General features: G+C 40.3%; 4 protein-coding genes and 1 pseudogene across 4 annotated transcripts; 1 reads left to right on the forward strand and 4 right to left on the reverse strand.

The window, feature by feature from the left end:
- The first annotated feature begins 14,612 nt into the window (after window positions 1–14,612).
- Window positions 14,613–25,554, forward strand: LOC122645199 (annotated as a pseudogene).
- A 17,966-nt stretch (window positions 25,555–43,520) lies between these two features.
- LOC122645200 lies at window positions 43,521–60,264 on the reverse strand. Its single transcript, XM_043838531.1, has 9 exons — window positions 60,186–60,264; window positions 58,450–58,569; window positions 55,736–55,873; window positions 53,546–53,637; window positions 48,504–50,695; window positions 48,341–48,452; window positions 45,985–48,199; window positions 45,756–45,893; window positions 43,521–43,660 (listed from the first exon to the last, which is right to left on the reverse strand). Exons 1-9 carry the CDS (start codon window positions 60,262–60,264, stop codon window positions 43,521–43,523), a joined length of 5,226 nt encoding a protein of 1,741 aa, XP_043694466.1.
- A 4,903-nt stretch (window positions 60,265–65,167) lies between these two features.
- LOC122645201 (MDIS1-interacting receptor like kinase 2-like) lies at window positions 65,168–68,478 on the reverse strand. Its single transcript, XM_043838532.1, has 2 exons — window positions 66,213–68,478; window positions 65,168–65,639 (listed from the first exon to the last, which is right to left on the reverse strand). Exons 1-2 carry the CDS (start codon window positions 68,476–68,478, stop codon window positions 65,245–65,247), a joined length of 2,661 nt encoding a protein of 886 aa, XP_043694467.1. The 3' UTR covers window positions 65,168–65,244.
- Window positions 68,479–78,318: 9,840 nt separating this feature from the next.
- On the reverse strand, window positions 78,319–79,566 carry LOC122645662 (MDIS1-interacting receptor like kinase 2-like). Its single transcript, XM_043838980.1, has one exon. The coding sequence runs from the start codon at window positions 79,520–79,522 to the stop codon at window positions 78,326–78,328; it is 1,197 nt and encodes a 398-aa protein (XP_043694915.1). The 5' UTR covers window positions 79,523–79,566; the 3' UTR covers window positions 78,319–78,325.
- Window positions 79,567–104,152: 24,586 nt separating this feature from the next.
- LOC122646331 (MDIS1-interacting receptor like kinase 2-like) lies at window positions 104,153–106,527 on the reverse strand. Its single transcript, XM_043839867.1, has 2 exons — window positions 105,189–106,527; window positions 104,153–104,618 (listed from the first exon to the last, which is right to left on the reverse strand). The coding sequence occupies exons 1-2, from the start codon at window positions 106,468–106,470 to the stop codon at window positions 104,221–104,223; spliced, it is 1,680 nt and encodes a 559-aa protein (XP_043695802.1). The 5' UTR covers window positions 106,471–106,527; the 3' UTR covers window positions 104,153–104,220.
- Between the last annotated feature and the right edge of the window lie 17,976 nt (window positions 106,528–124,503).

Here is a 124,503-nt window from a genome sequence, read left to right on the forward strand (position 1 = left end):
AAAGTTAAGTTCTTGTAGTTACTTGGTATTTTCAGTACCTTCACATTGAGCTCTCATTTAGAAGATTCTTCTTAAAATCGTGGGTTTTCCTCAACTCTTCAGTTCATCAGCTACTATTTCCAGTTGTTGGGAAGGCCTTCCATTTAGAGAAAAACTCCAGAATGTATTACATCTTACGAAGTGATAGTGAATGAGAACCCAATTGTGGAGGTGACCTTCAGTTTTGTATGTTGAAAGGATTTTAACTTTTATTGATTTCATGTCAAGTGACTAGAATGCTTAATCAAGCTTTCATTCATGTTTTTCTTTTACTGTATGAAGTTTAAAGAGGTTCCTATTGCTAAGAGGTGCAAGCTTGTGGCTTTGAGCTGGGCTTGTTTGCACCATGTATTTTGGAAAACTGTAGTTACATCGAATCTAATGTGCATTCGATTTCTCATAGTAAATTTCTCTTTCAACCCATAGTTTCTATTTTTTTTTTAAATTTTAATTTAGTTAATTTGTTTTATTGGCTGAAATATCTTGGCTCATTTTAAGGAAGCAGTTTTCAATTGATACAAAATCTTGATGATCTTTTAAATACTTTAGTCTTGTACCAACTCTATCGTCATTTTTGTCTCGCAAGTCTGCAAAATCATTTTAAGGAAGCAGTTTTCAATTGATACAAAATCTTGTTGATCTTTTAAATACTTTAGTCTTGTACCAACTCTATCGTCATTTTTGTCTCGCAAGTCTGCAAAATCACTTGCTACCAACTAAAAAGCTTAATTATCTACCACTACTCATTCAATGTGTATTTATTTCTATTATATTGTTTCTCATTTTTCTATATCATAATGTTTTATGATATATATCAATATGTATTGAAAAGAGTCAAGTACTAATATTATTCTACCCCCCAAAAAAAAGACAAATGCTTACCAAAATAATTTGCTATCCTCCACGTAACAAATGTTTACACGTGCATATTTACTAGTAAGTATATATATATAAACCCTAACCCAAAAAGTACAGAATTGCCCCTAGAACCAAAAAATGACCAACTAGTCAGGATCAGACCAAAACTAAACATATGTTGAAATGCATATCGTTAGACCCAAAAAGTATAAAATATTTTCGAGGCCAAAACGGCCCTCAAAAGATCCTCTGAATCACCTTTTGGACCGAAATCAGGCTTCATCAATAACAATGTGTCTATCTCTGTCTTCAAACTCAAAAAAAGAAATTTTCTGGGCATTCAAACGCAGCCTTAAGAAACCAAGAAAATATCCGCTTCGTACCCAAAGAGTTGAAATGATAATACTACAATAGAGTGGATGTGGGTGGAGGAAAACTTTTGCCTACCACTTGTAAACTGCGTAATCATCTTGACTATCGCAAGTCCAAGTCAACATGAAGAAAATTCTAATGGAAGACGAGAAAAGTCATAATGCCCATCTGACGGTTTAAAGTATAAGTGGTGACTGAATGAGCCAAGATTGTAGAACTCCACTGAAGGAGAAAAATAATGAAGGGAGAAAACAGAGCCATAAAATTGCGTATATGCATGGAAATCGCAGTTAGTTTGGATATAAACAATATCCAGAAGTATCCAGAAGGGATCCATACAGATCGTCTACGGCCCAGCTGCCCGTAGCAGCTTGTGTGCCGCAGACTGGGCTGTGCGCACAATGACCGCCTTACCCCTTGCCCAGTGCCTTGCCCGAGCGGGGATAAGGCGGTCATTGCACGCATGGCCCTGTCACGTCGCACAAGCTGCTAGAATAAAAGAATAACAACATTTGCCAATTGTTAGAAATATAGAATTCAGAATTAAATTTTAAAAAAAAAGCCATTATGCCTCATTCAGATTCAAGAAAATTAATGTGTGGATGTGATGATCATCCTAAAACATGTTAAAAAACAACGAGGAAAACCCTAAAAAAGCCAAAGATAATAAACTGGAGAATTTAAAAAATCAGACTACAGTAGCCTAGAAAAGCGTATATGTGATAATGTGAGTAAGCTCTGAAAAACTAAAACTGATACAATGCAACTATCCATGCATTTTTTTTCTGATTGGGTTCAAAGTGAAGTAAAAAACAATACAAAAATCACTGAAATCTTTGATGCCCAAGCCTGAAAATATCTAAAACCTGCTCGAGTTGATGCCCTCAGTAACCAAAACCTGCTCGAGCCCAAGCCTGAAAATATCCATATAAAACTCATGCCTTTCGTCAAGGCAGAGCTAGATGCCCGCGCGGGGGGGGGCATTATTGGGGATGTAAATGAATAGCTGAAATCTGTTTTCGTATCTGTGTCCATATCCGTTTATCACTATCTGAATCCATCCGAATGCCAAACAGATGTGCAGGCTATAGCTATCCGAAAAGCTATATTTACATGTAAACGGATAAAATATCCAATCCGTATCCGTGTCCGTATCCATTTAGCACTATCCGAATCCGTCCGATAGCTAATCAGATGCAAATGCGGATATAGCATTATCCGATCCTTTTACAGCCCTAGGCATTACCTGTTAGAATAAATCGATCCAAATAGGGACAAAGTCCCAAAAGCCAGGATCTCCATAGGGCGTTCAAGAACACAATCAAATAAATAATAGAAAACAGGGATAGAACCACCAACCTTGTTTCGCATCCATAGTGATGATGCTTGTAGCGAAAAATAAAAAACAAAGATCTAGGTGCTTCCCCTCTATTCCCAAAGTAACTAGCCTGATGAGAATACCGTATGCACAGGGACGATGAACACTGAATATCTCCCTCTCTTTCCAGAATGCACTCCTCAATAATGATTGAGAATAATTAGTTGTTATGGGTAGAGGGGGGACCTACTTCTCCTTATATACTTCTCTATCTGCCCACACTAAAGCCAGTCCACATAGGATTCCTAATATAACTCAATGACCTCCTTAATTAGACCAATACCATAATTTGCCTGAGTTTTACTTTATTTAATATTAGTCCATATTAGGGAATATGAAATTATATTCCAAATATAATTCTAACATTACCCACTCTAACTTTTCCTATTCTATCATTATAAACATAGTGGGCCAAGGTGGGGGCTATGTAGTTTATGATTTTGGTGCTACATAAATTTATTGCCCCCTGTAATTTTCCATATGATTTTTTTTTTAATTAAATCTACCTCAAATATACAATTAGTGTATATAGTCCACTCCAATGTGGATATATATATATATATATATATATATGGTTTTATGAATAATCTCATTCTTTTAGAGGGAAGAACTTGGTGCAATGGTAAGGTTGCTCCATTGCGACCTAGTGGTCATGGGTTCAATTCGGGAAACAGCCTTTCCGCAAAGTAGGGGTAAGGTTGCGTACATTTTGACCCTCCCCAGACCCCACAGTAGCGGGAGCCTAGTGTGCTGGATACGCCCTTTTTTTCTTTTTTTTAATCATATTCTTTTACAGATCTCTACTTCAATTCGAGGAAAATGAAGGATAGAGGGGCAACGTGATCAATTCAAATGTTCTATTAGATAGGAGACGTTTTGCATTGGTCACAATCCAGTTTCTTAATCTACCTTCACTGTCCTTCACCATTAAGTAGCATTTTCATATCTACCAAAAAAAAAAGTAGCATTTTCATTATACGTCATGCAAGAGAGAATTTCAAGAAAGAATCTAAAATAAGGTATCTATTTTTCTAGGATTTATATGTCGAAGGTGATCATATCAATATAAATGGGCCTCTCTTACTACCAAAATCTACATTTAGTTTATAAAAATTGATAAACCTGCCAAACCTCACTGATTGGAAGCTTAAATAGTTCTATCTCACCTTTACCAAAAAAAATAATAATAATAATTCTATCTCACTCTACAATCTTAAATAAGGGAAAAAATTATTCTACAGTTATTACCCTGAACTAATTATGGATCATTATGACTTAAAGTTAGAAATCTGTTTGGCTTTTACAATTTTCTAAAGCCTCTCTTCTGCTTTATTCTGAGTACAATTCTATTTTTTCAGGTATTTGGCTCCTGTCCTGCAGTGGCGGGAGCTGGAACATCCAGCCCATGGAAACCACTCAAAAACAAGGGGTGGGGAGGTCATTTCACATGTGGGGCTCACCTGGTGGGGTCCTAATAAGCATGGATTGTAGACGGTCCTAACCTTTGGCATTTGACATGAAGTAATTGCCAAAGGCTTAATGGGATGTTAAAAAAAAAAAGAGCATCCCAATGCACGAGGCTCCTGCTACTGCGGGGTCTAGGATGGGCAAATGTATGCAGCCTTACCCCCTGCGTACATTTGCCCCTCCCAGACCCAGACCCAGCAGTAGGTTAGAACCAACCCAAATCCCCCCTGGCAACCCTGTGAAAGAGGGTCTTGTACCAGGTTATGGCCCACCAGTTTTTGAGAAGGCGATGGATGTATATTTTGTCATAAACACGACAAAAACGGTATATAAGCACGGGTGTGTTATTCCAATTTATACGAATTTTGTAAAACCTCTGCATATACATACTTTGTACTATTGTAGAAAATATCCTAGGACTAAACTTTATGACAGAAACATAAATATGTTTCTGTTTTACTTGACTTGCAGTTTGGACTAATAAGACTTGGCTACCTGTAACATTCAAATGCATCTATTTGAAATTTGATGAATTTAATACATAAGAACATAAGTCAATATTGTATATAAGTCCATAAAGTCCTATCCTATAGCCAATTTCGCAACTCATATATGTATATTTTTTTGGATGAATCGCAACCCATGTTTACAGTAAAGAAAAGAAATTGAAAATGTAAATAGGGTGCACTGAATTTGAAAGGAACTCCGAATTTTAGCCCCAAGGGTGTCCTTTTTATTTTTTGGCAGTCCCCCTGGTGATCACATGATCATTGGTGAAAGAAAGGACAGAGACCTAAAAAGGGGAATGATTTCTTCTGAGGCTATGCATCTGCTAGACGTGACTTGAATTGTGTTTGCTCTGTACTTGATCCTCTTAAGAAATTTGGAGATTTGATGCTCACTTGGCCTCTTCACTTATATCTTCTGGTAAGCAGATCCCCATCCTAACTGTTTTTCTCTTTCCACTTCTAGCTCTCCTGTCCCTATCACCTTGTAGAAAATCGAAGTACCTAAAGATGGCTAGATGTCTCTTTATAGCTAGTCCATTAGAATGGAGGAAATGGAATTCGTTTTTGGATTGAAGTCCAAAATACAAGGATGCACCTGCTGAAGGACAAAGTTTTCCTTCACCGCCGGGTGAACATTCAGCCACCATGCTAGAGTTCACAAACCCCTATAGGGTTTTAGTATATTCTCCAAAATATTCTCCTGTTATTTCCGTACGCATTTGAACCTGCCTCAGCGAATAGATTCCCTAATTCATCATGGTTGAAGGAAAACTCAGTCGCTAGTGACTGTAAACAAAGGAGAACTGAGTTTAGATTGGGATTTAAATCGAGATAGTACCAGAACCAAAACCAACCCAGAATGATGCTGTGGAACTCAGTTTAATTCGTAATTACTCTGCCCCTATTGGGCACAGGTTTGAAATGACCTTCACTATTCCCCGAGTACCATTTGACAGCCAAAAAAACGATTGATGAAGAGATTTTCTCTTCAAAAAGGGAAATTGGAACCCAGGCAAAATGGACTCTAAACCTGCTATAGGGCTGCTTCATCGATGCCTTCAGCTGTGTATGTTTCTAAAAAGCGTTTAAAAACTTCCTGCACCATTTCAGAATCTGATGAAGTCCAACGACCAAAGGGGAGCTTGAGTTTAAATTCCGATATTAAACAATAGACGTATGAAAGAAACTCGTATTCTATTCCCCAGTTTGTAACCATGAAATGCAAGGCACCTTGTTTCTTATCTTGATAGTTGTCAATTTTTGTACATTACAAGGGCTGCTAATGTGGTTGCAGATTCCCTTGCAAGGAGGGCTCAGTCTTACTGCTTAGCCCAATTCTGGTCCTTGTCTGTCTGTACCAATAGTTACAGAGGACTTCTGTGTAATCCATTCTAATCAATAGATAACATATCTACTCTGAAAAAGAAAAAAAAAAATTCTCTTCTCGAGTCAATTCTTCTGCAAGCATATAAATTTTAGATTCTCTTGGGAATAGATGGATGATGGAGGGGGGGATCTCTCATGCCACACTAACGGTAGGGGAAAGGATATTGTTTAGGTGGCACATGATCAAAAGATAAAAGAGAGAAAACAGTAAGCACTAAATAGAAAACCCATGTGAGAGGGCAAATGATATACTTGCGGATTGAGCTCCTCTTCAAACATACCAGCGCCCAAGGAGTGCCCAAGAGGGCATCCAGCCGTTGGACTGTGCTGCACACATCTCGATGGCAGACCGGGCGTGTGCCAAGATGTGTGCAGGCGTGCAACACAGTCCAGCCCTTGGATGTCCCCCTGGGCACTCCTGGGTGTTGGGCTCCCTGGAGAGGAGTTGGATCCTGCACTTGTTGCGTGGGTACTTTTTCACTTAAATCTAATTATTGAACCATGTAAGCCGGTTCATTCCGGTTTGATCACCATGTTGACATAACGGAGAGGCGAGAGAGAAGATCATTTAAGCTATGTTTAGAAGTCAAGGAAAAAAATATAAAATAATAATGACTCAATGATTGATTTATTTGTCTATTTCTCTTTCTCAAATTCAAAATGTTTTTTGAATTTTTTTTTATTATGGATTAAGAGCTTGTATATTAGGTGGGGGATTAGGGGGTGGGGGATTAGGGGATGGGGTATAGGCCCCAAGGTGGTTTGAACTCATGACCTTCTTATTGGAGGAGTTGGTCTTTTACCAACTGAGCAGACCCCTTGGGGTAACTGTTTTTTTGACTCTTTTTTTGTCTTTACTTGTTTTGTCTGTTTCCACACTGAAGAAATTAAAATCTGAGTGTGCGCCTATGGAAACAGATCCTCTACAGCGTGTTGCCTAGTCCTGCCTATGCTGCGCAGACACAGGGTTGTGCACAATGATCGCCTTACCCCTGCCCGAGCTCCTTGCCTGAGTGGGGTTAAGGCAATCATTGCATGCAGCTCTGTGTTTGCGCAGCACATGTAGGACAGGGCAGCGCGCCGTAGAGATCTACCCCTTTGTTACGTACTCTTAGTTTATCTTATTTAATTGTTAATTATTAATAGTTATTTAATATTAAGTAATTAATTAATAGTAGAAAGTATGTAATTAGTTATTAGCAATTCAAGAGAAATTGTAGGAAAAGTTGTAGGAGTGGGAAGTGGTTAGTTGTGATCTTAGTTAGTAAGTACGCGTATTATATGCGTACCCGAACGTTTAGATGAAAAATACTTTCGTCCCCGCACTTTTCCGTATTTTTATTAAAAAATGCATTTTTTAAACGGCCGAGTATTATACTCATATAATTTAGGTATTATACGGTATTATACTTTTTAAGTTTTTAACCCTAATGTTTAAAAAAAAAAAAAAAAAAAAAACCAAAGAGAAACGATTTGCGATTCACTTTCCCTTTCTCCATAGTCCACTCTGCAATTTGTGTCGAGCCCTAGCAGGCAGCAGCTGCCCCCCCCCCCCCAATCTCCAATCATCCTCCCCATCTCCGTTCAACAGCCATCGGCGATCGTCAAAGCTTCGACGGCGATGGCAACGGTGACGCTTCTCCTTTGTGGTTAGTATCCCTTTCTTATCTTTTTTCTTCCACCGTTGTTCTTCCTCACCATCTCCGTTCAACATCCATCATCATCTTATTCTTCCTCCCACACTGGGTAAGTTTGACAGTAGATGTCAAGTAAAACCTGCAAACCCATATACTGAAATAGCTGAAATGTTCTTCCTCCCAAACTGGATCGAATCTATTGCAGTTTTTCTTTACCCAATGGCTAATATATGCTCTGTTTGTTTGTAATGGCCCTTTACTGCAGTTTTTCTTTACCTAATGGCTAATATATGCTCTGTTTGTTTGTATATATGAGAATGTTGAAATATATTTCACTAAATCAAGTGTGAAGACCTAACCGATTTCTCTTCCTTTTTGTTTCTAAACAAATCTAAGTAGAATTTATGCAATATACAATGATTGACCTCCTTCCTGTAGGAAGAAAAAGAAAAAGGGAATGAGAGGGTTAGCAAATACACAGGTAATAGACTATTTTATTGATATTTTGGTATGTTAAATGATAATCTTAGAGATGTAATATAGGATATTATATTATTATGTTTATTTTAGTTCATAAAATCATGATATTATTTTGTTTATTAGGTGGTGAATGCATGTTACATAATGAATATATGCCCCTTTTTTAAAAGTATTATTGTCGTCTTTGTCGTATTATACCCGTATTAAACACATACCGTATTATTATCGTATGCATTTTATGATGCCGGCTTTTTGAAAAGTATTATTATCGTACGTATCCGTTCCCGTTCAATTGCCGTTCCCGAACTTACTAACTAAGGTTGTGATAACCACTTATTGTACGTGTATTTATTTTTTAATGGTGAAATAGAAAGTAGATTTTGGAATCCTAATTTTTCTCTAGAGATTATCTTGAGAGAAGCAATCTACCTCCCATGTTGAAGAGAGAATCTCTTGACTTTTGATTAGTATGGAGAAATGTATTTTTGACCGTATAAAAAAAGTATTAAGAACTAATGATGATACAAATTTTGTATTAATAAAATTATTTTTGTTTCTTTATTTTCACGTCAAAAAATTATCTAATTTAGCGAGTGAAGTTCTAAATATTTTTTTTTAAATAGAAAATCAAGTTGCAAACTAATTGCGATTAAAATTGGGGTCAACCCAAACTGCCACATGGCAAACAAAGTTATTGATGCAAAACCAGGAACCAAAATTTGAACCGGATCAAATAATCTGAATTGAATAAAATTTGGTTATGGTCTAGATCTAAAATGTAGGAATCGAATTTGGGTACTAATATATTAATACATTATGATACTAATATATTATCTTACCAAAAAAATAATGATACTAATATATTATAATAGAGATTTTTTTACTAACACCTATCAAGGTGTCAAATAATTTGTAACATTACTATTTTAACCTTTTAGTATGGCACACAAAATTTTTCGATATGTACTCAAAAAATGTGCATTACAATGATACATTTTAATTATGACATATTGACATATCACTTTCAACTTATTTTTGAAAACATTTGTTATACATGTATCTTAAAGAACTTTTGGAATAAGAGAAAGGGCAACTAAAAGGAGGTGTTAAGAAGGAGAGAAAGAGATAGAGAATGCGATGTAACTTTTGGAGATGTGCATGAGAGGGTGAACGGGAAAGAGGAGAGATGGGAAGTGATAAGTATAGGAGTATTTTTGGCTATTGACAAGGGGGAACGTTCTCTATGGGGGCGCGTGACCCCTACGTGTGTGGGGGCCAATGAAAGCACACGTGGAAGCATCATGGGGGCGGGATTTCAGCCTTTCATAAGGGTCGGGTGGTCATTTCACCTCCGTTGTGTCAGGGCATGAGCGATACATATACACTTCCCTACAAAAACTTTTCTTCTAAAAAGTATAGTTTATGATACATTAGATAAATTAAAACACAAATTTATGAATAGTTCATCCAACAAAGAAAATATTAATTGAGTTCATCCACATTGGCCTACTCAAAAAACCTAAACGAATCATAGATTTTAGTTATGGAGGATACAAGCACAAATCCCTAACACACATACATACATACATACATGCATAGAAAGATGACATACATTAGTGTAACATCACATAAACAATAAAACTAAGAATCAATGAACTTAGTGAAAACAACAACTCTAAGAAGCAAGAAAACTTTTTTCTTCTATGTGAAGAAGATTTATGAATGATGGTAAGGACGCCGATGTCTTGGACTTACCTATTTTGAGTTGACACCAAAATAATGGGTTACAGAGATTTGACAGGAGGAAGAGAAGAAACAAGGATTCAATTGAGTACTTGAAGGGACTCAAAACCTCCGTAGATAAACACAATAGTGTTAAGTGATAATTGGATACCCCTCTCCTTATCTTTCAATAGCTTTAAATAGGAAAATTACAAGAATATCTCCAACAAAGTAGGAACTACCTAACGTTCCACTACTACTAAGCCAGGGCTGAAATTCAGCAACTAACAATGACTCTTTATTTGAATTACCATTGAATCCTATCTTGACTAACCAACTCTTACCCATGTGAGGCATGTGAGGCTTTTTATTCTCCATGAAACTAGTAACATAACATCCCCTCCTCCTTAATTTAATCCTTGTCCTCAAGGATAAACTCAGAAAATTAGTTAGAGAGTAGATTGTAATCTTCCCACGTGGCAATGGACCAAAACTTCCTTCATTCCTTTTCGAAATCATTGATCTAGATAAGCTTGGGGACGTGGCAGCACTCGTTCTTCATCCACGGTGACTAGAGAAAGGTCTTGTTGGACATTTATAGCATCTCCAATCTTCTACTTAAGGAGTGACACATGGAACACCGGATGAATCTTAGCCGTTGATGGTAACTCAAGCTTGTAGGCCACAGCTCCAATGCATTCCAAAATTTTAAACGGACCAAAGAATTTTGCTGAAAGCTTGAGATTCTTCCTCATGTGAACCGAACTCTGGAGATAGGGTTGCAATTTCAAATACACCCAATCACCTACAACAAATTCTTTTTCCCTGTGTTTTGAATCATACCGCTTTTTCATCCTGGATTGGGCAGCTGCAATTTTCTCCTTTAGCTCCTTAAGGATTGCATCCCTATAAGTTAAAATCTTATCAACTGCTTCTACTTCAGCTGTGCCTGGGATATAAGCTAACAGGGTCGGTGGAGTCCTACCGTATACAACCTCAAAAGGTGTACGACCAATAGTAGATTGCCAGCTGGTGTTGTAACAGAATTCTGCCCATGTTAACCAACGTACCCATTCCTTAGGTCTTGAACTAGTGAAGCGTCGAAGGTACATTTCGACCATTCGATTAACTACTTCACTTTGACCATCAGTTTCAGGATGGTAGGAAGAACTAAAATTGAAATTAGTACCGTTCAACTAAAATAATTCCTTCCAGAACATGCTTGTGAACGTAGGGTCACAATCGCACACGATCGATGAGGGCATACCATTCAACCTAAATATGTTGTCAAAAAATACCTTCGCCACACTAACAGCAATGTAGGGGTGAGAAATGGCTGTGAAATGAGCATATTTAGACAAGCGATCTACCACTACAAAAATAGTAGATTTGTCTTGTGATAGAGGTAGACCATCAATAAAATCCATGGCAATTTCTTCCCAAATCTGATTAGGGATCGACAAAGGCTGTAGAAGACCAGCAGGTGACATGTTTTCCGGAAGAGACTTCTCTACTTCCAAGGCGGGATGTACTTTCGTGCACCCCACATTGCCCCACATACAAGGCGTACGAAAAGTACCGCCTTGCCCCCGCTCTGGTAGGGCGCTCGGGCAGGGGCAAGGCAGTACTTTCTGCCGCCTTGTATGTAGGGCGCACAGAAGTACAGCCCGCTTTGGAAGTAGACGAGTCGGATCCCATGTTTTCCACTTTATGACGTTGGCATATGTGACAATTCTTTATGAAGGTTTTGATACTATGCCACAGACCCTTCCAATAAAACATAGATGGATCTGATGGAGGGTCTTTGTGAAACCTTCATGTGTACTATCATGGAATTGAGCAATGATGTCGTTGAGGAGAGCTGAATTTTCTGCAAAATAAATTCGTTCTTTAAAGAAGACCACGTATGCCATCTTGTAGCTTCCACGAACCCACGGCCTCATCATCTATGATTTGTTGTACTAGCCGTTGGAGAATTAAGTTAGACTTGGTCTCCTCTTTAATTGCTTCCACCCAGTTTGGTAGTGGCCTTGATATAGCTAGAAAACTTCCTTGCTTTTCATCCACATGTCTTCTTGATAGAGCATCAACAGGGATCGTTCTCCTCTCAGGTTCCCTGCCCGGTCAGGTGTACCGGTTCCTCTCATAGGAGGGGCAAAAATGATGACCACACCCCTGCGCAAACACATTGCCCGGGTGGGGTGAGGTCGTCATTTCTGCCCCTCCTATGAGAGGAACCTACGCACCTGACCGGGCAGGGAACCTGAGAGGAGAAAAATTCATCAACAACAATATTTTCTCTCCCCACTTTGTACTCAATGACAAAGTCAAAGCCCATAAGTTTGTAGAGCCATCTCTATTGCGCACCAAAAGTTATCTTTTGAGTCCAAAGGTGCTTCAAACTTTGGTGGTCAGTATGAACAACAAACTGCCTTCCCAGTAGACAAGGTCGCCACCTTTGCACAGCAAGCACAAGAGCAAATATTTCCTTTTCATACGTTGAGAGTAGCAAATATTTACCTTGCAGTGAACAGCTGAAGAAGGCTATTGGTTTCTCTTGCTTTAATACGGCACCGACTCCAGAACCAGACGCATCACATTCTATAACAAACTGCTTTTCAAAGTTTGGTAATGCCAAAACAAGGGCTCGTGTAGGGTTGTAAACGGATCAGATTTGGCTCGGATAGTGCTATATCCGCATCCGCATCAAATTAGCTTTCAGATGGATTCGAATAGTGCTAAACGGATACGGACACGGATACGGAACGGATATTTTATCTGTTTACATGTAAATATAGCTTTTCGGATAACTATAGCCTATCCATATCCGCATCCATTTAGCTTTCAGACGGATTCGGATAGTCCTAAACAGATATGAATACGGATACGGAACGGATTTCGGCTATTCATTTACATCCATAGGCTCGTGTCATGGCTTCCTTGGGATTTTAATCCTCTCCATGTCCAGATCCATTATTTCTTGTTATTTCCACCCTTAGAGTGCGACACGTGGCGGCCTTCAATCTAATGGCTATAAATCACTCTCTCTATTTTAGCTAACACTTTACCCTGGTTACACCAACCACACGCCTAACCCGGGTTCGTGTAACCCAACCAACCCTAAACCCATGGTTAAGTCAAAATTCAAAACTGAAAACCCTATTACTCTTCTTTTTACCACACTTTTTCTCTCTCCTGCCTCATTCACACGAACAGACAACCTCATTATTAAAGCTCGCCCCCAACCTCTCCGGAGATGACAACGAGGACCAGAGAAGTTGCTTGACTCGAGAAGGAGAACTTGAGATCTCTCACAGGAAGCAACCTCCGGCGCAAGAGGACCTCTGTGCCACTACCTCTCTTCCCTATCTCAGACGCGAAGGCCGTTAGATCGAGTGCAGAAGAAGGCCGTTAGATCCGAACACCTCTGCAACCTACGGTGTCAGAGCAACCAGAGCCGGTGTAGAAGGGTTTTCAAGATCCACTCTCCTGCATCTACACTCCTCCCCAACCTCTCACCCCCTGCGGAGCTCCACCCTTCTGCAACTTTAGGCCACGAAGGAGATCTCATTATCGCCCCCATCCATCGTGTGAAGCCGCCGGATCCGTCGAGGAGAACCGGAGTTGCAATCGAGCGCATCTCGCCATAACAAGTACTGCTCCTACTGCTCCCTTTCTCTGTGCTACAGTTGAAACCCGATGTGTATGAAGAACTGGACAGAACCATCCAAACAATAAGTTTTTTGGTTGGACCAATCAAATCAAATGTTAGAACCGTTCAGTCATGGTTAGATCATGATAACTATTTAAATATATGGTTTGGAATGTTTCATAATAAAGGATTATATTTCTTGTTCATTGATTCATGGGCCACTAATTAGTCCCTGTATTGATAATTATTATTTTTTGATAGTAAAAAAAAATTATTAAAGAAAAAGGTAAATTACAAACTGTAGAAAATACACTGATCAGCATCCTTTTTTACAATAGCACACAGTTCCTCAGGGGACTCTGAAGAATTAAAAACAGTTTCATTCATTCTCAAATCCATAGAAGCTATGAAGTCAGCCGGTTGATTCGTCTCTTGTCAATTCGTGAAATGAAAGTATCCAAGTTAAAGCCCACCAAAAATGGGTTATTATAGTTGTTTCATGCATACTGATTCAAACCTACATCAATGATGCATCCTATTATATCCATGACACAGCAGTAGCACATTAGAAATTAGAGAAGAAATTATGAGTCTCCAAATTGCCCAACCTACCAAAACCAGAGCAATTCAGCCACATCATTGGGAATGTGAGGTCTATATGACCTTGTAATGTCTGCTATATTAGTACAGCAAAAAGAATGATTGAAGCAGAACACAACATAATTAGTAGGAGAATGCTTATTCTAAGAGCATCAACTACCATTATTGTGACCTGGTTGGCTCTGTTCAATGGGTTATTGTTTGTAGTGTTGTCAATGGTGATTTCAACTACAAGGAGGCACTCACTAAATCCATTACAACTCTCTCATGGACTGCTTCGATTTATCAAGAGTTATAAGCAACAGTGGAATTGAAGAATGTAATGGATAACTGAATTAAAATATGCCCATCTGATCTCAGAATTTGTAATCTTCAATGGATAACTGAACCAGTTTAGTTCATTTTGTTTCTAAAAATCCATCATGCATTTCATTATCATTTTGTTGATACTTAGTTTCCCTCACATTTGATCACAATCAATTAATGATTGGATGGTGAGTCCTTAGCTCAAAATGGTAGAGCACTTGGGAGTTCCAGGGTATGATGGTTCAAATCCATCAGGACTCATACTGCTAAACAGATATGATATTACCAACTATGGCTATCTAGCATGCAATGTTGAAATGTCCTTGTCCTTATTATTATTATTTTTTAAATTCTTTTTGTTGTTGGTGTTGATTACTTTCAAAGACTGAAGCTATTGACCAGCACAAGGCTGCTCATCTTCTTCCCCTTGAGCTCATTAATGCTCCTACAAGTGCCATCAAAGACCCGAAAATGGTTCGCATTAGCTTGAGACACCTGATCAAGCTAGTTTCATTTTGAGAGATCTTATTCACCAAGAAAATCAAAAGGAATGACAGAAACTTATTCCAATAGTACAAAGAAAAATCTATAAAAGAAACCCAAAACCTAGTGCACTCATAATACCTGAAACAGTGAATAGATTATTTATAGGATCACCGGCCCCAAAACTGAGTGAATTCTTGAGTAACATAGTAAAAGAGACTAAACTAGGAGTACATGTAAATAGTCTCACCACCATCATCAAGAACTCAGATTTAAAGAGAAATCCAATAGCATTATAAAGAACCTACTGAATCATACATGAGAGTCTTGATGGACTCGGACCATCATCTCCTGGGAACAAACCTAGGTGCTCTTCCTTTTGAGCTAAAGACTCATATATTGGAGAAGCAAAAGACTCTTATTAGCTAGATCTTCTTCAATGTATTCATAAGAGATACCCTTCAGTTTTAGAGCTAACTCTACTTTGCGACTGAAAGGGCTTATCCACATGCCCATCACCTTTACTTCCTCAGCCATTATAGCTATAGCTGCTGCTCTATTTCTCTCTTTTCTAATCACTGATTAGAGTTCCACTTCTTACTCTTGGTTTCTCTTCCACTAAGATCTTTTCCATTAAGGGGAAGGGGGGTCACCTTTCAACCTGTTCCTCAATGGAATCATTTCCATTAGTTCTCATGGAGTTCCTCTCAAGGGGAAGGGGGGATTTGAAGAGCCCTATGACTGCTAGTAACAATCTAAAAACCTGCGATATGCCATGTAGGGTCCCCAGAAATGTGCTCTACCAGTGGAGAATTGATCAGCCACATCTTCCATTCCCAAATTGCAAATGTAATGGAAATGTTGAGCTATTTTGAGGCTCTTTCGTTTGCTTTGGTTTCCCTTAAAGACAGCATCAACAGATGAGATGTTGGAAATTTAGATTTTAATGGAAAAAGAGGTGAGCTCATATCGACATGGATAGTTGAATTATGGATCATTAAGGAGAGTAAAAAGGATAGGATATTCATTAATAAAAGATAATTCACCTAGCACATTATCATAGACTAGATCCATGATCTTGCTTCAGAGTGCAACATTAATAAAAGATAATTCACCTAGCACATTAATAAAAGATAATTGCTTCATAGTTGAATTTTTTTTATGAACACACAAGTTTTTGAACCAAATAGCCTTCACCAAAAGAATAGAGAACCACCACAAAATCAAAAATCGCAGTTGAAAATGGAAAATTCATGGAAAGTGGTAAGTAAATAGGGTGTATACCTGTTACAACAGAGTATCTTTTGACTTTTTCAATTCAAATGTTGCTTCAAAGGTTCAAGATTCACAAAGAAAGAGAGAGAGAGAGAATCAGTAAAATCATAAATATACACAACATCAACTCAGAAAACCAAGGGGAAATTGGGTTCTAGTCCGATTTTGTGAGATTTTTTAAATCTAGGGTGTCAGAACATTAGCACATTTTTTTTCCCATTTGGAAGCTTAAGACCCCTTTCGACTCCTCAAACAAACGAACCCATGAAGCAAGAGTATAAAGAAGTTCGAACCTGAGAGGCGAAGGAGGTTGCAGACTGTGGTTGTGGTTGCAGACGAGAGTAACGAAACACACTGGTTCGCCTTTGCCTGAGGTTGCAGACTAGATAAACGAAACACGTGGTTCACCTTTGCCTGAAGTTGCACAAGGAGGTGAAACGTTTTCGTCGGAGGATGCAGACCAAAGCTTGACACAAATAGACAACGTTTTGTTCGGATCTAACGGCCTTCTCCTACACTTGATCTAACGACCTTCGTGTCTGAGACAGGGAAGAGAGGTAGCGGCACAGAGGTCCTCTTGCGCAGGAGGTTGCTTCCTGTGAGAGATCTCAGGTTCTCCTTCTCGAGTTAAGCAACTTCTCTGGTCCTCGTTGTCGTCTCCGGTGAGGTTGGGGGCGAGCTTCAATGGTGAGGCTGTCTGTTCGTGTGAATGAGGCAGGAGAGAGAAAGAGCGTGGTAAAAGAAGAGTAATAGGGTTTTCAATTTTGAATTTTGACTTAACCATGGGTTTAGGGTTGGTTGGGTTGCACTGACCCGGGTTAGGCTTGTGGTTGGTGTAACCAGGGTTAAGTGTTAGCTAAAATAGAGAGAGTGATTTATAGCCGTTAGATTGAAGGCCACCACGTGTCGCACTCTAAGGGTGGAAATAACAAGAAATAATGGATCTGGAAATGGAGAGGATTAAAATCCCTTCCTTGAGTCGCTGGAATGCCTTCTCCGCTGGTGGGGTCCATACAAATGAATCCTTCTTTAGCATTTTTGTGAGCGGACCGACTATTTTACCAAAATTTTGAATAAACTTTCGGTAATAGCCAATTAACTCCAAAAAAACACGTAATGATGTGAGGGAGTTGGGCTTCGGCCAGTTCATCATGGCTTCTATTTTTTTTGGATCTACTGCTACTCTAAAAGATGAAATAATAATGTGTCCCAAGTAACCCATCTTCTCCTGGCCGAACTGGCATTTTTCAAGCTTTACAAATAACTTGTGAAATCTTAACACAGAAAAAATTATTTCCAAATGTTGAAGATGTTCATTCCAAGATTTACTGTACACTAACCTTGAAATTTACATGAAAAGTCTTCAAGCTAAGGATTGGAAATAGGTCAATCTGCCAGACTGGGGGTGTCAATATCCAACCCGAACCGATGAAACCGGCCCGAACCACACCATATTGAACTCTTAATGGTTTGGGTTTGGTTTGTGGATCCAGAGAGGCAAATGGTTTGGTTTGGTTTGGGCTAGCCTGATGGTGCACTGGTAGCCCGAACCGTTAGGCTCGAACCCAAACCGAACCGACCTAACCCGATAAATGAGTAAATCAGTAAATGCCTAATGCCCCATTGCCCCCTAAATGTGTTGTGATAGTTTCTCACTTTATCTCATATCCTTTGTTAGTGATTACCCAACCAATTGTATCCATAGGCCATAGGACATAGGATACAAAGATGCATTGTATTTGAAATATTTTATGTACTTAAAAGAGAAAGAGAAGAAAAATTAGCACTAACTGGACCTTACTAGTTATATAAAATCGGTACCAAACCGAATCCAAACCGATATCAACCCGTTATTATAAATCAAAACCGACACGAAACCAAATCGCACTGAAACCGAAACCACACCGAAACCGAACATTTCTTAATGGTTTGGTTTCGATTTCTATAAAACTCACACCGAAATCGAAAATCCCGAACCAAAACCGGCCCAAACCGGCCCGTTGACACCCCAATGCCAGACACACGATAGATGTGATGAAAGTGAGAGGAGAGAGAAAGAGAGACGTGTTGAAAGAGAGAGATTCAAGCAATAATTCCCCGCACTTGAAGAGATTCCAAAAACGTGGTCATGCTTCTCCTTCTTCAATCTTCCATAGACATTTTCCAAATACCATAAGACTATTTAGAAGAAACTACAAAAATACTATCCACTTAGTACAATTGGAGTGATGACTTTCAGAAAGTGGATGTGTGTGGAGGAAAGACGACTTGGAAATTTCGTATGGGGAGGTGATCCCAACTCGAATTCAGCCCGTCTCTAGGGAGCCCAGCACACCCAGGGTGCTGCCAACCATTGGGCTGTGTTGTATACATCCTAAGGTGTACACCGAGATGTGTGCGGCACAGCTCGACCGCTGAATGCCCCCTGGTAGCACCCTGGGTGTTGGGCTCCCTAGAGATGATCCTGATCCTCCCAATTCATGGTTTTAGTAATCAGATTTTGTATTGTCCGGATTTGGATCGATTCGTATTGAATGATTTTACCGTTAAAGTTCAATGAAAATCAGTTTTATTGATATTTTTACCCTTGGTTAGTAGTCAGTACCTGTGGATCGATATCGTATCGATCATGGATCAATTTCGATCTCTACCAACACTAATACGAATCGACTGATCCGATACCGATTCCATGAACCAGGACCAACTCTAGCCAACCACACATATATAACCCAAAGAATCATACTATCAATATCGAATCTAAATCAACGGGAGAAGATTCTAATGGGAGACCAGAAATGATATAATACTATTTCCTTAGAAGCTAGACACTTAAATCAAACATGCATGGATCATCAGATTCCGATCTGATGGTTTGAATTATAAGAGTTGACTTAATGAGTCAATAATCGTCTTCTCTTTGCTTCAAAGCCACCATGCATGTCTTTATAAACAAAACGGAGAGCTAATTCTTTAAACTGAGAAGCTAAATTGTTCCAAGAATCAGAAATGCAGAGCAAAATTCAAGTACTTCTCGAGGTTCAATTAACGATCTATTAGGTTATCTGGTCCGACCCGGTCCTATGTGATCCTCAAACAGGATTCCTAAACACGGGTTGCAGCCAATACAATTCTAATCTGCCCGCCTTCTTCGCCAATCGCAACGCAACTTTCCTGGACCTCCGAAACCAGCTCGCCGGTTCGAATAACACCCGGTTCGCAACGGCTCAACATGGCCAGTCTACCTCGTTGTACGGTTTGGCTCAGTGCAGAGATTACCTTTCCACCGCCGATTGCCTCGCTTGTTTTGACATCGCTGTGATTCGCATCAGGAACTGCTCCGCCGCTAAAGGTGCTCGCGTTATTTTTGACGGCTGCTTCTTAAGGTACGTTATATTTAACGGTTATTAAAGGACTTTTTTTTTTAAGATATATTTTAGTTTTCTTTATTGAGTTTGTTTCAGGTATGAAGGCAACTTCTTCTTCGACGAAACAACAGCCGTAGGCAATACAGCCATATGTGGGGACAAAACCGTAACTGATGACAACGGTTTTGGAATCACGGCCAAAACACTGTTGACCAATCTCGTAACTGCGACTCCACTAACTCAGCTACTTTGCAGCAGTCAAGGAGAAGATAACTAGTTCCGGTTATGCTTCAGTGTATGCTGTGGCGCAGTGTGCGCATACGGTGAGCGAGAGTGGGTGTAAGGATTGCTTATCTGTCGCGTATCAGAACATGGAGATCTGTATTCCGGTATCCGATGGGAGGGCCACTGATGCCGGATGCTTTTTAAGATACTCTACGACAGCGTTCTTTGGAGACAACGAAACAACAAATATCACACCCTTCTTGAAAAAAGGTGAGTTGGTGGCAGGGTTTTAGTAATCGGTATCGAGATGGATCGATATATTGATACAATATCGATTCAGATCGGCTCGTATCAGTCTAAACTAGATGATTTTACCTTTAAATTTCAACTTTGGATCGACATCGTATCAGTATAGGTCTCCACTAATACCTATGCAAATCAACCGATACAGACAATCCAATACCAATTCCTTGAACCATGGTTGGTGGGTACTACTTGATAGTCAAGGATTTAGTTTATGGTATTGGATCCGGTATCGATATAATAATATCAGATAGTATTGATTTGAATTAGTCGCAAATTTAACAAAAATCCACTTGGGAAAATTACATGATTAGTTACTTTTGGATTTTCATTTAAAGAACTATCCACCCTATGTTTGAGTTAACAAAAATAGACAAAAACAAGTTAAAGTTTACAAAACTAGACAAAATAATGTCTCTCCCTCCCACACTTACTTTTCTAGACATTTTTACCCTTGTCATTGCCTTCTCGCCCAGGCATCCTCCATTCCCTGCAATCGTACCCTTGTCCTAGTCACCACCATTCTCTGCTACCCCAACTCCCCAAGTAACAGAGGGGGGGGAAAAAAAAAGATATTTTTTTTAGAGAGAAACTGCCAAGAAAAGAAGGAGAGTCACTATTTTGTCTAGTTTTGTAAAACTAAACTTGTTTTTATCTATTTTTGTTAACGCAAACATAGGGTGGACAGTTTTGTAAATGATAACCCAAAAGTTGCTAACCATGTAATTTTCCCAATCAACTTTTTGCCTGATACAAATAATACTATTGATAACGTATTGGTATCAATCACAGTCAATGCTGATACAGATCGATTGATTCAATAATGTGTGCCATGTGACCTCTACTGTCCCGCAAGATGTGCATCACACATTTTTCAATACCGCAGAGGATTTAGATTGAGTTTTCCTTGCCCACATCGTGTTTGATATGTCGTATTTTGAAAGGATTCCATTTGTGTGTCTCAAGGGCATACAATAAACGGTTCTCATACATGAACTTGAGTTGCAGTCATAATTAAGGCCAAACATGGACCCTTACGAAAATCACTTTTTTGGAATTATTGGCGTGGAGGCCGGGAGGGGGTATTGAAATCATATATTGACTTAAGACTTCATGTCAGGATCATGCATGCTGTGCACTGATGACCATTGCTTTCCTTGTTTTAGTCCGTAATTAAGGCCAAACATGGACCCTTACGAGAATCACTTTTTTGGAATTATTGGCGTGGAGGCCGGGAGGGGGGTATTGGAATCATATATTGACTTAAGACGTCATGTCAGGATCATGCATGCTGTGCACTGATGACCATTGCTTTCATTGTTTTAGTCCGTGGTATCGGAATCGGTATCAGTTAATCTGGAAAGTGATACAATATGGAACCAATAGTATCAATACCGATCGATCGTATTAGACAAATTTACCCCTAATTCTCTTTAAAAAGGGATTTTTTGATCATTTTACCCATTTTCCATATCTTGTCATTGATAAAGTACGGCCACACTAGCGGAATTAGTAAACCAATACGTATTGCTCGATACAGACAATACGACACCGATACCTCAAACCATGATTGCTTTATGATGATCTAAATCAAGAAAAGCCCATTTTTTTTATGAAATATTTAATGATTTTATAAAGTGCTGATGAGAGATATATATTTATTCATTACAGGAAAATCAAGCAATAAAAAGGCCATTATTATTAACTCTACTGTTGGAGGCGTTGGTTTTCTGTTGCTTCTCAGTGCATTTTTCATGTTACTAGTACGATCTAAAAGGACCAAGCAATCCGATAAAGGTAAAGTGCTTCTCCTTCATTTTGAGAGAGAGCTAGAGGGAATAGGGGTGGCAACATGGTTTTAGTGCACGGTATCGGAATGGGTATCGATAACCTCTAAAATTGATATGATACTGATACGGTATTGGTCTAGATCGATTGGATCGGACAAAATTATCCTTGAATCTTCTTAAAAAATAAGTGTTTTTTTTTTACCATTTTACCCCTTATCTGTATCATACTATCGATATGGTATCGACACGTTATCAATATCAGTGACTAGTAAAATCATTATGTATCATCCAATCCGATACCTATACTTTAGAATCATGGGTGGCAATAGAGTTTTTAATTTTTTGTAAATAAGCATCTTATTGAAAATATGGCCACGAAAAGGCAAAGACATCCAAGTTACAAAGCTCTTGGAGCTAGACCCATATCCAATTTGTGAGGGTCTATTTTGCATTTTATAAAGAAATGAAAAAAGAATATTGCTTTTAATCAACAATAAAAGAAAAAGAACGTTACCTAATTGTGTTCTCTGCACCCACACAAAGAGGGTGTGAAATGATTGTCGCACCTTTCCTATTAGATGCCCTTGCATGCACCCAGTGCAGGGGCTATGCAATCGGGCAGCAAACCCTCCCCCATAGTAAAAATAGGAATTTAAATAGGGGCTTATTTTACACATTGGCTTAGGCTTAACTCATATGCCCTTGACACACCATCCCACACCAATAACTTTTAATCCATATTTCATGAGACAAGTTTCTAAGTAAAAGAAAATGAAATCACTTTTGAAAGAAAAGGAAATTTTATAATCATGATTGTATAATCTACCTACAACTCTTAACATATTTCGTTAGGAAAAAGGAAGTATACGCTATAAATGTCATAATATGTACTTCTCTCTTGCAATCTCTATCCTCATTAAATATATAAGCCACCTTTCTTTCTCCTTATTGAATATTCAGGTTCATATACTAGCTTGGTGTGTAAAATGCCAATATAAACAAACATCGTGTATATCCATCTCTCTTTTCCATTGGTGTTCATAGGGTATCATGCAACCTAGGGGTATATCTGACCATTCCTAAATAGAGGGAATGTGTTAAGACCTTAGGATGGTGGGTTTTCCTTCACCACACATTCAAGGAAAACTTTATCCTTTTTTAAATATACTTTTCAATGTAATTTTTTTTTTTTTTAAATCAAAGAATATTGGTTACAAAGTAAAATCAAATTTAATAACCAAATGATATGCTTTGGAGTTAGTTACAATATCATGTAGGGTAACGATTACAAAATTTTTTATTTTAATTTCACCAAAAAAAAAAAAAAAATCTACTTCAGTATTGATTTGATTTCACTTCCTTTCTATTTATTTCTCTTGCAAACAAATGGAACTTAAAAAGAAAAATAGGACAAGCCCCACCTACCTTCAGAATTGAGCTCGAATAGGCTAGGCTGAAATACCTCAGCATGAGACCCTGTTTGGTTAGATATAAAGAACAGTGGAAAGAAATAAAATAAAAATTTTCATTGTTGAAATATTATGAGTTGATGTAAATAGTAAAAAATGCGATAAAATCAAAATATTTTACACTGAAGTGTTGGTTTATAATTTTTGAATATATGTTTTCTTTCCTGTCACTGTCTAGTGTAGTATAACGCTTTATTATTGTCACATTGTCGTGCATGGGTTAGTCCATGTGATAGAAGACCAGGTAAGCATCTCATTGGTACAATTTCATCTCCATTTGATGGTATTTTGATAATAATACTAAAAGTTTGAATAGAATTTGAGTAATTTTTCTTTGCTTACTTTGAACGAAAATATGGCCATTGAGATGTATGTGGGATCCTCAATCAGATGGACTAACTCATGTACTTTGACAAATAGTGAAGCGTTATATTTTATTAGGCATGGTGATGCGCCCTTTTTTTTTATTGAATAATATTTTACCTACATTTCCAATGTCTTTTTCCATTTTTCATTAAAACAGAACTAAAAAATTTTCAACTCCTACTCTATTTATTTTGTGGTTTCTCACTTTCTCTCTATCACTTTGAACCTTTACTTCCAATTAGGGGCGTCAATTGATCGTTTTGGACCGATTTCAGTGAGAGAATCAGTGTGTCCAAAACATAATCTAATAAGGGTGCACTTGTTTTGATTTCTTATCTTTTATTTCAATTTGGTTTCAGTTTTACCATGTAATATATTCAAGAGTATGAAAAAAATTTTTGATTTTTTTGTGTTCATGATTTTCGGGCCGGTATCAGGTTATATCAGTTTGGTTATGGTCTGGCTTTTAAAGGTTCGGTGTCTTTATTGGTTTCAGTGAACCAAAACCCTAATTTGAAAACATGATCAAATAAACTCATATATCGGTTTTATTTTGGTTCGGCTTTTGGTCGGTTCAAGTTTGGTTTTGACACCCCTACTTCCAATCTAAAACTCTATTGAAAATTTTATCTTCACTTTAACAATGAAAACTTAATGGGAGAGGATTCTCTGATCAACAATTTAAGTAACCCACCAATCAAAGGGAGGGTTTTAGTTCATTGATGAGGAGCAAGAGCAGACAGAGTGTCATGAGGGTGAATCCCATATCTAAACACACAAAGCACCTTGGGCGCCTAGAAATAACCGGTTTGCCCCCATCTAAAGGGTGAAATCCCAATCACAAGGCGCTTTGTACGTCTAGCCACGCAAGGTGCAAGACCGGGTGACGTTCTATTACCGATTTTTAATATATGCAAAGTCGAGATTGGGCTGAAAATAGACCGATAAGGAATAGTTAAAAAGAAACCGATCGGATCAATATTAGATCGAACCCAAATCGATCTACATAATATCGAAAAAAACCAATTGAAACCAGATCAAACCGACCGTTTGACACCTTAGAACAGAGATTCCAAACTACTGGGTATTCCCAAATGGACTACTATTAGAACCTAGATAGCAACCTAAGCACAAGTTGTGGACTCGTGCCCAGTTTTCTTTCCCGCGCTTTAACCATTCATTTATTCTCTGACGCTGAGCGAACTGTCGTTGTCGTTGTTCATTCTACAGTTGATATACTAGGAGCTACGGAGCTCCGGGGACCAGTGAGTTTCGCTTTCAGAGATTTAGAAAAAGCAACAGGAGATTTTTCTGAAGAGAATAAGCTTGGAGAAGGAGGGTTTGGAGGTGTCTACAAGGTATTTGTCGACCCTTTCATTATTTTTTATGATGACTTGGTTTTGCTTCTCAAATTCTGATTTTAGGGTTTCTGAAGATTTTTTATTTCTTGAAGTCATATAGTTGCAATGTTCTTCCCACAATCCCCCTTTTTTCTTGGGTGGTTTAGTTAAGAGAAACAAATCAGTCCTCATTACCGTCACTTATGCACAATTTGAAATGTTATTCGATCTTAGGTTTGTAGTTTGTTGATGGGCTTATGGTAATCCTGATAAAACTGTTTGGATTCGCAGGGGGTTATGAAAAATGGAAAAACAGTTGCAGTCAAGAAACTTACAATTGGTCAATCCAGTAGAGCAAAGGCAGATTTCGCTAGCGAAGTGAAGCTTGTAAGCAATGTTCATCATCGCAATGTTGCCCGTCTCCTTGGTTGTTGTAGCAAAGGCCCGGAACTGCTGCTTGTTTATGAATACATGACGAACAGCAGTCTTGATAGATTATTATTTGGTAATATCATCTACTTCATCTTATAATTACATACTTGCAATTAGGATTTCTCATTGCTAACAATTAATGTTTAGTAATGCTGTTGATCAAGCATGGGATGTGTGGAACAATCTTAAGTCCTTTAGGTGCATGAGTGCATCTATTGTGTTAGGGACTTTACAGGGTAGAACCCATCCTTAAAAACTATCCGTTAAGGAGAGGGTGCCCAAGTCCTTATAAACCCTCCATATTATCCAGTCATGTCCGATGTGGGACTATTTTTTGCCTTAATGCGTGGCCATCCCAACATATTGATTGACGGTTAGTGAAGGGGTTTTGAATTCTATAAGCAATACTTAAAATATCTGGCCAACTTAGGAATTGAGTGTCCAAATGGTAAACAGTTCAGACAAAGAAACTTGAGAACCATGTACAATACAAAGAAAAACAATCTTGGCATAGACAATGTTAGCCCTATTAAGGTATAACGATTAACTGGTCCTAGGTCTGAAACTGAGGTTCTCTTCGATAAACCCCTTCTTTAATAAATCTTCCACTTGTCGTTTCAACTCTTCATGCTCTGTAGGACTCAGCCTATTAGCAGGCAGATTAAAAGGAACCAGGTCTATGGCATGCTGGATGTCACGTAGGGGAGGTAATTTATTAGGCAGCTCCTCTGGAATAATATCTGAAAAATCAGACAGCAGTTCTTTGATGACTGGAGAAAGTTACACTGCTGGATGTGGGGTCACCTCTCTAGTAACCAAAGCTAAAACCAGACCTGTATCCTTGCTGTTTTGGACAAACTCCTTTTTTGAAACAGCAAGGTGTTTAGTTTCCACTTCTGTCCCCCTTTGATTAGTGCGCAGGGACTGCATCTTGCGAATTTCAGCAGGTAAGTTCATAGGATGAAATATTGTTTGCTCCCCTTCATGCTGAAAAATACACTGATTCTTCCTCCTACCGATGGTGACATCGTTGTCATATAACCATGGCCTTCCCAACAGTACATCAGTGATCCTCATGGGAATCACATAACACCTTATATCCTCCGAGTAGCGATGAAGATATAGAGGTACAGAAGAGCGCTGGTTCACCTCCATCTTATTGCCATTTAAGAGAGCTACCTTATAGGGCTGTTGGTGTTTTTCAATCTTCGACCCAGCCTTCTTCACAAAATTTTCAGAAACTATGTTAACACAACTCCCACTATCAACAATTACCTTGGTGTTGTGATCTCCTGAACACATGCGAGTGTAAAAGATGCAAGTGCGTCGCCAGTCTTCTCCTTTGGTTTCAGACACTAAAACTCGCGTAACTACGTGGATTTCATAAGTATCCTCCTCACCAAGCATGTCATCAAAATACCCATCTTCATAATCTCTTTCATCTAGAGGGTAGGGATGCAAACCATTATCTTCTTTGGCTGTTTCTTCCTTTTCAGCAACAGCAATGGGTTTTCTTCGATGGGGGCAGTCCTTAGCATAGTGTCCCAAGTCTTGGTAGTGGAAACATTGGACTTTATCTGGACTTATCATGGGTGTCTTGCCTTTGTTGTCAACCCGCAGAGGAGGGGCAGAGCGTGAAGAACCAGCATTAGGAGAGTTGATAGTAAAGGGTTTTGTTGTTGGAAATTTTTTCTTGCCATCGACAGGAGGGGTGCCAAACCTTCTACCTGGAGGTGCCCACAACTCCTCAGCCCTAAGAGCCTTCTCAAAACAGTCCCTAACCTTGGACACATCTACAACTCCAATGGCCTTGTTGATTTCATACTTTAAACCCAAACGAAAATGTGACAGTACCTGAATCTCATCCTCCCTAATGCTAGTGCAAGAAGAGAGTGCATCAAACTTTTGCATATACTCTACCACTGTCATGCTTCCTTGACGTAGGGTGTTCAACTGGTCTTACAATTGTGCCCTAAAGTGCTTGGGCATATATTTCTTCTTCAGCTCATGCTTCATTTCAGCCCATGTGGTACTGTCGTAGGAGCAATACCATCATATTCCATGTCACCCTCAGTGGTCCTCCACCAGTCACGGGCAGGTCCTACTATCTTGGTACAAACTAGTCTAATCTTCCTCTCTTCTGGTAAATCATGCCAATCAAAGTAGTCATCCAATGCAGCCATCCAATCATCGAATACCTGAGGGTCATGGCTACCGTCGAATTCCTTGAATTCCAGCTTGACCTTCTGCACATCATGATATCGTCGGCGAGGAGCACCATTTTCAGCATTAAAATAAGACCTAATATGGTCTTCAAAAGTCATATGGTTTTCAGGAGTTCTCTGCTGATCTCTGTCTTCTCTATCATCTTGATATCCATCATTCTTGTAGCGATCTTCTCTATGTCTATCTCGGTACCTGTCCCTGTCTTCTCTGTCTCTCTGATGGGGTCGATGGACTTGGGATTGAAGCTGAAACCTGTCTTCTTCTATGGGATTGTTGCTGTCCCTAAGGGGTGCAACCTGTCTTTGCTCCATAACTTTTAATTGGTCATGGATAGCTTGTTGATCTGCCGAGAGTTTTTGGAGCATCTCCATGATAGCAGCCATAGGGTCGGGTGGGGATGGTAGTGCCGGATCCACAACTGGGTTGCCATGTCCATCCATGGCTCTGATACCACTTAATGTAGTCCTAGGTGGCGAAGGAACCAGCTAGGAACCAAGGCTTCAGGATCAGGTGTGAACAGGCAGTTCAAATGGGCAAAATAGGTTTTTAGGTCAAAATTAGGGTTAGGGAAAGTGTAAGGTCAGGGTTGATGGTAGGGTAATGCTAGGTAGGAGAGGGGAAGGCTAACAATGTAGGTCTAGTGAGGTTTGAGTGAATGGGAATGAGGGAATACATAGGACAGCTGGTTAGGGTTAGGGTTTTTAAAAAGAGAGAAGTGAGGGGATTTAGGGTTTAGAGATGGAGTTTCAGGCTGGGACTTGAATCGAGTTTCCTTAATGATGAGAGGAAGAATCGATCCAAGTTTGGGCAGATTCTGATGGTGAGAAATAGCTAGGCAGAAAAACTAGGGTTTAAGGATTTAATGGGAGTAGGATTTCTAGGGTTTTGGTGGGAGTTTGGGGGCCAAACTCAGATCGAGTTTCCCAATTGGGGAGGGGGATATTCGATCCAAAGTTGAAAGGAAAGTGATGGCTGGAATGGTCTGTGCAGGTTTTAGGGTTTTGGGATTTTAATTTGAGAAGGGGGGGGGGAACTTAGGGTTGGCTTTTTAGAGGGTTTAAAAGAAGAGAAATGGGGATGGGTGCTTCAGACTTGCTTGGAACTTGCAGGGGGAGAGATGGTAGCAGCGGAAACTTGCAGAAGAGCACTTGAAGAAGCTTGTTCGAACCACCCAGGCTTTGCACCGCAAGGTGTCGATTGGATCAAACACCAATCCCACCTTGCCTTGATCAAACACAAAGCAATCTCACAAGGAGAAGAGAAGCAGCAACTTGCAAAGCATTTTTTTAATTTTATAAAAGTGTAGTTAAGGGAGCTACACAATTTCATTAACTTAAATAGGGCTTAACAGCCTAAAACATAATTAGCCAAAGAGTCAAAAATACCCCTGGCCGACCTATCTAATCCACACTCCCTCTCTACATTGTGGGAGTATGGTGTGGATAAAAAAAAAAAAAAATTCAAATATTAAAAGGGTGACTCAAGTCACTTAAACTGAACCAATGGATGAACCAGTTGAACCAGTTCAACTTAAGACATAAAGAAACACTTAGGAAAACAAACTAAAGTATGGATCCACCTAACACTACTGAATATATCACTTGGGCAGCAGCTTGTTCTTCTTCTTCTTGCGAATGTAGGCCTGTAGCTCTGCATCACACAGTGAATCCACCCAAAGCAATGAAGAATCCACCTCAGAAGAGTACCACAAAATCACTGTGTTAGCTGAGAAACAGCAGCTTCATTAAGATAATAAGCAAATTCTGGCCTTCAATGGCTTATGTACACCCCAATATATAGTTTCAAACTTAAATCTGAGTTACAAGACAACAATTTGCTGATTTCAGCAAATAGAAACTAAAGCCTAAGAAAAACAGAAAAGCAACTAATCTGGGAGCTTCTAGGACCGTAATTGCAAATAGAAAAATAGAAAGTAATCACTGGCTGGGGCTCTCTCTAGCTACAAAAACAGGAAGTAAAATTAGAAACTCAAGGAAATATAAACTAAGAAAATAGAATGGCTGCTCGCTGGATAATTAAAAAGAGCTGCTAGAGCTTCTAGAAACAACAGCACTAACAGGGTTTTCTTAGCCCATTTTCAATCTTCACTTAGCTGCTGCATCATTATTACATTGCTCATGTTGTATATTACCAGACATAAGTGATGCTGCATTTGCATACATTTCTTCTAGCATTGACACAAGAGCATTGCATGGTTCAACCCTAATAGCCAAAGTGATGTAGCTATAATTAGATCAGAAGCTTTTCCATATTAAAACATATCCTTTTAGGTTCGTATCTTTGGGTAGATAAAAAGATGCACTGCATGCCAAAATCCAAATGACCACTAACCAGAGGTGGGTAAGAGGTGCTCCTTGTTAAGTGTGAAACTCAAGGCATAAATCTTACCTTATGAATCATACGGTGGAACACTTTAGAGCCCAAAATGCCTAGGGTATTCTTTAACTACACAAACTAAGATCTGTTTAACCAAGTAGTTTTGAATAATCCATAGACAAGACATTATTGGTTCCCAGATGGCCTGATCGGAGGATATGCAATTCCCAATGATCACTTGTGGGCCAAACGTTGTTCTATGTGACCCAAAACTATCCTTCTACATGGTTCTTAAGTTTCAGTGATGCAGAGCTACATGTCACAGCCTTAGACCTTACTAAGCAACCGTGCCGGCACTTAGCACTCACTCTAGTACTAAGTCAGCCTTTCACCAACTCTAGCAAGGGACTAGGGAAGAGAACTTAGAGAACACTAGAGAGACTTTGAAAGAATACACTTGAATTGCTTGAAAGCTTTGAGTACAAGACTTGATAGCTTGCTTGCTTGGTCCCTTGGCCAAATGAGGCCACCTCTATTTATAGGCAACCAAGCCTACAATGAATGGCTATGATATTTACATGTGTCCTCCATCCAACGGTGGAGAACCCTCTAGAATAGAGTCTAGAATAATCCTAGATATTTACAAGAGTGCTCTAGAAGCTTACTAGATCTTTCCTAGCTTCTAGAGGTTCTTCAATACTTCTAGAATGAGTCTAGCCTCTTCCAAGTATGGAGAGTTCTAGACCTTGGTTCTTCCTTGGCCCAAGGTCCATGTCAATGGGCCTTGCAAGTCTTAGCCTTGGGCCATAATTAGGCGGGCTGTGACATACAGCCCTACATCCGCAAGAAGAAGAAGAACAAGCTGCTGCCCAAGTGATATATTCAGTAGTGTTAGGTGGATCCATACTTTGTTTCTTTATGCCTTAAGTTGAACCGGTTCAAACTGGTTCAACCTTTGGTTTAGTTTAAGTGACTTGAGTCACCCTTTTAATATTTGTAATTTTCTGTTTTTTTTGGATCCACACCATACTCCCACGATTTAGAGAGGGAGTGTGGATTAGATAGGTCGTTCAGGGGTATTTTTGATTCTTGGGCTAATTATGTTTTAGGCTGTTAAGCCATATTTAAGTTAATGAAATTGTGGAGCTCCCTTAACTCCATTTTTATGAAATTAAAAAATGCTTTGCAAGCTGTTGCTTCTCTTCTCCTTGTGAGATTGCTTTGTGTTTGATCCAGGCAAGGTGGGATTGGTGTTTGATCCAATTGACACCTTGCGTGCGAAGCCCGGGTGGTTCGAACAAGCTTCTTCAAGTGCTCTTTTGCAAGTTTCCGCTCCTGCCATCTCTCCCCCTGCAAGTTCCAAGTAAGTCTGAAGCCCCCATCCCCATTCCTCTTCTTCTAAACCCTCTAAACAGCCAACCCTAAGTTCCCCCCCTTCTCAAATTAAAAACCCAAAACCCTAAAACCTGCACAGGCCATTCCAGCCATCACTTTCCTTTCAAATTTGGATTAATTATCCCCTTCCCCAATTGTGAAACTCGATCTGAGTTTGGCCCATAAACTCCCACCAAAACCCTAGAAAGTCCTACTCCCATTAAATCCCTAAACCCTAGTTTTTCTGCCCAGCTATTTCCCACCATCAGAGTCCGCCCAAACTTGGATCGATCCTTCCTCTCATCATTAGGGAACTCGATCCAAGCCCCATAAGGACGTGTTTGGTTGCGTCAACCAAGTAGTGGTTGCGTTGATATTGGTGAGGAATCAATTGGTGGTGCACCAGTGGATCCGTTGTCCTGACAGATTAACTGTTTGGTTACCCTGAGTCTGTCGGTTGAATCTTCTTGAAAAACCTATTTGGTTACCCTGAGTCTGTCAGTTGGATTCAACTTGAATCTGTATGAAAAACTGTTTGGTTTCCCTGAGTCCGTCAATTGGATTCAGCTTGAATTTGTATGAAAAACTGCTTGGTTTAGATAGATCCTATCAACACATTGGCTACTATATGGCTAGAATATGTAACAATTATGAAGAAATTTGAATGCAACTAATGTTTAAACTTGAATTAAACTGACAGTTAATAGAGTTCATATCCAATAACTATCCTTGTCATCCATTACATGAATAAAATATAATTAAAAAAGTTCCTATAATATAAGAAATGGTCCCAATATTCTGTAGCTAAAGGAGTTTGGGCCTTGGATTCGAACCACCATACCCTTGGAACATGCTCATGTTCCAAGTGCTCTACCAATTTGAGCTAAAGACCCATCAAGTAGAGGTTGGAATTTACAAAAACATGAAACCATCAAGCTTTATTGTGGGTGAGGTGTAAAGAAGCCATCAAGGCTTGGAAATCTGAAAGTGACAACAATGTCAATATTTCTGTTTCACAAACATTCTCCCCTTGACTTCCTCAAATGGATCCTATCACAATCAATTCCTTCTCATAGATCCGTCCCACATATCACCAAAGACCCAGAAATAGGAAGAATCCTAGAACAAAACTAAATTTATTTTCTGACACTCTACCCCTCCAGTACCTAACAAGTTCCCTATATTTATGCAATCCAGACTTCATTTTGAACTATGGAGAGGAACAAACTTACACATTTCTCCACCAAGAAAAGGTAAATTTTGAAGGTTTTTAGAAGATATAGTAGCTCTAAAGTTAAACCCAACAAAATTGCTTGGAGAACCACACATTCTTCTCCCAACCTACAAAAAAATTACCTTAACAAACATGATTGGTCTTAGTTTTGTTTTCTGATAGAAAGGAAAAAAAAAATTTAAAAAGAAATAAAGAAAGGGGAAGAAAGAAACAAAGAAAGAGAAAAATAGGAACCTCCTTCATATGGGTTCAAACATGGAACTTGAGAACTTGGGTTGAAGCAGGAAGTTGCAATCTTGGAGGAGGCATTGGATTTTCAGATAAATTAGGGTCATTTGATTGTTTGAAAATGGATGGTTGTGATCTCAGTGCACTATTAGTGACCACCACATTGTTCTCCTCAGCCACACCAAATTTAACATATTTGTCAGCTTCAACTTGCTTGAATGGCTTATAAACCTCGGGGGGGATTGGTAGTTGGAAACTCATAGAGGAAATCAGAGAAGTCCTTTTCCAGAGAATTTCAAGTGGGTATTGAATCCACGATGCCGTATCATCTTCTTGAGTTAAATTACTTGAATTTCCAGTAATTTGAACTTGTTTGGAACTTGTTTGGACTCATTAGCAATGAGACATGGTTTTCGATTTAACATAAACAAGAAAGAGACACACACAGAGTGCGTTGCCACTCACCCCATGGATCTCCTCTGCTGTCCCACAGGGAGGAGATCACCTTCCATATTTCAATTGGAGACACGGTGATTCATGGGCCGGCAGACAGTAGTTACTCTGGAGCAAGAAAAGAGGAGTAAATGAAAAACCAGCTCAAAGAAAGCAAGACCTCTCACACTACAGGAGCCTAATCATGACCAAAAAGAATTGTACCAAACTTTAAAACTAAGAACAGTAAAAGGTCTGAATGCCAAAACCTACATTATAATAGAAGAATGAGGATCAAAAGCAATAAAATGCAACTCTACTGAAGAATCAAAACTGCCCTTTTCAAAATTCCCAATAAGGAATTTGAAAGTTGCCGTGGGAGATAAAAGAGCCTAATTGAACTTAAACAGAATTCCTCAGTTTTAGATTCTCCGAGTCACAGCCACAAAAAAAAAACAACCCAAAAAGGCAAAATTAAGAAATAGAAGAAGGTTGCACATATCAGATGTACCAATAGAACAAGGTTAAAATATCAGATGTAAATAATTCCACAAAGCAAATAATACAAAAAATAATAAGACAGATTAAGAAGCAAATAATACAAAAAATATTAAGACAATATGCCATACCTGCGTTAATCCAAGATGAATCTTCCAGTGGAGATGTTCAATAAGAGAAGAATCGAGCCTAATTGAACTTCCTAAAACCTGAAATGGAAAAAAATTTGGATAGCAATCAGAACCAAACACGTACAATCCAAATTTAAAAAAAAAAAAAAAAAAAAAAAAAAAAAACCTAACCTGCAATTTCTGCATTCATAACTCAGAACCTGCTCGGGTTAAACTCTAAGTATACAAAACCAAAGATAGATAGAGAGAGAGAGAGAGAGAGAGAGAGAGAGAGAGAGAGAGAGAGGGAGGGAGGGAGTCGTGATCTTACCTTGCTTGAGACGAACAGTCGAGGGTTCGTAGTTGCAGGTTTCGTTTCCACCATGCTTTTCCCTTTGCTTGAGACGAACTGTCGAGGGTTGTGGTTCTTCTGCCCGATAGTTTGGGGATCAAAGTAGATTCACAAAAATAAATGGTATTTATAGTAGGGTTACATTTTGTTGAATCAAATATGGGGTGGACCCAAAAATGATGCACATTCACATAGAAAACTGGAATCATGTGGATTCATGAAATCGAATCCGTTCACCACCAATTTGAACCAAACAGCTGTATAATTTGGATTCGTGAATCTATTGATACATCACCAGTTGGTTCGCTGAAACCAAACACGTCCTAATTGTTAGAGTTATTAGTTCTCACATCCTAGGGGTATTTCTGGAACTAGACCTTAACTAGTTTCCTTATTATGTAATTTCTTCTTTTTCTCTCTTTTTACCTTTTACCTACCTAGGGAGGTTGAATGTTATATGTCATGAGTTTACATTTGAGTAATATAGGTGTGGAGGAATAATCTCCAACACACAACTTTACAACTGAAACATTCTCTCCTTCTTCTTCTTCCTCCTTCATCATCTTCCCCTTCTTCTACTTGCTCTCCTAACCTAAATCTTATCAGAGCTAAGGGTTTGAGAGTCGTATCCATCTTCCTTGTTCCTATTTTTTTCCTCTCTTTGGAATCCGAGAACATAAGGGATTCCAAGGAAGAGGCTCTTATGTAAACTGCTTGTTGAAGGAGTCTGAAATAGGTTCTTTTCAACCTATTCAAGTGATTGATGCTGTTCCTTGAGCTACATTGAAGCCCTTATGAAGTTTTGGAGCTCACCCAGCCTCATCTAGGGTTTCTGCCAGGTTTCTGGTGCAGGCCTTGTCTCTCCTTCTCTCAGGCTGTGTTTGGATCATGGAGTAGCTCTTTAAGATCATATCTGAGTCCTATTTATGCCTCTGATGTTTGCACTTGATGGATATGGAGCTGGTTGGAGCATAACTCATTCTCGTGAGACCTCTTTTTTTCTGCCCAGGTAAGGCTGAGACTGATATTTGGTCCTTTTTCTCGCATTTGGAGTACAATAGGCTCCCCTCTTAGTTGAGAAATGATTATGGACATATTGTTTGAAGTCTTGCAACAGTATTAAGTGTTTTTGTTGCTTGGAAAGTGTTTGGGTAAAGGCTGTTCCAGCTTATACTACTTTTCTTCTTGCTGGAATTTCATTTTTCTGTGTTGGAATCATTTCTTGGGTTGAGTGTGTACTCCCCACTTGCTGTGGTACTCTTGTTTATGGTCAAGTGTTCTTTTCCTTACGCTATGGTTGATTCGGCAACATCTGGCCTTGGTTCGGCTGATTCACAACCCACTCCAACAGCTCCTCGGTTGGTTTATGAGAGCACCCATCTACAGATTTCCTTTGTGCAGCTTGATGGCACTAATTACTTGGACTGGTCACACTCTGTGACGCTTTCCCTTTGAAGCAAAGGGAAGCTTGGGTATATACAGGTGATATTAAAGCCCCAGAGCCTAGTTCACCTACCTATGAGAAATGGGAGACAGAAAACTCTACAGTTATGACCTAGTTAATCTTCTCCATGAAGCCCGAGATTGGGAGAAGGTTTATAAGAAAAGAAACTGCCAAGGCAATCTCGGACAGTGTCGCCCTGACCTTTGACAGAGTGGGTGACTCTGCCAAGGTTTATCAGCTCCACCAGAAAATTAACTCAATGAGGCAGGGTGACAGGACCATTTCTGAGTGCTACAGTGCTTTTCTTGGTCTTTTGGAGGAGTATGACCACTACAAGGACCTTCAATTGACTAACCTAGAGGATGAAGCCAAGGTACATCGGACTCTTGAAAAGGAGCGTGTCTTCTCCTTACTTGGTGGTTTGAATCTTGACTATGTACAATAGCTGGAGGTAGACCTCCTGTCTGTGATGGATCCAACCCAATCAGCATCAGTAAAACCTTCCACTCTCAGGTGGTTGTGCCTGGCATACAACAATCCTTTCCTTGGGCATGATTTCAAATATCTAAGAATACGATATATAACATCTAAGTGACCACTCTTGAGGGCATGCATAAATTGGCTCACTATTCCCACTGCATAGGAGATATCTGGGTGTGTCATAGAAAGGTAAATAAACTTCCCAACTAGCCTCTGGTATTTTCCCGCATCAACAAGAGGAGAACCGCAATCTTCTCCTAGTTTGTGATTCTGCTCAATAGCAGAACTTGTTGGTTTACAGCCTAACATCCCTGTGTCTGTCAGCAAATCAAGCACAAACTTTCATTGACATATGTTGATTCCTTTCTTGGTCCTTGATACTTCAATGCCTAAGAAATACTTCAAGGGGCCCAGATCTTTGATTTCAAACTGTTTAGCCAAGTAGCTTTTCAGTTTATCTATCTCAGCCATATCATCTCCAATGACTACAATATCATCAACATAGACAATGAGAGCTGTGATGGTACCATTGCCCTGCTTGGTAAAGAGAGTGTGATCTGCTCGACTCTGGGAATATCCATTCTGAAGAATAGCTTGTCAGAAGCGCTCAAACCATGCCTTTAGTGATTGTTTGAGTCCATATAGTGCCTTCTTGAGGAGACACACCTTCCCTTCAGTTGAGGGTATTTTGAAGCCCCGGTGGGGGTTGCATGTATACTTTCTCTTCCAAGTCACCATGAAGAAAGACATTCTTCACATCTAACTGATATAATGGTCAATCTTTATTGGCAGCTAGAGATAAAAGAACTCTTATGGAGTTGTGCTTAGCTACTGGAGCGAATGTCTCCTGATAGTCAATCCCATAGACTTGACTGTACCCCTTGGCTACCTACCTTGCTTTGTATCTCTCAACAGTATCATCAGATTTATACTTGATTGTATTGACCCATCTGCATCCAACTGGGACACGTCCCTTGGGAAGATCTACCAATTGCCAAGCGCCATTCTTCTCAAGAGCCATCATCTCCTCAGACATAGCTTGTCTCCACTTTGGGTCAAACATAGCATCAGTAACATTCCTGGGAATAGAAGCTGTAGGGAGAGCAGTAATAAAGGCAATACTTGTAGAAGAAAGAGCATTATAGGAGACAACCGGGCTATAGGATTAGTACAAGCTCTTTTCCCCTATCTAACAGCAATAGGAAGGTCTAAATTAGATGGAGGAGAAGAAATGTCACCTGATTGAGGAGGATGAATCTCAAAATGTGGATCTGGATCCAATGAGGACTCTTGGTAGGTTTGCTTTCCTTTGTTATGCAAGCCTTCACCCTTTTTGTAGGTAATGTGGTAATCCTTCTCCTTACCAGAACCACTCTCAACCACCAGTTCTGTATTCACACCTAATTGATCACCAATATTAACCACATCCACTGTCTCTACAGTCTCCAAAGTCTTGTGTGTTCCAATATCAAACATAAAAGGGGAGATAGGGAGAGGAGAGTGAAGGTAATTAGCAGCCTGTTCACTTCCACAATGCTCCCCCTGAAGAGGATGCTGAGAAGGAGCAAAGAAAGGAACAGATTCAAGGAAGGTGGCGTCCTTGGAGATAATGCACCGACGGAAAGAAGGGTGATAACACTTGTAACCCTTGGTAGTAGAAGAATACCCAAGGAAGAGACATTTGAGGGCTTTGGGATCAAGTTTAGTGCGAACAGATTTGTTAGCATGCACATAACAAACACAACCAAAGACTTTAGGTGGAAGAGAGAAAGCAGAAACCTTGGGATATAAGATGCCCAAAGGAGATTTGAAATCAAGAAGCTTGGTAGGCATGCGATTGATGAGGAAAGAGGCAGTGAGAAGAGCAACAGACCAGAAGGTCTTGGGGATATTCATGCCAAACAAGAGACTACGGGTGACCTCCAATAAATGGCAATTTTTCCTCTCAGCAACCCCATTTTGTTGGGGGTGTGTCAACACACGCTAGCTGATGAATAATGCCATTATTATAAAAGAAGGTTTGGAGGCCACCAAACATGTATTCTCCCCCTTTATCGGACTGAACAATTTTGATCCGAGTGTCAAATTGAGTAAGAATCATCTGATAAAAGGTTTTAAATGCATCAAAAACATCACTCTTATGCTTCATAAGAACAGTCCAAGTGGCACGAGAAAAATCATCAATAAATGACACAAAGTAACGATAACCAAATAAGGAGGTGGTAGGAGAAGGTCCCCAAACATCAGTATGCACAATATGAAAGGGAATATCAGTTCTATTACCATGATATGGGTAAGAAGAATGACAATGTTTGGCAAACATACACGGTTCACATTGAAAAACATGAGATCGGAGGTAGACAATGTTTTGACACTGAAGGTCCTATGAGGCTCTACTGTGACAACAAGGCTGCCATCAGTATTGCCCACAATCCTGTACAACATGATGGAACCAAGCACATTGAAGTGGATCGACACTTCATCAAGGAGAAGATTGACTCTGGCTGCATTTGCACTCCTTTTGTTTAGATTGGTGATCAACTGGCTGACATCTTCACCAAGGCCCTTGCCTCTCTTCAGTTTGGTACTGTTCTATGCAAGCTGGGAATGCATGATATTTATTCTCCATCTTGAGGGGGAGTGTTAGAGTTATTAGTTCTCATGTTCTAGGGGTATTTCTGGAACTAAACCTTAACTAGTTTCCTTATTATGTAATTTCTTCTTTTTCTCTCTTTTTACCTTTTACCTCCCTAAGGAGGTTGGATGTAATATGTCAAGAGTTATATTTGAGTAATATAGGTGTGGAGGAATAATCTTCAACACACAACTTTACAACTAAAACATTCTCTCCTTCTTTTTCTTCTCTTCTTCTTCTTCTTCTTCTTCTTCTTCCTCCTTCATCATCTTCCCCTTCTTCTACTTGCTCTCCTAACCTAAATCTTAACTCTAATGTAGTCCAGGTAGGATTAATTCCCACTAGGAACCAGTGAAGGAGGATCTCAAACAGTGCTGGCCGATTGGATTAGATATGGGTAAATAAGGGTAAAACTAGGGTTTGGGTGAGATGTTGGTGATGAGGTTTATAGGGTTTTAATAGGCAGGTCTAGGGGGTTATTATGGTATAAAGATATTAGGGTTGGACAGATTTGAAAATTCTGCAAATTAGGGCAGAATGGTTCTATCGATCTCTAGGTTTTGGGTTTTAATGGAGTATGGTGATGGAGGGGTTAGAGGTGGAATGAAAGGCTGAAATTTGGATCGAGTGTAGGTAGGGATGAGAGGAGAACTTGATGGGAGTTTGGAGGGGATCAGATGGCTGGAATGTAGTTGCTTGGAAATCAAGCTCTGGTTAGGATGGGGAAAAATTGCAGGTTTAATGGAGAATATGGAAGGCTGGTTCTGTGATCTAATGGGGATCGATGGGGAGGATAGGTTTAGGTTAGAGGATGAGAATTAGAAGGGTATAACTGAATGTAAAGTTAACTTACTGGTTTGAAGGATCTCCAAAGTCAGCAGCTTGAGTAGTTAAGAAGAACCTCTTGATCTTCACGATGCAAGGAGTTGCAGGAGTCCACCCACCCTATCCACCTTGAGATCCACAAGGATGCAACACTCAGATAGTAATCAGCAGCAATGGCAGCAAGCTAAGAAGCAGAAAATTTTTAATATTAAACTGCGGGGGAGCCTCCCACGATTGTGCATATTTATTAATCAAAGCTTAAACCAAATCCTACTCAGACTAGGACTTGTAATCCCAATCTGATTCCTAATTACAAACAGATCAACAGTCTTGTAATTCAAATCTGATTACAAAATAAAAGCCAACCTCCTAATGGAAATCGTGGAGGGGAAGTAAAGCTAAGCAAAACAACTTAAACAATTAAAAGGGGAAAAGACAGATTTGCCCCTAATAACTTAGACAAATAAAAACTAAGTATGGGAAAAAGGCTCCAACGAAAAAAAATCAAATCAGCAGCCAAATCAAGGCTTCTTCTTCTTCCTAGTGCTTGGACCTGCATCACCCCAGCCTGAAACTCCTCTAAAAACCCTAAATCCCCTCACTACTCTCTTTTTAAAAACCCAAAACCCTAACCCTAACCTGCTGTCCTGTGTATTCCCTCGTTCCCATTCACTCAAACCTCACTAGACCTACATTGTTAGCCTTCCCCTCACCTGCCTAGCATTACCCTACTATCAACCCTAACCCTAATTTTGACCTAAAAACCTATTTCTGCCCATTCGAACTGCCTGTTCACACCTGATCCTGAAGCCGTGGTTCCTAGCTGGTTCCTTCACCACCTAGGACTACATTACTGTGGGCTGCAGGTGGATTCCTGCAATCTGAATCTGTGTCATACTTCTTTCCTAGTTCATTTCTTCTGTTCATGCTCTGGGATCAGTTAAAACATGTCAGAAATTCTGGTTTTAAGTTCATAAGGTCATGCTCTATTTCGTGTAGTTTCTGCTTCTTTTAGGTGAGATCACAATTAGTTCTTCTTTGCCAGTTTTCTACTCTATGTTTGTTCTCTGATCTTTGATCACTCTGGCCCATAAAATTCTGTTCTTGTTCCTTTAATCTAGAAGCTCTTTTTCACTTTTACTGCCCATTACTCTCTTCATGAGATGTCTGATTAGTCCCTTAACTACATCCTCAATAATAGCTGAGAAAATCCATGGTTTTGATTTTTGAACTATTGTTTTGGACCTTTGAGAATCCGACTTGAGTATCATAGGGTTGGGCTTGTGATTGATAGTTATAGAATAAAGGGCATACCCAGTGAACGAGGCTCCCGCCATTGTGGGGTTTGGGGAGGGTCATAATGTACACAGCCTTACCCCCACTTCGCAGAGAGGTTACAGAAAATCTGTCTAAAAACCCTAAATCTATTAGACAGTTTCTGGGTGTAAAAAATCACATTTCTGGCTGTATATTATACTGTTCCTGATTTCCCTGATTCTGTTCCTAAACTTATACTATTCTATTCCTGCTCTTACAACCGCAACAAAAACAACAACAACAACAATCATAACCTTATCCCAACTAAATGGGGTCGGCTACATTGATCCGATAGAAGCTATGACAGTAATAGAAATAAGAGAAGTAAAATAAAGTAAAAAGGGGCTAAAAGGAAGTTAAAAAAAGAAAATAAGTAAAGGAAGAAGTCAAAGCAGTAGTCAAAGCAGCATCCTAGGATCCTCCCCCTACAAGGGGTCGGCTACATGGGTCCTTCTCCTCCAAACAACTCTATCCGCGGTCATACTAGGATCAAGCCCTTCCACATGCATATCCTTTCTTACCACTTCTCCAATAGTCTATTCCTGCTCTTACAGACCTGTTGAATCCTAATTTCCTCTCTCATCTTGTTCTGGAACTTCTGCTATAGTTTTGCTGCTGATAAATCAGTTTCTTTTCATTAAAATTTCACACTTGATCAGTTGTTTCTTTCCCTAAAAGCTCCTTTCAAATTCATCCCTGATCAATTTAGGTTAGAGATGCATTCAATATATAAAACAACAATGCATAATGTGCGATCAGAGCAACACAAAGTTTAACTATCAATAGCAGCGAAGCGGCAAATTGTTTAATGATTTTTTTAGACAAAATAAAATTGTAAGTAAATATTCGAGAAAGTTTTACTTTTTTCAAGTGGAGTTGACACTAATAATGAAAGCCCTTCTTGTCCGTAGATAAAGAAAGCGAGTCTCTACCTAGATAGGGGTCTAGGGCCCTTAAGCAAAACATGACTTCATATTGGACCAGTTCGATGAAGAGATCTCTTACCTCCCCCCCTCCCCCCCCATAATACAAAAAGGAGAGATCAATCTGGGCTATGTTTGGGCTAGGAAGGGGTTAGGCATCCAACCTGATGCAGGACGACTTGAGATGGAGCTCCAATCGGTTATGGCTTTCAGCCCATATCCTGGGTTTAATTAAAACCATTGAACCAGCCTGGTTTGGTTCAACTCCTAGCCCAGTCGGATCAGTCTTTTGGAAGAAATTTTAGCTATCAGCCAGCCTATATTTCCCCCCCCCCATCGATCCAGCAAATATTGTGGGAGATTCTTCATATATGTTAGCCATTATTTTGTTGATTTATAGGGTATTTAACAGATTTCGTGGGAGCCTAACAATCAGCACTGGAGTAGATATAATAATCAAGATTGTGTGGGCCCCATGGCCAGCTTGCACGGAGGGAATAAAATAGGAGATCGATGGAGAGAAGGATGCTGCCTTGCATGAGAGATTTTAGAGATAGGTTGTTAGTTTCCTATAATTTTGGGATTATATCTAGTCCTTGCGTGGGGGGTTAGTAGTTTTAAGCTAGTTTCTTTATTTATTATATTTATTTATGTAAAGGGTAGTTTCTATTTTTAGGACTCATTAATTTCTCTTTATATATGATGTAATTCCCCATCATTGAAATTATGGAATGAAAGAATGAGTTGAGTTTGAGTTGTGCGTGTGCACTCCCCCCCCCCCCCCCACCCACTCCTACTGATTTCTTCTTCTCACGGTTTCTTCTCTTCCCCCCCCCCCTCGAAATTCTGATTTCTTACAAGATTCTCTCTTCTTCTCCCCCCCCCCCCTCTGATTTCTTCTCAGATTTCCCCTCTTCTATTCTGCCCCCCCCCCCATTATTTGGTTTCAGAGTCGAATGATCCCATCTTCTTCCTTCCCTTGTGATCTCTCTTCCCCATTCTATTCTTCTTCCTTCCCTTTCTTCTCTATCCCCTCCTTCCTGTTACAGTTTTGCAGCACAGTGAAGAAAAACAAAAAAAATAAAAAATCAGTTGTGCTGTCATACAAGATTACTCCCTGATTTATTAAAACTCGAGGACGAGTTTTTTTTAAGAGGGGGGAAAATTGATGCAGGACGACTTGAGATGGAGCTCCAATCGGTTATGGTTTTCAGCCCATATCCTGGGTTTAATTAAAACCATTGAACCAGCCTGGTTTGGTTCAACTCCTAGCCTAGTCGGATCAGTCTTTTAGAAGAAGTTTTAGCTATCAGCCAGTGTCACACCCCGGCCCGGTTAATAAGGGCCAAGTGAGATAGGATGTCCCAGACATCCAACTAAGATCACAATGCAATTCTCTATTCGCAGTTTCATTCACAATATAATCAAATCAAAGTGCAGCGGAAGCAATTTAATAAGGAATAAGACAGTAATTAAAGGTTACTAGTGATAACAGTAGTATTTATATATATATGAACATGCTTTTACATTAGGGTTACACAGTTAGTTCATAGAAGGTGTAACACTAACTAAGCCAAAAAGGTTATATACATAAGTAGTACAAAAAGTAATATAAACAAAAGGAAGGGAGGAGCCTGATCAGTCTGGGAGATCAGGGGAATGAGCAGTTGTCGCAGGAGCACGAAGCATCGTGCTCCACTAGAACATAAGGACCAGCTCCGCGATCAACAGGAGAATCCTGAACAGTAGGAGTCTCCAAAGGAGCACAAACAGCAGCGATAGAAGTCTCATCTGTTAAAAATAGAGTGATCACGAGGGGTGAGCTCTCAACTGAGCCCAATAAGGGAATGCATGCAAACATATCGCAGCAATTATGATGAATGTCCTAAGTAGTATGTCCTGACATGGATACTAAGTCACATGTGGTATAAGTACTACTGTAGTAGATGCTAACCTCGAAGAGAACCTGCCAGAAAGCATGACACAAGGGCTAACCCAATGCACTCCCAATGACCAACCGGAAAACATGATACCAGGCAGCTCCGGACATCGGTCACCCGAGCGAAACCATTCTACCACGGTGAGGACCCGCCAGGAAAGCATATCACCAGGCAGCTAACCCAACAGACCCTCAATGACCAACCCCTACTGTTTGTTCCCACAATGAGTACACACGCTAACATGGGATGCTGAATGGTACCCGACATACCCTTCGGCTATACCACGGGTTGTCCAACACCTTACCCCCTGTTGGTAAGGGGCGTAGTACTGGGTTATGATAAAACAGCCTAGCCCAGTACAATCTATGCATGGTAACACATGTATGTATAGCTGAATTTAATTAGAACAGTACTTTTCCAATAATAGAAATCAGTAACAAGTAATATCAGTGCAAATGCAAGATGCTAGTGCAACCTAAATCACATGCAGATTCTAATGCAGTAAATAAAAGCTAATAAACTATATGAACAGGATAATTTCGATGATGTATGGTATGGCATTCAGAACAAAAACAAATTAGGATGATAAACACTCCAAAATTTAAGTCAGAATTCCCTTACCTGTCTCTGTAGGTAAGGTCTCAATGATTACCCTCCAAAATAGCCCAGCAAAACAGACAAACCAGCAAGAATAGACTGGAAACAGTCCCTATCAGCAGAAAATCAGCAATGTTTGGAGGTTAGAGCATAGCCAGAGATCAGTCAAAGGCATCAGGGGTATTTTGGTCACAAATGGCTGAACCAGCTGAACCGGCTGTCCGGTTCAAGGGGCAGAATTGGGGGTTTTACTTTAAATGGGCAGATCTTAACATGCACAGTCCCAATTTCTGGTTTCAAATAATAATTAAGGTGGGTCATTTCACTAATTTGTTGAATTTCAGATTTAAATACTAAAATTAGGGATTTAGGTTAATTACTTCTCAAATTAATGATTTAGGGCTTATAAATTGGTTCATGGAACCTGAAATTAGATTCAACAGAGAAACAACCCTGAAATTTCAGGTATAACAGAACCTAGTTTGTTCTAAATTAGGTTTATGTTGGTAGCATTCCTATTTTTAAAGCTTAGTTTACATATTTTAATGGCTGCCATGGGTTAGGACTGGGTTAAGGCTTAGGATTAGAGAAGAAAGAGAAGAGAACAGCAGAAATTTAAGGACCTACCTGAAATTGATGGTGATATCAGGGTGACAGCAGTCCTAGATTGTGCAGGAAGAACTCCAATTGCACTCTCAAGCTTCAACTCCAAGTGTAGAATCAAAGCCCCAACGTATGATGTACTTCTCTCTTCTTCTTCTCCCCTTTTTCTTATTCTTTCTTTAAGTTTCCCTAAGGCTCTCAAGGCTGGATCGATTCTTCTTATGTTTAGATAAGAGGAAGAAGGAAAATAGTAAAGGGGGGTTTATATATATGCATAATACTTAAGCACTAAGGGGTAGGGTGGTAATTTGAGTATTAATTATTTCTATAACTAATTTATTAATCTCTTAGATTGATGAATAGTGTAATTGGTTTATATTTATAGTGGTTGAGTTATCTAAGGCATGTTTGGTCTTTTAATGTAAAATCAGCTTTTAAAACTAATTTTTAAAATTGTTTTTAACCAGAATTTTGTACTTATTACCTTAATGTAATTATAGAATGATGTCACATGATATCATGGGTAAACTGGGTACGGGTAATTACTTGGAATTAGAATCTCCACTGGGGATGTGGGTCCCACAGGGAGAAAATGACCAGAATACCCCTAAAAGTCTAATTGGTCATATAATTGGCATACGAATACACAAATAAGTTCATACTTATAATAAATTAGTTAAGGGATAGGTTTCGGATCCCCTCCAGGTAGCATATCTGACACAGGTAGCTCAGATGCGGGACCCCACCAGGGTTCTCTGACTCTAGAAGGGTAGGTTGAGAAGACTCCTCCCCGGAATCCTCCATAGGTGTGTCAGATGGTTGGTCTAGTACCTCGACCGATGCAGCCCATAACATTGAAGCAAGCATCGACACAGGACTGGAACCTGAAATCACACAAGTTCCAAAAATTTAAATTTATTGCGGATTTTACACTCCACCCCACTTATTAGAATTTCGTCCTGGAAATTGACGTACCTGGAAGATCGAAGAGATAAGGGTATCTCTCTTTCATTAAGTCCTCTCTTTCCCAAGACGCTTCAGCTACAGAGTGATTACCCCACTTGACTTTAACAAAAGAGATAATTCGATTCCTCAGGTTGTGTTCCTTTCTGTCTACAATCTCCTTTGGCGCTTCTTCATAAGTCAGGTCAGCAATAAGCTCAGGGGGTTGCTGAGGCAGCAGGTGTGAAGAATCAGGGATAAATTGTCTCAACATAGAGACATGGAACACATCATGCACACCGGCAAAAGCTGGGGGCAGTGCTAGTTGATAAGCCACTGGACCAACTCTACTTAGAATCTCAAATGGGCCGATGTATCTGGGGTTTAACTTCCCTCTCTTCCCAAATCTTACAACACCCTTGATTGGAGACACCTTCAAGAATGCCTTCTCCCCAACTTTAAACTGTATGTGTTGCCTCCTTTTATCTGCATAGCTCTTCTGCCGGGACTGTGCAGCCTTGATCTTTTCTCTTATCAGATCCACCTTCTCACAAGTCTTCTGGATCAGCTCAGGACCTAAAATGCGTCGCTCTCCAACTTCATCACAATACAGTGGAGTACGACAAGTCTTCCCATACAATGCCTTAAATGGGGTCATATCAATAGATGCGTGGTAGCTGTTATTATAAGCAAAGTCTATCAGAGAAAGGTGTTCATCCCAGCTGCCACTCATCTCTAATACACAAGCCTTGAGCATGTCTTCCAAAGTCTGGATTGTCCTTTCTGACTGTCCATCTGTCTCAGGATGGTGTGCTGAACTGTGACTCAACTCAGTACCCAAAGCCTTCTGTAGACTCTTCCAGAACCTTGAAGTAAACCTGGGGTCTCTGTCAGACACAATGTTCACTGGTACCCCATGAAGTCTGGTAATGTTATCCACATAAAGCTTTGCTAGCTGATCCATGGAGTAAGTAATCTTCATAGGAATGAAGTGGGCTGTTTTGGTCAATCTGTCAACAATTACCCAGATTGTATCCATTCCCTTCCTAGTGCGAGGAAGGCCAGTGACAAAATCCATGGTTATATTCTCCCATTTCCACTCTGGTGTAGCTAGGGGTTGCAAAAGTCCCTGTGGTCTATTCCTAACAGCCTTAACCTGTTGACATGTAGAACACTTGGAAACAAAGGCTGCTACATCATTCTTCATGCCATGCCACCACATGAACTGTTTCAAGTCTCGGTACATCTTGGTACCACCAGGATGCACAGTATAGGGAGATCGGTGAGCCTCTTGTAAAATGAGCTCCTTCAAGTGACTATCCGCGGGTACACATAGTCTATCTTTAAACATAAGCACTCCATCAGAAGTCAGTGAAAAATCTGCACTCTTCTGGGCCCCAATACTAATACTATTCACAATGTGTTGAAATTCTTCATCAGAGGACTGTGCTGCTATTATCTGAGCTCGCAGTGATGGTTGCTCCATCAATATAGAAATCAATTCTTCAGTTTCACCAAATATCATTTCCACTTCCAAAGCATGTAAGTCCTTCAGAATTTCATCCTCAACCTTAAATCTACCCATATTCCAATCTGCAGACTTCCTACTGAGTGCATTAGCCACTACATTGGCTTTACCTGGGTGATATGAGATATCAAACTCATAATCATTAATGAGTTCAAGCCACCTCCTTTGCCTCATGTTCAACTCCTTTTGTGTGAAGAAGTACTTTAAACTCTTGTGATCTGTGAAAATCTCAATTTTCTCACCATACAGGTAATGCCTCCACAACTTTAGTGCAAACACAATTGCTGCCAATTCTAGGTCATGTGTAGGGTAGTTCTTCTCATGGTCCTTTAACTGTCGAGAACCATAGGCAATAACCTTCCCATTCTGCATCAACATACATCCTAACCCTGACTTGGAGGCATCAGTGTACACCGCCATCCCTTCAGTTCCATCAGGAAGAACAAGAACTGGGGCTGTTACCAATCTTTTCTTCAGTTCCTGAAAACTATTTTCACAGTCCTCATTCCACTCAAACTTGGCGCCCTTCTTAATAAGCTGTGTCATGGGCATAGCTATCTTTGAGAAGTTTTCAATAAACCTTCTATAATACCCAGCTAATCCCAGAAAACTTCTAATCTCTGTTACTATTTTAGGGCTCTCCCAATTTACCACAGCTTCAACCTTCCCTGGGTCCACTTCAATCCCTCTGGCTGAAATAATATGGCCTAGAAACCCAACCTGAGGTAACCAAAATTTACATTTGCTGAATTTTGCATATAGTTGCTTCTCTCTCAGTCTTTCCAGAATAAACCTCAAATGCTGGGCATGCTCCTCTTCATTCTTGGAGTAGATCAAGATATCATCAATGAAGACTATCACAAACTTGTCCAGGACATCATGGAAGACTCTGTTCATCATGGCCATAAATGCTGCTGGGGCATTAGTAAGCCCAAATGACATAACCAGGAACTCATAGTGCCCATATCGAGTCCTGAAAGCAGTCTTACTAACATCAGCTTCCTTAATTCAAAGCTGATGGTACCCTGATCTGAGATCTATCTTCGAAAAAACTTGGGCACCCTGAAGCTGATAAAAAAGATCATCAATCCTTGGCAGAGGATACTTGTTCTTGATTGTTAGCTTGTTCGGCTCTCTATAATCAATACACATCCTCATGGATCCGTCTTTCTTCTTCACAAACAAGACTGGAGCACCCCAAGGTGAGATACTTGGTCTTATAAAGCCTTTCTTCAATAAGTCTTGAAGCTGAGCTTGTAATTCTTTCAAATCTGTCGGTGCCATTCTGTAAGGTGCTTTAGATACTGGCGCCGATCCAGGTTTAAGATCAATCACAAACTCATTCTCTCTTGGTGGAGGCAGGCTTGTCAAGTCATCAGGAAAGACATCAGGGAATTCCTCAACAATAGGGATCTCAGTCATTGGCCTAACCTGTGTCCTGATATCCAAAACCGACACAAGGTATCCTTGGCATCCCTTGTTCAACAGTTTCTTCATTTCCAAGGCTGAAATCACCATTTTCTTTGGCCTTTTCTTCTTGTCACCTACGAAGATGAATCCCTTCTCGCACTTTGGCTGAAATACCATCTTCCTTTCAGCACATAATACATTAGCTTTGTAAGCCGACAACCAGTCCATACCCAATATGAGATCAAAGTCAGTCATATCGAGCAGAATCAGATGTGCATTCATGATTCTACCAGCAATTCTCACTGCACACGATTCATATAAAGTATTCAAGTCTATTCTTGACCCGGTAGGTGTACTGACTGCTAAACCTTCTGATAAACTCTTAGGTAACACACCAATCCTCTTAGCAAAGGACGGAGACACAAAGGAGTGCGTCGCTCCAGTATCGAACAATGTATATGCTGGATGATCACATAGAAGGATGGTACCTATATGCCATGACTTGATGATTATGTATGCATGACAATAATGATTGAAATTTACTATCAAGCTTGAGTTTAGAAAGTTACCAGTAACTACAGCCTGATTGGCCTCAGCCTCACTTGCAGTCACAGAGTAGACTCGCCCTTGAGGTTTACCGGCTGGTTGGCGAGGGGGAAGCATAGGCTTTTTGTGATGGCAAGTCGTAGAAGTATGACCCATCTGGCCATAGGTGAAACATTTAAACTCAGCAACACTCAATGGAGCAGTAGAAGTAGTATCTGACACCTTGGTGCTTGGATGGGCATACACCGGCCTGGTTACTGATGTCTCAGACTCACTTCGCTGTGGCAAAGATGAGACTGCACTAGATCTAGAAAACCTACTATACTTGTTGAATCCTCTGTCAGGGAATGGTGTTGCTCTTTTGCCTGAAGACTGACTAACATGATAAGCATCCCTCTGCTTATCCTCAACCCTCTTTGCAGTTTGCACGGTCTCTGAGTACCCCTGGGTCGGTCTGGTGGCCATAATCGAAGCAATCTGTGGCCTCAATCCATCTTCGAACTTCTGTGCTTTAGCTTCATCTGTTCCCAAGTGAAGAGGAGTAAAGAAGAATAACTCTTCAAACTTCTGCTGGTACTCCAGCACTGACTTCGATCCCTGAACCAATTCAGCCAATTCAATCTCTTTCCTCTTCCTCACACTGGTGGGGAAGTAATTCCCAAAGAAAGGTTGTTTAAAAATGTCCCAAGTTAGGACAGGGTGAGCCGCTTGCAAGATAGGCTTTGTGGTTTCCCACCAAGCCTCTGCTTCATACTGTAGCTTATATCTAGCACAGATGAGTTTCTGGTGGTCATTGCATCCCAGAAACTCAAAGGCTTTCTCCATCTCTTTCACCCATTTAACAGGAAGCAGGGTGTCCTTGCTGATTCCAGCAAAAGTTAAAGGCTGCATCTTGAGGAACCGTTCCATCATGCGGCCTTCAGTGTCCTGTTGTGGAGCAAGAGGGGGAGGGACAGCAGGGTCTGCAGGAGTTGTAGGGGCTGCTTGTGAAGTTTGGATACTCCTGATGGCTGCTTGGAATTGATTACCCATATCGGTAATCATCTGATGCATTTGCTGTTGCTGCCCTTCCATTATAGCCCTTATAAGGCTAGCTGTGTCGTGAGCAGGCATATCAGGGGGAGGAGGAGGATGATTTGCTTGTGTTCCCCCAGCTGGAGGATCATTATGGGTAGGATTGGAGGATGAGGCTGCCTGTGCATAGCCTCTGGTGTTATGCCTCTGATATGTAATAGGAGGCCGAGGATCCATAATGATCAGCTGAGAAAGAGAATAAACATCAAACTATCAGTACATGCAGCAGTTTGATATACATATATGCACAAAATAGAGAAAGTAGTAATAAAGGCAAGATAAGCCTTATCGTACTCCACAGAATTCAAGGGAGGCCTTGAAGTATATCTGCCCATCTGTGGAGGATAGATTCGATGCGAGAAATGTGGGCCCGAAGGTAATCCATCCTCCGATCGATGATGTAAAAATCTTTGGCCCACAATGATTTGCTGTCATTCCATAAGACTGATCGTAGATATACCCGGTCATTAACAAGCAACTCGAGCGCTCGATTGAGTTCATCAATGTTTTCGGGGTTGTAATTGTACTCCTCAATTGGCCTTAACACATAACTCATCTTGAGTTGGTGTTATATGTTAAGCCAAGAATCGAACTCCTATAAAGAAAACTCACAAATCATGCTACATATTAAAATATATTGTATTATAATGAAACAATAAATAAACACTCACTTCATAGGCATTTCCTAACTTAAGCATAATTATAGCATTTAATAAGTTTAAAATCACATAACACAGCATTTAAAGCATAAAAGTATGATTTTTACACCCAATTTATAAATATACAAGCCTTGTATTACACAAACATATTTTTAAGAATTTTATATCATTTTTAAATAATTTTAAATAAATTTTTTTAATGTATTTTTTATTTAATTTTAATTTATTCTATTATATTTCTGTTTTAAATAATTTATTATTAGTATTCTTATTTTTTATTATATTATAAAAATATAATTATTTTACTTTAATATATTATAGGGTACAATTCATTATTTATCTAAGTATCTATTATAATTTTTCAAACCATTTTAGAAGGCAAAAGGGATGAATCGGATTCACTAGCAAAAAGGGCAATCGGATTCACTACTGAGTTGAATCGATCATCCGGTTCACTCGGCAGTGACCAATTTCTCTTAAAAGTGTAAAAACCTGCATCTTTTCTATTTGAAACCCATTCGGCTTTTACTTCTCCCTTTCTCTTTTCTAAGTGTCTAACACCCCAAAGAGGGTTCCTAAGAGCATTCAAGACTAAAGAAAGGATCCTAACACAAGGTGTCACCCTCCAAATCAAATGTAAGTGATCAAATCCTCATTCCTTCTCTTTTTCTTACTTCATTTTAGACCTAAATGAGCATCTCTTCCTATATTTTTATTTTTTTGTTCTTCAACCAAAACAGAAATTTCTTGTTCTCTTCTAGCACATTCACTTTCCTTAGCTCATTTTGTCACAATGTGCTATTTTATTGCTGATTTCACTCTTTTGCTTTCATTTCCTCAAGATCTATATGCAACATTCACTGTATATAGTTTGTGCTCAGCAAGTGTTTGATAAAATGCTTAAATGACCTTCCTAACTAATTTTTGGTTTTCTTTTACTGTTTTTATTAACATTTTCATGCCTACAACTATTCTAAGGTATTCTCCTTTCAGATGCTTTATTTTCTAATGGTATATCATAACCACAAATCTCCCTATAAAACCAAGCTTAAATATGCACAGCTAGTGTTTGATAAAATGACCTAATGAAGTTGTTAGCCTTAATGTGCCTGTTTGTCTAGCCTAACTTGTTCCATTACATTTGTTTAGGCTTATATTGGGTTTATAAGCTATAAACATGTACTTATACACAAAGATAACATGTATACTTATATATATTTTTTTACACTTGACTAGACTACATACTTGCTGTATTCTTGGTCAATGCACGCTTACATATGGGCTGCTGTCCCATATATGAGCACGCATAAAGAAATACACTTTGTTTTACATTTTACTGATTTTACACTCATTATCTAAATTATATTATTTTTTTTTTGTTTTTATTGCAGCTTGATCTATAATGGCTGCAGCCCGAGGGCGAGGTCCCAGTGCCACAGCCTATTGATCGCCCACCAGTGTCTCAGCCTGCACAGGTGATGGTACCACATGGGCACAGCTGTTCAGCAGATTAGAGAGCATGGAGAGGACCATGCAACAGGGTTTTTCTGAGTTGGGTGGAAGGATGAGTGCAGTGGAGGCCCAGCTGTCAGAGTGGAGGTCACACTTTTCGGGACAGGGCCCACAACCACAGTGACTAACCGATGCTACTATTATAGCTTACCAGTCTAGACTAGGTCTTAACTTATATGTAATTTTCTTTTATACTTTGTAAGGACTATGGTCCTCAACTTAACCTATATCAACCTGATGTAACCAGATCAGCCTATGTGTTGAAATTTTTGTACAAACTCGGATCTATATGATAGAAGTTTTATCTTTATATCACAGTCTACAGTCAATTTTTTCCATTTGTTTTTACTTGGTAGCTTTTAGTTGAGGTTTTTAATTAATCCTAAGTTGAACTCACCTTCAGGTCAATGAGTTCAAGAGTTGTCAATCATGAATTTGACTGCGAATAGAAAAAGAGCGTGGTGTGCTCTGATACCACTTAAATGTCATACCCCGGCCCGGTTAATAAGGGCCAAGTGAGACAGGATGTCCCAGACATCCAACTAAGATTACAATGCAATTCTCTATTCGCAGTTTCATTCACAATATAATCAAATCAAAGTGCAGCGGAAGCAATTTAATAAGGAATAAGACAGTAATTAAAGGTAACTAGTGATAATAGTAGTATTTATATATATATGAACATGCTTTTACATCAGGGTTACACAGTTAGTTCATAGAAGGTGTAACACTAACTAAGCCAAAAAGGTTATATACATAAGTAGTACAAAAAGTAATATAAACAAAAGGAAGGGAGGAGCCTGATTAGTCTGGGAGATCAGGAGAATGAGCACTCGTCGCAGGAGCACGAAGCATCGTGCTCCACCAGAACATAAGGACCAGCTCCGCGATCAACAGGAGAATCCTGAACAGTAGGAGTCTCCAAAGGAGCACAAACAGCAGCGATAGAAGTCTCATCTGTTAAAAATAGAGTGATCACGAGGGGTGAGCTCTCAACTGAGCCCAATAAGGGAATGCATGCAAACATATCGCAGCAATTATGATGAATGTCCTAAGTAGCATGTCCTAACATGGATACTAAGTCACATGTGGTATAAGTACTACTGTAGTAGATGCTAACCTCGAAGAGAACCTGCCAGGAAAGCATGACACAAGGCAGCTAACCCAACAGACCCCCAATGACCAACCGGAAAACATGATACCAGGCAGCTCCAGACATCGGTCACCCGAGCGAAACCATTCTACCACGGTGAGGACCCGCCAGGAAAGCATATCACCAGGCAGCTAACCCAACAGACCCTCAATGACCAACCCTACTGTTTGTTCCCACAGCGGAGTACACACGCTAACATGGGACAGTGAATGGTACCCCGGCATACCCTTCGGCTGTACCACGGGTTGTCCAACACCTTACCCTCTGTTGGTAAGGGGCGTAGTACTGGGTTATGATAAAACAGCCTAGCCCAGTGCAATCTATGCATGGTAACACATGTATGTATAGCTGAATTTAATTAGAACAGTACTTTTCCAATAATAGAAATCAGTAACAAGTAATATCAGTGCAAATGCAAGATGCTAGTACAACCTAAATCACATGCAGATTCTAATGCAGTAAATAAAAGCTAATAAACTATATGAACAGGATAATTTCGATGATGTATGGTATGGCATTCAGAACAAAAACAAATTAGGATGATAAACACTCCAAAATTTAAGTCAGAATTCCCTTACCTGTCTCTGTAGGTAAGGTCTCAATGATTACCCTCCAAAATAGCCCAGCAAAACAGACAAACCAGCAAGAATAGACTGGAAACAGTCCCTATCAGCAGAAAATCAGCAATGTTTGGAGATTAGAGCATAGCCAGAGATCAGTCAAAGGCATCAGGGGTATTTTGGTCACAAATGGTTGAACCGGCTGATCTGGCTGTCCGGTTCAAGGGGCAGAATTGGGGGTTTTACTTTAAATGGCAGATCTTAACATGCACAGTCCCAATTTCTGGTTTCAGATAATAATTAAGGTGGGTCATTTCACTAATTTGTTGAATTTCAGATTTAAATACTAAATTTAGGGATTTAGGTTAATTACTTCTCAAATTAATGATTTAGGGCTTATAAATTGGTTCATGGAACCTGAAATTAGATTCAGCAGAGAAACAGCCCTGAAATTTCAGGTATAACATAACCTAATTTGTTCTAAATTAGGTTTATGTTGGTAGCATTCCTATTTTTAAAGCTTAGTTTACATATTTTAATGGCTGCCATGGGTTAGGACTAGGTTAAGGCTTAGGATTAGAGAAGAAAGAGAAGGGAACAGCAGAAATTTAAGGACCAACCTGAAATTGATGGTGATATCAGGGTGACAGCAGTCCTAGATTGTGCAGGAAGAACTCCAATTGCACTCTCAAGCTTCAACTCCAAGTGTAGAATCAAAGCCCCAACGTATGATGTACATCTCTCTTCTTCTTCTCCCCTTTTTCTTCTTCTTTCTCTAAGTTTCCCTAAGGCTCTCAAGGCTGGATCGATTCTTCTTATGTTTAGATAAGAGGAAGAAGGAAAATAGTAAAGGGGGGTTTATATATATGCATAATACTTAAGCACTAAGGGGTAGGGTGGTAATTTGAGTATTAATTATTTCTATAACTAATTTATTAACCTCTTAGATTGATGAATAGTGTAATTGGTTTATATTTATAGTAGTTGAGTTATCTAAGGCATGTTTGGTCTTTTAATGTAAAATCAGCTTTTAAAACTAATTTTTGAAATTGTTTTTAACCAGAATTTTGTACTTATTACCTTAATGTAATTATAGAATGATGTCACATGACATCATGGGTAAACTGGGTACGGGTAATTTCTTGGAATTGGAATCTCCACTGGGGATGTGGGTCCCACAGGGATAAAATGACCAGAATACCCCTAAAAGTCTAATTGGTCATATAATCGGCATACGAATACACAAATAAGTTCATACTTACAATAAGTTAGTTAAGGGATAGGTTCCGCATCCCCTCCAGGTAGCATATCTGACACAGGTAGCTCAGATGCGGGACCCCACCAGGGTTCTCTGATTCTAGAAGGGCAGGTTGAGAAGACTCCTCCCCGGAATCCTCCATAGGTGTGTCAAATTGTTGGTCTAGTACCTCGACCGATGTAGCCCATAACATTGAAGCAAGCATCGACACAGGACTGGAACCTGAAATCACACAAGTTCCAAAAATTTAAATTTATTGCGGATTTTACAGCCAGCCTGTATTCCCCCCCCCCCCCCCCCCATCGATCCAGCAAATATTATGGGAGATTCTTCATATTTGTTAGCCATTAATTTGCTGATTTATAGGGTATTTAACAGATTTCGTGGGAGCCTAGGAGGACAGTTAGCAATCAGCACTGGAGTAGATATAATGATTAAGATTGTGTGGGCCCCATGGTCAGCTCGCATGGAGGGAATAAAATAGGAGATCGATGGAGAGAAGGATGTTGCCTTGCATGAGAGATTTTAGAGATAGGTTGTTAGTTTCCTATAATTTTGGGATCAAGGTTTAAAGTATCGGTATCGGGTATCGTATCGGTCGAGCGATTTTAGGAGATGTATCGTATCGTATCGGAGATACGTATCGATCGGTGTAGAAACACATGAAAATGATCAAAATACACATGAAAATACACTTTTGGACTCAAAAAACAATATAAACAAGCAATTTATGTCATATATCATGCATATATGCTAAGAATTGTGAATAATCAATAACCAGACAAGTGCGGCACTTTGAAATTGTTATAAAAGATTAAGAGATGAGATTTCTTACATGTAGAGTCACTCTATTGCCTTGAAGAATGTCAGAGTGGATCAAAGTCATGTCTGTAAGGGTCTTTAAGAATAGGAGCGACTAGGATGATGTTGTGTACTGACCGAACATAAGCATAATATTGAGCCCAGTCGAAATACTGATGGTAGTGACTCTCCCACTCATAATAGAATCGTGTGTACTGCTCTGGAGTGGCTAATGTCGTCAAAGCACTAGGTTGAGTTAGAATATAGGTTTAGGAAATAAGAAGGGAGAAGGGAGAAGGAAGAGGTTGGAGGAGGAAGAAGATAGCAAGAGAGAAGAGAGAAGAGTGTATTGGGCTGTAACGATTGTGAATAGAGAAGTCTCTCTATTCACCATATATTCATTAGTCAACATTAATAAGGAATTACATCCACCTCCCTAGGGAGGTAAAAGGTAAATAAAGAAAATAAAGGAGAATTACATAATAAGGCAACTAGTGATATAACTAGTTCCTAAACTACCCCTATTACATGACTTCTAACACTCCCCCTCAAGCTGGAGAATATATATCATGCATTCCCAGCTTGCTTAGGAAGGAACTAAACTGAGGAGAGCCAAGAGCTTTGGTGAAGATATCTGCCAACTGATCACCAGTCTTCACAAAAGGAGTACAAATACAGCCAGAGTCTATCTTCTCCTTGATGAAATGCCTATCAACCTCAATGTGCTTAGTCCGGTCATGTTGCACAGGGTTGTGGGCAATATTGATGGCAGCCTTGTTGTCACAGTACAATCTCATGGGCCCTTCAGTGTTAGACTCCAGTTCTTGAACAAGTCTTTTCAGCCAGATGAGCTCACACACTCCATGTGCCATAGCTCTAAATTCTGCCTCGGCACTTGATCTGGCCACAACATGCTGTTTCTTGCTCCTCCATGTGACTAAGTTACCTCCCACAAAGGTACAATAGCCGGAGGTAGATCTCCTATCTGTAATGGAACCAGCCCAATCGGCATCTGTGAAACCTTCTACTCTCAAGTGGTTGTGCCTTGCATACAACAGTCCTTTCCCGGGAGAGGACTTCAAATACCTTAGAATGCGATACACAGCATCTAAATGGCCACTCTTGGGAGCATGCATAAATTGACTGACAACTCCCACTGCATAAGAGATATCTGGCCGAGTCATAGAGAGATAGATAAGTTTCCCCACTAGCCTTTGATACTTCCCTGCATCAACAAGAGAGGGACCACAATCCTCTTCTAGTTTGTGATTCTCGCTCAATAGGAGAGCTATGGTTTGCGACCTAACATCCCTGTCTCTGTCAACAGTCGAGAATAAACCTCCTCGACATATGTTGATCCCTTTCTTGGTCCTTGATACTTCTATTCCTAAGAAGTACTTGAGGACCCGGATCTTTGATCTCAAATTGCTGTGCCAGGTAGCTCTTCAATTTACCTATCTCAGCTATATCATCTCATGTGACCACGATATCATCAACATAGACAATGAGAGCTGTGATAGTACCATTACTCCGCTTGGTGAAGAGAGTATGATCAGCTTGGCTCTGAGAATATCCATTCTTCAGAATGGCCTGTCGGAAGTGCTCAAACCATGCCTTTGGTGACTGTTTGAGACCATATAGGGCCTTCTTAAGGAGACACACTTTCCCTTCAGCTGAGGGCATCTTGAAGCCTGGTGGAGTCTGCATGTACACTTCCTCTTCCAAATCACCATGAAGGAAGGCATTCTTCACATCCAACTGATATAAAGGCCAATCTTTGTTGGCAGCTAAGGATAAAAGGACTCTTATTGAGTTATGCTTGGCCACAGGGGCAAATGTCTCCTGGTAATCAATTCCATAGACTTGGCTGTACCCCTTGGCCACCAATCTTGCTTTGTATCTCTCAATACTGCCATCGGATTTATACTTGATTGTGTAGACCCATCTGCATCCAACTGGGACACGTCCCTTGGGAAGGTCAACAAGTTGCCAAGTACCATTCTTCTGAAGTGCCATCTTCTCCTCAGACATGGCTTGTCTCCACTTTGGGTCAGACATAGCATCATTGACATTCTTCGGAATGGGAGCAGTAGAAAGAGCAGAAATAAAGGCAAGTCCTGTAGGAGAAATCGCATCATAGGAAACAAACTGGGATATAGGATTCGTACAAGTTCTTTTCCCTTTCCTAATAGCAATAGGAAGGTCCAAATCAGATGGAGGAGAAGAAATGTCACCTGATTGAGAAGGATGAATCTTAGGATGTGGATCTGGATCTGAAGAGGACTCTTGGTAGGTCTTCTTCCTTGTGTTATGTAAGCCTTCACCTTTTTTGTTTGTAATGTGGTAATCCTTCTCCTTACTAGAACCACTTTCAACAACCAAATCTGTATTCCCCCTGGTTGATCATTAATCTCAACCACATCCACAGTCCTGTGTTTTCCAATGTCAAGCATAAAAGGAGATGTAGGTAGAGGAGAAAGGAAGAAATCATCAGTAGCCTGTTCACTCTCACAATTCTCCCCCTGAAGAGGATGCTGAGAAGGAACAAAGAAAGGGATAGATTCAAGAAAGGTAACATCCTTGGAAATAATACTTTGGCGGGAAGAAGGATGATAACACCTGTACCCCTTGGTAGTAGAAGAGTACCCAAGAAAGAGACACTTAAGAGCTTTGGGATCAAGTTTAGTGCGAGCAGATTTGTTATCATGCACATAACAAACACAACCAAAGATTCTAGGAGGAAGAGGAAAAGCCATACTAGATGTAGAAGATGTGCTCAACTGTGACACAACCCTGCGAACCACTGCATCCATGAAGGTGGAGTCATCCTGTGGGGCATCAGCATCGGTTACCGCTGCGGAATGAGCTCGAGCTCCCCCTCTACGGCCACCACGACCACGCATACCAGGAGGACGACCATGGAGAGACCAACACCTATCCTTGGTGTGTCCAGTGCGACCACAATGATCACATTTAAATCGGTCTCGCCCAACTCCACTGGCACCAACTGTCTCCACAGTACTAGCTTCCTCACGGATAGGCCCTGGGCCTCTACCACCTCCATGGGTGTCTCGAACAGAACTAGAATTGAGGGCTGACCTCTCAGATGGTGCTGGTGGTGGTGCCATAGTAAGTCGCCTGGTCTCCTCACTCTGTAAGTAACTACAGACTTCACTAAAAGAGGGAAGGGGAGACCGGCCTAATAGCTGGAGTCTAACTGGCTCATAGTCAGAGTTCAGACCACCAAGCAAAGAGAAGACACGCTATTTTTCAAGAGTCAGATACACCTTGGCTTCATCCTTTGGATTGGTCAAATGAAGGTCTCTATAATGATCATACTCTTCCACAAGACTAAGGAACGCATTGTAGTACTCAGAAGTAGTGCTGTCACCCTGTTTCAATGAGTGGATTCGTTGATGGAGCTGATAGACGTTGGCAGTGTCACCTACTTTGTCAAAGGCCACAGAGACATTGTCCCAAATAGCTTTGGCAGTATCCTTCCTTATAAATCTTCTCCCAATCTCGGGCTTCATGGCGCAGATCAACCAGGTCATAATAGTAGAATTCTCGGTCTCCCATTTATCAAAGGCCGGTGAACCAGCCGTGGGGGCCTTGATAGCACCTGTTATATATCCAAGTTTTCCCTTACTCCGAAGGGAAAGTCTCACAGAGTGTGACCAATCCAGGTAATTAGTACCATCAAGTTTCACAAAAGAAATCTGTTGATGAGTACTCTCATAAGCCAACTGAGGAACAACAGTAGGTGGTTGGGAATCAGCAGTACCAGTCACAGATGTATCGGAAGCATTCATGATGGATACCAATCAATAAACAAGAACACCAAAGGCAAGTGGGGAGTACACACTCAACCCAACAAGCAAGAAGTCCAAAAATGCAGCCTAGGATAGCATACTGCCGAAGCAGTCCTAGCAGCAAATGTCTAAGAGGACTTAAACCAAACACTTCAAGTGCATTAAAAAATCAGGCCTCACACTCTTCAAAGAATAAGAACAGCTTGCACAAGCTCCAAGATATAGTCATAATCATCTCTCAACCAAACAAGAAGCTTGATATATAACAGATATAAGAACAAGAGAAAGACAGCAGTATCGGGTTTAGCTGGGCAGCAAAAAATCACCACAAAACTGAGTACTGCTCAAAGGAAAGTCTCATCCATCAATGGGAAACACAAAGACCAGAGATAGGACCCCTATACGATCCTAGTGGGCTGTTCCAACAGCCAAACCCATGCTGTAATGGAGCTGAGACATGGTTTAAACCTGCACCTGGCGGAAATCTGGGCAGAAAAGCAATCCAACGAGACTGAGTTATGCTCCAGCAGTGCTTTCATCCATCAAGGAAGCACACATGGAGCATAGAAAGGGCCCTTGTACGATCCTATTGAACTATTCCAAGCTCCAAAATACTGCCAAGAAAGAGAAGGACATGGTCTGCAATCAGCAGCTGGCGGAATCCTTCAAAACAGCTTCAATGAAGCTTCACAGTGGTTCGAAGACCATCTTCAAGTAACTAAATGGATTGTATAAGACCTATTTCATATCCTTTCAGCAAAAGGTTTACATAGGAACTTCTTCCTTGAAATCCTTTCAGTTCTAGGATCTCAAGGAGAGGGGAAAAATAAGGAAAAAAAGATAATAGGATTCTCAAACCTCAAGCTCTGATACCAAGTTAGAATATAGGTTTAGGAAATAAGAAGGGAGAAGGAAGAGGTTGGAGGAAGAAGAAGATAGCAAGAGAGAAGAGAGAAGAGTGTATTGGGCTGTAACGATTGTGAATAGAGAAGTCTCTCTATTCACCATATATTCATTAGTCAACATTAATAAGGAATTACATCCACCTCCCTAGGGAGGTAAAAGGTAAATAAAGAAAATAAAGGAGAATTACATAATAAGGCAACTAGTGATATAAATAGTTCCTAAACTACCCCTATTACATGACTTCTAATAAGTTGTGGTTGTGCTTGTGCCTCTCCATGTCCATAACTTCCATACCCTACAGAAGCCCCATGTCCATAGCCCGAAGAAGAACCTAATGCAGAACGCTCATGGCCTAATGAAGCACCAGCATGATCAGAACCAATGCTAAGTGACTCCATGCCACTCATAAGCACATCACTATCATATAGATTGTGGGAACGCTTGCCAGCCTTACCCTTCCAGCTGTAAGTCTTATGGCGAGCACCATGATGAGTATCTTGGGTAGCATGTGTGTATCCTGCCTCATATGTGAACTGAATCCCAGCATAATGTTGTGAAGCCTCATGGCCACCACCACCAGCACCACCACCACCACCATCATGGCCACCACCACCACCACTACCATCATCATCATCATCATCATCATCAGCAGCAACAGCAACAACAACAACACAACCACCACCACCACCACCACCACCACCACCATCCCCATCCCCATCACCATCACCATCACCATCGTCGCCTTCATCCTCATCATCAACATATTGTTGAGTTCCTCCATACGGATGACCTTACCTCGTCCTCCTAATTAAACCTTCTTCAGGGCTACTGTCATCCTCTTCAACATTAGGATAAAGATCTTGTAATGGTGCCTGTGTTTCATCATCATCATCCATTTGTCGAATGATGTTCTCTATGACTGGATCAAGTTTGGTTGTCTGGCAATCCTCACTTAATTGATCCATCACCAATACCTTATTGGTATCCTCTATCCATGCTCTAACTGGATCTTCATCATCAAGTAGGTGGTTGATGTCGATTGGGTTGACATCTACATCATCCCCTTCTCTTTCCAACTTTAAATATTTAAGCTTCAGCTTCATGTTGTAATGGACATACACTAGCTTCTCCAACTTTGAATAACTGAGACGATTCCGGGGTTTGGTGTGTATCAACCCGAATGTACTCCAAATACGCGTTCACGACCACCAGAGGATGCCGTCAGGATAACACTCGATTGCAATTCGAGTTAAGTGCTGGAGCACTAGTACCCCATAATTGAGCCACCAATCACCGCACAATAATAAATGAAATATTAAAAGACAAAACCTTAAAACAAATTTTAAATGACATAATAAATTTTAGCTCCACTACTTTCCATTTTGAAAAGATTTTTACTCAATCTCCAAAGTTGGTTAGTACTCATGTCACTCAAGAATAAAATGAAAGCAAACTTCCAAAATTACCCCAAAAATCTGTTTTAAACCATGATGGAGAAAATAGGAGGGAAGGGTCGCCCAACTTTCTCTACCTGTTTTTTTTTTTAATTGTTTCTCTCACTCTTTTTTTGACCGAGTTTCCTTCCACTCATGATGAATGGGATCCCATTCAACACAGGATGGGAGAGGGCGGGAATTATCAGGAGGGTATTTTGGAACATACTAAAACCCTAAGAGGGGTTTGTGAATCCTAAGATGCGTTTGGGCTTGGGAACTTGGGCCTGTATGACTATCCCTTAAGAGGGTGGGCTCTGGGGGTGAGTTTAATTGGGCTCATGCCAACCATGTTTACATTAAGTTACCTGCCTCTGGCCGGACCAATTGGGGTGCTTAAAACATTCTGAAAACGTAATTTTGGACTTACCCAGAGATCTAGGGAGACCTTTTTTTATAGGTAATAATTACAAGGAGGAGAAAATCTAGGCAAACCTTTGACATATCCATTCAACTCAACTTTCCCTCTCCCGAAAGGAGGATACATTTTTGGGTCCTAACCCTTATCTAGGTGGCTGGCGACTCCTTAGAAAGAAAAAGAGAACCCAAATGCATCTCTTTCCAAAGAATTTCCCCTGGTATCAGAGGAACCCTAGAGAGGATGGAAGTGTTTTCACCCATGAGGTACCTACAACGAGTAATTTACCCATGGTAGTGAGGGAATCCTATGCTCTTAATTGAGTTAATAAGTACTAATGATGATGGAAGATTAATCCTTGCAAAGAGGTGAGCTACTAAATAAAAAGGATTCTCATTCTTGGGATACCTGGACATATGATCGTTTCAATGTGTTCCAAATCAAGGCGTGGCATTTTTATCAAAAATCGTTAGCGAGTCATTTCCAATCTAGAGTTTATCTTTAGTAGATGACATCTCTTGCTTGCCTTATTTTCATCCTTGTATGTTAATGCTTCACGAACATTGACTTACACTTTATGACTACAGATTAGAGAATCGATGTGAAAAGGCATTTTGAATTAAGGGTATGGGTTTGTGGGCCTAGCGAATTCAGGGTTGAAAGGTTAACAAATACAATTATGGAGTCAATTACCCTGAAGCCTTCCCTGATTTCATTATGCCAGCGCTTAACTTGAGTTACCATTATCTGTATGTTGTGTGCCAAGCTATGTGAAATGAGTCATAGTCGTGTATGTGCACAACCTGCATTAAATGCAGGCGGATTTATGTCAATCTAAAATAGCATAAAAGCTCCTGCACCTCTTATTCGTCGGAGTTGATGGGAGAATCTCCTGTGTACGAATATCTTCCCATTATTATTATTATTATTATTATTATTATTTTGGAAGTGAGGGAGAGAAGAGGGGAAGAAAGGGTCTCCATTATTGGTCTTGCTAATAAAGATTTTTCTCATCGTCCATTTTGTCTTATCTTGAAGTACCCACTTGTGACGTATGAAGGCCAATCTCTACTACATGAGCCACTATATCAGGTCATTTACCATTTTACTTTCAATTGCTAATATATTAAAGTTTTTACCAAAAAAAAAAAAAACCCAATATATTAAAGTTGCACTAATATGACCATCACCTCTACATATTTTGGAATTTTGGGTCCCCATAGAAATTCTACATTACAGATTAGGGCCATAAGATGAGCTTTAATTTTCTAAGGTGCCATCCCAAAAATCCTTACCCTCTTTTTCCTGGTAAACACCATGTTGTAAAATCTTTAGATCTGCAATGGTAGTTTTCGAGTTCTCTTTAGAAAATGTAGGTTGAGTGTCAATTTTACTATGTAACTCTCAGTTTGTAGTGATTTCCAATCAAAGTTCAAATGCAGTGGCTTAAGAGGTTCTCTTTTATCAAAGTTGAGGAAAACTCGGTCTTTTATTTTCAACGGAGGGATTGAACTTTCCCTGAAACTGTCATATGAACACCTTAATTCGAAGAATTGAGTCTTCTACTATACTAAAATCCTCTTCTAAAAGTTAAGATTCAAATATTAACAATTATAAGCAAGTTTTATGAGCAATTATCTTTGAAGCTCGGGGTGGCTGGTATATAGTTTAAGGGAGAGTGTTCCCTACGATGCTAGTGTGGGGAGGAATCTGAACACCATACCAATGGTAATATGAATAACGGTATAACCCATATGGAGCCCACATGGTCAAAGCAAGAGAGAGAAAATAATAAAGACTTTAGGTAAGAGGGCAAAAGGAAAATTAGTCATTGCATTTTCCACTTTCTCTCAATTCAAATTGAGGAGATGGTAAAGAAGATTTGCTCTCCCTACCAATTGGCAACTCCTAAAGTCCAATACCAAATGGAGAAACAAAAATACTTCCATGATATGAATAAACATTACATGGAAAAAGAGAAAAAGAAAGAAATGAATGGATATATATAAAGGACACATTGGGAAGAGATTGCAACTGTCTTAACAATAGTATGTAAAATTACAATGAAAACAACAAGAACTTAAATCCACTTAGCACGTAACTTCATCTTGAAAAAAAAAATGTTAACATCATTAGATAAAAAAAGAAAGAAACATAATTGGGATTCTATTTGATATATTAATCACATATTAGATTTCTCTACCAAAACAGACGAGCTTGCATCTACCCGAGTACTCTTCCACCATGCAATAATTCTCCTAATGTGACTGTATGGAATTTATCAATAGAAAATGGCTTGTGAGATGATAACTCCTGAGAAACATGTTTCATGGTTGGCCGAGATTGGGGATTAACATTCAAGCATGTAAATGCCTTTTTTACAACTGAAACCAATGCTCCATAAACTTCAGTTGTGGGAGGAGGGAGTCGTTGGTCTAAAACATCTTTCAACATAATGGTCTGCACAACTGATGATGATGATGCCAACGATGACGACGATGATAGTGATAAAGATGAAAGGAGCTCACCAGGGTGCCTTCCCATCAATGTTTCCATTGTTACCACACCAAAGCTATACACATCACACTTTTCTGTCGCCTTCATCGTGTAAGCAAATTCTACGAAAAAATAAAGTTAGTAAATCTTGTGGATGTTGCTTGAATACTATACTTGAATTGTAAAATACATTTTTGGAGAGTAAATTAGTTGTTGAATACTTGGAAAAATTATTGAATTGTAGTCACATTTGTTAGACTTGTAATACATCAGTGAATCCTTTGAAATTAAGCTATAGAAATTACGAGATTATAACATTCAAAAGCTTTTAAAAGTTGTATTATAATAAATCAATGCTAAAATTTTTTTTTAAAAGAATGTGTACAGTAAAAAACGTATGACAAAATACCAATGCTAAAATGTCTCTATAGAAATATTTGTACAAAAAAAATTCAAATAAATAATAAAAAGTTGTTTCAAAAAATGTATTCTAACATATCAATGTTAAATTTCTCTATAAAAATAATTCACACAGGAAAAAAATTAAAATAAAAGTCCTATTTTTGCATAATCATCAAATTATGATAACCTTAATAAAGAAAACCAAGGAATACAACTATAATACTATTAATTAAGTTGTCATTATTGAGACATACAATATTTTGTGTCGTAAGTAAACGAAAGAAATGTATTACCTGGAGCAAGATAGCCATAAGTGCCTGCAAGAGAAGTCCAATTACTTGAATCAGGCATTAGAAGCCTTGCAATGCCAAAGTCTGATACACGAGCCTCATACTCTGAATCCAACAAAATATTGCTACCTGATATATCTCTATGAATAATTGGTGGTGAACAATCATGGTGCATGTAAGATAGCGCGTTGGCCACACCTTTAATTACACTTATTCTCTTGATCCAATCCAACTCTGTTGCCCTCTCCACATCTCCTAGGATTTCCGCCAAACTTCCCCTTTCCAAATACTCATAAACCAAAAATGGGTGCCGCGCATGTGAACAGAAACCATAAAATTTTACAATGTTTCGGTGTCGTATTTCAGTCAATGCACGAATCTCATTTGTAAAATGTTTTTTATTGACCATTTCAGCATCTTCTTGTAATGGATGAAACTTCTTCACAGCTACGACTTGATCAATTGATAAAGTTGCTTTGTAAACACTTCCATATCCTCCCTTCCCAACACAATGCTTGTCATCAAAGTTTTCAGTGGCTTCAATGATATTTTCATGCACAATTCTACCATCATAGCTACATATGGCGAATAGATCCCCTTGATCAATCCTTTCCGTTCGTCCCATTTCTATCTTCTTCTTCTTTGCTCTTCTTTGAAAAACAAAAGCAATTCCTATAACAATGGATAGGAGAAATATTGCACTCAAAATAGGAAGTAAGATATGAATGATGAGTGTGTGTTTCTTTCCAGTATTCTTCTTTTCTATCATTGAGGAATTGCAAGAGGGCAAACCTTTTGCAGTATTGCCACACAATGCTTTATTGTTTGTGAAAGCCTCTCTAGGAGCATCTTCGAAAGCTTTAATTTTGGGAATCGGACCTTCCAATTCATTGTATGATATGTCAATGGATGTCAAACTCCACATTTCCTCCATTGATGTGGGAATGAAACCAGAGAACATATTGTGTGAGAGATTTAAAGTTTCCAGACTACGTAATCGCCCAAACTCTGATGGTATCTCTCCCAAGAGTTGATTATGACTAAGATCCAATTGAATTTGTAGTGAAATCAGGTTACCCATTTGTTTTGGAATGCTTCCATTAAATCTGTTCTTACCCAGGTTTAGGTAGATCATTTTGAAGCAATCCCCTAGCTGATCCGGAATAGGTCCAGTTAGATTGTTGGATGACAGGTCAAGAACTACTAAGTTCGACAACTTTCCAATTTCCAATGGCAACATACCTGAAAGCTGGTTATGGCTCAAATTCAGGCTTGATAAAGTCTTCATTTTCTCTAATTCCTTTGGAATCTCTCCAATTAAACGGTTGGAAGAAAGGTCAAGTCGTTGTAGTATAGATGAATTCCCTGCAAGCTCTGGAGGTATACTACCAGTAATCTCATTGTTTGACATCCGTAGGCTTGTTAGATTTGGGCATTTTCCCCAATTTGATGAAATCTCACCAAATAATTTGTTATTGCTCAGATCGATGTAATACAAATGTGGATACGAACCAAAACCTTCTGTTATATTTCCCTGCAGTTGGTTGTTGTGTAGTTGAACTCTCATTAAGCTTGTACAATTTCTCAAGCCTTTTGAGATGGGACCCGTGAAACTATTGTGATGTGCAGAGAAATAGGAAAGTGATCCACCAACGCATAATTGTTGTGGTAAATTTCCAGATAAATTGTTGCCACTGAGATGTAGAGTAACCAAAATTTTCAGATTTCCTATAGATTCAGGGACGATCCCGGATAGTTGATTTTCACGCAAGGACAATCTCTCCAACTTGGACAAGTTTCCTAAAGTGAATGGAATCGAACCTGTTAGAAGATTTTGAGATAGACTGAAATCTACCAGGGATGCCAAGTTTCCTATTTCTAAAGGAATAGGACCAGAAAGATAATTCTGAATTAGATTCAATGCATTCAGTTTTGTTAAGTTCCCAAACGTGGAGGGAATGGATCCTGTTAGAGAATTATTGTACATAAATAGCCCAGTCAGATTTTTCAAGTTTTCAATTTCTAAAGGAATAGAACCAGAAAGTGCATTATCATCAAGGCCTAAAAGAGTAAGATTGTACAAATCACCCAAAGATGCAGGGATTGAACTACTGAGGTTGTTGTAAGACAGATCTAGGTATCTAAGTTTGGAAAGGCAATTTATCTGAAATGGAATGGTGCCAAAGAGAGTAAAGTTGGTGAGTTCAAGATGAACAAGGTCGGGGAAAGAAGTGAAGTTGAAGCTATTGAGCGTACCTTGCAAACCCATATCTGATAACTGTATGTGGGAGACACTGCCGAGCTGATTGCAAACAATACCAACCCAATTAATGCAAGGGTTGTGGGAATGGGAATGGTTAGAAGAAGAAGAAGAGGAATTGGTGAGTGTCCAAGAAGGCAGAATTAGAAGAAGATCATCAGAGTGGGAGGTTTGGTTGTGGGGGAGGCTTAGGCTGGCTTTCCACTTCAACAGAGCATCTGCTTGTTGTTTAGATGAAACAGGGAAGAACAAGAAAAGTAAGAAGAAAGCAAATATCAGTGAGAGGGAGAAGCAAAGGGTTCTCATGATGGGATGACCAAGCTACAACGGGAGAAGAGCAGGCAGTCATGCTTTGGGAGGTTTATATTGGTTTCTATTGTTGGGTGGCTGTGTGCAAATGAAAGGGGTGGTTAGAGATATTTATAATAAAGAGAGGCGGCTAAAGGGAGACAAAAATTCTGTCACATCTCTTATTATAGATGGTTTGGAACGATACCCCAGAGTCTATGGATGTCCAACCAATTTATTGACAATTTACTACTCTTATTCTTGTTCAAGGATTATTTGTAATTGCAGAGAATATAGACAGCAAGGTCTATGAAGCTTCTTCTGATTTTAGGGGAAATTTTTTTTCCTGTTCTCTGTGCTGATTATTTCTCTTTATATTTTCTAGAGAAAGCAGCAGCAGAAGTCTTCTGGTTCATACTCAGATGTTTAAGAGTCAAATACACGCTATGCAGTTGGACATGAGGAAAATTGTGCCGTGCGTCTTTGGGCACTGCAAAATCACATGAGAAAGTGAGAAGTATTTGGCTATGGTGTTTCAAACCTTGTTGCTTTACAAAATGCATTTTTTCTTTTGCAAAGGAAAGCGTGCACGCATGGTCGGTTTCTCAATCTTCAGATATTTTTAGGCTAAGTGGTTTGGTGTCATTTGGCAACCTCCCACTGCCTAAAACAGAATCAAAATTCTGTCAAATCTGATGGATCCACATCCCTTACTTCCTGGGCTGTACTTCCATCCTACTTCCACCACTTTTCAGTGCGCCACCTGTTCTTTATGAGCATCCAACGGCCTGTATTGTATTAATTCAAATTTTTTTGAAAATCTGATGAGACCCTCTTTGAAACGGTTTAAACCCTTAAACCAAACCTACTAACCGAACCAAATTTCACTCAAACCAAACCCACTTCTAATCGAACCATTTTCACCCAAACTAAACCCATCTCCGTTTCACTCATCCCCATTTCATTTGAACGAAAAGCCCTAAAAGTTGTAGAACCTCTGCATCGCTCCATCGCTCAATGTTGTTCATAGGCATCTTGTCTATGGCACCGTCTCAGACTATTGAAAACCCAAAGAGATGATGATGATTCAAGCTCTGTGGAGCCTCTTCCATTTCTCCACAGCCTCGCACCTTCTCCTCTTCTTCCGAAAAATCAGTGCTAATCGGGCTTCAAACTCAGAGCTCAGCCTCTTCCTGCTGCAAGCTGCCTGAGTCGTCAAAAATGTAAGTCTCATTCAAACTTGGGGGTTTCTAATCAGATGCTCGTGGTTGTTCTAGAAAATGTCTCCTCCATGATTACAGTGATAGTCTTCAATTGAAAATTTCAGCAATTTATATTCTGACTGGTTTATTGATTCCTCAAGGGAAGGGTATGGGATTATTGGTTTCTGTACAACTCTTTTTATTGCTATTTCTAGGCTTCTGATGCTCAAGATGATTTTTTTGGCTATAACCTTTCGCCTTTTATTTATTAGATGTATTTGTTTTCGATGGTACTGTTGTAAGAGATTCAATTAGGATACCAAAATTATTCTCACGGTGACTATCGAGAAGAACGTTTTCTAGGGTTTCGGTGGACCTATGGAGCTCCGAATTAACCATATGACAGGTTAATAAAAATTCTTGATTCACTAATGCAGCACCTTCTCTTTCCAATGTTTTTAATCCTAATCATGCCAATTAGAAAATCCTAAGAGAGCTTCAGTCATCTCTTTTATTTGTTGACTCCCCCCCTCCCCCTCCCCCCCACTCCCCCTCCTTCCTCAACTTGAGAGCTTTTTAATATGTCAAATTGCTCATGGAACTCATGAACGAAGACTTCAATAGAGTTCAAAGGCCAACAACCTTTATTTGCCACGGATCCCTAATTGTTTATGGCTATTGTTTTGAGCAGTATTTTCATACGATTTTTTAACATCATTGAGAACATGTGTTTGGGTTGATATTATAAATCAGAACAGGTAATGGCTTAAAAAAAAGTTGGAATTGCTTCTGAACTTGGACAATTGGGGGATATTGTTAGGTTGTTGTCAACAGTGGAGAGTTTGTATTTCTAAGCCAAGGGTGTGGCATTGTGATTATGCTACTAAAATCAATTCAGTTATCAACCAGTTTGAAAAGTTGTGTTCCTAAACTGAATAAGCAGCTGGAATGGCTATAATAAAATTAACTTGTTGACAAGGATGGTTTAGCCTAGTCTATAATGATGGAGGATAGGGTGACTCTGGTGGAAGCATGAGATCTTATGCAGTTTTTTTAATTCTTCATTTTTTTTATAGGTTGAGGCCTTAGCTCAAAATGGAAGAGCACCTAGGAATTATTTCCTAGGTTATGATGGTTCGAATCCATCAGGTCTCAAGGATTGCAGCTTGTGAAGTTGGGTTTTGTTCATTCTCTGCTTAATTTTGTCCTTTTTTTTTACTTCCCTTTTATTTCTTAGTTATTTCAAACAACAAAATATTGGGAATAATATGCTGTTGTTGTTGTATCTATCCTTGCTGTTCTATTAAGGGGCTTGAGTGAATGAGTAATTGGGTGGGTCAAAATCATGGAATTCCAAGTGTTAGGAATAATATGTTGGGAATAATATGCTCTTGTTGCTGTCTCTATCCCTGCTTTTCCATGCTCATTCCTGAAGAGGGAAATTTCTTTTCATCTTTTTTTCTTCCTTCTCAAGCAATGATGATTGGTAATATAAAGTCAATAAGAGAGAATTTCTCAATGTTCATTTTTCACATTCACCACCCTGCAAGTATCAAACACAGGAGTGAAGATCTTGAAATGATATTCTATATCAAACATAGAAGTGGAGATCTTGAAATGATAATCTATCTATATACAACCCACTTTCCTTGCTCTATTTGAAAACTTAGTTATCGTAGGCTCGATCAGTTAGTTGCTGACTGTGATTTGTATTCTTTTTTTATTTTACTATCTACATATAAAATTTTGTTAGATTCCAGCCAGTTTCAGTTCTCTTAACCACTATCTGGTGAACAAGTCAGTTCAGGATTATTAATCAAGGTCGTTTGTGTTTATAAATCAAGCTTTGTGGACTCATAATCAAGATTTTATTTACTTTCAACCACAGTATTTACAGTAGTGTTGACTGTTGAGGGTCACTGTAAGAAGAGGAGATTTGGAAGTGAAGGAGAAGAGGGCATTGTGAAATGAGATTAGGATCTCTTGAGTTGCAGAGAGCCATGGTGGATACTTGAAAAAATTTACCATGACCTAGGCCCACTCTGAAATCCGTTGAGAGGATCACACATGGTAAGGCTCATAGCAAGAAAGTTACTTGAATCACAATAAAATGCTGGTATAAAGCTCTTTGTCTTTGTAGTATGTCTTTTTTCTCCAGCTGCTGTACTAGAAGAAAAGAGTTGTCAAGACTTCAGTGTTCAGCTCTTTCCTTTCCTTGCCTTTTGGAGTGGACAAGACTTAAGCAATGGTTTTCTTTGATTTTAAGTAAGCCAAACCCATAATACACCATTAAACTATGGTGAAGGACAAGGGTCAATAGATGTTATTGCAGTATTCTTAGGATTAGAGAAGATATATATATTTTCCATATAGAAAAGTTCTCCTTTTCAGTTAGTGGTTTTGAACTTAATTTACTGTCACAAATCCACAATATCAATTGAGTACAGAGGAGAAACAGAGCACACTTGATTGTAGCTGAGAAAATGACAATCAAACAACCTGTTTTTGGTTTTTAGTGTTGGACAAGGAAGGGAAGGGGACGAAGCTCTTTGAAGTGTAGTGTAGATCGGGTTAATTAAGCTTCCTCCACAGCCCAGAGTCCAGGAGTGAATGGAGCTCTTTAATTTCCTAGCAAGAGCAAATTTTAGTGGCTCCTTTGAAGATATGGATCTACAGCAGAGAGCTTGAAAAGAATTTCATCAGCTACAAGCTGACTAGAACACCAAGATTAGATTTATAAAACACCAGCCAGAGAGCTTTAACAAAAAAAAAAATTGACACCGCAACAGTGAAGCCAAATCCTTCGATCATATTGATTAGGGTTGTCCTGAACAGCTGCTGTCCATTCACAATATCAGCAAGCGAGTTCTGTTGTATTAGAGCTAATGGAGCCGTAGGACTCTTAAAGTCAAGGAAGTATGAAGGAGAACATTTTCTCTGTTGGATATGAAGTGGTCAATTGGAAGAGATATTACATACGCTGGGAAAAGCGATTGGAAAAAAAAATCATTCATACATCTAACCAACACTTGGGATACCCACAACACTGATTTTTCGGAAGAAGAGGAGAAGGAACGAGGCTGTGGAGAAATGGAAGAGGCTCTACAGAGCTTTAATCATCATCATCTCTTTGGGTTTTCAATAGTCTAAGACGGTGCCATAGAGTCATAGACAAGATGCATATGAACAACATTGAGCGATGGAGAGATGGAGAGGTTCTGCAACTTTTAGGGCTTTTCGTTCAAATGAAATGGGGATGAGTGAAACGGAGATGGGTTTAGTTTGGGTGAAAATGGTTCGATTAGAAGTAGGTTTGGTTTGAGTGAAATTTGGTTCGGTTAGTAGGTTTGGTTTAGGGGTTTAAACCGCTTCAAAGAGGGTCTCATCAGATTTTCAAAAAAATTTGAATTAATACAATACAGGCCGTTGGATGCTCATAAAGACAGGTGGCACGCTGAGAAGTGGTGGAAGTAGAATGGAAGTACAGCCCATGGAAATAGAGGATGTGGATCCCACATTCTAAAGGTCGTCATTTCCAAATCACTAGTCGAAAATCAACGTACGATGTATAGTCCGAAAGCTTGCTCATTATGAGTACTTTTCAATGATGCAAAATGCATGTATAGGCTTAGCTTGAAACTTTGCCAAAAATGCACTGCGAGTAGGCATGTTGGCCTTACAATATAAATAGGAATTGATAGTCAATTCATGCTGCTCTCACACCAAAGTGTAATGTCTAATCCGAGAGACAGACAACACTAATCCACACTATATCGAAATCTAATTTTGAAAACAATTTCTTCAAATTCTATGAGTTGAAATTTGATTAAATTATTATATTAAAAATCACTCCTCTATCTCAGATTACTTGACAATCATGGTTTCACCAATTTTATTTGATATTCCAAAATCAATAACAATCTTCTTTTTCAAGAATTTTAATTTTCTCCTTAACACTAGTAATTTCTCTACATCTTGAATTTTGCAATCCCTTTATTGAATCTCATCCAATCATCTTCCATTTACAATTTTTATGGTAGGTTATGAAAAATAATCCCATTTTATCAAAACCAGATAGAAGGAAACACAACTCATAGATTTCTGATCAATCTAAGAATCCACCTTGGTGTCCAGCTGCAACTGAACACCCCCAATACAATAAAAGTGGGCTTATATCAATGCTCTACAATTTAAGCACAATAACACATGCAAATTCCCCCAATTATATTACAACCATTCACATAGAATCACCTAGTCTAAGAAATACAAGTTGTGGGAAATGCTAAAATAAAGTCATTTAATGATAACAAAAATGACAATTACTGGAGTAAATCATTTGATCGGAGGTCTCCAATCAGGAATGCTACTCCCTTCTCCTGCTCCTCTTTTTCCTCTTCTCTTTCTTTTTTTCCCCAGCTTTGCAGAATCAATCCTCACACTCCCAGATCACAATTTTAGCATGTACATGATCTTGAAGGCTTCAAGAATAATCTGTTTCGCGATTCGAAAAAGTAACCGAGTAGTGGATTGATTTTCTAATTTGGCCTGTGAGTCCACTTGTAATATTTTCTTTCTTGCAGATCAAAGTATTCATAGAGAACTTAGTTGTATTATTCGGGAGGTTAGAGTTGATCTCCGAAATTTTAGATTTTAATGTATGGTGTGTTTTGGGGTAAGGCGGGTTAAGTCCTACCAATGTATTATTTGTTTCAATCATTTTTTTAATAATAATTTAGAGACTAGCCCGGGTCCCAAGTAATATTCAAGTTACAAAAAAAAAAAAAAAAATACCTTCAAGAATAATAAAATAAAGTATCTTACTCAACCCCAAACATCCATCATCACCTCCATTTCTTTTCCTTGCAAAACCCCTTTTTTCTTGAATAGAATCACTTGTAGTCTTCAATATGGGTTCAATGCATCGAAAAGAAGTTAGGAGTGATTCAATACATACATAATATCCCCCATCTTCCCCTTTCATGTTTAACTCAACAAATGGAGAAGATAGCAACTTGAATGGGCATAATCAAACTTAAAAGGAATAAGTCATGCTCATTTTAAGTTCTTGGGACATTTCGGTCATTTTCCACGGGTGGAATTGATCTCTCATAACATTCCCCATGTAACAAACTAGGTGGCTTAGATATAAATCGTCCGGATAAAATGCAAAATGGTGCGTGGCTGCTGGATGCTCAGATGAGCATCTTTTGTGTAACCGAAAACGGGTTCATGTATCCTGGTACAATAAAATGGAATTTGTGGGTTTTCTTCGATGTACCAGGGCAACACCGTAGTAGGAAACTACGGGGGTCTACTGGTCGGTACGGCTGACAATTGTCAGATCTGAATCTAAATTGTACGTGGATTTACGTACGTTGGATTTATGTTCGTCCGTCAGCGTGGAGTGGGCATGACATGGGCCACTTAAAAGGAATCTTCTAGGCGGCATTCATATAGCCGTATAACAAAAAAATATCTTTACTGAAAGAGACTTCTCAACTAAAGTAGAATCAGTATTTGTAATTAACCTTTTTGAAGCATCTGAGCCTCTGAGGTGCCTTAATCTCTCTTGCACATGCATTAGCATGTTACCTAAATCAATCTGTGAGCTTTACTTATTGCAAACACTGATGCTTAAAGATTATTCCGAACTATATGATTTATCAAAAGGAATGAGCTTTTATTGGTGAAGCCTGATCTCACTCTAGAAAGTGTTGTGGTGATTCTTTGGTGGGCCGTTTCTTTTTCAAAAAGTGTTAGAATGGTTAAAAAAGTGCATATCTCAGCACCATAAGGACTAACTCCCGTAGATCTTGTCGAGATCGTCAATTTGATATGTATTTCGACTTATATTGGTTCAAGTCCGAACTAGACTAGGTGGGTTGCTAGGAGCAATTTTGTACTTTCTGGGTTAGAGTTTTCCTATATAATGTTGTCATCTCTTAGAGAGATGAGAGAGTGAGGGTTTGTATTTTGCTTCACAGAAGTAGTGGAATCATTCTATAGCTCCGTCGTGGATGTTGTCTTCCTTCTTGGGGTGAATCACTAAATCTTGTTTTGTATGCTTGTGCTTCTCTTTCTCTTCGTTTTTCTTCTGCAAAATCTCCATTCTGGGCGTTGTTCTAACATGACCGGGCAACCTAATTAACCTTTGATACCTAGTAATGGATAATGAATTATGAAATAGACATAGACCGGCAGGAATTGGGAGATTAACTTGTCTCAAAGCCATACCTCATTATGTTGTAAGCCAAGCTGATAATAACAAGATCAGAGAGTTGAAGGAGTTGTGCTTTTACTGCAGAGGTTCATTCTGCAATGTCAACCCCACGATATAAATATATAAATATAGGGATGATGTTCGATCTCTGTGCCGCAGCGCAGTCTGCACTAGACACATGGGGCCTGCCATTCAGGGGGCATGGTGGTCATTTCATCTACCCCCATGTGTCTGGGCGCAGTCTATGCCACCGGCACAGAAAACATTCTTCCATAAATAAATATATATATATATATATATATATATATATATAAGACTCAAATCTTGTGCCTTACCCACCGGTCCTTGCCCTGGCTTTGGATCTGTCTCTCGTTGAAGATATCCCATTAGCAGGCTATGTGAAATGAGTCAAAGTTTTTGAAAAATTAAATTCTAAAACTACTAGACTACAGACATGGCCTTAGACATGGCTACCAAAGGCGACTCCTCCAATAATTTACTTTGAGTTGGCCACAACAGATCCCACCTGGTCAAAGCAGAGAGAAAATAATAGACTTTAGGTAAGAGTGCAAAAGGAAAATTAGACATTGCATTTTCCACTTTCTCTCAAATCCAAATTGAGGAGATGGTAAAGAAGATTTGCTCTCCCTGCCAATTGGCAACTCCCAAAGTCCACTACCAAATGGAGAAACAAAAAGACTTCAATGTGAATAAATATTACATGAAGAGAGAAAAAGAAAGCAATGAATGGATATATATAAAGGACACATTGGAAAAAGATTGCAACTGTTTTATCAATAGTATGTAAAGTTACAATGAAAACAACAAGAACTTAAATCCACTTAGCATGTAACTGCATCTTGAAAAAAAAATGTTAACATTATTAAATAAAAAAAGAAAGAAACATAATTGGGATTATATTTGATATATTAATCACGTACTGGATTTCTCTACCAAAACAGACGAGCTTGCATCTACCCGAGTACTCTTCCTCAATGCAAGAATTCTCATAATGTGACTGTATGGAATTCATCAATAGAAAATGGCTTGTGAGATGACAATTCCTGAGAAACATGTTTCATGGTTGGCCAAGATTGGGGATTAGCATGCAAATGCCACTTTTACAACTGAAACCAATGCTCCATAAAACTTCAGTTGTGGGAGGAGGGAGTCGTTGGTCTAAAACATCTTTCAACATCATGGTCTATACAACTGATGATGATGATGATGCCAACGATGACGACGATGATAGTGATAAAGATGAAAGGAGCTCACCAGGGTGCCTTCCCATTAATGTTTCTATTGTTACCACACCAAAACTATACACATCACACTTCTCTGTCACCCTCATTGTATTAGCTAATTCTGCTAAAAAATAAAGTTAGTAAATCCTGTGGATGTTGCTTAAACACTATATTTGAACTATAAAATACATTTTTGTAGAGTAAATTAGTTGTTGATTACTTGGAAAAAATTATTGAACTGTGGTCACATTTGTTAGACTTGTCATACATTGGTGGACCCTTTGAAATTAAGCTATAGAAATTACGAGATTATAACACTCAAAAGTTTATAAAAGTTGTATTATAGTAAATCAATGCTAAATTTTTTCTATAGAAGAATGTGTACAAAAAAAAAACATATGACAATATATCAATGCTAAAATTTCTCTATAGAAATATTTGTACAAAACAAAATTCAGATAAATAATAAAAATTTGTTTTTAAAAACATATTAAAACATATCCATATTAAATTTCTCTATAGAAATAATGTACATAGAAAATATTAAAATATAAGTCCTATTTTTGCATAATCATCAAATTATGATAACCTTAATAAAGAAAACCAATGAATAAAACTATAATAGTATTAATCAAGTTGTCATTATTGAGACATACAATATTTTGTGTCGTAAGTAAAAGAAAGAAATGCATTACTTGGAGCAAGATAGCCATAAGTGCTTGCAAGAGAAGTCCAATTACTTGTATCAGGCATTAGAAGCCTTGAAATGCCAAAGTCTGACACATGAGCCTCATACTCTAAATCCTACAAAATATTGCTACCTGATATATCTCTATGAATAATTGGTGGTGAACAGTCATGGTGCATGTAAGATAGCACATTAGCCACACCTTTAATTACACTTATTCTCTTGATCCAATCCAAATCTGTTGCCCTCTTACATCTCCTAGGATTTTCGCCAAACTTCCCCTTTCCAAATACTCATAAACCAGAAATGAGTGCCACACATGTGAGCAAAAACCATAAAATTTCACAATGTTTCGATGTCGTATTTCAGTCAATGCATGGATCTCATTTGTAAAATGTTTTTTATTGACCATTTCAGCATCTTCTTGTAATGGATGAAGCTTCTTCACAGCTACCACTTGACCAGTTGATAAAGTTGCTTTGTAAAGACTTTCATATGCTCCCTTCCCAATGCAATGCTTGTCATCAAAGTTTTCAGTGGCCTCAATGATATTTTCATGCACAATTCTACCATCATACCTACATATGGCGAATAGATCTCCTTGATCAATTCTTTCCGTTTGTCCCATTTCTATCTTCTTCTTTGCTTTTCTTTGAAAAGCAAAAGCAATTCCTATAAGTATGAATAGTAGAAACATTGCACTCAAAATAGGAAGTAAGATATAAATGACCAGCATGTGTTTCTTTTCAGTATTCCTCTTTTCTATCATTGAGGAATTGCAAGAGGGCAAACCTTTTGCAGCATTGCCACACAATGCTTTATTGTGCGTGAAAGCTTCTCTAGGAGCATCTTCGAAGGCTTTGATTTTGGGAATTGGACCTTCCAACTCATTGTATGATATGTCAATGGATGTCAAACTCAACATTTTTTCCAGTGATGAGGGAATGAAACCAAAGAGCACATGGTGTGAGAGACTTAAAATTTCCAGACTATGCAATTGCCCAATCTCTGATGGTATCTCACCCAAGAGTTGATTATGACTAAGATCCATTAGAAGTTGTAGTGAAATCAGGTTACCCATTCGTTTTGGAATGCTTCCATTAAATCTGTTCTTACCCAGGTGTAGGTAAATCATTTTGAAGCAATCCCCTAGCTGCTCTGGAATAGGTCTAGTTAGATTGTTGGCTGACAGGTCAAGTTCTCTCAAGTTAGAAAACTTTCCAATTTCGGATGGCAACCTACCTGAAAGCTGATTATGGCTCAAATTAAGGCTTGACAAAGCCTTCATTTTCCCTAATTCCTGGGGAATCTCTCCAATTAAATGGTTGGAAGAAAGGTCAAGTCGTTGTAGTCGAGATGAATTCCCTGCAAGCTCTGGAGGTATCCTACCAGTAATCTCATTGTTTGACATCCGTAGGCTTGTGAGATTTGGGAACTTTCCCCAATTTGATGAAATCTCACCAAATCATCTGTTATAGCTCATATTCGATGTAATTCAAATGAGGATATGAACCAAAAACTTTTGATATATTTCCCTTCAGTTGGTTGTTGTCTAGTCCGACTCTCAATAAGCTTGTGCAATTTCTCAAGCCTTTTGAGATGAGACCCGTGAAACTATTGTGATCTACAAAGAAATATGAAAGTGATCCACCAACGCATAATTGTTGTGCTAAATTTCCAGATAAATTGTTGTCATACAAGGACAATATCTCCAACTTGGACAAGTTTCCAAAAGTGAGTGGAATCGAACCTGTCAGGAGATTCGTAGCCAGTCCTAAAACTACAAGGGATGCCAAGTTTCCCATCTTTGAAGGAATAGGACCGGAAAGATTATTCCGAAACCGACACAATGTGATCAGTTTGGTTAGGTTCTCAAACGTGGAGGGGATGGATCCTGTCAGAAGATTATTAGATAGTTTTAACTTTACAAGGGATGCCAAGTTTCCTATTTCTAGAGGAAAAGGACCAGAAAGTTTATTTTGAAACAGATACAATTTATTTAGTTTGGATAAGTTCCCAATCGTGGAGGGGATGGATCCTGTCAAGTGATTATTAGACAGTTTTAAATCTACCAGGGATGCCAAGTTTCCTATTTCTAAAGGAATTGGACCAGAAAGATTATTCCGATACAGATACAACATGGTCAGCTTGGTTAAGTTCCCAAACATGGAAGGGATGGATCCTGTTAGAGAATTATGGTACATATACATCTCAATCAGATTTTTCAAGTTTCCAATTTCTAAAGGAATAGAACCAGAAAGTGCATTATCATCAAGGCCTAAAAGAGTAAGATTGTACAAATCACCCAAAGATGCAGGGATTGAACTACTGAGGTTGTTATAAGACAGATCTAGTTATCTAAGTTTGGAAAGGCTACTTATCTGAAATGGAATGGTGCCAATGAGAGTAAAGTTGATGAGTCCAAGATGAACAAGGTCGGGGAAAGAAGTGAAGTTGAAGCATTTGAGCGTACCTTGCAAACCCATATGCCATAGTTGTATGTGGGAGACACTGCCGAGCTTATTGCAAACAATACCAACCCAATTAATGCAAGGGTCGTGGGAATAGGAAGAAGAAGAAGAAGAAGAAGAAGAAGAATTGGTGAGTGTTGGGTTGTTGTGAGCAACTGAAAGGGGGTTGTTGAGGATATTTATAATAAAAGGCAGCAAACGGTAGAGAGACAGGCCCACTAAGTATTATCCTCGTACTCACCCTCCTCTTATCATTCCACATTAAAGAGGACATTCAGGCCTCATGCACCCATCATTGTCAAAGACTATAAGAACGACTTAAAATCAAAGCATTTCTTTGAAGAGAGCAAATAGATTTTTCCACTAGATATATTTTTTGTGGTAAACATGCAATATTGCGTATGGAATACCAAACTGTTATACTTGGTTCCACATGGTTCTTTCTAAATACATCATTGATGTAAATTTGTGTGACTCGTCAAGTCGGTTTGTGTGATTGGTCTTTTACGTCTTTTAATTTTTTTTCTTGTTAGAATGTTCTCTCACTTCATTTTCCTTCTTTACACCACACGGTTTGCTTACGAAAAGTTGGTTTAACAAATTGACACTGCTCTCTCATGTCCATAGTTGGAAAACTGGGTTTTGACTGGGGCAAGTTGCTCGAGTCAAGTTATTGAAAACCTGTCAAAGAGTCGTGTAGACTAGGCCAAGGTAAAAAATGACTAGACTAGATCATAGGTCATAAATGGTCCAAGTCAAATAAGACTCGGTATTTTTACCCAAGTCATGACAAAATCGACGAGTTTTCGTTTTTGAAAAAATTATAAAACTAGTTCACTTAGAAACGGAGTTAACTAAATAATAAATCCATAAACTAAAACAATAAGAAAGCCTCAACTCCTCGACTCTCTTCTCTTGTTGAATGGTATAAACTCAAAATGCATTGATATGTGATTACTTGATTTTTTTTTTCCCCAATATTTTTCTGTATTTTTAATAATTTATAAATATTTATTGCATTATAAAATTAAAAAACATGACTCATCTTGACCGGGTTTAACAAGGCCGAGTCACTAGGTTTTTCTACAAGACAAGTCAAGTCAGAAAACCTGGTTTTCCAACAATGAGTCATGTCATGATTCTTTTATGTTTTTTTTTAATTAAAATTTTGTTATAGGGACAATTTCTTAGAACTACTAGATAAGAACAAAAATTACAAAAACCCTAGGATGGTGGGTGAACCATCCTCTTTTTTTTTTTAATACGTTTCCCTTTGGACCCGATGGTATAGTTTTGTTTTGTTTTGTTTTGTTTTTTTTTTCTTTTTTGGAGGGATAATAGGAGTTTTGATTTCTACTCCTACAATTAAGGTGCACTTTTAAAACAATTAAATGAGATTGGGGCAATTTTGGTCTTGAGAGTCTTGACTAGGCATACTTTACTAGCAAGGTGATATACATGATATGTTAAAGAAGTTGATCTTTATGAACTTCAACCTCAGTCAGTCAAAGTCAGTCAACTCGATTTGTATGACTCTTCCTCTCTCTCTCAATTTTGGTCTTGAGAGTCTTGACCGGGCATATTTTTATTGTTTCTCTCACTCTTTTTTTGACCGAATTTCCTTCCACCCACGATGAATGGGATCCCGTTCAACACATGATAGATGGTAGGAATAGGTATGCAGAGGGTATTTTGCAACATACTAAAATCCTAAGAGGGGTTTGTGAACCCTACCCACCATCCTCTTTTTTTTTTTTTTGTTCTTTTAATACGTTTTTATTGTTTTCCATTCTAATTATTAAGGTGTACTTCCCTTTGGACTCAATGCCATAGTTTTGTTTTCATTGTTTTTTTGGAGGGGGTAATAAGAGTTTTGATTTCTACTCCTACAATTAAGGTGCACTTTCATTGGATTTCATGGTTTTTAAAACAGTTAAATGAGGTTGGGGCAATTTTGGGAGTTTGCATTTATTTTATTCTTGCCTGGCATGGGTATTAACCAACTTTTGGGAGTAAGTAAATGTTTTTAAAATAGAAAGTAGTGGATGTAAAAGAAATTGGAAACCTACTTGTCATTTCTGTTCTTATCTAGTAGGTCTAAGAAATTTTCCTTATATTATCTTATATGGAGTTTTTATGAGGGCACTACGGTCAATTTGTGCAACCCTATGTCTTGGCGTAGGAACCGTGAGCTGCACATAACCAAATAGTATTTTTGTCCTCTTATTATATATTTAAAAAAGATAAGAATGGTGTGCGTAGCCATAGAGAGTAATACAGAGAAACTGGGATTGGTGTGTGGTTTGTGTGATTACACTTTCATAAAAAATAAAAAAAAATACAGGGAAACCTTATAAAGATGACTGATGTCGAATGGAAGACCATGGATTAGAAAGCCATTGGATTTATCAATTAATTTTTGAATGAGACCATTTTTTCATCACATAACCCTAGAGATATCGGCTCATTCATTGTGAAAGAAATTAAAATGACTATACGAAAAGAAGACTATCGACAACAAAACTTTCTTGATCCGTAAACTTGTGAACCTAAAGTACAGAGAATGAAACTCAGTTGCAGAACATTTGAACTTATTTTCATCCTATTATATTCAACATAATAAATTTATCAGCAACTTTGGAACGGCATAACTTTGTGAACATTGATCCATTCGCTCAACCCCGATGAGTAGAAATTAGGAAAATCTTAATTGAGAAAATTAAATATTTCAAATAAGCAATGACGTTATGAATTATCATCGCCACGCCACCCCGTGAGATATGCACATATATTAATGCAACCCCACTAAGTATCCAAATATCAAACATGGTTTGGGTTTGGCCATTTGGGATTTTAATTAACGAAGAGAAAAAGAGGTCACGGTCGTCAAGGCGGGCCGGGGTCGTTAAGTGCTACAGAGTGCTGCGTGTATGTATTGTTGTGTCTGTTGATTGGTGAATGGAGTCATTATTAATGGAGCCTTCAACCTTTGTGATTTCCAATGAAGAGACCAACGATTACCCAAAACAAATAAGAGAAGGACTGAGAGGGGTAGAATGACTGCGCCCTCTCTTGTTAGAGGCATACTGGGGAACTGAACGGAGCAGGGAATTGGAGGGGATAAAGATCAGGGTGGGTATTAGGTATGCTCAGTCACCCTCGTTTTATATCATTCTACATTTGCCCTGTTCACAGCATCACCACCAAATTAATAAAAAAATTGTTCTCTTTCAATTATTTGATTGATTATTGCTTCTTTAGTTTTTTTTTTTGGGATAAAAATTGCTTTTTAGTTCATTCACGTGTTTATGAGACCCTGATAAAGCATTAAAGAGGACATGCGGGCATTGTGGAATGGAATTCCAAACTGTTATACTTGGTTCCACATGATTCTCTGTGAATCATGGATCGAAAACTCGACCGAAACTTGTCAAAATCGTCGAGTTGTCTCGGCTTCGACAGGTTCCAAGACAAAATCATGCCAGAGTTTTAAAAATCCTCTAATTCGATCGGATTTCGTTAGTTTTGGCCAGGTTTCGGTTGAAACATTGGTTTCGGTATGCCATTTGGGGTTTAAAATCCTCAAATTCGTTGAGATTTGGGGTTTAGATCACCCTTCCATATGCGATTCAATATCCAAGACCCTGATCTAAAACCCTCTTTTATTTTGAGAGTGCATTCAAGTCTCGGACCTGCAACTAAACCCAGATCAGAGACTACCGTCAGGCCATGTTTTAGTAATTCATTACCTGGTTTTTTGGTGGCAGATTCAGGTGACTGTTGAGTGGTTTTAATATGTTAGCGGGTAAGGAATCCTCCCCTGGAGTTTGAGTTCAAATCGATCTTGCATGAGGGAGTATTGGTGCTCGTACCATCTTCTCCTCTATTGGTTCTACCGTCTACATTTTTTCCAAGGTTGAAGACAAAGTGCCTTCCCTATGCTACGATTCTTGTTTTGGTTTCAATTTAACTATCCCTCCCTTTCCAAGTAATTACATCTTGCCATTAAGATTTTTCCCTTTTACCAAAAATAAAAAATAAATTTACCCTAGGTACGTTACAAACTTTTTTTTTTTGTTGGTTTTAGAGTTCCAACAAATTATGAAACTACCATTCACTTATGAACTTACAATTGTTTACAAATTTACCATCCTCCTTTACACATTGAATTATTTACTATTCTACCACTAGAACTTGGATTTGAGTGTTTCTTTACTTGGGTAGATCCACAAGCAACCCAATAAGGGTTATTCTAACCTGGGTCTGCATTAAAAAATAATACCTGAAGGGGAAATAGCATCATAGAAAACAAACTTGGCTATAGGATTAGTACAAGCTTTCTTTCCCTTTCGAATGACAATGGGAAGATTTAAATTATAGGGAAGAGAAGGGGTGTTACCAATTGATCCCATAACATGTCAATTTAGGGATGTAAATGAATAGTCAAAATCTGTTTATGTATCCGTGTCCGTATCTGTTTAGCACTATCCGAATCCGTCCGAAAGCTAAACAGATGTGGATACGAATAGGCTATAACTATCCGAAAAACTATATTTACATTTAAATGGATAAATTATTCAATCCGTATCTGTGTCCGTATCCGTTTAGCCCTATCTGAATCCATCTGATAGCTAATCGGATGCGGATGCAGATATAGCACTATACGGGCCGAATCCGATCCGTTTACAATCCTACATATCATGGGATACGTACATTGTCCATTTTGAGGAACGGCTTCGTAATCTTCAGTGGTACGCTGCTCGTGGATTAGACCCACCAAGAACTCTGCATGGAATTGAAAAGGAGCTTAATGTTTTATTTGGATAATATGTATTATTCAGGGTTCAAGTACTAAGTATTTATTATACCATTTTAGTGTTTGTATTAGCGCGTACATTAGTAAACTTGGGTAAATAACCATAAGTACTATTTTGAATGATGTTTTAGTGAAATTGAAGTTTGGATTGTGTTTAAATTATCAAAAATAGGTGGCCTGCAAAAAATCGGACCTAAAAAAGCAGTTTGGGGGGGTCGAAACTATGGTTTCCCCCATCAATGGAAAAAAAATCCCTAGTTACGACCGACATATAGTCGAAACCGAGACGAACTCGATTTCTGGCTAATCGAAACCCGAGTTTTAGAACATTGCTATGAATGCATTATTGATGTAAATCAATACACCAATTGAATCCCAATCCCAATCGTAATCCTAATCAGACTTAGGATTTTGATAAACCTGCTTAATTCATTATTCTCAAGGAAGAAAGTTGTTTGTCCAGGAGTATAGGTCCTGCACTAGCACTCTCTCTCTCTCCTCTCCCCTCCCCTCCCCATAAAATGATCATTCTACCACTAGAAATTAAATCAAGCGGGGGGGTATTGAATATTGATTGGCTCTCGTGCAAGTGTAGAAGTCACGGTCTAATTTCTTATGGAAACAGTGTCCTGAGTAACAATCCTACACAAAGAATAATAATGGGAGAAAATTAAGGTGCAAAATATTGTGGGCCAGAGACATTTGACTATGAGCAACGTAAGGGTGTTTTTCTCCAACAGATGGAATCTTTTTTTTTTCGGTTTCTTACAAATGCTCATTTATTTAAATGCACCCTTACAACTTTACAATTTACACATGCCCCCTACATTCAAAAACAGTGTAGTACTTTGGTCCAGTCCGTTAGTTTAGGAGGTTAGACGTTAGTTTTAGAGAATCTAATGATCAAAATGCCCTTATGACAAAAATCCACCAAAATTAAAGAGTAAAATGATCAAATTGCCCTCATCTTCCCCAAATCGTTCAGGGTTTGAAACTGAAAATCAAACCCTAAACTATCTTGGGAAGATGAACCCTAAAATCAATGAATCTGTTCTGGCTCTTGCCATGTTGATTTGTAAAAGTGGATTTTTTATTTTAGGGTTCTTACTAAAATCAGGGCTAAAATGTATATCTGGATTTCAACAGGGACATTTATGGTGCAATATAACCGATGAAGAGAGAAACCTCCTCATTCCTCATTGATCAAATAAGTAAAAAATTCCCCAGTTACGCTCAATTAGCAAACCCAAACCCTTCTCTCTCACTCTTAATTCCTAGAAAAACAAAAGAAAAAGGCTTCAGAAGAACACAAAAGTATGTGAGATTCATCCATTGGTTTTAGGGAACGAACCCATTAAGTTGGGCACATTAGAACTTATTTAGAAGAGGACGAACAAGATGTCCTCTCTCTCTCTCTCTCTCTCTCACTCAAGTGGTTAAACACAAAAGGGTTTGGTTTCCCTGTGAGAGTTAATAAGAATCTTGATGCCACCAAATCCTAGTGTTGCAATGGAGCAGGGCACCATACCCAATGATTTAAAAATCAGATCGGATCGGCCTGATTGGAATCCACTGAGGCCGTTCCTGATTCCGACTGATCGCAGGGACCAGGTAAGATCATCTCATTGTGCGGTTTCCACTGCCACCTCTGATTTGGGATATAACCTGATCAAACATGAACCCTGCATTTCCAGACGATTTGGGACAAATCCCAATTGAAATGCTTGTCCGTAACATTTAAAGGCTGATTGTAGGGTGGTTCTTGCCATGTTGATCTGTAAGAGTGGATTTTTTATCTAACATGGCAAGAGCTAGGATAGATTAATTGATTTTAGGGTTCATCTTTTCCAAATGGTTTAGGGTTTTATTTTCAGTTTCAAACCCTAAACGATTTGGGAAGATGAGGGTAATTTGGTCACTTTACTCTTTAACTTTGGTGGGTTTTTGTCACAAGGGTACTTTGATCATTAGATTCCTTGAAATTAATGTCCGCCATATGCATACATTATCCAACCATACACAATCAGCCCATTACACATGCCTTAATCTTATGTAAAATTTCACTAATATACATCCCCTAACCATAATGTAGAAGCATGTTATACATCTTTGAACCCAAATATATGACATAATCAGAATTTATTTAAGCCCATATTAGTGCTTTAAAGCACAAACTATAGATCAAGGTTGAGTCTTAATTTAGGGCCCATATAGTAAGCCCACAGAAATTACTTATTAGCCCATACTCATACAAACACTTAATAATGGGCCAAAACAGAGAGCAAGTGTAATGTAAATTAGGGAGAGGGATAGGCACACCGCCCACATGCAGTAAAGTAGTGGGCGGCACCAACAACGATGGGGGATGGGGCATCATACAAGAGGGGAAGAGGTCATTTCAAAGGAGAGAAGAGAGAGAAAGACAGTGGGTGATAGCTTAATGAACACCAGTGGTATGCCAGCCTTTTCCCTATAGGCTCCGTTTGTTTTGGCGTAAAATTTTACATGAAAAAATTTTCACTTCAAAAAATTTTAGATGTAAAATTTTAAATGTTTAAAAGTGTTCCAATATTTGTTTTTTGATGGAGTGTTAAGCATGTTAAGCGGTTCAGAGAATTCCCGAGAGGAGGGAGAGGCTCTCTACACGTGGGCACAAAGCCCCGGTATTATCGTTCTGGTTCAGTCAGTCGTTCCTGCGTTCACTCCCCATCCTTCCCTCCGCTGCGCTTTGGAGAAAGAGAAACAACTACAACAGCAGAGGCTTTTTTTCAAGTAAATAGTTTGGATTCGCTTTCGCTTTTGGGCAAGCGCAGTGGTCAAAGTAGTTCAAGTCAGTGCTTTCCTTGATTGCATATAGATATGGTCGGTAGTTGCATAAAATTTTCCATGTAAAATTTAACGCTGAAACAAATGGAACCATAAGGAAAGGGGGGGGGGGGGGGAGGCCACGGTACGGTGAAATGACCGCCCCGCCCGGCCCCCTAGATGCCAGTGCACTCTCATTGGCTGCTCTGTATGTGTGTTCCCTATGCTCCCCCATTATAATATTAAAATTCTCTCCACTATCTCAGATTATATTGTACATTCATGGTTTTATTAATTTTATTTGATATTCCATAATCAATAACAATCTTCTTATTCAATTTTATTTGATATTCCGAAATCAGTAACAATCTTCTTAGTCAAGAATTTTGATTTTCTCCTGATCATTTGTAATTTCTCTACATTTTGAAATTTTCAATCCCTTTTTTGAATCTCAGCCAGCCATCTTCCATTTACATTTGTGATGGTAGGTTATGTAATCTCACTTGATCAAAACCAGATTGAGGGAAATCTAACAGTAGAGGATAAAAATTCTTTATTGTCTTGGTGAACCGTGGTCAGCCCCCATATGCTTCTCATACTTATTTAACCATGATAACGGATCGGTCAGATCCGTTAAAGTGTATTGGTATTGGTAGAGACCGATTCCAATTTCTGGCTGATCCCAAAATGTAAAAGCATCAAAAGAAAATTAGGAGAGAAAGTGGCTGAACTAGTTGACATGTACCGATCCGAATCGGCAAAAACCCTGAATCGAATTGATTTAACAAGTTCATGTGTGCTTTGCTACTCCGCTTTTTTTTATAAAAAAAGAAAAGAATTGGACCCTCTTTGAAAGGACTAGACTGAAAGATATCCTTGGGGTAAACTTGGAACTTAAAGACTCGATGACCCGTGAAAGTATGTGCAGAGGAGGGGGACAAAATGGGGTGTCTATAGTCGAGTTTTGTCAAAATGACTATCGATGTTCACTTTCCTTTGTTCGCCGAGGAGAGTATTTTAGCCAACATCGTGGGTGGGTATAGAAGGAAATTATTCAAATAAGTATTTGAATTCTTTCCTTCTATAGTGGGTCATCTAATGGGTCTCCGACATCGGCAAGGTTTCACTGGACACTGGACAAACACTGGTAGATGTTGCTAACGGCTAGTTTTATGTTTTTGATCTAATAGAGAGTTGTAATCTTTGGTAACGCATGATAAAGCAAGTTTGATTGAAATATTAACTATTATAAGCAAGTTTGATGATAAATTCTCTTTGAAGCTCCGGGTGGCTGGTATATAGTTTAAGGGAGAGTGTTCCCTATGATACTAGCATGGAGACGAATCTTCACAACATACCAATGGTAATGTAAATAACAGTATCATACATATGGGGCCCACATGGTCAAAGCAATAGAGATAAAACAATAAAGACTTTAGGTAAGAGGGAAAAGGAAAATTAGTCATGGAGGAGATGGTAAAGAAGATTTGCTTTCTCTGCCAATTGCCAATTGGCAACTCCCAAAGTACAATACCAAATGGAGAAACAAAAAGACTTCAATGATATGAATAAAAATTACAATGAAAACAACAAGAACTTAAATCCACTTAAAACATTAGAATAAAATTTACAATACTACCCTTCATCTTCAACATTGGTCAAGGGTAGTTTAGGGATTTAAATTTATTTAACTGGCTGAGATCATCCCTTAATAGCATAAAACTAATGTAGGGACTAATTTGTCATATTGGGGTTTAAACCAGGGGTGATTTGAGTTTTTTTCAAAAACTAGGGGGTGATCTGAGTTTCGTTTGAAAACCAGGGGTGATGTGTAATTTACCCAAACTACAATGAAAACAACAAGAACTTAAATCCACTTAGCACATAACTTCATCGTGAAAAAAATGTAAAAATTATCAGATAAAAAAGAAAAAAGAAAAAAGAAATAAGCATAAATTAGATTATATTTGATAATGAATCTCTACCAAAACAGACAAGCTTGCATCTACCCGAGTAGTCTTCCTCCATGCGAGAATTCTCCTAATGTGACTGTATGGAATTCCTCAATAGAAAATGGCTTGTGAGATGATAACTCCTGAGAAACATGTTTCATGGTTGGACAAGATTGGGGATTAACGTTCAAGCATATAAATGTCATTTTAACAATTGAAACCAGCCCAGCAAATAAATAAATAAATAAATAAAACAATTGAAACCAACGCTCCACAAACTTCAGTTGTGGGAGGAGGGAGCCGTTGGTCTAAAACATATTTCAACATCATGGTCTGCACAGCTGATGATGATGATGTCAACGATGACGACGTTGATAGTGGTAAAAATGAAAGGAGCTCACCAGGGTGCCTTCCCATTAATGTTTCTATTGTTACTACACCAAAGCTAAACACATTACACTTTTCGGTCACCCTCATTGAATTCTGCAAAAAAATAAAGTTAGTCAATCCTTGTTGTGGATGTTGCTTAATAACTGATGAGGCATAAAACACCCCACCTATCAGAGGCTGCCACGTGGCCGATCCGACCTCGATCCGAGAACCGAGTTGAGCCGAGCAGGAAATTGGGCCGACCCCATATCCGATAAGTCACCCGACAAAGCCTTGGTTTGAGCGAGTGGCCGTGGTCGAGGCCGAGATTATACGGGTCAGCCATAGACTCTAGTCGACCTCATGGCGAGACCAACCTCCTCCCGGCCGACCTCCATTGCCGACCCCATGGGCGGACCTCGTAGGCCGAGCCCTCCTCCATTGAGGCTCTCATAGCACCCCACGGGGATCTCAGGCCACGTCAAGACATCCCGAGAATCACGGGATAAGGACCGAGCCACGATCCCAGCGCAACACGGAATCACACTCTACATGGACTCTTACCTTAATAAGAGTCCGACCCCGAAAAATAACTCTCCACTCCGCTCACGCGAGAGAACCTTCCGAAAGAAGGACTCCTACCATACTAGGACTCTCCCAACCGTCTCATCTCCTCCTTACTCTATAAATACCCGGTATGGAGCACTATTCCACATCTTGCTTTTTACTACGCGATTCTGTGCCGCATTGAAGACCCGACTTGAGCATCGGAGAGTCCTAGGCCGAGCCACCCGGCCCTCTTGCGCTCATTGCTTGGTTTTTGCGGGTTCATCCACGGGCGAACCAAGTACTGGGAGGTTTTCACACGCAATGATTTGGCGCCGTCTGTGGGAACGACATCGGCAAGCATCGCTTCCGCCAATTCCCGAACAATAATAATGGTGCATACGAGGTCGGGCGCATGGCTCTACTTCCCGTCGGAGGAGCCACAACCCGTTGTGCCGACGAGACGATCACCGCCCCGAAGCCTCTCGGCAGGGGATAAGCAGAAGACCCCCTAGGGCGGTGGTGCGCAGCCCATCACGGGCACCATTCCCCCTCCAGGAGCGGGAATGGGGGAGGTGCACTAACCACGGCCGCGGCTAGCCGATGCACAGCCGAGCCAAGTTTGGACGGGAATGTCCACCTGCACCGCCACCCTTGCCGGAGAGTTTGGACCCGAGAAGCCCTGGCAAATAATCGACAGTTATGGATTTGCAACTGCAGATGCTCCACACCAACGAGATGCTGCGCGCCTTCATGAACCGGGATGGCCCGAGGCCGGGCTGATGGGCCAGCCCGGCCGCGCCCCTCCGGCTCGGTTCACGCCGAAAAGAAACCTGCAAGAAATGGCGGCCGGCGTAGGGCCGAGCCGAGTCGGGCTGCGTCCTCGCACCCATCTCGTCGAGAAGACTCCACCTCCGTGCCCTGATGGCGCTCGGCGGGGTGAACAAGAACATCGCCAAAGCCCGCGAACCGGCAGAAATTGAACCGGCCGGCTGGTAGCGAGGAGGTCGGTATTTTCTCGGACGGATCGGAGAGGACGAACCGCCGAGGAGATTCCTAGAACAAAGAAAAGACCCAGTTGAAAGGCGCGCACCGAGACAAGGAGAAGGATCGCGTCATACTCCCTGGGGTCGAGCTCACCTCCCGCGAAGAGCAACAGGGGAGCCCCGAGGGTCCAACTTCCAAGAAGAAAAAGAACAAGGAAGGGTGGTGAGGACCGAGCGACCAGAATGGCCGACTACAACGGGATGACCGACCCTATCGGCCCCGGCCGAGGACCGGTTGGCCGAGCACCAAATCGAGGGAGAAGCGGCTACGAGACTTAGCGAGCGAGTGGAGGGGTTGAAGAAGCAGTGACCCCGGACGCCTACTCTTTGGTCGGGCGTCACCCTTATCCTCCCGAGATCATGACCGCGCCGCTACCACACGGTTTCAAACCTCCCCGTTCGACCGGTATGGACGGGACGACCGACCCGACGATCACATCAACTACTTTAATGCGATGATGACCATGTATGCGGAACCGAGATCGTTTCTTGCCGAGCCTTCCCTGCATCCCTCAAAGGCGCAGCGACCTCATGGTTTTCCTGGTTGCCGCCGAATTCCATAAGAAGCTTCGCTCAACTCTGTCGAGCCTTTGTCACGCGCTTCGAGTAGTATGAAACATAAGAAGACCACGGTCAACCTCCTCGGCGTGAAGCAAAGGCCCGACGAGTCGATCCGAGCATTCGTCTCCGCTTCAACAGGGAATCCTTAGATATCAAGGATTTGGATGAGGCCACGGCCCATACGGCTATGAGCAACGGATTGGCCGACATGGACCTTATCAAGGACTTGGCCGGAAGCCGACAAGAAACCTGGCCGAGCTCTTGGAGAGGTGCAACGAGTTCGCAAATATGGCCGAGGTCCTCCAAGCCCGGAAGGGCAACGAAGGTCGTCACCGACAAGAAAAGGCCGACAATAGACGCGCCAAGAGAAGACAAAAGGCCAAGGACGGATCGCCAGGCGACAGGTCGGATCGAGCTCGGGCCCGACTACACGCCATTGAATGCATCTCGCAAGGAGATCCTGATGCAAATACAAGATGGGGGTACATCCGCCCCCCGATCGATGCAAGCGGGGTCACCTCGGAATCCCAACAAATATTGCCAATTCCACAAGGACATCGGTCACGACATCGAAGATTGTTATCGGTGAAAGAGAAATCGAAGAGTGATAAAAGTGGGCCACTTGAAGTGATATGTCAAAGGAGGCCGAGAAGATCGTGGAGGTCGGCGGCCTGATAACCGAGATCAAAGAAGAGCGAGCCTAGGGCCGAAAGCAAAGCGAGTTGAAAGAGATGATGACAAGGTCCGAGCCGAGAAGAAGGAGGACGGATCCAGCCGAGCAATGACAAGGGAGCCCCCATATACACTATCCTCGGAGGGCCCGGGCAAGAGAGTACTCGAAAGGCTAAGGCAAACGCTCGCTTCATCGGAGTAGCCGAGATGCCCGCCAAGAAACTCAAGCCGGCGGTGACGGTCTCCTTCACCGGCCGACCTCGAAGGTATAAGTTTACCTCATGACGATGCTTTAGTGGTGCGGTAGAAATTGCGAACAGGCCCGTCCACCGTGTATTGGTCGATACCGCGCATCCGTGGACCTTATGTCACTAGAAGCGTCACGAGCAATTTGGCTTCGGCGACGATGCGCTCAAGCCGAAGGCACCTCGCTTCACGGGTTCTCGGGAGCGGTCGCGACCATCAAGGGCTCGATCGATCTACTAGTCACAATTGGGCAAGCTCCATGCCGGCGGCGATCCAAGTCAAATTCATGGTGGTACGGTCGGTAGTGGCTTTCAATGCCATACTCGGCCGTCCTTCATTGACCGCCCTCCAAGCCATCATCTCCCGACTCACTTGAAAATGAAGTTCCCCACCGAGAACGGTGTCGGCGAGGTCCGAGGCGTCGAAGAAGGCACGAGAGTGCTATGCTACTTTCGTCCAAGCAAAATAAGGGTAATGTTCGAGGAATGGCCATGTGCGTCATACATCTCCCGAAGATCAGCGGGATGAGCTTATCGAGAGAAGAGGCGACCCATGGAAGACCGACCCCACTTCATCTCAGCGAAGATGACCACCAAGGTGGTCGGCTCGGATCACTACTAAATGAAGATCAAAGGAGGCGGCTGGGAGTTTTCTTAAAGCGAACACCGATGTCTTCGCTGGTCGCCGACATGTCGCATACCCGGACATATAGTGACACCGACTCCATGTGGATCCGGGTCGGAAACCAATCCGGCGAAGAGAAGGAACTACGCAGTTGATCGACAAGCGCAATCAAAGAAGAGGTGGAGAAGCTTCGCGATCGGATTCATCCGAGAAGAGAAATTCCCGACCTGGTTGGCAACGTCGTCATGGTCCCTACACCGAGCGGGAAGTGGAGAATGTGTGTCGACTACACCGGCCTCAACAAGGCCTGCCCAAAAGATGAGTACCCACTACCTCGGATCGACCTCTTGATCGACGCCACGGCAGTCACGAGATGCCGAGTTTCATGGACGCGTACTGGCTACAACCAAATCATGATGCATGAGGAGGACGAGTCGTACACGCCTTCGAATCGACCAAGAGAATTTACGCTACAAGGTCATACCGTTCGGATTGAAGAACGCCGGAGCGACATACAGCGCCTCGTGAACTATATATTCCGCGAGCAGATCGGAAAGAACATGGAAGTCTACGTGGGCTGACATGTTGGTGAAAAGTTTGAAGGCCGAGCACCACTTGGCTGACTGGAAGAAAGCCTTCGGCGTATTGAGGAAGAACCAGATGAAGTGAATCCCGCCAAGTGTGCATTCGGCGTAACCTCGGGAAAGTTCCTCGACTTCATGGTCTCTATCGAGGCATCGAAGCCAATCCAGGCAAAATCGAGCCATCCAAGAGATGAGTCCTCCAAGGACGATCCGAGAAGTACAAAGGCTAAACGGACGTGTGGCGGCGTTGGCGCGATTCATGTCGAGATCGGGCGACAAGTGCCTACCGTTCTTTAAGGCCCTAAAGAATATCCAGGAACCCAAAAGATTTTATCTGGTCATCCGAATGCCAAGAAGCTTTTGAAGAGTGAAGAAATATTTGGAGAACTCCGCCTCTTCTCGTGACCTGAACCAAAAGAGGAGCTTCAAGTCTACTTAGCCGCCACTCCCGTAGTAGTCGGTGCGGTGTTGATCAGGGAAGAGAGTCGAACTCAAAGGCCGATATACTATATCAGCCACGTTCTTGTTGATGCCGAGACAAGGTACTCGGGTTCGGCGCATTCGCTCTAATCACGGCTGCAAGGAAACTAAGGCCGTACTTCCAAGCTCATCCGATCGTGTAATTGACGACCAGCCACTCAAAAAGATATTACACAAACCCGACGCGTTTGGGACGGCTGATTTCTGGGCGGTTGAGCTAAGTGAATACGATATAAGCTATCGGCCGAGGACGGCGATAAAAGGACAAGCCCTGGCCGACTTCATCGCGAATGCACGGGGCCCGAACATGAGGTTGGAGAAGAAAAGACAATCGAGGAGGTCGGGGCTACGGCCGACCCAATTTGGACCATGAATGTTGACGGCTCAAGCAATTCCGGAGGAAGCGAGGCCGGCCTAATACTTGTAAGCCCCGAAGGCTTTCTCGGTCCAATATGCCCTAAGGTTCAAGTTTCCCGCCTCAAACAACGAGGTGAGTATGAAGCCCTTCTAGTTGGACTTGAGTCAGCAAAGCTATGGGCATAAAGCGGTTGAAGGTGCGAGGAGACTCCCAACTCGTGGTCTACCAGGTCAACGGAGACTACGAGGCAAAAGACGAAAGGATGATAGCATACCGGGTCGAGCCCGAGATCGATCTCCGAGCTCGAACACTTTGAGATGACTCGAATACGAGAAAAGAGAATGGCGGACTCCTTATCGAGGTTGGCGAGGCCGACCTCCAATATCTCGAGCCGGTCAAGTATACATAGAAATATTGGAGAAGCCATCCTTACAAGAAGAAAACATAAAGCACATTGAAGAGGATGGGCCGACTGGTTGGACCCCATTGTCAAATACTTGGAGAATGACTGCTCCCGGGAACCGAGACGAAGCAAGGAAGGTCAAGATCCGATCTTCCAAGTACTCGATGATCGACGGAGTACTCTACAAAAGGAAATCTCGGCCCCTCTTCTCCGATGTCCGGGACCGAAGGGGGCCGAGTATGCATTAGCCGAGGTGCATGAGGGAATATCGGGAGTCACATGGGCGGCCGAGCTCTTGCATACAAGATACTTGGCAAGGATTCTATTGGCCAAGAATGCAAGAAGAGGCCATGAAATACGTGAAGACGTGTGAGAAGTGCCAACTGCTCGCGCCAATCCCAAGCCGACCAGCAACAAAATTAACCTCAATGCCGAGCCCAATCCCATTCGCTATGTGGGGAATGGACATTCTCGGAGATTTCACCCGGCATCGGGAAACGGAAAATACGTAGTAGTGGCGATCGATTACTTCACCAAGTGGGTCGAGGCCGAGCCCCTTGCCACCATCATGAGAAGAACATGGAAAAATTTTTCCGAGATAATGTCATCTACCGGTTCGGGCTACGAAAGTTCTCATCACCGATAATGGTGCGCAATTCAACAACCCGCCTTCCGAGAATTCTCGCGAGCACTTCCACATTGACTTCCGACCCATCTCGGTAGCTCATCCACAAGCAAATGGACAAGTAGAAGTGTCCAACCGAACATTACTTGCCGGCATTAAGAGGAGGTTGGATGAGGCCAAGGGGAGATGGGTGGAAGAACTCCCAAGCGTCCTATGGGCATATCGGACGACTGTAAGAACTCCAACCGGGAGAGTCCATTTCGCCTCGCATATGGGACCGAAGCCCTCGCACCGGTTGAAGTTATGGCTTCATCGCATCGAGTGCTCAACCGATGAGAAGACCTATGAAGATGGTGAGAGCCAATCTTGACTTCTCGATGAAGTCAGAAAATGCCCTACCTCAAACGCGGCGTACCAACGAAGACGGCAAGCTACTATGATTCAAGAGTCAAAGAGCGGCATTTTTGTCAAGGGGACCTTGTTCTCGAAAACTCAGCGCATCCCGGCCGAGGCAACAAGGAAAATTGTCACCAAATTAGGAAGGCCCGTACATAGTATCCAAGCAAATTCGCCCTGGCACATATCGCTGAGACTCAAGGGGGCAAGAAGGTACTCGAGACCTTGGAACTCGAAAAATTTGAAAAAGTTTTTCAATAATTGAGCATGCTTGTATTCGGCGACCAGACACTTGATTCAATAAAGTCTTTTCTCCAACACTCAACGTATTGGCAAGCTCCCAAGTCGAAATCGTAAGACCGGTCCTCATAGACCAGCCGACATCAAAGACCGACCCTCATAGGTGGGCAGCCAAGTCATAAGACCGGTCCTCATAGACCAGGCCGACATCAAAGACCGACCCTCATAGGTCGACAGCCAAGTCATAAGACCGGTCCTCATAGACCAGGCCGACATCAAAGACCGACCCTCATAGGTCGGCGGCCAAGTCATAAGACCGGTCCTCATAGACCAGGCCGACATCAAAGACCGACCCTCATAGGTGGCAGCCAAGTCATAAGACCGGTCCTCATAGACCAGGCCGACATCAAAGACCGACCCTCATAGGTCGGCGGCCAAGCCATAAGACCGGTCCTCATAGACCAGGCGACATCAAAGACCGACCCTCGTAGGTTGGCAGCCAAGTCGTAAGACTGTCCACATAGACATGGCCGACCTCTCAAGGGCCGACATCCCTATTTGGCCGAGCCTAACAAAGTACAAAACCAAGCTAAGGCATTAGGCTCGGCCAAGAAGGATATTCGGCCACGCGTCCGCTTATATGATAGCCTCTCCAATCGGATGAAGGAAAGGCGAATTAACCAACCAAAGTGAAGATCACATTGACCTCGGGCGTTGCATGGCGAAACCGCCGACCACGTTGGGCATGGATAAAAAAGAGACGAGTTCCTAAGCTCGGTTAGTGAAACGACTCGGCAGCTTGGCCACAAACAAAACGAATACGCAAGGAAAAGAATCTTGAGGCGTAGAGTTCAAATACTTAGACAAATTCTGGAAAAAATAAGTTGTTTTATTCATTGTAAGCCGACGATCAGCACGGTTACAAAAGGGCAGCTCGGCCCCACACACACAAAAAAAAAAAAAAATTATTACATCTCCGTCTCCTCGGCGTGGGACTTGGAGCGCCCTCGAGGCGTCCACGGTATTGGGCTCGCGGCGGGTCTTGTGGTCCGGCTCCCGGAGGGAAGCGTCGGATGGAGCAGTGTGCCTCAAGGGGCTGAGCTTGGGTGACCTCGGCTCCCTCCTCATCTCCCATCTCCCCGCAAAAGTAGTCGCATCATCGTCAAAGCGGGAGAGCGAGATCGTGGTATCTTTGCCTTGATCTCGGCCAAAAGCTCGGCTCGGCTCGCTTTAAAACCTTCGGCGAAGGGAGGCTTCCGATCTCATGGCGAGATATCGGCGTACTCCTCCGATTGGAGATAGTCGGCCGCCGCGCCGAGCCGTGGCCAGATCTTCCTTGGCCTTCTCCTTCACCTAGGCGAGCCGAGCTGCAGAGCCGGACCTTCTCTCTGCTGACCACCTCGGCACGAGAGCTCTCCACTTCGGCCTCGGCGGTGAGCTTCTCTTGGGTCTCCCGACGCCTCGAACGGCATCTGGGCGTCCGATAAGCCTTCTTGCCTGGACGCCCAAGGAATAGTTCTCGGTCGGGAGCCGCTCGAGCGGAGCATGGTCTCCACCGCTTTGGCGAACCCCTACAAAAAAGCATGAGAACAAAAATCGGGATAAACTACACGCATCGATCATATGCAAGAGCCGACAAGGAAACTTACCATATTGAAGTCTTGAAATAGGGTGGAGAGGAGCTCGAGTCGGACTGGCCTCGAGCTTCTCCTTGTCGGTGAGGAGCCGACCGCATCCGGCCATTCCTTGGCGTGAGCGGCCGACGTCAAGGCCGAGTCCCGAGGAAGAGGAGCCAGGTCGGCCTCACGGGACGTTGTTGGCGAAGCCCTCCCCAGGATGTATCGGGAGATGTTGGTGGGAGAAGCCACGGCGGAAGGCCGCCACTCGTGAGTTTACCAAGAGCTTTTGGCGTTTGATGTCTCTCGGCTGGCTCCTCTCGCCTTTTCGGCCTTTCCCCTTCCTCGGAACCGGCTTGACCGTGTTCTTCTCGGCCTCCGGACCGACCACGCGTCCGATGGTCCCGGCATCACCCCTTGCCCTTGGAGGCCTTGGAGGACTCACCCGGGGTCTCTTCTCGGCATTCTTCTTCTTCCTATCGCGATAGTCTCGGCCTTCACGAAGTGTGTCCATTGGAGGAATGTGGCCAACCACCGCAAGAGAAACCGAAAACATAAAAACAAGTCGAGAAAAGGAAAAGAAAACTAAGTAAAGGGGTCGGCTCGGACAACCGAGATAAGCTCGGCAAGGGTTCCTACTGGGGTCATATGCCAACTCGAAGAAACCCCTCATCCTGAAGCCGGAGAACATCGAAGGGCGGACGCTGGGGATCAGGTCGAGCGAGGTCATCTCGTTCTCGGTCGGGGTAGTACTCTATTTACATAGTTCAGATTCATCTCCTTCCACTCGGTTCGAGAGGGCTGTTGGGAATGGAAGCAAAGAAAAACGGGGCTTCCAATACTTGTTGAAGGTCGGCGTGCCGACCAAAAATTGTGACCGCCTAGAGCCGCACTCTTCCACGATCGGCGGCAGAAGAAATACCACCCCTTCTCGGGAGACTTCTTCAGGAAGAAGAGCGAGAGAAAAGCGCCACGCTCGCACCTCGGCCCATCTCGCGAGCAGGCGTAGAAGCCGTACACGGCCAGCCAAGAGTTCGGCACCGGTGACCAGGAGGCAGTGGAAGTGGTCCAAGATCCGGTCCACCCGGTGAGAAGCGGGAGCCAAAAGCATACTTGAAGGGCGTCTCGTGCAGAGCCACCTCGCGGGCCTGATGAAGCGAGGCCATCTCCCGGGATTAGGAACTCGGAGCTGAATGTCCTCGGGGATGGCGTAGGTCATCCTCGGATAGTCGAGGTCGGCCTCCGTGATCGTGCTCAAGCACCGACTCTTTGCCTTCCTCGGGCTCGGGCGTCGGTAGCGAGCGGCCGAGCCAACCCCCACCTCGGACGAATCTCCTCACTTGATTCCTCATCGGATGAGGACGACCCGGAGTTCTCGGCCCGGTCTCGGCGTGGATTGGGCGCGTGGTCAAACTCCATGGTAGCGGGCTCGGCCACCTCGGCCTCGACGAAGCTCCACTACATCAGGCTCGTCGAGGTCGAACCCAAAGTCTATGGTGGGAGAGTGAGTGGGAGTTCTCGGCTCGGACTCGCCCTCTGCGCCACTGGCGAGCGAGTTCGCCCATGGGACTACTACCAATCGACATATCAAGCGGAGAAGACTTCATGGTTGAAGAAGAGTCGATCACGAACGAAGCTTGGCCGAGTCGATCACGAGCAAGCAAACGCGAGATCTACCGAGTTGACGGTTCCAAACTTGCCGAGAAGTCAATAACTTAGAGCGGTGAAGAATGAATAGTTAGGAGTCGCCTATTTATAATCCTTGGGTTTTCTTGATCCAACGGCCGACCGAGCTCAGCATGATCCAACGGCCCAGATCAAAGGATGTTGAATTCCCGAGCCCGCCATAATGACTCTTCGGCGTGGCACGGACACCCAACCGTCGGTCGTGCAACGTCAAATCGCGGCAATAAATAATCTGGCCCAACCGCAAGAATCTTCCGGACAAGCGCCGGAAACTTCACTCATCAACGCCGAGCCGACACACGATGAGTGGGGGCTGTGATGAGGCATAAAACACCCCACCTATCAGAGGTTGCCACGTGGTCGACCCGACCTCCCGAGAACCGAGTTGTGCCGAGCAGAAATTGGGCCGACCCCATATCCGATAAGTCACCTGACAAAGCCTGGTTTGAGCGAGCTGGCGGTGGTCGAGGCCGAGATTATACTGGTCGCCATAGACTCCTAGCCGATCTCATGGCCGAGACCAACCTCCTCCGGGCCGACCTCCATTGCCCGACCCCACGGGCCGACCTCGTAGGCCGAGCCCTCCTCCATTGAGGCTCTCATAGCACCCACAGGGGATCTCCCAGAGCCACGTCGGCACATCCCGAGAATCACGGGATAAGGCCGAGCCACGATCCCAGCGCAACACGGAATCACACTCTACATGGACTCTTACCTTAATAAAGTCCGACCTAAAATAACTCTCCACTCCGCTCTACGAGCGAGAACCTTAGAAAGAAGGACTCCTACCATACTAGGACTCTCCCAACCGTCTCATCTCGCTCCTTACTCTATAAATACCCGGTATGGAGCACTATTCCACATCTTGCTTTTACTACGCGATTCTGTTGTCGCGTTGAAGACCCGACTTGAGCATCGGAGAGTCCTAGGCCGAGCCACACCGGCCCTCTTGCGCTCATTGCTTGGTTTTTGCAGGTTCATCCACGGGCGAACCAAGTACCGGAGGTTTTCACACGCAACAATAACTATGTTAGAATTGTGAAAAACATTTTTGGAGAGTACATTAGTTGGTGATTACTTGAAAAAAAAAAAATAATTGAACTATAGTGACATTTGTTAGGCTTGTAATACATTGGTGAACCCTTTGAAACTAAGCTATAGAAATTATGAGATTATAACACTCAAAAGATTTTAAAAGTTGTATTATAATAATCAATGCTAAATTTTTCCTATAAAAGAATGTGTAGAAGAAAAAAAAAAGTATGACAATATATCAAAGTGTGCCGAGTTGATTGCATAAAAAATGATATAAAAAAGATCCTTAAGTGCGGTTCACTGTGCAGTGCACTTGAGAGGATAAATTTCCACAAAAGTGATGATTGCACGTATTCTCACTGAATAGTGGAAATCCCACCAGGATGAATATGATGATTTCATGTGTTCTCATTAACCAGCATGCGCGTGCAGGCTTTGAAAGCCCAAACAGCGATCTCTTTCCCATCAATTAATTAGTAAAATTAATACCCTTTATTTATTATATTGCGTTCTCCACTTTGTGGGCCTCTCCGATCTCCTATTAATTTCTTCAATTCTTCAGTCACCGGAACAAATTAATTACTAAATCAACAACGTGTTTATCAGGTGTTGTGAATTATTCATGACATACAATGATGTCTTTTTATAGAAACTACACACACCTCTTTCACACTTCACAATTCTTCATATTTCATTGGGACCTCTTCATCACTAATCTAACATTTTCAACTCGAGGTTAGTTCGTACTAACTCCGATGATTAAGTTAGAATCGGACAACGGTAATTATGAGTGAAATACGGTAAGAGTAATAAATGTCAATACCTATCTCTATCAGACATGTACTGTTCATTTAATAGTTTGGGTGGTTTGTATTACGATTCGATTGAGTGGATATGGTGAACTGTTACAGCTGACTGAGTTAGGTAGGTCGTTCTGAGTCGTCCTGGAAGAGATTAGAAGAGAAGATATGATATTCCAGATGTATTAATGATGGGAGACCCACTTGGTCATATAATATCAGAAGACTTTCCTATTATGCTGACACCTATATATACAAGTGTATTTTTTTGTATATCATTTCCTAAAGGTTATGAATTTAGAAAGGCAATTTTAGTACCACTTTGGATGGCCGAAGGCTTTATTCCAACTGAACAGGTAGAAAGAATTAATGGAAGAGATCAGTAGGGAATTCTTTGAAGATTTCTTTTATATATAGGTCTTTCAATTCTTGCAATGCTTGAGAAAAAATGTGGAATCAATATTTGTGATTCATTTTATCATGCCATGATTTAACACAATCAGTTTCAACAGAGCTCGTACTGAGTTGCTGCTTAAGTGCCTGCATGTGCTGAATTCAAAGAATTGAGTCTTCTACTATACTAAAATCTTTTTCTGAAAATTAAGATTGAAATATTAATCATTATAAGCAAGTTTGATGAGCAGTTCTTTTTGAAGCTCGGGGTGGTTGGTATATAGTTTAAGGGAGAGTACAGTTCCCTACGATGTTAGTGTGGGGAGGAATCTGCACACCATACCAATGGTAATGTGACTAACGGTATAATCCATATGGAGCCCTCATGGTCAAAGCAAGAGTGAGAAAATAATAAAGACTTTAGGTAAGAGGGAAAAAGAAAATCAGTCATTGTATTTTCCACTTTCTCTCAATCCAAATTGAGGAGATGGTAAAGAAGATTTGCTCTCCCTGCAAACTGGCAATACCCAAAGTCCAATACCAAATGGAGAAACAAAAAGACTTCAAAGATATGAATAAACATTACATGAAGAGAATAAAAAGAAAGTAATGAATGGATAAAAAGGAGACATAGGAAAGAGATTGCAACTGTCTTATCTATAGTATGTAAAATTAAAATGAAAACAATAAGAACTTAAATCTAATTAGAACATAACTTCATCTTGAAAAGAAAAAAAAATGTAAAGATTATTAGAAATAAAAAGAAAGAAACATAATATATTTTTTTTAACCGAATATTACCTGGGACCCGGGCTGGCCCCTGAAATTTTATTAATAAATGAACTAAAAATGAGAATACAAGGGGGGGACATAACCCACCTTACCCCAACCCAAAGAGCCTCGCTCTCTCACACCTCACTAGAACAAAAAACCACTTGACAAAATAATTACATTCTAAAGACCGGTAAACCAGCTTTGTCCTCACTAATAATCCGATGAAACCATGGGATACCTTGAGCATTGTGGAAAGAAGAATCAACCAAAGAGTCACAAGCTAAATTTGCCAAAGGACATGATAGCTTTCTGGAGCGAAGTGATGCAAACACCAAGGGAATCACAAAGAGAGGACCTCTTGGAATCAAAACCAATAGCTCTACAGAGAACATTTCCTTTGTGTGACGAAATGCACAATCAAAATCGAATCCGAGCTAATAAAAAATCGTGAAAACCCAAACTGGCGCAAAGTCACAACCCATCCAGAAGGGCTCTCACTTCAACCATCGAGTACTCTTCCTCCATGCAAGAAAGATAGAAACATAAATGGGATTATATTTGATATATTAATCACATATTGGATTTCTCTACCAAAACAGATGAGCTTGCATCTACCCGAGTACTCTTCCTTCATGCAAGAATTCTCCTAATGTGACTGTATGGAATTCATCAATAGAAAATGGCTTCTGAGATGATAACTCTTGAGAAACATGTTTCATGGTTGGCCGAGATTGGGGATTAACATTCAAGCATATAAATGCCATTCTTATAACTGAAACCAACGCTCCATAAATTTCAATTGTGGGAGGAGGGAGCCGTTGGTCTAAAACATCTTTCAACATCATGGTCTGCACAACTGATGATGATGATGATGCCAACGATGACGATGATGCTAATGATAAAGATGAAAGGAGCTCACCAGGGTGCCTTCCCATTAATGTTTCTATTGTTACCACACCAAAGCTATACACATCACACTTTTCTGTCACCCTCATTGTATAAGCAAATTCTGCGAAAAAATAAAGTTAGTAAATCTTGTGGATGTTTCTTAAACACTATATTTGAATTGTAAAATAAATTTTCGGAGAGTAAATTAGATGTTGATTACTTGGAAAAAATTATTGAACTGCAGTCACATTTGTTAGACTTGTAATACATCGGTGAACCCTATGAAATTATGGTATAGAAAATACGAGATTATAAAATTCAAAAGTTGTATTATAATAAATCAATGCTAAATTTTTTCAATAAAAGAATGTGTACAGGAAAAAAAAAGTATGACAATATATCAATGCTAAAATTTCTCTATAGAAAAATTCGTACAAAAAAATTCAGATAAATAATAAAAAAAAAAAAAATTTAAAAATGTATTATAACATATCAATGTTAAATTTCTCTATAAAAATAATGCACAAAGAAACAAATATTAAAATAAAAGTCCTATTTTTCCATAATCGATTAAATTATGATAATCTTACTAAAGAGAACCAAGGAATACAACTATAACACTATTAATTAAGTTGTCATTATTGAGACATACAATATTTTGAATTGTAACTAAAATGAAGAAATGCATTACCTGGAGCAAGATAGCCATAAGTGCCTGCAAGAGAAGTCCAATTACTTGAATCCGGCATTAGAAGCCTTGCAATGCCAAAGTCTGACACACGAGCCTCATACTCTAAATCCAACAAAATATTGCTACCTGATATATCTCTATGAATAATTGGTGGTGAACAATCATGGTGCATGTAAGATAGTGCATTGGCCACACCTTTAATTACAGTTATTCTCTTGATCCAATCCAACTCTATTGCCCTCTCCAGATCTCCTAGGATTTTTGCCAAACTTCCCCTTACCAAATACTCATAAACCAAAAATGAGTGTCGCGCATGTGAACAGAAACCATAAAATTTCACAATGTTTCGGTGTCGTATTTCAGTCAATGCACGGATCTCATTTGTAAAATGTGTTTTGTTGACCATTTCAGCATCTTCTTGTAATGGATGAAGCTTCTTCACAGCTACCACTTGACCAGTTGATAAAGTTGCTTTGTAAACACTTCCATATCCTCCCTTCCCAATGCAATGCTTCTCATCAAAGTTTTCAGTGGCTTCAATGATATTTTCATGCACAACTCTACCATCATAGCTACATACGGCGAATAGATCTGTCTGACCAGTTCTTTCCGCCTGTCCCGTTTCTATCTTTTTCATTGCTTTTCTTTGAAAAATAAAAGCAATTCCTATAACTATGGATAGTAGAAGCATTGCACTCAAAATAGGAAGTACGATATAAAGGATGAGTGTGTGACTCTTTTTAGCATTCCTCTTTTCTATCGTTGTGGAATTGCAAGAGGGCAAACCTTTTGAAGCATTGCCACACAATGCTTTATTTTTTGTGAAAGCCTCTCGAGGAGCATCTTCAAAGGCTTTAATTTTTGGAATCGGACCTTCTAACTCATTGTATGATATGTCAATGAATGTCAAACTCAACATTTCTTCCAATGATGAGGGAATGAAACCAGAGAGCATATTATGTGAGAGATTTAAAGTTTCCAGAACATGCAATTCCCCAATCTCTGATGGTATCTCTCCCAATAGTTGATTATGACTAAGATCCATTAGAAGTTGTAGTGAAATCAGGTTACCCATTTGTTTTGGAATGCTTCCATTAAATCTGTTCTTACCCAAGTTTAGGTAGATCATTTTGAAGCAATCCCCTAGCTTATTCGGAATAGGTCCAGTTAGATTGTTGGCCGACAGGTCAAGAACTCCTAAGTTCGACAACTTTCCAATTTCTGATGGCAACATACCTGAAAGCTGGTTATGGCTCAAATTCAGGCTTGACAAAGCCTTCATTTTCCATAATTCCTTTGGAATTTCTCCAATTAAACGATTGGAAGAAAAGTCAAGTCGTTGTAGTATAGATGACTTCCATGCAAGCTCATGAGGTATCCTACCGGTAATCTCATTGTTCGACATCTGTAGGATTGTAAGATTTGGGCATTTTCCCCAATTTGATGAAATCTCACCATAGAACATGTTTTTGCTCAGATCAATGTAATACAAATATTGGGGACAGAAACCAAAAACTTCTGATATATTTTCCTGCAGTTGATTGTTGTCTAGTCGGACTCTCAGTAAGCCTGTGCAATTTATCAATCCTTTCGAGATGGGACCCGTTAAACTATTGTGAGATGCAGAGACATAGGAAAGTGATCCACCAACGCATAATTGTTGCGGTAAATTGCCGATTAAATTGTTGCCACTAAATTGTATGGTAACTAAAAATTTCAGATTTTGTATAGATGCAGGGATGATGCCAGATAGTTGATTATCAAGCAAGACCAATTCCTTCAACTTGGAAAAGTTTCCAAAAGTGAGTGGAATCGAACCTCTCAGAAGATTTACAGACAGATCTAATATGGTTAATTTGGTAAAGTTCCCAAAAGTGGAGGGGATGGATCCTGTCAGGAGATTTTCAGACATATCTAACTCTACAAGGGATGCCAAGTTTCCTATCTCTAAAGGAATAGGACCGGAAAGACTATTGTTATACAGATATAAGGTTGTCAGCTCTGTTAAATTCCCAAACGTGGAGGGGATGGACCCTGTAAGGAGATTTTCAGACATATCTAACTCTACAAGGGATGCCAAGTTTCCTATCTCTACAGGAATAGGACCGGAAAGATTATTCTTATACAGATCTAAGGTTGTCAGCTCTGTTAAATTCCCAAACGTGGAGGGGATGGATCCTGTTAGAGAATTTTGGTACACATATAGCACACTCAGATTTTTCAAGTCTCCTATTTCAAAAGGAACAGAACCAGAAAGTGCATTAACTTGGAGTCCTAAATAACTAAGATTGTACAAATCACCCAAAGATGCAGGGATTGAACCACTAAGATTGTTGTAAGACACATCTAGTTCTATAAGATAACTTATCTTTCCTATACCCGATGGTATGGAGCCCCTGAGACGATTAACACCAAGATACAAGAATTGAAGACTTGTTAGCATAGTGATCTCTGATGGAATTTCACCGTAGAGTTGATTATAAGACAAAGATAAGAATCTAAGTTTGGAAAGACTACTTATCTGAGATGGAATGGTGCCAAAGAGAGTAAAGTTGGTGAGTTCAAGATGAATGAGGTCGGGGAAAAAAGTGAAGTTGAAGCTTTTGAGCGTACCTTGCAAACCCATATCCCATAGTTGAATGTGCGAGACACTGCTGAGCTGATTGCAAACAATACCAACCCAATTAATGCAAGGTCCGTGGGAATGGGAATGGTTAGAAGAAGAAGAAGAAGAGGAATTGGTGAGTGTCCAAGAAGGAAGAATTAGAAGATGATCATCAGAGTGGGAGGTTTGGTTGTGGAGGAGGCTTAGGTTGGCTTTCCACTTCAACAGAGCATCTGCTTGTTGTTCAGCAGCAGTACTACTGATGGTAGAAGAAGCAAAGGCGGCATATGTGGCAGTAATAGAAGTCCTCGAAAGGGATGAAATAGGGAGCACCGAGACAAGTAAGAAGAAAGCAAAAAAGATGAGTGAGAGGGAGAAGGAAAGGGTTCTCATGATGAAGGCAACGGGAGAAGAGCAGCAAGTCATGCAATGCAATGGTTTCTATTGTTGGGTGGTTGTGGGCAAATGAAAGGGGTGGTTAGGGGGTATTTATAATAAGAAAAGCAAAGGGGAGCGTAACGCCCACTAAGTATTATCCTCATACTCACTTTCTTTCCTCTTATCATTCCACATTTGTCCTGTTCACAGCAGCACCACCAAATGAACAAAAAATTTCTTCTCTTTCAATTAGTTGATTGATTGTTTCTTCCCAAGCACATTCACGCGTTTATAAGGACATGCAGGCCTCACCCATCATTGTCAAAGACTATAAGAACGGCTTCCAAGCAAGCAAATAGATTTTTACACTATAATTTTTTGTGGAAAATAATGCATCTCTCTAAATGCATTATTGATGTAAATTAATGCCCTTTGAATCTCGATCCAATTAGTTTTCGATTTTGATAAACATGTCTAATTCATTATTCTCAAGGAAGAAAGTTATCTGTACCAGCCCTCATGTGTTTGTCTCTCTCCTCCTTCCTAGTCCCACGAATTGAACCAAATGGGGCGGGTATTGATTGGTTCTCATGCAAGTGTAGAAGCTGCGCTCTAATTTCTTACAGAATTGTTAGCCTGAGCAACAATCCTTCAAGACTAATAAAGGAAGAAAATTACGCAATGATACTACACACACTATTGGGATCTTTCACTTTGGTTGGGGGTGAAGGGGGGGCACATGGTTACTTACCTCAAGTCGGTTTGTGTGACTTTGTTCTTTCACCTCTTTTATTTTTTCTTGGTAAAATGTTCTCGCAAGTCACTTTCCTTCTTTACGGAGGAGGACCCACACGGTTACCTACGTCAAGTTGGTGACGTTGCTCTCTCACGTTACGTTCCTTCTTTATGGAGGAGGTCCACATGGTAACTTATGTCAAGTTAGTTTAATAAATTAGCGCTGCTCTCTCATCACGATCCTTTTACATTTTTTACTTTTATAATATTGGAACAATTTTTTATCATCACTGAGACAATTTTCCCTTAGATCTACTAGATAAGTACGAAAATTACAAGATAAGTAGGTTTCAAATTTGTTTTACATCCACTATCCATTTTGAAAAGAATTTTACTCAGTCCCTGAAGTTGTTTAGTACTCATATCACGCAAGAATAATTTTTTACTTTTATAATATTGGAAAATTTTCTTATTATCCCTGGGACAATTTTCCCTTAGATCTACTAGATAAATACGGAAATTACAAGATAAGTAGGTTTCAAATTTGTTTTACATCCACTACTTTCCATTTTGAAAAGAATTTTACTCAATCCCTGAAGTTTTTTAGTACTCATGTCATGCAAGAATAAAATAAAAGCAAACTTCTAAAATTACCCCTAAAATATGTTTTGAACCACGATGGGGAAATAGGAGGGAAGGGTCGCGCAACTTTCTCTACCTGTTTTTTTTTTTTACTGTTTCTCTCACTCTTTTTTTTTATTGATTTCCTTCCACCCACAGTGAATGGGATCCCATTCAACACAAGACGGGAGAGGGCAGGAATAGGTATCGGGAGGGTATTTTGGACCATACTAAAACCCTAGGAGGGGTTTGTGAACCATAGGATTTGGGGTGTCAATTTTGAACCGAAACCGTATACCTAAACCGAAATCGACAGTGTAAAATCATACCGTTGCAAAAATGGTAGGGTATGGTATAAAAAAATGGTATTGACCTTAGTACGGTATGGTATCGATTTTTAAATCAATACCGTCGATATGTAACGAAACCGTACCATTATATTGAAACTGTACCCAAACCCCACTTTCCCTTTCCCCTTCGCCCTTCCTGGCTTCCTCACGGCAGAGCCTCCTCGGAACTCAACTTGATTGAGCAGTGAGCACTAGGCTTCACTTGAAGGAAGCAGTAGTTTAGTCCTTTAGTGTCATCAGATAACCTTGCAGAGTTGCAGTTGCAGCACTACAGAGCGTCAAACGAACATTTGCCATTTGCCACTACGGAATGCAATCGGCGTAGTGGTTGCTTTCGATTGTCACTAGTTTCTGATCCTTTTCTACCAACGCCTTGATTCCCATCTGAAGCAGCAACATGGAGGGCTATTCTGAGGTGTTTTCCTTGTCTTGATAAATGCTCTACAGGCATAATTTTAATTAATACCTTCACAATTTCAACCTGTACATTTTGAACTGCGATATGAAGAGGAAATTCTCCTTCTGATGTGAGCAAGGCTGTAAGAGCTCCGTCATTTTTTGATAGTAACTGAGAGACAGTTGATAAACTCAGGTTGACACTGAGAGGGGGGTGAATCAAGGTCACCAAAAATTTTCTTCCAATCTCTAACAGTTATCGTACTGGTGATGTTTTTTCAATCACAATTCAAGATTGGCCGGGGCAGTCCCGTAATTACCAATCACATACAGACACATCCACCACACACCACAACGTGGTTGGGTCTACCAGACAGTGTACCTCCACTCTACACAACATACACTTCAAATATATGTTGAAAAATAAATGCAAGATAGAACACCAGATATACGTGGTTCGGCCAGATTGCCTACATCCACGGAGAAATACCCGTATAGGGTTTCGTATTCCCTCAATACACTACTCAAATTTTGATGGCTACAACCACCTAAGAACTCCCAATCCCTACTTCAGTTTGTGCACCCACACAAACGAGGGCAACTACCCCAATCTCTGTACAAGCCCCCACTTGACAGAGTTACAATAATCAATTGCAAATAACAGAACCAAATCCTCCAATACAATGGTCAATATTGGCTTACAATCAAACTAGGTTTTTTCACCAAAACATGCAACCTAGAAACTCACAATGGGGATTTACAATCGAAGATTGCCTCTTGTAGAGTAATCCAACAATCATGAAGCCTCTAAAGCATAGAAATCGAGTCTGTGTACGCTCCACTGCTCAAATCATCTTCAATACGGTGCCATCGAGCATAAACCAGTGATGTCGTCAATTTTATGTTCTCAAACGGTTCTTCCACTTAATCCAATGGCTTCCTCTCGAAAAAATATCCAATTTCAAAAAAAAATTCGTTCCATTTGGACTTCGGATGATCAAGATATGGCCTTCCAAAGTGAGATGCTCCAAAACGGGTAACTAGTGGCAGAATCGTCAACAACTGGATTCTTCGTGACAAAACCATGTGTAACGAGGACACATGTCAGAGAAATCACAATGCAATCTTCGTTAGAAATATGAAGTGATGTCATGTTGATGTCACACTCCACTATCAAATCCCTTATTTCCTTTCTCTCTCCCTTCTTTTTAAAAAGAATCTTGCATCAATCTGCGACGTCCAAGAGGAATCTTGCACTAGATGTTGATCCGACGGTCGTGGTGATTCTGTAACTTTATACAATTAAAGGGAAATGTCTGTCTACAGAATGCTTGATAAACTTAAGCCAAAAAATTTGGCTAAGTATGGAGAAAACATCCTTCTCCAGATTCGCTTCGTTTTCGTGCAACGACACAAAAAACTCCATAACTTCTTCGTCTGACATTGAAATGATGCGAGACCAGTTGCGTTGGAACCATGACTTGACGAACCTCATTTCTTATGAAGACTTCTACACCCATTTCAGCAATGAAGGCCTCCAAAAATCGCTTCAAAGTGGACCCCACTGCACGATCCTATGAAATCACAGCTTTTGATGCACAAAACCTTCACCTGCTGCTTCGAGCCTTTGCCAAACACTTTTAGGGACCAAAAATACTTCCAATATACATCCTCCATGCTTGGATGTCACTATGCCCCTACCAAATGACCAAATTGCCCTTGACGCTGTGTAGAAGCCTGTTTGACCATTTCAACTCTTCCAACTCACCAAAAACCATTGCCGCATCAACAAAATGTCTAGAAACGTTGCCAACAATGACAACACAACTCCATAATGCTCCAATTGCCCAACAACAATCTTTCAATTACCAACAACAATACCTTTGTAAAGAGGTGGATACCATGTGTAATTTGTGCCATCCATCGTCATCTCTGGCAAGGTAAAACACTTTCAAGCTAGGGCATTTCAATTCAGACCTCCAAAATATACCGTTTCTCTACCGAATCCATATCATTTTCTATACCATTTTTATATCGTACTAAAATCATACCGAAGCGGTATGGTATCGGTATTGGAAATGAGACTCTTTATAAACGGTACGATATGGTATCGATATTGGGTACCTGTTTTTTGTTCCGTACCAAAACTGTACCATATTACTGAAACCGTACCAGTTGACACCCCTACCTAGGATGGTGGGTGAACCATCTTCTTTTTTTTTTTTGATACGTTTCTATAGTTTTCTATTCCAACAATTAAAGTGTATTTTACTATGGACTCGATGCTATAGTTTTGTTTTCAATTTTTTGGAGGGGGTAATAGGAGTTTTAATTTCTACTCCTACAATTAAAGTGCACTTTAATCGGATTTCATGGTTTTTAAAACAATTAAATGAGGTTGGGGCAATTTTGGGAATTTGCTTTTATTGTATTCTTACGTGGCATGAGTACTAACTAGCTTTGGGGATTAAGTAAATCTTTTTAAAATAGAATTGAGTGGATGTAAATCAAATTTGAAACTTTCTTAATTATCTTGTAATTTTCATTTTTATCTAGTGGATCTACGGAATTTTCCATATATTATATTGGGTAAATTACATCTCAAGTACCCAATGTGTATGAAAAGGTAATTTTAGGTACCCAATTTTTTAAAACCGATGTTTGGGATGCCTTTTTCTCTAAAATGATCTAAAATTCCAAATTTATCCCTCTCAAACCCACCCCTTCACCTTCACCTTCCAACCACTGCCGCCATCACCATCGTCTCAACTCCTGCAACCTCGACCCCCTGCGCTGCCCCGCCCCACCCCACCCCACCATACCATGCTTTCTGCCCCATCTCTTCCCCAAGCAAAACCCCCACCCCACCCCTGCCCTGAGAGAAGCAGCCATGGAAATCTGATATAAAAGAACCAAGGCTAGGAAAGTTGGACTTCTTCTTCACACCATAAGAACCCAGTCATCTCATTTGCTAAATATCTTCTCAAAACATTACATGAATATATATAGCTTCAAAAGGTGTTCTAAGTAGGATAAGGGAAGTGTTCTAGTATCGCATTCCCAATTAAGTGGCATCTTAAGATTCGCAGAAGAACATTTAGCATTTGGTGTCTTTGTGGAGAATAAGATTGCAATTTATTAGCAGAAGTTGTTTAATTTCTGAACTATGCTTCACCATTTCAAATCTCCCAACCATCGTATCCTCCACTTCTATGGAGATAGACTTATTTAGAGCTTCCATGTCATCAAATAGAAAAGAGATAAAGAACCTCCCTGAGAAACTCAGCAAAGAACTCCTAAACAGTCAATTGATAAACAACTAAAACTATAAACTGCACTTCAATCTGTACTCCCAAATAGTCCTTGTTAATATGCTGCTTGTAAGCTCTCTCTCTATTGCCCTTACAAAGTAAATATGGAAACTGAATCAAACTAATTCATGATTCAACAAATATATTTTAGTAGGCTTTGTTGAATAAATTCCCAGAATGCACAAATATTGACCAGTTGTTATGTCTCTCCCCCCCCCCCCCCCGATTCTCTCTCTCTCTCTCTCTCTCTCTCTCTCTCTCTCACACACACACACTTTTGTAATGCATGTGCATGTTTACTAGTGTATATATATATATACTAGTAAAGTTGCTTGTGCAAATGCACGTGTTTGCTTTGTTTTATTTATAAATCAGCTAAATGAATTCGAGTGATTTACGTCATTCCTATTAAAGTCTTTAAATTTATTACAAAACAATAGAGTAGCGCTCTCAAAAATCCAATTTATAAACTGCATTGCATATAAAAAAGAAATACTAAACACTGAAGAAAATAGTAAAAGGACACCAACAAAATGCGTAACTTATTCTTCGTCGACATAGAACTTATTCTTGAATTATTATGCATTAGTTGTTCTTGAATTATTAAACCTACAAATAAAATATTATCAAATATTTAATCAATTAATTTGACATGAAATTTTTTGTTGAATGTGTCTAAATTTTATTTTTAAATATTAAATGAACATACTTCATTGTCTATGAAAATAATCTTTTGTACTTTTCCTGATCCTTTTGGGTTGTCATATATGTGATGTATTTTTTGTAATAGTATCAACTTCAGTTTTCAATCTTTTTGGTAAGACTTTAGTTGATTAATGTAGAGTAAATTTGACATTTTTCCTACAAAGATTAATTAGAAATTAATTTGTTTATCATACAACAGCAACGGAATTAGATATTTTTTTTTAATTTCTACTACACAGAGTAATCGTATCCTACATGAGATGTATGACAATCAAATGATTAATGTAAAAAAGAAATAGACAATTTACGGAAAAATATAAGGAGATGATTGCAAAAGTAAAAATACTTACCAGAAGGATCTTGTTGAAACTTCCTATTTGTCTTGGAAACAAGAATATCATAAGTTGAAAAAATAAATATACCTATCGGATAAGGTGGGTTTCTCAAGTGGTGCCTAGTGCACTTGGTAGCTAGTGGTGCGTAGAAACCCATTGCTATCAGGAGGTCTTGAGTTCAAGTCTTCTGGTTCACATCCTACATCCCCCCTTACCTATAAAAAAAAAAACAAAAAGGTGTGTTTCTCAAATTGTTAACAGTTTTGAATTTTTGAATTATGACCTATACAATATCCGATATCGTGCAATAAAACCCCACTTGTTCTTTTTCCATTAAAAAACCACCGACGACTTTTTACTTTTCTCAAATTGGTGCTTGTATAGTTCCTACACCACACAGTGCATGAAAAATTTGTCCATAATATTTAACTACTACAACATGAGTTAGTCCCACAAATTTTGTGTGTATATATTTATTGTTATCTTTTTTTTGAAAACACTCATTTTAGTGAGTGAGAGTTTTTTGTGGAACAGTGCATGCCCATAGCCTCATACTGAACCTACCCTAACATATTATTTGAAATAGACTGGCATTGGGCCAACATAATCATATGATCCTAACCATCCGATCAATTTCATGCTTTGAAGTTTATTCCATCCTCATACAAAATTGAGGTCTCTACACATGTCTTTTTTAAAGTTTATTTCATCTATTTTGAAAATGCGGCTCCACATGGTTGATACTAGCATTGGGCCAACAAATTATCTGAAATAGACTGGCATTGGGCCAACATAATCATATGATCCTAACCATCCGATCAATTTCATGCTTTGAAGTTTATTCCATCCTCATACAAAATTGAGGTCTCTACACATGTCTTTTTTAAAGTTTATTTCATCTATTTTGAAAATGCGGCTCCACATGGTTGATACCCTTTTCAGAACATTGATTGGTCGGGTGTGCAGATTCCTCCCACAGTGCCAGTGTGGTAATCCCTCTCCCTCTATTTAAATTGTAATCTTTATTTTATCTTGTTGGAGTTAGTTAACAACTGGGTTTAGTAGGAAGTTGAGTTTGAGTTATATTTTGTAATGTTTCCTTTTATTGCTATAGATGGAGTAGTTGTCTGAGTTATATTTGGTCGCATTCGTACCCTGACATCACATGTCTAAGCATACCCAATGCGAAGACCATATGATAAGGGTGCCCAGCCCAAACCCTAGTCGTGACTAACATTTTAAGTAAAACTTATGGACACATAATGCTCAAAAAGTTTATATCGCATGTGATAATATTAAACCAAAATGTATAAAGGTTCAATACAAAGTAAAACCGGATTGAACTGGACCGAACTGGGTTTGGTGGACACATAAATCTAACACCTTGCCCAAGTGGGGGTAAGGCGGTCATTTTGCATTTGGATCCTCTACTACTGAGCTGCCTCGTCCTGCCGTGCTGTGCAGACACAGCAAGGCAGGAAATGACCACCTTACCCCTGCCCGAGCGTCTTGCCTGAGTGGGGGTAAGGCGGTCATTTCCTACCTTATTGTGTCTACACAACACGGCAAGACGGGGCAGCTCAACAGTAAAGGATCTGGATCCCCCCTTCCCCCATATTCCTATAACCCTATCCACTGAATCCATCCGGCCACTTCCTCAAACTGTGGAAGAATTGGAAATAACAATCAAGGTAGTCACATTTTTTACAGTTTCAATTTTTGTTTGGTTCCAAGCCTTTAAGGGGGAACAATGGGTTTACCCAAAAAAAAAAAAAGGAAGGGTAGGGCGAGAGTAACCAGTCCTAACATGTGGAATGGGACTGGGAACAAAAGAAGCTCAATCAATCTCTCTCAATTACAATCTTAGATTTTCATTGGGTTTTGGTGGAATTTTCAAGGAAATTAGAGAAATTGTGGAGAATGATAGATAGCAAATTATGCAAAACGAGGTCATCACTCATTGCTCATTGTAGTAGAGAGGGAATCGCTAGACAATGGGAAGGGCTAACCGTTGACGGGAGTAATTGAAAGGCTGAAAGAAACTTTCATGTCTATCGCCTATCACTTCATGATTGTTTAATTTTTCTCATATCCCAATAATCTCATTCGTCATCTTCCGCAAGACCCAATTGATGAAGACGCAAGTCAAGAGGGAAATGGAACGTTAGACAATGGGACGGGCTGACTGTTGACAGAAGTAATTGAAAGGCTAAAAGAAACTTTCATGTCTCTCACCTATCACTTCGTGACTGTTTTCTTCTCATATCCCAATAATCTCTTTCGTCCTCTTCCCCAAGACCCAATTGACGAAGACCCAAGTCAAGAGAGAAATGGAACGTTAGACAATGGGACGGGCTGACTGTTGACAGGAGTAATTGAAAGACTGAAAGAAACTTTCACGTTTCTTGCCTATTACTTCATGACTATTTAATTTTTCTCATATCCCAATAGTCTCTTTCGTCCTCTTCCCCAAGACCCAATTGACGAAGACCCAAATGAAGAGGGAAATGGAACATTAGACAATAAGACGGGCTAACCGTTGACGGGAGTAATTGAAAGGCTAAAAGATGTTTAATTTTTCTCATATCCCAATAATCTCTTTCGTCCTCTTCCGCAAGACCCAATTGACAGAGACCCAAGTCAAGAGGGAAAATGGAAGGATAGGTTGAAAGGAATCCTAAATACATATGAGTATGACCCTGTACATCTCCAACTCCAAGACCAAGAATTATTTCTCTTTTTCTTCCTTGAAGGCCATAAAATGCAGAGGAAGCAGGTGGACAAGAAAAGCAACATGGGTGTTCAGGAACATGGGTATCCCCTTTTAGGATACCGATTCCTAAAGCAGAGAGAGAGAGAGAGAGAGAGAAATCTTTAGTAGGAAGAGTCGTGTCTATTTTTTTGGTTTTTGGAAGAATGGAAAAGTCTTTTTTTTTTGGGGAAAATATCATCCCCCTCTCCTCTAAGTTTGCCTAATATCAATCCAGTACCCAAGTTTTGAAAAATATCTTCCCCCTCCCCCACTTTATAAAGTTACATCTACCCAAGTTCGTACTATTAAAACATGTGTAAAGCATTAACCCTTTAATAAAGCATGTGTTTTTTTTTTTAAAGACAAAATTACCCTTTTATGTAGAGTTAAAAGGCAAAAGCCTTTCGTTTTTGAAATACAATTTGATGTGATAAACCAAGACCGACCACTCAGTTGGACCAAAACCGACCAAACCAGAACTCAAAACAAAACAATACAAAACCCTAAGTTCAAAATGTGAGACTCACGATGGAGAAAAGGGTTCTGCAATCGACTCCCATCGTCTTCTTCCTCTCGTCTTCTTGATTAGAGCTTTCTCCTCTGGTTTTATTGTCGAGGGAAAAAGTAAAACCACCCCTATGTTTTATCCCCTGTTTAGAAGATTTCTTTTCTTCCCTTTTTGTATTGACTCCCATTGTCTTCTTCCTCTCATATTCGAGCTTCGTTCTCTGCAAATCGTTAAATGGATCTTCTTCCTCTCGCCTCCGAACCGTGAATCTCAAGCTTCCTTCTCTGCAAATCGTGAAAACATAGGGGGTATTGGTTTTACTTCAGCAACAGAGACTTCCCTCAGACAATAAAACCAGAGGAGAAAGCTCTAATCAAGAGGGCTAAGGAAAAAGGGAAAAAAATTAAAAGTAATGGAGACAACCCAACTCCGTATACTAACGAAACTGTTTAAAAGAAAGAAAAAAAAAAACCCAAATCATATTCCTTCAAATGGTGAAGACAATTAAACTATTCATTACCAGGCTAATGATATTCTTCGTGCTTTGGCAACAACTGCTATAATAGATGGACCAAGAGTATAAGACTCAAAATGGTGAGGTGAACTGACACTGGCGCTACCACAACCATGATGGTGTTGGGTTTATTGGGTTTAATTAATATGGGTTGGCTTTATTGGGCCCATAAGGTGTTTTATTTCACTCCAGGTTAAGTGACTGGTATAACTGAACTTACACATTGTAGGAGTGTTATTAGGGTTAGGGAGAATATTATATATTCAACCCTAAGGTCCTCACAGCCGTCACTTGATTATTCTTTTATTCCTACTCACGGGAGAGCAAAAGTGAAAGGTTGTAGAAGGCTTTTGGGAAGGAGAAAGCTACGTCGATCGACTGCAACTGTCATTGACAGGTATGTCTTTTATGTTTCTTGTTAAATGAATTTCCATGAATCTATGTGGGGATCTTTTTATGATCAAAGATTCTAACAAGTGGCATCAGAGCCAACCTACATAGATCTGGAATTCAGGTTATGATTGAAACGAATTTTTAAGGTTTTTTTAGGTTTTGGAACGACCTTGTACGATTGCTGTCGGTGGTGTACGGCCACCAAAATTTGAAAATTTTTATATGGAATTGAAGAGGAGGTCGAGGCGGTCACGACCATGTAAGCCATTTCGTCGGAATCATCTCGACGCGCTGACACGCGCCACTGAAAAAAGTGCATACATCTCACGCACCGGCAACCGTTTAAAAAAAAAAGGGTTTTCTTTGAAGAGACGGCGGCGGACGATTCATCGTCGGGTCGACTCAGTAGGGTTTCCGAGTAAACCCGGTGACAAGCGGGTCAGACTCAACCAGGCCCAAACTCGATTGGGCCAAGCCCGACCCAAGTGGGTCAGACCAGACCCAATCCAGATGGGGCGACCAGGTTCGATCCGAATGGCCAACCCGGTTCAAGAAATACGGGCCGACCCAGACCCGGATCCATACCCATTTTGGGCAGGTCACCCAACCCATTTTTAGACCAAAAAACCGACCCAATTGGTTGGACCGGTCCGCTTTGAATCGTGTTAGACCGGTCCGGCCCGGTTCAACCATTGGGTTTACTGGCTTTGACCAGCCACGTGTGATACCACGCATCGGATTCAAACCAAGCGTGAGGGCGCGTGGGAGGGCTTTTGATGTCGGGGTTTTTTTTCAACTGCATCTATTTTTTTCGAGGGCTACGCATTGGTATGCCCCACTTGCTTCGACTGTGACCTCTGGGACCCACAGTGAGCTTTTAATATGTTATGCAATTCTTGAAAGTGTGTGTTCTTGTATTCCTGATTCCCTGTCGATCATAAATGAACATATGCAATGTTATGTCTTGATGCGATGCATAACAACTGTAATTTTATAGAATTGAGGTGTGTCATAAAGTTTATATATTGAATTATTTTAATTGATAAACAAGATCCCCTCGCTGCATCATGAGTTGTTGGGTACTCTAATGAGGTCAGGTGGAATCCACCAAAGTGGTAAAATCTGATTTTATTAGAATACCCAATAACTTAAGGTTTTTCTTAGAGCAGTAAAGAATGGTGATGCTCACCCAAAGGTAGCATCATCCAAGACCAAAATAATAAACACACACACATAGGGAGAAACTGACCTAGGAATAATTGTTTACCCAAAGGTGACAGTTCTTTCATAGGTTTGTGCTGTCCTGCGGTAATGCAAAGTATTGAGTGGACCAATACATTTCAAAAACCCAAAGGTTAGGGATGTAGATTCGGTTGACACTCTCGGCTATGTGCTGGTATATTGTGTTGTACAACCAGCAAAATTTGAAGAGGACCAATGCATTTCAAAACCCAAAGGTTAGAAATGCAGTTCCGGTTGATACTCTTCTGGTTTTATAAGCTAGTTCATTAGGAACTAGCATGGACCATAATGTATATGTATTAACGGTACCTAGTACTTAATGTTTGTGAGATATTTTGACTGTGCACGGGGGAAAATCTTAGACATAAGAATTAGTGAAGGTGGTTGAAAATATACTATACTGCACGTGCTTGTAAGAGATTACTTTACTAGAGATAATTGGCTGTGATTTTCTTTAATGGGAACTATAGGGGAATGAGGTGATGACCACCACAGTGGCACATCAATTTCCTCGACAGTTCAGCCATGGCAGCAAAGTAGATAGTACATGCTTATGAGAGTTACTACCCAAGTTTAAAGAAATTAGGCATGCACATCCAAGTATAGGAAGAATTTACACCCTAGGGCTCCTTATGCCGAAAAGTGATAGGACCACTATAGTCACTTCTGGTTTCATGGCAAGTGTGGCTTAATAAATGCATATCTTATGCTCAGAGAGGAAAAGATATGTTTGGGATATGTTGCTAGTAAATTTTGTGGTATTTGGCACTAGCTTGTCTTTTATGGCTTGTTTGTAACACACCCTAGTTAGGCACCCATGGTCAATGGTGCGTAGTTATTAATTTGATGGTAACTAGAGTTTGTGTACACTATCCAGACTAATTAAGGGATAGGGAACGAATGTGGACCATTACATCTTAGGATGTATAGGTTAAAAATGTACGCCAGACTAAAACCCTTGATTGTTACACAAATTTATTTTGTTATAACCGACACAGTCTTGACACCGGATAATCATTGAAGTTATGGGTGTGGCAAGTGCTAGTTATTGATTTGATATTCTGTTTGACAGGATGCCACCCACCAATGATAAGTCGGTTGTAGCCGATAACTTTGAGATACAAAATAGTGATACCAGTGCCTCAGATTCTTCCCAGCGCACTGGAGACCGGACTCGAATAGGGAGTAAAAGGACGCGTTTGACTGCACGAAAATATAGGACTATCTTGAGGGCACGTGCAGCCGTTATGAAAGGACCCAAGAGGTCGAGATCGTTAGTGGTGAGGGATTGGCCAAGTGGGTGTGGACCAACTGAGAAAATTCTCTCTGTCAGAGTGGATAAGTCGGACTCACCTTACTATACTCCGAGGTCCCCACCAAGAGATGAGGCAGAATCTGAGGAAGTGAACAGACCGGAGTCACCACTTTACACTCCCAGGTCTCGTAACCATTCACCACAGCACTCGAAAGATGAGATTTGGTTTCATGATCAAGGGGTGAATGAGAAGTAAATGTCTTAGTAAGAAATGAGGATATGAGAATGTGGAAACCATATAGGAGTAATTGAGAGCTATTAGACCATTCTATTCATGTTTATTTTATTGTTTTATTTTGCTAAAACATATAATTTATTTGAATTTAGAAGAATCTTGTTTTATGTGGATAAGCATTTACGCTATTTTTAACAAAGATGGATCTTTTGTTTGGTTTTGATTATGTGATTGATGGTTGCATGAGTCCTTATTCTCTCCCATAGTGTAATCAATCATCGTGAATGGATGTTAGGATGGGCATGTAGAAGAATAGAGGAAGGCATTATTGTTACTTAGTCAGGAAAGTGTGTTGACTGCATCAAGGGGAAGATGATAACTTTTGAAAGTAATTAGTCCCATTGTGCTTGGAAATGTTTCGAAAATAGTGGTGATGCTAGTCAACACTTGAAAAGGAAGTGAATTAGAAAACCCTGAGCCTCTGTTTAGGTTGAGATTTTGGGGTCTGGTGTTTTGAGTTTCGATCATTGAACAGGTCAATTAAGATATCCCATCTGATACAACCAAGGATTACCTAAGAACCTATCCTCTCAAGTTTTATATTTGACAAACCAAGGTGATGATGACTTGGAAGACGTTTAATGAGACCATAGGGTCATAGATTTGACACTTAGGCTCAGAGAGTAGAGTTAATAAGATCACTTGTGCGGAGTTTCGTGAGAATGAAGGTAAAGTGTCTGCATTTGTGAGATAGTTGGAAGGATTAAGGATGAAATGGTGTTTGAAAATTCATTGAGCTTCCGCAGTGGTGCAAGGTTGTTGCATCAAAGCTGTTTATTATAAACCGATATTGACCTTCAGGGGAAGGCAAAACAGGGGAAGGCTGAACACCGTAGAAAGCAGAACATCACAATACCAGACAATACCAAAGATTTCTACTAAGAAAGAGAGGGTTTGATTACTCAGTAGTCGTTCATCTAGTGTCCTCGTAAGAGTGTCCTCGTAGGAATCTTTTAGAATCATTACTGTAGCACCCGCACTGTGGAGTCATAAATGAAGGTAAACTTGAGAGTCGATATCGTGGATCTCCTCGAGGATATGAACTTCAACTGGTAAGCCACAACCAATCTAGTAAGCTGAACCACAAATAATCAGGAAGAGTGAGTCCACATGTATGAGTATGAATGTTTAGAGAAGGAAGAAGGAAAGAAAGGACCATTGAGTTTTTAAGTTGTTGGTATCACTGTAAGATCTAAAATAGGATGCAGAACAGTGTTGTGAGGTTCTGTTAAGCGTGAGCAATTGGCAGATGCATCCACCAGAAACTACTAGGGGAAGGTTCACCTTCTGTGTGCCCTATGTAGTTGATATACTGCTAGCAGGCAGTGATCTTGACCTATTTTGGTAAGTCGTGGCAAGTTGTGGTGGAAAGGAAGATTGTCTTGGGTTGCCACAGAAGGTTTGCGTTAATAGGATCTTGTTAAGGTTGACTTACCCAATGATGTGGGAGGATGCACTCATACACGAATAGGATAATTTGAACTTGGAATGATGTTCGAAAGAGATTCTTGAGGGTGATTCCATGTAGGACAAGCCTCATGTTTCAGCTGTGGTCAGGGTTGATGTGTGCACAGGCGTGTGCACGCACTCATACCGTTGTTACATTCGTAGTTAGTCTTGGGAGCTTTTCAGTCTGACATAGGACTGGGTCTTTGAACTGCAGCTGAGAAGGTGGTGCGGCACTTACTGATTGCCAAAGAGTTCAGGCTAATCCCCGTAAAGGATGACCGACTAGTTCAGCCGGATGATCAGATTCAAATCCAATGGTTGGACTGATGACATGGAGTTGATCTCTGGTGGTGTTGACTTTGTGGTTGGAGAAGTTCTAAAAGAAAATGGAAAGGTGTCATGTAGACCGTTATTAGACTGTTGTTGCTCTATCCACCATATAAGAGGCTTGATGGCAATTTCAAGACGATCGAGAGGGTTGTTTGGTTAGGCTTTTCACTGCAGAACTAAAGGTTGCTGGCTCTGTCGCTAAACCCCTGTGGTTATGATAAGACAAGAGTTCTGCAATTGTTTATTCAAAGGAACATCGAAAGGCAAATAACTCAAGGCAAGTAGCGACAAAGTGTTTTCCAGTCTGAGAAGAGGTGACTAAGGAGAGGTCGATGGTATTTACATCCCTACTGGGCAGTTGGTGACTGAATCTTTCCTTTGGTTTCGCTCAGTAGAGTTTTAATCTGAGGTCATGCTTCTAGAGGATCGACTAGTACGGTATGAGCAAGAGTCCCTAGGTTCATGAAGATAGACTCATAAAGGTATAAAACACCATAGTAATTGACATGTTTGTTTGGGTGATGGCAGTATGATTCCCGAGGATTAGTGGGAGTCTGGGTTGTTTTGACAATCATGATTGTTACATTCATGATATGTCGGTTTAGTGGGAGGATTTTGCTTTTCCTCTTGGTTATTATTTGAGCTCTTTTATTTAACTAGTGATTTTGTATTCTTTTGCCATCTTAATACATCTACTGGTTATGGTTGATTACTTATTTTTATATGACATGTCTTACAAAATAGTGGTTAACCATAGGCAGTATTTAGCCAAAGTTTTCAAAATGGCAATTAGTCATAGGCGGTATTTAGCCAAAGTTTTAAGATTGGCGAATAAGCCATGGGCGATAAGTCAAAGTATGGTGTTAACTCCAGTTCATGGCGGTTTAGCCCAAGTATGAGTTAATATCGAAGTGTGCTACCTGTGAGGATTTTCAAGGTAGAGGACCTATGAGGAAACGAGCATTTACTTGTTGATCACTTGTTATGCTCTTGATTTCCTTGTTGTTACATATACCCAAGGCGGTTCGAGTTAATGGATCATTTATGGTCGTGATGACAGAAAGTTGTATGTCGTATGTTGAGGCATATCTTCTGCTGTCGTTCAACACAAGTGGGCATTAATAGGACCAAAGTATTTTGA

This window comes from Telopea speciosissima, chromosome 11 (assembly GCF_018873765.1).
Source record: "Telopea speciosissima isolate NSW1024214 ecotype Mountain lineage chromosome 11, Tspe_v1, whole genome shotgun sequence".
In the NCBI taxonomy this organism is placed as follows: domain Eukaryota; kingdom Viridiplantae; phylum Streptophyta; class Magnoliopsida; order Proteales; family Proteaceae; genus Telopea; species Telopea speciosissima.

Coding starts and splice junctions, on each gene's coding strand:
- LOC122645200 (XM_043838531.1), bottom strand. CDS start 60,264: ATGAATGCTTCCGATACATCTGTGACTGGTACTGCTGATTCCCAACCA. Junction 48,453..48,503: donor AAGATAGATCTCAGATCAGG/GTACCATCAGCT, acceptor GACTGCTTTCAG/GACTCGATATGGGCACTATG. Junction 45,894..45,984: donor TTATCTCTTCGATCTTCCAG/GTACGTCAATTT, acceptor GTGTGATTTCAG/GTTCCAGTCCTGTGTCGATG.
- LOC122645662 (XM_043838980.1), bottom strand. CDS start 79,522: ATGTCAAACAATGAGATTACTGGTAGGATACCTCCAGAGCTTGCAGGG.
- LOC122646331 (XM_043839867.1), bottom strand. CDS start 106,470: ATGAAGGCTTTGTCAAGCCTGAATTTGAGCCATAACCAGCTTTCAGGT. Junction 104,619..105,188: donor TTATGGCTATCTTGCTCCAG/GTAATGCATTTC, acceptor ATTTTTTCGCAG/AATTTGCTTATACAATGAGG.
- LOC122645201 (XM_043838532.1), bottom strand. CDS start 68,478: ATGGGTTTGCAAGGTACGCTCAATAGCTTCAACTTCACTTCTTTCCCC. Junction 65,640..66,212: donor TTATGGCTATCTTGCTCCAG/GTAATACATTTC, acceptor ATTTTTTCGTAG/AATTTGCTTACACGATGAAG.